This window comes from Staurois parvus, unplaced genomic scaffold (genome assembly GCF_062004578.1).
Source record: "Staurois parvus isolate SC_StPar_1 unplaced genomic scaffold, SC_StPar_1.0 ptg000354l, whole genome shotgun sequence".
Lineage (NCBI taxonomy): Eukaryota > Metazoa > Chordata > Amphibia > Anura > Ranidae > Staurois > Staurois parvus.
Genome location: NW_028318150.1, coordinates 6,884,768 through 7,028,946, shown reverse-complemented (window position 1 = coordinate 7,028,946; position 144,179 = coordinate 6,884,768). Strand labels below are relative to the sequence as shown.

The 144,179-nt window shown below is 41.8% G+C and overlaps 1 protein-coding gene and 1 long non-coding RNA gene across 7 annotated transcripts; one reads left to right on the top strand and one right to left on the bottom strand.

Moving 5' to 3' along the window:
* Positions 1-25,473: 25,473 nt before the first annotated feature.
* Positions 25,474-79,976, bottom strand: PJA2 (praja ring finger ubiquitin ligase 2). 4 transcript variants are annotated; one of them, XM_089684747.1, is made up of 9 exons: positions 79,825-79,976; positions 64,369-64,569; positions 57,260-58,292; positions 51,003-51,179; positions 44,946-45,131; positions 33,502-33,613; positions 32,249-32,363; positions 30,668-30,789; positions 25,474-26,177 (listed from the first exon to the last, which is right to left on the bottom strand). In XM_089684747.1, the coding sequence occupies exons 2-9, from the start codon at positions 64,565-64,567 to the stop codon at positions 26,055-26,057; spliced, it is 2,067 nt and encodes a 688-aa protein (XP_089540873.1). In that variant the 5' UTR covers positions 64,568-64,569; positions 79,825-79,976; the 3' UTR covers positions 25,474-26,054. The 4 variants fall into 4 exon arrangements, with proteins under 4 accessions (XP_089540873.1, XP_089540875.1, XP_089540874.1 ...); XM_089684749.1 differs by having other exon boundaries at positions 64,414-64,569; XM_089684748.1 differs by having other exon boundaries at positions 79,808-79,903.
* Positions 79,702-141,724, top strand: LOC149456623 (uncharacterized). 3 transcript variants are annotated; one of them, XR_016313848.1, is made up of 5 exons: positions 79,702-79,970; positions 125,824-126,053; positions 136,871-136,955; positions 140,626-140,715; positions 141,487-141,724. It is a non-coding gene; the product is annotated as an uncharacterized LOC149456623 (long non-coding RNA). The 3 variants fall into 3 exon arrangements; XR_016313847.1 differs by lacking the exon at positions 136,871-136,955; XR_016313849.1 differs by lacking the exons at positions 136,871-136,955; positions 140,626-140,715.
* Positions 141,725-144,179: the final 2,455 nt, after the last annotated feature.

The window sequence follows — 144,179 nt, the reverse complement described above, 5'->3', positions numbered from 1 at the left end:
CTCCTTCCCCTCTTGCTCTCTTCCTCTTTTTTCACAGCTGTATCCTCTCTCCTCAAACTCTGTTTCCTTAACCTCTCTTCTCCACCCCACAATCTGCATATATCATCCTCTCTTCTGTCCTCTCCACTTCTTATTACTGCACTTATCTTGTCCTAATTCTAATCCTAATAAAACCCCCAGGATGCTGAGACATGTCAGTTCATATAAACCACACTCTCATATTACCTCCTTCACCCTTCTGCTTCTCCTAACCTCTGGAGAAATATCCCCAAACCCTGGGCCTGCTTTATTTAACTGTACCCAACGCACCTATCACCATCACCCTCTGGCAGCAGCCACAATCTGCACAATTTTGTAACCTTTCCTCTTCTTCCCAAAACCAGCCTCCCCTTCTCCTGTGCCTTTTTGGAATGCCCGCTCTATCTGCAACTAACATACCTCTCTTCATGACCTCTGTCACTAACTCCTTTAATCTACTTCATGAATCTTCCACTGCTTCTCCTGCTTCTCTCTCCCATTGTGCCTTCTCTGGACTCACTCCCCCAGACCCAGTGGACACAAGGGAGGTGGAGTGGGAATCCTCCTATTTCCACACAGTACCTTTTGGGTTCTTCACTCTCCTCCCTCCCTGTCCCTCTCATAATTTGGAGCTCACTGTATGCATCTATTTTCTCCAATTTCTTTAGGAATTACTGTGATCTACTGGCCCCCTGGACTTGCATCAACTTTTCTTAATGACTTCTCTGCCTGGCTACCCAACTTTCTCTCTACTGAAATTCCCACAATCATTCTCTGTGACTTTTTTTTTACAGATAAGATTTATTGCAATGCTACACATGTGCAATGTTACACATGTAGAACATAAAAATTCTCGGTGACTTTAACATCCCTGTTAAAACTAACACTCTTGCTACTTCTAAACTTCTTAGTCTAACCTCCTAATTTGACCTGAAGCAATGGATAAAGGCTTTTACCCACTCTGATGACAACACCCTTGACCTTATATTCTCCTATCTATGCAATGTCTCCAACAATTATTTTCCTCTCTCTGATCACCACCTTATTAGTTTCACTCACTCCCTCTCTTCCACCTCCTCTCACTCCAACCGCCTAACAATTATCGGTAGAAACCTTCGCCACTTCATCCCTAATTTTCTCTATTCTGCTACTGACCACCTCTATGACAAAATCTCACCCCTGTCTTGCCCCAATTCTGTCTACAATAAATCCCTGTCCTCCACCCTTGATGAGCTTGCACCCTCACTATACACAAAATTAGCGTCTAACCCCTAAAACCCTGGCAAACAGATGACACCAGAAGTCTCAAAACATAGCAGCACATTTGAGAATCTGTGGCGTAAGACTATCTCACAATGATTTCAACCAATATAAATATGCCCTCCAAAAATACAATTCTTGCCTTCAAACTGTAAAGCAGATCTATTTTATCACTCTCATTAACACCTTCTCATCCAGTCCCCATCAACTCTTCTCTACCTTTCACGCTCTACTTCGTCCTCCACTGCCTCCACCCACTAACTCACTCACTGCCCAGGAGATTGCCAATCACTTCAGAAATCGGATCGATACAATTTGTGATGAAATCTCCAATCTACATATAGTCCACATGTACACTCAACACTTCCCTTATTCAACCATACTACTATAGACGAGGTAGCTAAACTTTTTTCTAATGCCCACCTAACAACCTACCCCCTGGACCCTATTCCCTCTCAAATATTGCAGTCACTCTCTGGCACTATCCTGCACTTTCTAACTCACATCTTAAATTTCTCGCTCTCTTCTGGCATCTTTCCCAAAACTCTAAAATATGCACTAGTCACCCTCATAAAAAAGCCTTCTTTGAACCTTGAATCTTGACAACCTATGCACCATCTCCTTGCTTCCCTTTTCCTCCAAATTCCTGGAGTGCCTGGTCTACAACCGACTGAGTGACCACCTCATTAAAGGATAAGTTCACCTCTTGCACAAAAATAATAAATGCATATTTTTTTTCCAGGTAGAAAAAAGGTGAACTTATCCTTTACGAATAACCTTCTTGATCCCCTTCAGTCTGGATTTTGCCCTCAACACTTCACAGAAACTGCTCTCCTAAAACTCACTAACAATTTACTAACACCTAAAACCAGTGAACACTATTCTGTACTCCTACTTCTGGACCTTTTGGCTGCCTTTGATATGGCTGACCACCCCCTCCTCCTCAAAAAACTTTACTCCTTTGGTCTCTGTGACTGTGCCTTCCTTGGTTCTCAGCCTACCTGTCCCACCACAGTGTCACTTACAATTTTACTTTCTCTTCTTTTCTCCATCGGAGTCCCCCAAAGTTCTGTTTTTGGACCACTCCTATTCTCTATCTTCCTCCCTGGGTCAGCTGATAGCCTTCTATGGCTTTCAATATCATTTCTACATGGACAACACCCAAATTTATCTTTCCACATTTCAGCTCACAACATTACTAATTTACTAACTGACATATCAGTCTGGATGTCACAGCACTTCCTCAAACTCAATGTGTCCAAAACCAAGCTTATAATATTTCCTCCCCCACGTTACTCTTCCACTGACTTCTCTGTCAAGTTTCATGATTCAACTATTAACCCATCCTCACATGCTAGGGTGCTAGGTGTAATCCTGTCCAGTTCCTGTCTCCCAGTTCTTCTCCTGCATTGGCAACCTTTCATATGGTCTTCTAATGGAGACTATAAATAGCCACTTCAAAACAACTTGCACAGGCATGGTCCATTGTGGTCGCCATCAAGAAACCCACCTTGTGAAATGCCACAATAGACAGGCAAAGAGGCTAAATGTCACAGTTCATGGCCTTCAGAAATGACCTGTGCTGGTGCCAGCAACTTTTCTTGCAGAATCTCTGCAGAAACTGCACTGTTTTTAATCTGCTTTGCACCTCTCTGGGAAACTATTTCAAGGGGATATTTGGAAAAAAATATAGAAAATTAAAAAAATAATACAGCATATACAATTGCTACACAAGCCATGTTGTAATTTAATGTTATTAAAATGTCCTTTCTTTTTCAACCTGCAGCCGCTGTAATTTTCTATAAAATTAATGCAATATGGCGATCTGGAGGTGTTCCGCACACCAATATCCCCAAAAATGTAAATTCCTGCATGTGCAATTGGCTCGCTGATCAAGTCTGATCATTGGGGGAGAGCAGGCTGGGTTCCCAGCGCAGCTAGAGAACTGACCACTGTGTGCTTTCATGCCTAGTGTGGTCAGTTTTTAATAGGAAAGCAGAGGGACTGGCAGGAACACAGGGATTTCACATAAAGCAAGCAATACAAAGATAACAGGATACTTTTTCATACAAGTACACGGTACAGCAGGCTCATATCAGGAATATGAAAATGTTGGGTTTACATATTCTTTAATGGCTCAAAAAGCATCGGCAGCTTGCAAATGGCTAAACTTGGTAATGTCTTCCCAAACCTATCAATTTTGAGTACACTTTAAAAAGTAATTTTGCAAAGTATCTCATGTTCTGTCAGTTTATGACAACTTTTTATACGTATATGTGAAAGTTAAAAAAAGGTTTTATAGCACAAGGCAAAATGTTTTGATTATAGCACTCCTTTAACAGTATGAAAGTAAATGAATAAAACCTTTTTATGTGCTAAACAAATTCTTAGGAAATATATTTTATTTTCCATTATTCACTCTAGTAACTCAGAAGGGTAGAAGCTCCTTTCAGCCCCCATGTGCTCATTGCAGCTTGTAAATCTCATTTTCTGTAGATGTAAATTACAGTTAGCTGGATTTCCTTCCTATATCCTTTTTTATGAAAGTCTTAAATGAATGCTATGGCTAATATTATTGCATTTTGTAATTTCATGTTCCTTAAAGTAGATTAAGCTCAGGGTATTGTAAATGAAATAACAGTCTTTTTTAAATCTTTCTGTTATAATGGATATTGTGGATCTTATGAAAACACAGGTACCTATGAAATTGTTAGCTTGAAACAGATGCCAAGTCTGATTAATAACCACAAGGAGCATATGATTGCTTAGCGTCTGTGAAATGGGAAACCCGCTGAGTAGAAAAAAATGACAATACATGGAGTATTTTGTCTTGTAAATTGGTTAACAGCATTCTAGGGTGACCAGCTAATCTGAAAGATGACCTTTACAAAAACAGAGATAAGTTTTATTGAGCAGAGGTAAAATCTCACCATTCATCACTACAATCCAAACGTAAAATGCATTAGTGTATTGCTTCTTGAAGCTTAATAGGACTTGGAATGTAATTAAATTTCAGAAAATTAAATAGATATATTAAACACGTCTGCCAATCATACATTGTCTGAAGATTAACATCTTTTAGTACAATTTCTGAAGTGTGAAAGTACGCAAACAGATTGGAAATTTATTTTTAATTTGTTCTAGGAGTAAGCGCTGTTGTAGCAGTGGGAAAGTTACCAAATGCATGGTGTACTACATTTCAGAGCTAAAAAGAGAACAAAATATACATTAAAATAACTTTATGTTTTTTCAAAACCTTCAAGACTAAGTTTACCTTTTCCAGAAATTAGCCTACAGTGCTTTGTAAAAGTATTTATACTTGGCCATACTTCCCTCCAGTATTGCAACAAGCCAGGATGTGGGAGTCACTAAATGTACGTTTTTCAGCCAGGCATCTAACGGTACACAAATAGTCTACAGGTAAGAAAAGTTAACTAATGATCATTGTATAAAGTTGTACAGTTTTCATTTATCGACTGGAGCCCCACTGACTGCATACAGTGCCTTAAAAAAGTATTCATACCCCTTGAAACTTTCCATATTTTGTCATATTACAACCAAAAAAAGTAAATATATTTTATTGGGACTTTATGTGATAGACCAACACAAAGTGGCACATAATTGTGAAGTAGAAGGAAAATTATAAATGTTTTTCAAACTTTTTTACAAATAAATATCTGAAAAGTGTGGCGGTCATTTGTATTCAGCCCTCTTTACTCTGATACCCTCTAACTAAAATCTAGTGGAACCAATTGCCTTCAGAAGTCACCAAATTAGTTAATAGAGTCCACCTGTGTGTAATTTAATCTCAGCATAAATACAGCTGTTCTGTAAAAACCTCAGAGGTTTGTTAGAGAACATTAGAGAACAAACAGCATCATGAAGGCCAAAGAACATACCAGAAAGGTCAGGAATAAAATTGTGGAGAAGTTTAAAGCAGGGTTAGGTTATAAAGAAATATCCCAAGCTTATAACATCTCACAGAGCACTGTTCAATCCATCATCCGAAAATGGAAAGAGTATGGCACAACTGCAAACCTACCAAGACATGGCCATCCACCTGGAAGAAGGTGCTCTGGTCAGATGAGACCAAAATTGAACTTTTTAGCCTACAATTAAAACGCCATGTCTGGCAGAAAACTAACATTGCACATCAGGGGACAGGGAAGCTGGTCAGAGTTGATGGGAAGATGGATGGAGCCAAATATGGGGCAATCTTAGAAGAAAACCTGTTAGAGTCTGCAAAAGACTTGACTGGGGTGGAGGTTCACCTTCCAGCAGGACAACGACCCTAAACATACAGCCAGAGTTACAATGGAATGGTTTAGAACAAAGCATATTAATTTGTTAGAATGGCCCAGTCAAAGTCCAGACCTGCAGTAAATCCAATTGAGAATCTTTGGCAAGACTTGAAAATTGCTGTTCACAGATGCCCTCCATCCAATCTGACAGAGCTTGAGCTATTTTGCAAAGAAGAATGGGAAAAATTTCGTTCTCTAGATGTGCAAACCTGGTAGAGACATCCCCAAAAAGACGTGCAGCTGTAATTGCAGCGAAAGGTGGTTCTACAAAGTATTGAATCAGGAGGGCTGAATACAAATGCACGCCACACTTTTCAGATATTTATTTGTATATCATTTTGAAAACCATTTATCATTTTCCTTCCACTTCACAATTATGTGCCATTTTGTGTTGGTCTGTCACATAAAATCCCAATAAAATATATTTACGTTTTTGGTTGTAACATGACAAAATGTGGAACATTTCAAGGTGTATGAAAACTTTTTAAAGGAACTGTATGCAGTCAGTGGGGCCCAATAGATAATTTAAAACTGCAGCTTTGTAAAATGCTCATTAGCTAAATTTTCTTACATGTAGACCAGGGGTGTCAAACTGGTGGCCCTCCAGTTGTTGAAAAACTACAAGTCCCATCATGCCTCTGCCTTTGGGAGTCATGCTTGTAACTGTCAATCTTGCAATGCCTCATGGGACTTGTAGTTTGGAAACAGCTGGAGGGCCTCCAGTGTGACACCCGACTATTTGTGTACCCTTAGAAGCCTGGCTGAAAAACTCACATTTGGTGACCCCCCACATCCTGGCTTGTTGCTCACTCCTGCAATACTGGAGGGAAGGCATCCAACAGTTTTCATGTCTTATTAACACAGTAGGATGTAGGGGTTACCAATGGGAGTTTTTCAGCCAAGCTTCCTGGGGGACTGAAATGGCCTACAGTTATGACAATAAATTGAATGTACATTTTACAAAGCACTGCACTTTTGATTACCATTTTTTTTATTTGGCATCACAAATTTAGTGTTGGCAGCTTTTGTTTTTCACCTGAGCGCAGTGATTTTTCTTTTTTGAACATTTAACAAAATAGCACAATTTTTTTAATACATTGACCACATAGGCTATTCTGGAAAAGGTGAACTTATACTTTAAAGCCCAACTCCAGAAAACTTGATAATTATTTCTTGCAGTGGGGTTGCACCTGTACTGCAAGAGTTAACAGCTCAATTAGGGTAGAGCAAAAGGTTCCCCAACACGTTGGAGGTTGACTGTCTCTCGGTGTCATATCCAATGCAGAGCTAATGTCATCAAGACCCTGCATAGGTTCTGATGACAATAGGACCTTAGACCACTGCAGCATGGGGGGAAAGACACTGCATGAGTGGTATAGTAGCATGGGAGAGCAGAGGATTGTGTAAGCAAATCTACTTTTCTATGCCCCCTAGACCTAACTAGGAAAGTAACCCTTACAGTGCAGGTGCAGTCCCACAACAAGAAATCATTTTTTCCTGGGTGGAGCTTTAAAGAGGTTTTGCTCTCCAGTGTAGTGAAAACATTTGCACATCCATTCTAATTGTCAGCTGTTTGAACAGAGCCACTAAGCTGCCGTGAGGTTGCTCCCTACCACTGCTCCAATTTTTCCATTGAAAGGAATGCAGCCCTGTGTTTTAATCTTAAAATCCCAAATGAAAACAAGGACAATGGAAGATTTAGTCCTGTCATCACAAGATAAACATGATTTGTACTCTGGGACTTGATACTACTGGAAAAAAGTGCTTCTCTCAGATGAAAGTAAAGCCCTTTTGACGGATTCAGGCTGAGCTTCTCTTCTCTATATCCTTAGGTCTTGAGGGAGTTTTTCTGCTCTCCATTCTTTATATTTATATATTGAATTGTTTTTCTTTTATCACCAAGTTCTTATTCATCTACAATCTCCTCTTTCATCTTCTCACTTTTCTCCTTTTTTTCAGGTTTCTACATTTTATTTCTTCCTAAACTCTTACTGGAAAAACCTTTGTTATTTTTATACCGAGGAAATGGCGTTGCTACCTGATTGTCTCCTGCTGGAGGTCCCACTGTAGTTCTGGAACTAATTAGAATCCATAAACTGACAGGTTCTCAGTGAGGTTCTTTTATGGTTTAATTATATACCATTCTGATACCTGGAGCTGTAGACATTTTTTTGCTCTTGTTGACTCGTTATCTACAGTGGTTATAGAAAAGAATCACTCCCCTTTAAAATAATCACATTTTGTTGCTTTGCAGCCTGAAAAGAAAACTGACAAATTTTTTATTTTATCCGGCTGTATTTAGTGCAATGCCCTCCAAGTGAAAGATATAACGACATGTCAGAAAAAAAAAAATTCCAAAACAGAATCACTGAGTTGGAAAAATGATCACCCCTCTCTTAAAAATGACTTGTAAACTCAAATCAGATATTAATCACCTTCTCAATGGCACACAAAGCCATTTGACTTTCAATTGTGATCAGCTGTGGTCATTTTGATTAGCTCAGCATGAAAAGAACTTTCCTGGAGCACTTCAGTCCCTGATAGTACAACTGAAGCAAACAATCAACTATGGATGGCAAGGCACTGTTAAAGATCTCTGGGATATAGTGGTGGACAGGCACAAGTCAGGAGAGGGATATGAAAAAATTCAAAGGCTTTATCAATGCCTAAAAGAACAGTGAAGTCTATTATTAAGAAGTTGAAGGTATTCTGTACAACACTGACCCGCCCTGGATCAGGACATTACTCCAAACTGGATAAAAGAGCCAGGAAGAAACTGGACAGAGAGGCTACCAAGAGGACTACAGCAACTCTGAAGCAGTTGCAGAAATTTATGACAAAGAGTGGTCATTGTGTGCATGTGACAACAATATCACAAATTGTCTACAATTGTAGCTTGTATGGGAGGATGGGCAAGAAAAAAAGCTGCTCCTCAAGGAAGGTCACATGCAGTCATGACTGTGCTTTGCCAAAATGCAGCTTAAAGATTCTAAGGCCACATAGAAAAAAGTGTTATGGTCAAATGAGACTAAAATTTAATTATTTGGCCTCAACACTAAACTATATGTCTGGTGGAAATCCAATACAGCTCACCATCCAAATAACACCGTTCCTACAGTAAAAATGGAGGTGGTAATATCCTGTTATGGGGGTGTTTCTCTGCAGCAGGGACTGGAGCACTAGTCAGAATAGAAAGAAAAATGCATACAAATTCTTGAGGAAAATATGCTGCCCTCTGCCAGAAAGTTGTCAATGGGAAGAAAGTTTACCCTCGAACATAAAAATGACCCAAAGCACACAGCAAAAATGACCACTCAGTGGTTGAAGGAGAAAAAGGTGAATGTCCTTGCATGGCCTAGTCAGAGCCCAGACCTAAACCCCAGTGAAAATCTGTGGAATGTCTTGAAGTCTGCAAACCACAAATGGTCACTATCAAATGTAACTGAACTTGAGCAGTTTTGCAAAGAAGAGTGGGAAAATATTGTAAACTCTTGATGTGGAAAGTTAGTAGAGACATATCCCAGCAGACTAAAGGCTGTAATTACAACAAAAGGTGGTTCAACAAAATACTGACACAAGAAATAATCCTTTTTTCCAACTCTGTGATTCTGTTTTTGAATTTTAAATTTTTTTTTCCTGACATGTTGGCGTTATATCTTTCACTTGGATGTAATATGCTGTAAATACAGCTGGGTAAAACAAAATCTGTGTGTCTTCATTTCAGGCTGCAAAGCAACAAAATGTGATTATTTTAAAAGAGGGCGATTCTTTTTTATACCCACTGTAGGCTACTCATATTGCTTAAGCATGGTGCACTAGGGAATTTTTTTTCGTCCACCCCAGCAGGCTGAACGAATAAAAAAAACAAAACAAAATAAAAAACTGAGGAGCTATCTGTACTATGTGATGTTAGTACAGCGATCTCCCTGCTGAGCTATTGTGTTCTGACGGGGGACTGGCCCCCACCAGACCACACTGGTCAGTGCTCACATGCCGTTTGGCTACTGTTTCTCCAGAATACCCGTGTGGAGAAGCTGCTGTACACACGGCTGTTTTCCAGCATGGCTTCTGTCGGACAGGCTGCTGTACACACAGGCCGAATGTTTCTGTTGAACCAGTTGATATTCAGCCTGTGTGTACCAGGCTTTGCGATGTGACTTCCTTCTGTCAACACTATGATCTTCATACTGTTTATGACCATCTGCATACTTGGAATAAAGAATTTACAAAAAAAACCCTGAACATTTGGTTTAAACAGCTAAATACAGTACATTCCAGGTACAAAGTCTTACAATTTGTTTCCTTGAGAAAGCCTGGTCTGAGAAGAAAAGCCTGTGGTCTGCTTACTGAAAAGGACTATTGTTCTCTGGGTGAAAGCAATGGTCTCCCTGAGGAGGCCTGAGCTTTATAATCAGTATGAAGCATGTGCGTTGCAGATTACAGAGCTATAGGTCTGATTTAGCAGGAGAGAATGTTGGCCCTCTACAGAGAGACCACTGCTTACACACACACACACAGAGCAAAAGTTTAAACCCTAGTAATCAGTACAGAGGGTAGAGGCATGAGACATCCCAGTTGATGATTTCTGCTTCAATGTCAGCTAAATTTGAACATTTGACTGTAGTACCAAATTATAAAAGTACTGGCAGTACCAAATATAAAATATTCATATTCAGCACTTCCTATTTAACCAATTAAAAATGGAAAATATATTTCTAAGTTCTGTTAGGTTCTGAAAATATTAAACACATACCAAGCCTTAGAATTTAACTTTTCTTTACCTTACAACAAATCAAAGGAGTTTCCATTCTTTGGTAGTTCAGTACAGTTTACTCTGAGCCAGATCACCTTTGTGAAAAAATCTCTATCCAGAAAACACTGAATAGAGTCAAATGTATATTTCTTTAATTGGGGAAAAGGCCATTTTATGCACACAGTCTCCAATAAAGTGCTTACATCCACACAAGGGATTATTGCTCTAGGGGGACAATTTAACTTTGTGATGAATCTTCGTCAAAAAGAAGAATCTTCATCATAAAGAAAAAGGTTTAAAAGTAGAATTCTGATTCCTGGAACACTGTGGCACTATCTAAAAGACTACATTCTCTCTCAGTGAACAAGCAGGTAAGAAAGTTTAATGCAGAAGAAATTTAGCTGTAAATTTCTTGCTAGTACCATAACCTACTACTAAAGAACTTCCCAAAATAAATTTTCCTGCTCCCGACAATCACAGCGATACCACATATGTGGTTGTTAACTGCTGTTTGTACCCAAAGTAGGCCCAGAAACAATAGCGTGCATTTTGCATTTTTTTATCCTACCTAAAACACACTGGGGTTGATTTACTAAATCTGACGCAGCTCTGCATAGAAATCAATCAGCTTCCATTTTTTTTTTTAAGTTAGCAGATTGACTACCATGCACATTATACACCTGTGACAATAGAGGTGATTTCATGCTTATTGTAAAAAGAAAAAAAAAAAGTTTTAGATAAAATACATAATAAAAAAGATGTTTAAAGAGCCTCGTACCCCCGTGGTCATGAGCAAATGCCAACGCATACAACGCATGTCCCACAAGCATATGTTAATGGTGATCTCACCACACATGTATCACACATTGCTGCAAACGTCAGAGCAAAAGCAATAATTCTAGTACCAAACCTTTTGTGTAACTGTAAACTGGTAACCTGAAAAGGCTTTGAAAGCACCGCCTCTGGATATTTTTAGGTACTGTAGTTTGTTGTTCCAATTTTAAAGCCTGACATGTTAGGTATCTATTTACTAGGCATAACATAATCTTTTATATTTTACAAAAAAAATTGGAAATTATATTGTGTTCCTATGAACTAAAAATAATTCAATACATTTTTATTCCTAAAAATTAGCATTTTAACCACTTGCCTTCAGGGCACATTTACCACTTCCTGCCCAGGCCAATTTTCAGCTTTCAGCGCTGTTGCACTTTAAATGACAATTGTGTGGTTGTGCAACACTGTACTCAATTAAATTTTTAGCATTTTTTCACACAAATAGAGATTTTGGTGGTATTTAATCACCACTGGGGTTTTTATTTTTTGCTAAACAAATGAAAAAAAGACCAAAAATGTAAAAAAGAAAATTTTTCTTAGTTTCTATTATAAAATTTTGCAAACAGGTAATTTTTCTCCTTCACTGATGTGCACTAATAGGCAGCATTGAAGAGCACTGATAGGTGGCACTGACTGGCAGCACAGATGGGCACAGACTGTCAATGATAGGCAGCACTGATAGGCAACGTTGGGGTTGTACTGATTATCAGTGCAGATGTATACCTTTCACACTTGATGGTTATTGGCAGTACTTTCCTCACAGCCGCTGTGATAGGCCCGTTACAGTGACATGTAATCAGCTGTGTCTGAGTGACACAGTAATCACAGTGAGCGCCAGATGCATGCCAAAGCGGGCGCACAGTTCTTGGAGAAAGTCATATGATGCCCTCCCAGAACTGGATGACTGCACTGTAGCCATCATTTGGCTATAGTGCGGTCAAAAAGTGGTTAAAAATGGCTGTACAAAGATCATCCAACATGAAAAATTGCAAGAACTATTTTATTCTCCAGGGTCTGTGATTTCACTATATATATATATATATATATATATATAAATATAATGTTTGGGGATACTAATTTTCTAGCAAAAGAAATGCAGATTTTTTTCTTTACATGTACTGTATGTGAGAAGTGTAAGAATTGGCCTGGGGGTAAATTGGTTAAAGACTAAAAGACTATAATATCAAAGTGCAGTGCTAATAAAAATGTGTGTTATAATCAATGATGACCAGTGTGATGGTAAAAGAGAAAGGAAACATCATAAAAAGAAATAGAGAATAGTGAATACTCCAATGAAGAAAAAAAAATGGATGGTATAACAAATGAAAATATATAAGTCCTCTACGTATCATAATAGTCCCAAAAATAGTGATGTGATCAAATCAACAAAACGCCTACACTGCACTTCCACCATAATGCACTCACCAGAAGTAAGTAGCAAGCAAGCCCAGAGCAGAATGACACTAGGGTGTTCCTGCTTGTTCCTCCTGCTGGTGACCTGGTTGAAGGTGGGATTTCTCCAGAAGCCAGTGATACACCAAACAACCAAAAGTAGAGTAGCCAAGTCTCCATCTCCAGCCCACAGTGAACCAAAGAAAGGGATTCCTCCTAGAGGTCGAGCTCATAGACCGAGACCGGAGACAGTATCATATAGTGTAGTATGTTTTATTAAAAAGATAGCAACCACGTGGAGCATAAAATCATCAATGGATAAAAAGCACTTACAAAGATGCTGCACAGAGAAGGTTTTTTACCTTCATGCATAGAATGTCCATCCTTGGCGAGGAGCTGCCGATCTGCTTATGTGGTTCTTCAGTCTTCACGGTCCATTCCCCTCTCATTCTGCATATCCATTGGATGGACCTATTGACCGCTGTATCCTGAATACACTGGATTTTGCCCGGAATCCTGTCCTCCATCCATTCACCCTGTGGACTGGTTTTTATTTCTTCCTTTTTATTCTTGTTTTAATTTCATATTTCACTCATTTTCCATCTGTGCGAGCACTGAAGGGTTGCTCATAGTTACTGATGATCATCCTATATGCTTACATAATATGTAAATTGTCTGTGCTATATAAATACCTATAAAAAAACATGATTTTTTTTGGCCTTACGCTAGGAGCACTACAGTATGTACACAAGCACAATATTACATTTTGGTCTGCTCGGGAGTAATACTATAAGGTCCAACCATCCTGAAAAAAAGAAAAATGATGCTCAGTCACATTTTAATTGCATAAAACTGTGCCGAGTATGTTCACTGTTAAGCCAGCGTATAAATGTCTGAGTGCTTGAAACATCAGGCTTTAATTATAACTTTTCAGAAGTATGTATTGCTTTTACAATGCACTTTTCATATCTCATCAACAAGATTCCATACAGACTAGTATGTATTCAAAATGATTCACAGTGCATCTGGAAGAAATAAGCAGGAATATGTTACAGAAGCAGATGAACCACTATATTATTCTCTGCTTCACAACTCTGATATATAGTTTGTTATTGTGAGCTTTAAATGTGCTACTTCAAAAACTGGGCTTTATAGTTAGGCTTTCTATTGAACAGGCATGCTAATTATTACAGCAATAAAGGACATCTGATTATAAAAGTTTGGTCTTGTGAACGTGTTTCCTCTCAAAAAGATCTTTGTTAAGAGTTCAGATGTTCATTTTCAAGGAGAAAGGCATATAATGAATATTTCTGCTATATAGCATTGTAAATCCAAATGTGTGCTATCATAATAATTCACGTAATTAATATCTGGAAATAAAGCACAGCTAAATGCAACAGAGCGAGCTGTAAAGTTGCAGAAACTATACAGACACCAAAACAATCTGTAGTGCAGTCCACATTTCAGTTTTATTAAACATATTTTGGTTTTATTTGCAAATGGCATAAAGTTGAGGGATGTTAAAAAGTTTAGGCTATCCTACAATAGCTTATTTACATTTAGGCAATGCTTAAAGTAGAACTGCTTTGATAATAAGCACCACAAACCAAAAGTGCTATTTAATTAATTGTTAATATTCAAAGCAAACTCAACCATCTATCCATGCCTCCATGCTTTATTTTGCTTAAAAATCATTTAGAAAAACACCCCCTAGAATTTCTGGTAGTGGCCATCTTGAATAAGGGAAAATTATTCATGTAATGTTTACTTCCTGGAATCCATCTGCCCTTAGCTCAGGCATTGGCTGAGAACCCTCCCTCCCCTCCTGAAGACTGCTGGGATGTATGACATAATTTGCTTAGGCAGGAAACCAGGATATAACTGAGAAAAAAAAAAGTTTAACCGCTTCCCATCCTCCCTATAGCAGAAATACTGGCACAGGACAGCACGGGCGCACAAAATCACGTATGTATACGTGATTTTGCATTTCCGGGTAGAGGGGCGCACGTGAGCCGTGCTCGTGCCCTACCCACGCCGCTGGGTCCCGCCCGGTAATTACTCACCAGCGCCTGGTGACTTCTGAAGATCTCTGATGGGGAGGAGGACTGTTTTGTTTACTAACAGTTCTCCTCCCTGTCAGCTCGGGCACACTGCTCTGGATGGCTGTTATACAGTGACGCACACTGACTCCGCCCCCAGTAAAACACTCCCTGCACACAGTTAACCCTTTGATTGCCCCTCGCGGTAACCGCTTTCTGCCCAGTGCCATAAGTACAGTGTCAGTGCTTTTTTTTTTTTTAGCACTGATTACTGTATTGGTGTCACTGGGGATGTCAGTGACACCAAGTCGGTTCCCCTAGTGTCAGAATGCCCGCCACAGTCCCACTATAAGTCGCTGATCACCGCCATTACTAGTAAAAGAATTTAAAAAATCCCACTTTATATACCGCCATTTGTAAAAGCTATAACTTTCACGTAAACCAATTTATACATATTGGGATTTTTTTTTAGCAAAGACATGTAGCAGAATACATTTTGGTGTAAATTTATGATGAAATGTGATTTTTAAAATGTTTTTACTGGACATGTTTGTTTAATAGCAAAAAGTCAGAAATATAGTTTTTTTTTCTCAAAATTGTTGTTTTTTTTTTTTTTTTTTAATAGGGCAAAAAATAAAAACCACACAGGCGATCAAATACCACCAAAGAAGAGCTCAATTCATGGGGAAAAAAAAGGATGTAAATTTAATTTGGGTGTAGCTTTGCATGACTGCGCAATTGTCCGTTAAAGTAATGCAGCGCAGTAATGCTAAAAATGGCCTGATCAGGAGGGGGGTAAATTCTCAGGAGGGAAAGTGGTTAAAACAAGTAAATATGTTATACTTTTCTACCTACACTGCTCAAAAAAATTAAAGGAACACTTTGAAAACACATCAGATTGATCTCAATGGGAAAAATATGCTGGATATCTACTGATATGGACTGCGTAATGTGTTAGGAATGTAAGGATGCTCCATCGTTTGTTGGAAATTAACATTATCAACCGATAGAGGACTGAATTCAAAGACACCCTGAAAATCAAAGTAAAAAAATGATGCAGCAGGCTAGTCCATTTTGCTGAAATTTCATTGCAGCATCTCAAAATGGTACTCAGTAGTTTGTATGGCCCCCACGTGCTTGTATGTATGCCTGACAACGTCAGGACATGCTCCTAATGAGACGATGGATGGTGTCCTGGGGTATTTCCTCCCAAATCTGGACCAGGGCATCATTGAGCTCCTGGACAGTCTGAGGTACAACCTGGCGGTGTTGGATGGACCGAAACATGATATTCCAGAGGTGTTTTATTAGATTTAGGTCAGGCGAGAGTGGGGGTCATTCAATGGTATCAATTCCTTCATCCTCGAGGAACTGCCTGCATACTCTCGTCACATGAGGCTGGGCATTGTCGTGCACCTGGAGGAACCCAGGATCCACTACACCAGCATAGGGACTGACAATGGCAGTCAGAGTGCCATTGTCTAGCCTGTAGAGGTCTGTGCGTCCCTATACAAACACTTTAAAGCTGACCATACATTATACAATTTTCTTGAGATTTTTGGTTTAGATTTACCAAAAACCATATAATATGAGGGCAAACTTAAAAACACTTTCAATTGTATCCAATTAGGCAGGCTCTTGCACTACATAGTTGAAGGTAAATCTAAAGGAAATTGGGCAGAAATTGGGCCAGAAAATTGTATAGTGTATGGCCAGCCTTAGTAATCAGCCTTCATTCTGAAAATAAAGATAAATGTATTGATCCTCCATATCTTCCAGAAGGAGAAATATCCCCCTACCATTCCCATCACTGAAAAGCTAAGCCTGATTGTCTGTTGCATGCCTGAAAAAAAGCTAGAATTAGAGAAAAAAAAGCAGTGTCAATTTAGGACAGTGCGCCAATAATAACCCAAGTGCTAATGACGGTTTGCAGCTGGTAGTGATGGGCCAAACACCCCCTGTTCGGTTCACGGTCGAACATTTGAACTTACAGAATGTTTGATCGCAAACTTCGAACATGAACAATTTACTGAGCGGTATCTTATGGCATCTGAGTATGAGGTAAGATACAGCTCAGTTACGAAAATACCACGAGTTATATTAAGTCATGCGGTATTTTAGTAGTGAAACATTCATTAATGTTTCAGCTGTTAGTGTTGTTCCCCGCTAACAGCTGAATGTAAAAAGAATTGTCAGCATTGCCAGACAAAAACTTTTACAAAACGGCGTGGGGTCTGTCACGGATCCACGATCGCCGCCACCAACATGCGACAATCGCACGACCGCGACTAACAGTAATACGTCACGCCCACGGCGTCAGACCCCAGACCTTCTCACCAAACTCGTGACAGAAGGACCGGCCGATCTAAAACCGCGGTGTGACGCGCGTAACAAGGCCCCACCCAGCTGCACCCTGCACAGCGATTGTCCAGCTAATGGGCTACAATCGGTGCCTGCAGCCTGAATGTGCTTGTTACTGGGTCAGGTTAATTACACCACTAACCCTTCACATTGCCACCACCATCTTGAAATGTACAGAGAAGACGGACTCTGTCAGAAATACACTATGATTGAAAAGTCACCTGTCCAAGATGGTCAATTGGGCAGGGAGTAAACAAACACAGTAGCGTCTCTTCAAAAGGCAGGAATTCGTGAATTGCCAGTAAGCGCTTAGAAACAGTTTGACTCTTTTAGTAATAAATCTTTCTTTCTGAAAGTGTTAAACAGGTGCAATAAAATATTTACAAAGATGTCACAAAAAAAAAAAAAAAAAAATTATATATATATATATATATATATATATATATATATGTATATAAAGACACAGCAAAGAGATAATTAGGAAGAAGATTACAGGGTTACTTGCCCATATGCCTGGGTTTGCAGATCCAAGTTGCAAAGGGTCTCCCCAGGTGGTAGATTGATGTTCCGCTGGGAGATCTGTGTGTCACTCTAACTCACTTGTCTCTTCTTAAAAGTCCCTCTCAAAGGGGGGGGCTCTGACTACACATTTTGGGAGTGGTCAGTGGGAAACTCTGAATTAAACTACAGCTTCATAATCCATGACATGAAACATACGGTTGACCTGAGGAATATTCAACTCTCTTTTAAGTCCGGGAGAGAAGCTATCTTATCTTGATTACGATGGGGGAGAAGTTGCATGTTCCAGCAGACTGCCTGATACCTGGCTGATCCACCCCATCTGTCAGGAGATAACGTTTCCCTCTCAGGACTGGAGGGGGTAGGGAATGAGGGCTGAGAAATAGAAAATATCTTGAATAAAGAGAAAAAAGGGTTGAAGGTGAACTCCGCTCCAACTGATGAGCTAGTTTGCTACAGGGTCGCCCCTCCCATCCATACCAAGCCCCCCGGGTCTGGTATGGATTTTTAGGGGAACCCCCACGCCAAAATTTTTAAAAAAATGGGATGGGGGTCCCCCGCAAAATCCATACCAGATCCTTATCAGAGCATGTAGCCTGGCAGGTCAGGAAAAAGGGGATGAATGAGCGCCCCCCCACCCCCAAAAGCACCTTCTCCCCACAAGAGCCTCTTCCCCACAACACTGGGCTGTGGTTGTGGGGGGTCTGTGGGTGTGGTGCTTATCTGAATCTGAAAGCCCCCTTTAACAAGGATGCCCCCAGATACTGACCCCCCTTATGTGAAGGAGTATGGGGTACATGGTACCGTTACCCCATTCACAAAAAAAGTGTAGTGTAACAAAAAACAGGAGATAGTCTTTGACAAGTCCTTTATTAAAAATAAAAGGAATGTCCCCGAAGTAGATTCAATGTCAAATCTCGATGCCCACCACCGCTTACCTGAAGAGAAAAAAAAAAAACAAAAAAACCAGCAAAGCTGGCTCCCATCGTCTGGGAGCTGTGCCGCAATGACGGTTCTTATATATGGTTATGATGTCACAAGGGGGTGGGGGTTCACCCCACCCCCTTGTGATGTCATCCTGTGCTGTGATTGGCTAAAACATTGCACCTGAACTGTGGACAGGTGAATTGCTTTCACTAATCACAATGCACGGTCAGGAAACAGTGCATTATTGGGTGCGGCAGGCGTACATTCCATAAAACAGGAAATTTGTCTCCAAGAGGAGGTAGCATCCATCACCTAAGACAGTATTACCAAAGTGCGTGGGGTTATATGGGGACTCTAAAGGGATGGCCAAAGCAAAGCTTTTGCCAGTATCCAGTCATCTAAAAAGGTAGAAAATATGGTCTATGAAACTATTTTTTCGTCCTGTATAAAAAAAAGATGTACAGCAGTACAAGATGTGTGCTTGTTCAAGTAAACTTGAAAAAGGGAAAAGTGTATCTATGGTCAAAATTAAAAATCATACTATATAATCATTTCCACATTGAAGTCAATTAAACTACAGTGGGGGAATTTATTATTTGATCTCCTGCAGATTTTGTAAGTTTGCCTACTTAAAAAGAAAAGGGTCTATAATGTTTTATCATATACAAATGTTATAATTTTAGTTGCAGTTCAGTGAGTAAAATAAGTATTCGATACCCAAGCAAAACAGGGCTTGGTACTTGGTGAAGAAACCCTTGTTGGCAAGCACAGAGGTAAGACGTTTCTTGTAGTTGGTTACCAGGTTTTCACACATCTCAGGAAGGATTTTGGTCCACTCTTCTTTACAGACCTTCTCTAAAAATGTAAGGTTTTTTGACTGTTGCTTGGCAACTCGAAGTTTCAGCTCCCTCCATAAATGTTCTATAGGATTAAGGTCTGAAGACTGGCTATGCCACTCCATGACCTTAATGTGCTTCTTGAGCCACGCCTTTGTTGACTTGGCGGTAGTTTTTGGGTCATCGTCATGCTGGAAGACCCATTTCAAGTGTTCTGGCTGAGGGAAGAAGGTTCTCATCCAATATTTTACAATACATGGCTCCATCCACTGGCCCCTCAATGTGGCAAAGTCGGCCTTGTATCTTTACCAGAGAAACAGCCCCAAACCATGTTTACACCTCCATGCTTGACTAAAGGGATGGTGTTATTAGGGTCATAATCAGCTCAATTTTGGTCTCATCTGACCACAGCACTTTCTCCCAATCTTTGTCCGAATCATTTAGATGTTCACTTGGCAAACTTTAGACGGGCCTGTACATGTGTCTTCTTGAGGGGGACCTTGCAGGTACTGCAGGATTTCAATCCACGGCGGCAAATTGTGCTACCAATGCTTTGTTTGAGGACTGTGTTCCCAACTGCCTTGAGATCATTCAAAAGCTCCTCCTGTGTAGTTCTGGGCTGATCCCTCACTTTTCTCATGATCATCCTTACCCCATAAGGCGAAATCTTGTATGGAGCTCCAGACTGACTGCGATTGATGGTTATTTTGTATAATGGTGAGGTTTGAATGGAAGAAAGATTCTGTGGACAGGTGTCTTTTATACACATAAGGAGTTAAATGTTAAGAGAACCTTCTTAAACTGACAGGACTAATCTGTGTACTACACGAGCATATAGCCAAGCCTGTGGGAACCAGAATTGTTGGTTGGTAGGGGATCAAATACTTATTTTATTCATTGAACTGCAACTCAATTTATAATATTTGTATCATGTGGGGTTTTTTTCTGGATTTTTGGTTGATATTCTGTCTCTATCATTTGAAAATACACCTATGATAAAAATTATAGACATTTTCTTTCTTTGTAAGTGGACAAACTTACAAAATCTGCAGGGGATCAAATAATTATTTCCCCACTGTATTTATAACCTATTAATCTGAACAATCCTGACATTTGTAAAATTTACTTTTTTTGTCCTGTGAATATGTGCTGCGGTTACACTTTCACAGAGCCTTCTGAACTACAGATTTGCTAAGAGGAGTTTCAGGAGGTGGGGTCAGTGCAGGAAACATACCATATCACGGTTTGTAAGGCTTACAGTGGATATAAAAAGTCTACACACCCCTGTTAAAATGTCAGGTTTCTGTAATGTAAAAAAAATTAGACAAAGGTAAATCATTTCAGAACTCTTTCCACCTTTAATATGTGACCTATAAACTGTACAACTCAATTAAAGAACAAACTGAAATCTTTTATGGGGGGAGTGGTGAGTAAACAAACTAAAATAATGCGGTTGCATAAGTGTGCACACCCTCTTATAACTGGGGATGTACAGTAGCTGTGTTCAGAATTAAGCAATCACATTCAAAATCATGTTAAATAGGAATCAATACACACCTGCCATCATTTAAAGAGCCTCTGATTAACCCCAAATAAAGTTCAGCTGTTCTAGTGGATCTTTCCTGACATTTTCTTAGTTGCATCCTACAGCAAAAGCCATGGTCCACAGAGAGCTTCCAAAGCATCAGAGGGATCTCATTGTTAAAAGGCATCAGTCAGGAGAAGGGTACAAAAGAATTTCCAAGGCATTAGTTATTACCATGGAACACAGTGAAGACAGTCATCAAGTGGAGAAAATATGGCACAACAGTAACATTAGCAAGAACTGGACGTCCCTCCAAAATTGATTAAAAGACGAGAAAAAAAAAAAATGGTCTGGGAGGGTGGCAAGAGACCCACAGAAAAATTATAGAAGCTGCAGGAATATCTGGCAGGTACTGGCTGTGTGGTACATGTGACAACAATCTCCTGTATTCTTCATATGTCTGGGCTATGGGGTAGAGTGGCAAGACGGAAGCCTTTTTTTACGGAGAAAAACCTCCAAGCCCGGATAAATTTTTCAAAAACACATCTGAAGTCTCCCAAAAGCATGTGGGAAAATGTGTTATAGTCTGATTTTTGGCCATGATTTCAAAAGATATGCTTGGTGCAAATACAACACTGCACATCACCAAAAGAACACCATACCCACAGTGAAGCATGGTGGTGGCAGCATCATGCTTTGGGACTGTTTTTCTTCAGCTGGAATTGTGGCCTTAGTTAAGGTAGAGGGAATTATGAACAGTTCCAAATACCAGTCAATATTGGCACAAAACCTTCAGGCTTCTACTAGAAAGCTGAACATGAACAACTTAATCTTTCAGCACGACAATGACCCAAAGCATACATCCAAATCAACAAAGGAATGGCTTCAGCAGAAGAATAAAGTATTGGAATGGCTCAGCCAGAGCCCAGACCTGAATCCGATCAAAAATCTGTGGGGTGATTTGAAGAGGGCTGTGCACAGATGCCGTTGCAATCTGACAGATTTGGAATGTTTCTGCAAGGAAGAGTGGGTAAATATTGCCAAGTCAAGATGTGACATTCTGATAGACTCATACTCAAAAAGACTGAGTGCTGTATAAAAATCAAAAAGTGCCTCAACAAAAGTATTAGTTTAAGGGTGTGCACACTTATGCAACCATATTATTTTAGTTTATTTTTACTTCCCTCCACCTTAAACATTTCAGTTTGTTGCTCAACAGAGTTGTACAGTTTATAGGCTACATTAAAAAGGTGGAAAAAGTTCTGAAATTATTTATCCATCTAATTTTTTTTACATCACAGAAACCTGACATTTTAACCACCTCCTGTCCGGCCGTTGTATATAAACGACCGGATAGTGGCAGTGCAGGGGCGGGTGGCAGTTTATAAACAGCCTCCCCGCCCCCTGCTTGTGTGCGCTCCCTAGGAGCATGAAGCGCCGCAATCCGGTGCCCGCTGTGTCCTCCAGACACAGTGGAACACAGATTGTCGTACGAGACCTCTGTGTGAGGTCCCGATCATGTGATCACTGATTGGCCAATCAGTGATCACATGCAGATTAGTAAGCAAAATGTCACTTCTGACATCATTGCTTACGTGTGAAATCTGTGAATGATCACAGAGGTCACATGGTACAAGGCTATTCACAACAGCCTTGTACCATGTGACAAGCTGTGACCAATCACAGCTCACACAGTATTTCTCAATGGCTGCAAGAATGCAGCCAGAGAGAAGAAATGATTGCTTTTACAGCCTTTATGGGTGTAAAAGCAATCCGTGTTAAAAAAAAAAAAAAATCAAATAAATATATCTTTATCACCCCCCACAAGTAGTACAGTGTCACCATGCTAGGGTGACTATGTAAAAAAAACAAAACAAAAAAAAACCCCCAAATATAAAAAAATAAAAAAAAAGTAAAAATGTTTAAAAATTATAATTTTTGGTTATAAACTAATTTGTTTTTTTTACTAAAAAGATAACCGAACACATTTTGGCTAAGATTTATGATGAAATATTTGCAAAATTTTATAAGAAACACTTTTCAACATTTTTGGACTTTCATTTATATAGCAAAGCTTTATTGGTCTCAAAAAAATGCTAAAAAATTCAGTGTTGCATGACCGCGCATTTGTCATTCAAAGTGTGATAGCGCTGAAAGCTGAAAATTGGCCTGGACAGGAAGGGGGTAAAAGTGTACGGACTTGAAGTGGTTAACAGGGGTGTGTAGACTTTTTATAGACACTGGTTTACTTTTAAATTCTAAAAACTACATACAAAGGAATGAGTAGAGAAGAGGCTGTAAAGCATATAGGGAATCAAGGAAGTTGTTGAATGGGTAACGGGCACTATCACAACATTTTTCCAACTAAGCTTACAGTCATGGTCAAAAATATTGACACCCTTGAATTTCTGACAGATAATGCACCACTTTGCCTAAACATTTGTAATTGCAACCATTTTCTGGGCATTCTCATGTTAATGTATTTTGTGTGTATTGGTATGACACAAACAAGTAGAGAAACAAAAAGCCAAATCGACACATTCCACGCAAAAAAAAAAAAAATGGATTCAACAAAATTATTGGCACCTTCTCAAAACTGTAAGAAATAAGTGCATTTCATGTTTGTGATGCTCCTATATTTGTAATTAAAGTCACCTGTATCAATTAACAGGTGCTGACAATATAGAAAGCAGCCCAGCAACCAGTTAAAATTGTGAAAAATGTACTCAACCTTTTTGTTGTGTGTCTGTGTGTCACATGGAGCATGCAGAAGAGAAAAAGAGCAGCAACAATTTTCTGAGGATTTGAAAACAAAAATTGCGGAAAAAGCATGGACAATCTCAAGGTTACAAATCCATCTCCAGAGATCTTAATGTTCCTGTGTCCACTGTGTGCAACATTGTCAAGAAGTTTAAAGCCCATGTCACTGTAGCTAATCTCCCTGGACGTGAACGAAAGAGAAAAATTGATCGATTGAAATGAAGGATTGATCGAATAGTGGACAAAAAAGCTCAATCAACTTCCAATTTCAAGCTGACCTTCAGGCACAGGGTACAATTGTGTGAGCTTGCAGTATATGTCGTCATCTGTATGAAAAGGGACGCTATGCTAGGAGACCAAGGACTCCATTGCTGACACAAACATAAAAACGCCAGTTTGGAGTCTGCTAAAACTTACCTGAGGAAGCCAAAATCCTTTTGGGAGAATGTGCTGTGGACAGACGAAACAAAATTGCAGCTTTTTGGTAAACCCCAACATTCTCCTGCTTTTAGAAAAAGCAATAAGGCCTTTAAAAGAAAAAGAGTACAGTCCCTACAGTCAAATATAATGGAGGTTCACTGATGTTTTAGGGTTGCTTTGCAAGTAGGGCCCCCCCCCCCCCCCATCAGAGGCCATGGGTCTTACAGCAGGACAAAAAGCACATGTCAAAAAGCACCCAGAAATGGTTTCAGACCAAGTGCTGGAGAGCAGGAAATACTTTATTTACTGTGTTTTTCTGCCTCCTTGTATTGTCCTTTGTAAGTTCCCAAACCTCTTTTCCTGATCACTTTCATTTGTTTGGAATGGAGTAGTACACAATAGTTGTAGTCATGTACACTGCTCTATACACACTAAAAATTCTATATTCCACAGTCATTAGTCCATATCGTAGCTACTCTTTAACAGAAAATCAGATCACAGCAGCAAAAAAAAAAAAAAAGAAAATTGGAGGAGGCTGAGAACAACCAAATATACTTTTGAGTTAAGAATAAAAAAAAAAAAAAAAAAAAAAAAAAAAGATTCTGTTCAAGTATGTAAACGATTAGAGGCCAGGGTTTGGCATCACTTTAAGCAGTAAGGCCAAAAGTTTTAAAAATTTACTTTTTAAACTTAATCTTGAAAAATTGCAGAGCACCTCTCCTAGAGTCTCATTGCTAAATATTTGAAGTGTGTCATTTGTGGCACTGTGGTTTCTGACTACTAGGAGACTGAGTGAGTCTTTGATTGATTAAGATTGTACTGGAGGACCTAAAATAAAAATGATATTCTTGCTTCTATCAAATAAAAAAAAAAAAAAAAAAATTATATATATATATATTTTTTTTGGCATATTGTTAACAGTGTCCCTGATCACTGGCACATCAGCTATATGACTGTACTGCATTGGTGACAGTATGTAAAAAGAATAAAATTGTGCAAAAATTAAACACAATTTTTGGAAGAAAGCATTTCCAAAATTTAATAGAAATGAAGGAAAAACGTGTGTTTTTTTTTAAATTAAAAATTGTTTTTTTTTGTTTATTTAGCAAAAATAAAAAATACAGTAGAGATTAAACACGTTTGTGAAATATTTAAGTAAAGAAAATGATAAAAATTTCATATGGGTTCAGTGCTGCATGACCGCTCAATTGTCATTTAAAGTGTGACAGGACTGAAAGCTTGGGCAGGAAGGAGGTAAAAGTGGCCTGTATTGAAGCGGGTAAATACTCCTTGCAATAGTAACCTAGAAATAAATACCATTCAAAAGGCATAAGTTGAACAAAATAACATTTTACACAGGCCGATACTCTTTAATGCAAGGTATTTTGTCAACCTTTGTAATCTCCTCCAGTCATTATGCACTGCTTCATAGTATCTGGTCAATTATTCTGTGTCTAATTGTGGTATTAGGCACACATTCTGAAAGTCCCCCATCCCCTCCTAAAAAATGAAATACACGTTTCAGTAATGTTTCAATTATGCACTTTATTTTTAGTGGAATAAACTATTGTTTTAGTTAAAGAACATCTTCACATTTGATGCAAACATGAAAGATCAGTTACAAAAGTCTGTGGCACAGCAGCAACCGTTTCACCATTAGAGGGCACGAGCACAAATTGCTTTGCAAGATGTCTCTGGCCCAATGTGAAAGAAAGTAAACAACTCAAAAATAAAACAAAAACAAGATTTTGCAGCTTCTGTAAAGCTCTTAACTGCATTGCAGTTGAGAAAGATAAAACAAAAACAAAAACAAAACAAAACAAAAATGCTGTGCCACAAAAACAGGCAAGCTGAACACAAGTTAGAGCACATTGCATGACAATATCTTTTGTTGCAATTTTTTCAGGTACTATTAAGCATCAGTTTAAAATACTCAACTAATGCCATAAACTAAACATAGCTTATAAATAGTCTAGTCTCTTATAAACTAATACAGATCAGACTTTTTTTTTTTTTTTATTACTGTGTGCAGATGTATGGATACACTTTTGTTTTCTTAGATATAGGTTACAAGGAAAACAAGCAACTGGAATTGTCATTGAAATTTTATCTAGTCCCTGCTGCATTGTGAATTGATGGAGGGCTGTCATGGTCAGACAGGAAGGAAGTGGCTGCAGTTTCAGGAAGAACAGATGTGAGGACATGACGGCACACAGGACATGTTCCAGACTGGAAAGAAGAGAAATAAAATTTCAGGATAAGGAACAATTTTTGTTTATGCATGATTTTATTATTTAAAAAAGCAAGTAAAAGTCAAAGTATGCTGTATTAAAAAGGCCATGTTCAGCTTTCTTAAAAAAATAAAATATATATATATATATATATATATATAATTAAATATATAAATAATAAATATATATATTTTTTTTTTACTAAATGCACATATTTTTCCCGGAAAAATATTGCAGGTCAATACAGGCTATTGCAGACACTTGGTTTGATTTATTAAAAGCCAACACTGAAATCTCTGCAAGTGCAGATACACTCATTTTCCCAGCTTAGGGAATGTAGTGAAGCTTAACCAAGCTAAGGAATACCTAATTGCTTGGCTCGGCTCCTCCCCATTTGAGGAAACACCTCCACCTACAATAAAAGAGCTCCACTCCCCTCTGACCTCAGTTCTCCAAGCATCCTCTGGTCACCTGGGGAGACACAATGCGAGACAACATAATCATAATAAGCCATCTTCACATAACCAATATCAACAGTGGGTGGGAAACCGGTGCTGGCCTGAAAGACTCCTGGAAAAGACGTTACCGTAAGTGTAACTTGATTTTTCCCCTACCGTCTTTCAGGCCAGCACTCTGAGAGGATAAGCGAGTACTCACCCCTCGGGCGGGCTAACTGCTTGCAAGACCTTACGACCAAAGTCCTGCTCCTGCACCGAGACCAGGTCCAGTCTGTAATGCTTGGCAAATGTGTCATAGCTGGACCATGTTGCCGCTCTGCAAATCTGCCCTGGGGAAACCCCTGCTAGCTCTGCCTGGGTAGCCGCCACCGCTCGGGTGGAATGTGCCTCGATACCCTCCGGGACCTCTAGGCCCTCCGCCTGATATGCTCCTGCAATCGCCAGCCGCAGTCAGCTGGCCAGCGTCCTTCTAGACGCCTTCTTGCCTCTTCTAGCCCCCTTAAAAAAAAAAACAAAAAGGGATTCGGTGCTTCTGAACTCCCTAGATTTCTCAAGATACTGGAGAACGCACCTTCTTACATCCAAACAATGATACCTCTCCTGATCTACCCCCACCGGGTCAGGAAAAAACGAGGGAAGGACAATGTCCTGTTCCCTCTGGAAACTCCGAGCTACCTTCGGAATGAAGGACGGGTCCGGTCTGAAAACGATTCTGTCCGAAAAAATACGGAGATAAGGTGTTCTGATCGAGAGAGCCTCCATCTCGCACACCCTCCTTGCCGTGGTAATCGCCACCAGAAAAGCCGTTTTAATGGTGAGCTCACTTATCGGGCAGGACTCCAGGGGCTCGAACGGAGCCCTAGTCATCCCCCCGAGCACCTTGGCCAAATCCCACACCGGAAACGGTCTGGACCTCGGAGGCCTCTGCCTCACCAGAGCTTTGAAAAACCTACTCACCAACGCCTCCCTGGCCAGGGGCGTCTCTAGGAACACACGGAGGGCCGAGACCTGGCCCTTGAGCGAAGCTGACAGACAATCCCTTGTCCGCTCCCGCCTGCAGGAATTCCAACACGGAAACCAAACTATGGGTTGCCACTGCCGTCCGGTCACACCAGGCTGTAAAGCAACCCCAGACCCTACCATAAATGGCCTGGGTCTCCTCCTTCCTACTGGCCAGTAATGTCGCCACTACCTTAGGCGAGAACCCCTTCTCTAAGAGGAGCTGCTGCTCAGAAACCAGGCCGTTAACCGTAATCTTCCCACGCTGGGGCAAAGAACCGGCCCCTGTGTTAACAAATCCTCTCTTGGTGGCAGCTCCCAGGGTGGACGAGAGGCCAAACTTTTTAGGGTCGCAAACTACGCCCGCCGCGGCCAGAAGGGAGCTATCAGGATTAACGAGGTCCCCTCTGTCCTGAATTTCCTCAGGAAGGGCATCTCCGCTTGGGCTCTTGGTGCCTAAGTTTAGCTCGGGCCTTGCCCTGAAAGACACAAAAGAAAGGGGGGAGGAGGGAAGCCTAATCAGTCCAACACTAAACACCCCCCCCCCCCCCGCTCCATCCTGGCAGAGCAAAAAAGGGGCCTGCAAATCCGCAGACCCCTTGCCCCACCTTCCCACTGCTAGGGGCCAACAGGTAGGGGAGGCCTCCACTGAGGCACCTTACCTGTGACTGGCTGGTGCTGGCATCTCCTGGTCCCGGTGCATCCGACATCCCGTACCGGAGGGTGGTCGCCTGGCGCTGGTCTGTCCCCCAGACCGCTGTGCACCGCACCGCCTTTTTAAATTTCGCGCCGCCGTGGTGTGAGGGCTGTGACCGGAAGCGGAAGTCGCAGCCCTGGGCGAAGCCCCGCCCCTTCCGCCGGAAACCGTCGTCGTCCGGCCCGGCAAACTCCTCAGACCGCCAGCATGGGAAGGAGCGGAACTCCCCCCGATCCTCCCCAGATCTCACCACGGCCACCCCGACGCCCCCCCTCGTCGGAGAGGGTCGGGGGGCAAAGAGCAGGCAAGTGCTTTGTCCCTTCCCCCGGGATGCACTCTCACTGCCCGCAGCCTGCCCAGGGAGGATATGCAGCCGGACACTCCGGCCTTCACTCCCGGCTGCGCCGGGCCTCTCAGCCGGCTATCCAGCCCTCGGCTCCCCTATCGTCTGCCCTGCCCCTCCTCGTGTCTCCCCACCGGAGGAAACACCTGAACTGAGGTCAGAGGGGAGTGGAGCTTTTTTATTGTAGGTGGAGGTGTTTCCTCAGATGGGGAGGAGCCGAGGTCTCTCAGAGTGCTGGCCTGAAAGACGGTAGGGGAAAAAATTCCTTGTATATAATTGGATGATGGAAATCAGTAGAAATTCACCACATTCATTAAGCTCTGGGAAAATTAGGGCAACCACACTAACAAAGAGCACAGTCTATTTGCCTTTATTAAACAAACCCCACTGCCTCCAGTTTTCTTGCTTGTACAGGTTTATGGTTTGCAAGTTGCAGCAAGCATCAAGGAACTATGAGGGTGCTCATCAGTGCCCGTGCAGTCAATTGAGAACTGGTAGCCATCTGCTGTAGATTCCTGTGAATGAATGATGCAGGTAGGCTGAGCCCCACACAGCGGTGCCGATTTTGAAATCTGACAGCGGTGGCGAGGAAGAACTGCGCACCTACTATCATAAGGAAAGGGGGTTCGGAGGAGAGGGGGGGTTCTGACTGAACATGTTACACCCCAAATAAGGATGTAATACATAACATGTTTAAAAGGTGAACCTATCCGTAAAAAGGTTAATTTTTTTTCCCCCCCATCAGTGCCACAATGCAGACTCCTGACTTGGATGTGGCTCCAGTATGGATACAAAAGCCATTCCAGGACAAGTTTCAATAAATTAAAAACAAAAAACAAAACAAAACAAAAAGCTGCATGACATTGATATTTTTGTGGCTAAACACACACGTAAGTTTTTTTTATAATTTGAATGCTCTTTAGGAAGCTCTGCTCTGCTTTTTGCTGCATGCAGTATGAATAAGCATATACCTACATTTTTAAGCTGCAAACTGGAAATGGAAGATTAGACATAAACCTGGATTATCTTGATTCGCAAATATCAAAAGGTGAATTTATAAAAAGGTCACATATTTTATTTTAAGTGAAGGAATACAGTAAGAAGAGGTAAGTCATCTTGACCTGACCTCATGCTTAAAGTACGTCTGTCAAAAAGAAAAAAAAAAAAAAAAAAAAAATAGTACGCCTCTAACTTTGGCCTCTCTTGAAAACGCTAGTTGCTTACCAACCATGCTGATGTGCGATTTGAGTGACAGACCTAGGAAAAAGATCTGGCATGCCAACACTTTTCTGACACTTGTGTGCTATATGCATATTGCAGGTATGTGACTCAAAGTATAAAAACCAGAGACAGCCAGGCAATTAAGTAATTTAGTGACAAGGCCAGAAATTGCAGCCTAAACACAAGATCTCTCATTCTTTCACTCTACACAAGCTGAACTAAATGGTGTCATCTACTCGGCTGTGCAAATCTAAGGACCTGAAGTATAGAAATACAACTCCTTCAGCAGTTACAAGGCAAGTGACATCTCCTTTATATGTATTTCTGTATATTTAACTGGTTGCCTGGAGTTCAGCTTTAAAATAAAAGGATACATAAAAAAATATTTACAAAATATAGGTATTGTATTTTTTACATATTCTAGAGCATGTATATTGGTAATGAATTAGTGGACTACTTTAATTAGTTGACTACATTGGTGTGTACTGCAGAATGAGACTGCAAGGCAGGGTCTGTTAGGCTGGTTTTTAGTGAATAGCAGCCAGTCTGGCAAAGACCACACTCTTCAGTCTTTCCAGCATCCACTTCTTCAAAAGAACTCACATTCCCTGGAGCTTTTGATTATAATATGTAAAGTCACACAGGGCATGAACCATGCAAACAGTTTTGGGCAGCAAGCTGTAGGACTGCTTTTGTGCACACATGGACATAAAATGTTTAAGGATATGACACAGGAGTTGTAATACCATACTCAAATGAAAGACACTTACTTTTTGTAACCAAAGTGTAACACAAGGCTTATGGAAGATGTGGTGGCAAGGAAGCTCTGTTAATATTTCATCTTTAATATACTCACTACAGCATATGGCACAGCATTGCTCTTGGCCTACAACTAAAGCAAACGAAAAAGTTAGGGCACGGCACATCCACGACAGGACTATAAAACATCCAGCTCTCTTCTAAACAGAGTGGAAGCATTTGGTAGTGTACAGAAGTATCTTGGAATAATGGATCTAACAAAAGTGCAGCACAGGCAGGAGATTTCTAGGAAGATCAACAGGTATTTTCTTTTGTACTTATCAAACAAATACAAAATACTATCAATTATAAATTTAACAGCCCAAAAGGGAGCAAATAAAAAACATTATGAGGGTTACATTTTAACAATATATTGTGGGGGGCACATTAGGTAGACCACCTTTATTTAAAACAACAGCATGTACAGTTGCTTGAGTGTTGATAGAAACCAACCCTATTGCTACTGGTGTCTAAGAATTCAGCTACATAGAGGTCATCCGGCCTACATGGCCTGCCTAACCCAAAAGGAACAATTTTAACCAGTTGCCCGCCGCCCTATAGCAGGAATACTGCTACAAGGCTGCAAAACACACACACAATTTGCATTTCCGGTTAGGAGGCGCGAGCCACCCTACATGTGCCCCCATGGCGGCTACGGATGTCAATCACAGGGTCCCACCCGCAGATTCTCTGCTGGCAGCTGGCGATTGCTGAGCAACACTGACAGGCGAGAGACCCATGTGTAAACAGAGGTCTCTCTTCTGCCAGCAGTAACATGCTGCTGTGTATTTCTCTGCAGCATGTTACACACAGCAGCATGTGTCTCAAGTAAAAACACACACAGCACACAGTTAACCCTTTGATCACCTCATATATTAACCCCTTCCTGCCCAATGTCAGTGCTTTTTATTAGCACTGATCACTGTATTAGTGTCACTGGGCATGTCAGTGGCAGTTAGTCAGTTCCGCCCAGTATCAGAATACCCACCGCAGTTCCACTATAAGTCGCTGATATTGCTAGTATAAATACCAGTGTGTGTGTGTGTGTGTGTGTGTGTGTGTGTGTGTGTGTGTGTATATATATACATATACATACACACACACACACACACTAAATATACATACAAAGCAATTTGTAGACGCTATAACTTTCACATAAAAGCAATTAATTTACATATATTTGCTAAAAAAAAAAATAAAAAAATACAAAGACATGAAGCAGAATACATTTTGGCCTAAATGTATAAAGAGTTAAAGAATCAGATTTATTTTTTTTCTGGATATATCAAAAAGTAAAAAATATTTTTTCACATTTGTAATTTTTTTTTGTTTATAGCGCAAAAATAAAAAAAATGCACAGGTGATCAAAATACCACCAAAAAAAAAAAATCTCCATTTGTGGGAAAAAAGGACATAAATGTCATTTGGTTGCAGCATTGCATGACCACGCAATTGTCAGTTAATGCAACGCAGTGCCGTACTGCAAAAAATGGCCTGATCAGGAAGGGGGGATAAATCCTCTGAAGGGCAAGTGGTTAAATACAATAGCTTACTTATATGGTCATCTGTAAGAATGATCTGAGGAAGACAGTCGATGCTTTCTTTGGTAGCTGGAGGGTGAGCCTGTTCCACATCTACAGCCAATGATTCCAAATGAGCCAAAGCAGTCTGTTTAAAAAGCAAAAAAAAGATTCACAAAGCAATTAAAACAATTACCACTTGATAAAGTCAATAAGTATCACTTTCTACATCCAGTGCATGGAATGAAAAGGTCCCTGATTAACCCCTTGCCGCTGACCTACACATACTGTATATATGGCGTCATTGAAGTGGGTCGCACATATGCGTATGTGTGATTGTGCTGGGATCAAATGTAAATAAAACAAAAAAAAAAAAAAAAAACTCCCCCCCCCCAAAAAAAACCGATTTAGGTTTGTATCAGGGTTACAGTTGGGGTCAATGTCAAGGTCACTGATCAGTCAGTGTATTTTAGGTAGGATTAAAAAAAAAAAAAAAAAAAAAAAAAATTTTTTTTTTTTTAAATTAGTATCAGTATCTGTGTTTTAAATCGGATAAAAAAAAAGCAAAATGCACAACATTGTTTCTGGGTCCTAGTATGGGTTCAAATACCACACACATGGTATCACTGCAATTGTCAGGAGCAAGTTAATTTATATTGGGTTGTTCTTTAGTGGTAGGTTATGGTAATAAGAAATATAAAACAGTGTTAAAAAGTGAATGGTACTATCTTGAGCCAGTGGGCTGCCAGCAAAATAGAATTGCAGGTGTGACAAGGGTCTTAAATCACACACACACACACACACACGGGACAGCAAAGACCAGGTCAACACACAAAGACAAGAGGGTCCACCATCCCCACACACAGGTAACAGATACACATTCACCTCCCTGAACAGCCATGCCCGGACCTGCGCACTGCACCACCTACCTGTAAGGCACAAGCCCACCATGTGCACCTCATTTGCAGACCCCACACTCTTCAAGCCCCCCATGATGTTGTACCCTTACCTTAGACAGTGACCCATAGACAGGGCACTCACTGGCCTGCTGACAGCACACTGCAGCTTCTTATGTGGTACACATAATCCAGCCTGAAAAACCCTCGCTAATACTCTTTTTGCATTCCTCTTGTATTATATTAATATATAGAGCCCATGCTACTGAACTATTTATATAAAATTATCAGAACCATGTCAGGATATCTATGCATATCTCAAATCAATTTGTAATGAACGGACCACAAAAAGGAAAAAAAAAAAAAAACCCACACAAAAAAAGCACCTACCTCCATTGCCTGTGCAAGACGCTCTTCAAGAGCCATATATGTAAGAAGGTGAGGATCCATGAACGACATAGCTTGTGCTACACCAATACCTTCGCCAAAGTCATCTAGCAATCTATTTGATCAAAAAAAAAAAAAAAAAAAGGGTCAACAAGATGTGCTGGAGAGGTTGCAAATGAAAAATTGTACAGGCTTGTGAGATTCGATCATGAGTTCTAGACGTTCCATGGAGAATCTCCCTGTGGGATGTTTCATTGACCTTAATTCTCTAGTGTGAACTCTGAAAGCAAGACTTTTCTTCCCTGGAACTAAAGTCTTTGATTGAGATGGGTCACGGACAACAGCCAGGTATTCCAGGTGAAAAGAAAGCTGGAAAGCAGATTTTTGATGATTAATTACCAAACCAAAAGCCTGGAGCATCTGAATTGTCTTGTGGATGTTTGCAGATAGCTGGAAGGGAGATGATACCTTCAGGAGAAGGTCATCCAGAGAACTTGTGACTTGGATACCTTAAAAAGGTATTGTAATCCCTTACATATACCCAGTGAAGTGACTGGCCACAGGTGATACACAAAGATTAAACAAATCCTCCTGCATACAGTAGGTTGTACCTGTTTATCTGCAGTCTTCTCTACAGCCATTCAAAGTGCTGAATTTATAAAGCTTGTCTGAGAGTTTAGAAATAAAAGGGGGCAGGAAGCTGAAACTACACTCTGCAGAGCTCATTGAGGAGAGCTCCGAAAGCTAATTAGAGGGAAGGGACACACTGCCCTCCACATAGCTCAGGAACAGAGCTGAGGATGTCAATCTACTGGAGGCCCCTCCCCTGTCACCACTTTTCTCTTGGTGTCATGAAAACAGAGGAACAAAAAAGCAGGGGAGCGAAGCAGCAGAAAGAAAATGACACTTAGTGCTCTGGACTGAGACAGGTTCCGACCACTTTTAATTCTTTTTCCACTGGACAGAATGGGCAATCTATGATGATTGGATCACTCCAGAAAATATTTTCACGTCTCCAAAAATCTTTAAAAAAAAAAAAAAAAAAAGAAGGAGTCTCTATTAATGCAATAAATATGGTTGCATTAAAACAGACGCCTTTGGACAGCAGCACTGTCAGTCTTCAAGAAGGGGGAGAGTTGCATACACTAGGATATTTAAGTACACTAACAAATTGAGGCCAAACTCCAGCTAACACTTTTATAGGCAGTTACAACAGTTGATAATTGTATGCACCCTTCAGTGTTAAATGGTTTCTCTCAACCCTCTAACTGCTATATCTGCAGGACTGTTAGTTTTGTTGAACAACTAACAGACTTACTAGCAGGATCGCTTGGTGAAAAAATAAATGCCTAAAAAAAAGAAAAAACAAAAACCAAAAAACAAAAAACAAAAAAAAAAAAAAAAATCTAACAAATGGTAAACCCAAAAGCAAATATTTTATTATAATCCAGCTAACTACAGTTTTAAAATTGTGTCCTGCTCTGATGCAAGGTAACCCTTGTCTCTGAGGTTCAGTGTTACGCGGGTCTTTGGCAAAGTGAATATCTGACTGACTTTTGTGGCTCCCTTTTGCTTGGTTTCCACCATAGCTACAAATTAGGTAATTCCGCTGAGGGACACTCATGGAGTAGGGTGCAGAAGGAGTACGCAGCAACTCGTGTTTAGACCATCCCAAGAGGGCTGGAGGAAGTGCCTGAATATATCGCATAAGGGCCACAAGGGCCTCTTCCCCACAACCCTGGGCTGTGGGGGTCTGCTTGCAGTGGGGCTTATCAGAATCTGGATTCCCCCTTTAAAAAGGGACCCCCCACAGATTGGGTAGTCATTTACAAATGACTTTAAAAAAGTCCCCCAAAGTAGATCCAACGTCAGTCCCAAACGCCAGCCGCTGACCTAAGAAAAAAAAAAAAGAAGGAGAGAAAGAAAGTGGTCCACACCCGATGCTGGCTCCTGTACTCTGACAGCTCCACCGCTAAATAAACTAAGGGGCGAGGCCACCCCGTATATTGGTGGTGGTGGGGGGGGGGGGGGGGCTTGCTCGTCTGCCCCTTTCCTGGCCTACCAGGCTGCATGCTTGGATAAGAGTCTAGTATGGATCCTCCATGCTATTTTCTTTTTACATTTTGGCATGAGGTTCCCCATAAAATCCATACCAGACTCGCTTAAGGGCAGCGTTTGCTTGCATGGCTGTTCCAGACAGACACCAAATTCAGGTACTTGCCAAGAAAAAAAAAAATCATGATGTATTAATGATTACAAGATTACAGAGCTGCATTAACATAGGTTTTATATCTGCCTGGAGGTCAGCTTTAAAAAACTTATTTTTATGAAGAGACTGAAGATAATACCAACCAATTCATTCGAGTTCGAAGTCCAATGGTTTTGGCCATACTATTTTCAGTCCCCTCTGAAAAAAACAATATTAGCTATACCTCAAATTGTGCATGTTTGTTAAAACTTCTAGACTGTTATGATAAATATTTTTGTAAACAGAAGTAACAACCTAACCTATCAGAGATACTACTCTGGGTGAACACGTCAGTATGGCATGTTCTTTGGACACACAACAAACAAGCATTGTAATTTTTCACAATTTGACAAAACAGTCATAACATCTGCAAGTCTTACAGATACACATAGCATGCATGTCGTAAACAGGAACAATCCTGCCGAGACTGAAAAGGAAGACCTCCTAAAAACAGTAAACAGTATTTTTCTTACTAGATTGGTAGCTGACAACAACAAGATAGTTTGCTGAATTACAACATATTAAGCAGGCTGTGCAATTGATCTAATCTAAACACTGGATCAGCACTTAAATCCCAAAAGTATAACTTGAGGCATTGCTGTTGTGTGGAGGAGTCCACTGCATAGGCAACGATACATTTATCGATTAGGTTTTCCTTGATTTAGGAGAATGGAAAACAAAAAGAGAATTTAGCCATGTGGATGAATGTAAAAATTAAAAGATATAGGCTGACGATTAACAGAAGCCTCTTGATTTTAAAGTGACTGTAAACCCTCAACTTGCAAAACAACCCATTCCATTTAAAAGAGAACACACACACACACACACTTTTTTTATCACATACCCACTGTTCTCAGCAGCACAAGAGCTAGGGGAGGAGGAGAAGCAGCAGCATACTGATCTTCCCAGTAAAAAGCAATACAGTGAATAGGATAGTATTTCATACAAGTACATGGCACAGCAGGTACATATCAGAAATATGAAAGGTTGGGTTTACATACTCTTTAACCCACATCTGGACACACTTCTGCTGACAGAGGAATAGGGCATAGGCTGACAGCTTAGATACCACTATTATTATACAATATTTATATAGAGCCAACAGTTTGCGCAGAGCTTTACAACTTGAGGGCAGACAGAACAGTTACAATATAATTCAATACAGGAGGAATCATTAGCTCATTAGAGCTTACAATCTAAAAAAGGGGAGAGTCAAGCGATACAAAAAAAAGGTAAAAAAAACTGGAGGATGAGCCGATGGAGAAGATACAGTTAGGTGTATATCACACACACACGCACAATTTTAGTTTTTTTCAGATATTTACCAAAGCAAAGTCAAGCTGTAGTTATATAATGGATATGAGCTGAAAGGGTTTAGGAATTATAGCTCTTAAGAGTAGCCATCCCCAAGGGATCAAAAGTAATTGGCCAATTGAATTAAAAGCTGTTTCATGGCCAGGTGTAGGCTACTCCTTCGTTATGTCTTCATCAATTAAGCAGGTAAAAGGTCTGGAGTGGATTTTAAGCATGGTATTTTCATTTGGAATCTACTGCTGTGAACCTACATCATGCGTTCATATGATCTGTCCATGCAAGTGAAACAGGCCATTGTAAGGCTTCAAAAATGAAACAAACCCATCAGAGAGATATCAGCAACATTAGGAGTGGCCAAATTAACATTTTGGTACATTCTGAGGAAAGAAGAATGCACTGGTGAGCACAGCAATATAAAAAGGTATGGACGCCCATGGAAAACAACAGTGATGATCGCAGAATCCGCTCTATGGTAAAGAAAAACTCATTCACAACATCCAGACAAGTGAAGGACACTATCCAGGAGGTGGGTGTATCATTGTCAGTCTACAAACAAGAGAAGACTTCACGAGAGCAAATACAGAGGGTTTACCACAAGGTGCAAACCATTCAAAAGCCTGAAAAATAAAAATTCAGATTAGACTTCGCTTTTCTAGAACTGGTCCGGCTTTTTTAGGCATTCTTTGGATGCATGAAACTAAAATTAATCCGTATCAGAATAACAGGAAGAAAAAAAAAAAAAAAAAAAGTGTGGCGAAGGCTTGGAAAAGCTCATGATCCAAAGCACACAACGTCATCTGTAAAACATGGTGGAGACAGTGTGATGGCATAGGCATGCTTGGCTTCAAGTGGCACTGGGTCATTGGTGTGTATTGATGATGTGACAGAAGACAGAAGCACCCGGATGAATTCTGCAGTGTTTAGAAATATACTGTCAGCCCAGATTCAGCCAAATGCAGCAAAGTTGATTGGATGGCACTTCATAGTGGACAATGATCCAAAACACACTGAAAAAGCAACCCAGGAGCTTTTGAAGGAAAAGAAGTGGAATATTCTGCAATGGCCGAGTCAATCACCTGATCTCAACCCAACTGATCATACATTTCACTTGCTGAAGGCAAAACTAATAAAAAAGGTAGAAAGACCCACAAAGAACTGAAGACAGCTGCAGGCCTGGCAAAGCATCAGAAAGGAGGAAACCCTGTCTTTTAGTAATGTCCATGGGTTCCAGACTTCCGGCAGTCATTGTCAGTAAAGGATTCTCAACAAAATATTAAATATAATCATAAATAAAAAATATCTGTAGACTGGAGATTTCTTCATGATTTGTATCTCATTTCTGAAGTGATTGGCAATCTCCTGGGCAGTGAGTGAGTTAGTGGGTGGAGGCAATGGAGGATGAAGTAGAGCGTTAAAAGGTAGAGAAGGGTTGATGGGGACTGGATGAGATGGTGTTAATGAGAGTGATAAAATAGTTCTGCTTGGCAGTGTGAAGGCAAGAATTGTAGTTTTGGAGGGGACATTTAGAGTGGTTGAACTCATTGTGAGGCTTCGTTTTACACCACAGACGCTCGAGAGAGCAGCTATATTTTTTGAGACTTCTGGTGTCATCTGTCTGCTGGAGTTGTGGGGGGGGGGGGGGGGGGGGTCCGGATTTTGTGGGTAGGGAGCTCGTCCAGGGATCTGTTGTAGACAGAAGTGGCTAGATTGGGGCAGGGGTGAGATTTTGTCAGAGGTGGTCAGTAACAGAATATAGAAGAGGTGGTTTCTACCGGTAATTGTTAGGCGGTTGAAGGGAGAGGAGGTGAAAGAAAGGGAGAGTGTGAAACTAATAAGGTGGTGATCAGAGAGGTTGCACGGAATGCATAGATAGAACACAAGGTCAAAGGTGTTGCCATCGGCGTGAGTAGAAGGCTGTATCCATTTCTTCAGGTCAAATGAGGGAGGTTAGACTAAGAAGATTAGAAGTAGCAGAAGTGTTAGCATTAAACAGGGACGTTGAAGTCGCCGAGAATGACTGTCAGAATTTCAGAAGACAGTAAGCAAGGTAGCAGGCAGAGAAGTCATCAAGGAAAGTTGATATTGGTCCAGGTGGCCGGTAGATCACAGCAATTCTTAAAGAAATTGGTGAAAATGAGGAGAGGGACAGAGAGGGGGGACAGTGAAGAACCTGAAAAGGTGCTGTGTGGGGATAGGAGGATTCCCACTTCACCTCCCTTGTGTCCACTGGGTCTGAGGCAGCGAGTCCACAGAAGGCCACGATGCAGGAGAAGCAGTGTCGAATTCATGAAGCCAGGTTTCGGTGACAGTAAGTAGATTAAAGGAGTTAGTGACAAACAGGTCATGAACAGAGGTGGGTTTGTTGCAGACAGACCGAGCATTCCAGATTGCACAGGAGAAGGGGAGGCTGGTTTTGGGAAGAAGAGGAAAGGAAACCAATTTGTGTGGATTGCAGCACCTGTCAAAGGGTGCAGGGCGATGGGTGCATTATGTACAGTTAAATAAAGGAGACCCAGGGTTTGGGGATCTATCTCCAGAGGTTAGGAGAACCAAAAGGGTGAGGGAGGTAATATAAGTGAGATTTTTATGAGGGGACATGTCTCAGCATCCTGGGGGTTTTGTATTAACTATTTTTATTGATTTTCCACATATATACATACATACATGTACACATACATATACAAAAGAACACGTTGAAAAGGAACAAAATAGAAAGAAGGAGCACATAGATGGTAAAATCTGCAAGGTTACAAACATAATAACATCACGCTACAGTGGGGAGGCCATCAGAACAGCACAGTTGGAAAAAGGTGGGAAGGGGAGAAATTATCCCATGGGTGCCACACTGCCTCGAACACAGCAGTCGAGCTGGAATGTATAGCAGTCAGGTATTTCATCTGTAATCAGCAATAATTTTAAACTAAGTTGATATTGAAGGAGGTATAGCGGATAACCAACACATAGGAATGCTTCTTCTGGCCGCAGTCAAACTATGTGTGGAGAGTTTCCTGGACACTTTGGGAAGACCTGGGAATGGCAAGCTCAATAAAAACTATAGGGGCTCAAAGGGGAGAAAGGTATGTAATAACAATTATAAAAAAGACAAAACCTCTTCCCAAAAAGGGACAATGGATCCACAAGTCCAAAAAATGTGGAAGAGGGAGCCAAAAGTCTCCCACAATGCCAGCAGGCAGAAGAAGCATTGGGGTTAAAAGTATGAATAACCTCAGGGGTTTTGTACCACAACATCAGAATTCTGTATGGATTTTCTTTATAAACCACGCAGACAGAAGATTTAGATGCATTTTCCCAAATTTTCTTCCACTGGGTTAGATCGATGTCACATTGCAAATACTGGGACCACTTGCGCATGTAATGGTGAGAGTTGTTAGAGAGGGGGGTAGCGTCCATTAAGAGTTTGTACGTATTGGAAATTATACTCCTTTGATGTGGGCCCTGTATACATAGACGCTCAAAGGGAGAGGGTTTCCCAAGAGTCAAAGTGAGGGACATGGTGGAGAAAAAAATGGCGTAGCTGAAGGAATATATAAAAATAATGGGAGGGCAGATCTTTTTTCTGGAGGTATGAGAATGGTTGCAACTTCCGAGTAACAGGGTGTACTAGGTGACGCAATTGGAAGAGCCTGGCCTTGACCCAAGGGAGCATCCTGGACACGGCCAAACTATCTGGAAGATTGGGGTTAAAGAGGATATTAGTCAGTGGAGAGCAGTCTGAGGTCAGTGCAAACCTGGTCCTACATTTCCGCCAAATACTCATGGAAAATTGTATGGAGCCAAGGAAGAGACGACGGAAAGGGGCAAGGTCCACCGCCAAGGAGAGAGCAAGGATGAGTCGGAGTCAATTGTAAGGACTCTCTCAGTCCACAGATTGGGAGGAAACTGGTTGGACCATGATGGAATGAAACGGAGATGAGTAGCATAATAGTAGGTCACGATATCCGGTGCCCCTAGGCCTCCTCTAGAGCGCAGAGACAGTAGCACACTGCGTGCAATTCTATGTCGCTTATTATGCCAGATGAAGTGTAGAAGGAATTTCTGGAGGGAATGTAGTTTGGACATGGGAACAGTAACGGGTAGAGTCGCAAATAAATATAAAAGTTTGGGTAGTACAGTCATCTTTATGACGTTGATACGTACCAAGAATGATAAGGGTAGGGTATCCCAAAACTTTAAGGAACGGGAAATAGCTATAAATAGTGGGGGGAAATTGGCATCATAAATAGAAGTGTAGGAAGAGATAAGATTAGTACCCAAATATTTTAAAGAATGGGTGCACCATCGATATGGAAAAGAGTCTTGGAGGGATGAGAGGACAACTGGTGGTATGTGGAGTGGGAGCGCTTCAGTCTTGGATGCGTTAACCTTGTAACCTGAAAGAGTCCCGAATTGTCGTAAAAGTTTATGTAATGCTGGGAGGGAGATTTGGGGGTTCGAGAGAGTAAGGAGAACATCATCCGTAAATAGGGATAGTTGTATTCACGGCCATGAGACATTACCCCTTTTATGTCAGGATGGGCCCAGATTGCAATAGCCAATGATTCCAAACAGATGATAAACAATAGGGGAGGGAGTGGGCATCCCTGCCGCGTGCCATCCGACATCTGGAAAGGAGATGAAAGAAAGGAGGCTAGTCTGACCTGTGAGGAAGGGTGAGAGTAAAGAGCTTTTAAAGCGGCCACGGAAGCCAAACTTCTCCAAGACCATAAACATATAAGGCCAGCTGAGGTGGTCAAAAGCTTTTTGGGCATCTAAGCTCAATAAAATAGTGGGGATGGAGGACCGGTTAACCAAGGCAACCAGATTAATAGATCTTCTGGTATTATCCGCTGCATGTCTGGCAGGAACAAAGCCAACCTGGTCTCTGTGTATGAGCTTGGAGATGAGCCTAAATAACCGATTGGCGAGGATCTTAGTAAAAATCTTGTAATCAGAGTTCAATAGAGCAATAGGACGGTACTTATCTAAGATGGAATGGTCCTTGTCAGGTTTGGGAATCACAGAGATATATGCATGGGAAAAGTCAGCTTGGGGAACAATACCTCTGAAAAAATCGTGATAAAGAGAAAGAAGATGGGGAGCAAGGATACCAATGAAGGTCTTGTAATAGGAGTAGGGAACTCCGTCTGGTCCCGGGGCTTTGCGTGAGGGGAGATGTTTGACTGTATCAAATAGTTCTTCAGATGTAATGTCAGCGTTGAAGGCCACAATGTCAGAAGACGATAGCTTTGGTAATAGTAGGGATTGAAAAACCCATCAAAAGAGGTTTCTGTAAGAGGAGGGTGGAGATCTGAGGTCAAACAGTTGTAAAGGGACTCATAATATGAGCCAAAAAGGGAGACCATCACATGAGGATCGTAAGTAGGGCTCCCATTCGGCTGGCCAAGATGGTCCAGCAATGTAGAAGGGGACTGTGCTTTAAGTCTATTGACAAGCATACAGTGGGGTTTGTTAGAGAATTCGTAAAATTTCTGCCTGACCCAGAGGAGAGATTTTGTGGACTTACAAGCATCAAGGGTTTTGATTTGGTCAAGTAGGAAGGTCACTTTATACAGCCTAGAAATAGACTGCTTTGCAAGAAGTCTACATTCAGCTAGGGTTAACTGGCGAACTAGGGTAATCCTGGCATGCTCTGAGGATTTCTTCAGGTGAGAACCCATGGAGATACAAAGGCCTCGAAATACCGCCTTGTGGGCTTCCCATACGGTCGAGGTAGATGGTACAGAGCATACATTGTGTTGAAAGTACATATCAAGTCCCTGTGAGAGTTCAGCACGGAGATGTTCCGTGGTTAAAAAGGACTCATTGAGATGCCAATGGCCTGATTTTAGCATAACATTGGGGAATAACAGATTTAAGGTCAGGGAGGCGTGGTCAGACCATGTAATAGGGTTGATGTCAGAGGAAACTAGGAGCGGAAGAAGAGGAGCTGAAATGAAGAAATGATCTAAGCGGGTGTAGCAGCGGTGAGGTGTGGAGTAGAAGGTGAACTGTTTGTGGGTAGGATGTCGAATCCGCCAGGCATCAAAGAGACGATGCTCCCTGATCAATTTAAGAAAGGATTTTGAGGCGGAGCATTGCCGCTTCGAAGGAGTGGACTTGAAGGGGACCTTCCTATCCTTGTGAGGTGAAAGGGTTAAATTAAAGTCACCCCCTATAATCATGTGTGGGGTGGAAAAGGAGCCCAATTTGGCGAGAGTTTGTGTAAGGAATTGTAATGGACCTGAATTCAGGGCATAGAGATTCAGCAAAATAAGGGGAGTGTCACCAAGCATACATTCTAGGAGAATGAAGCGACCATGATGATCGATCTTGGAGGAGACGACCCAAAGGGAGCAATGTGTCCAGATCAGTATTGCCACTCGAGCCTTACCAGATGGGTCAAAGGCCGAATAGGACTGAGAAAAAAAAACCTTGAGGCAAAATGAAAGGAGCTTGCTGACATAAAATGAGTCTCCTGGACAAAAATATCTGCTCCTGAGGATCGGAATTCCTTCAAAGCCATCCACCACTTCTGAACAGAGTTAAGGCCTTTGACATTATATGACAGAAGTCGTAAAGCCATCACAAAAGGACAATGAGTATGGCACATGTACCAGCAGAAAAGATAAATGAGATACCATCGATGAGACAAAACAGAGAACTAATAATAGACAAACCAAAAACATTGCAATAAAGAACATAGATATCCGTAAGGATATGGACTTGGGAGAAACATCAAAACCCAAGTTGTCCACACAATTTTCAGGACATGTTTAAATAGCAAAACGGCAATTTTGAGATAAAAAAAAAAAAAAAAAAAAAAACTATATTTTTGACTGTCTTTTTACAGAGAAAAACAAAAAAAAAACAAAAAACCGCACAGGCGATCAAATACCATGGAAAGAAAGCTCAATTCGGGGGGGGGGGGGGGGGGGAAGGACGTAAATTTTATTTGGGTGCAGCGTTGCCTGATCGCGCAATTGTCAGTTAGAGTAACGCAGTACCGTAACACAAAAAAAAAAAAAAATGGCCTTGTCAGAGAGGGGGGTAAATCCTCAGGAGGGCAAGTAGTTAATATCAGGCACACAGCTATCACAACACACACACACACACAAACAAACTGCAAGAGGACGAAGAGAGCAGGATTGTAAAGATTAAGATCAGCCCATAATCTAGGTAACAGGCTGTGATCCATACTGCTACATGCTTTTGGATATGCAATACTTATACCAAGTGTACATAATTTCTCTAAGGGTATGGTATGAAGTCAGTACACTATATGGTTACACTTATAACTAGCTTATAATATATGGAAGTGATGATGCATACAGTAGTATGGACATTCTTTTGAACACATATTGTCTGACTTACACACACAAAATAGCAACTCCTTATTCACAAATTCTATGCAACATTATATATGATCAGAAGTTGCTCAAGATACATGGACACTTTGAATTTTGATCTAGCGCAAAAAAAAAAAAAAATTAAATAAAAAGTATGGCATATACTGAGAAATTTGTCAGCACTTATTGTTGACTGAAGATACCTTTTTACAGATTTACAGTTTTCAGAGATTACACTTCAATTTATACTTTGTATGGCCTGAAAAAGCATCTTAGTTGTGAGAGCAGCAGCAGGACAACAGCTGAGGAACTGAAGTATTTATGTCCTTATATTTTACAGAGCACATGTAGTAACTGTAGGGGTGCTCAACAAAGTATGTCACAGCTAATTAGGTATGCCTATAGATACACTAAGCTTCTAGTGTCCGCAATATATAATTTATACACCAGTCTGATATAAAACTACAAAAAGGTTAGGTTAGACAGCCACCCAGAAGCTTATAATTAACGTAATCAGAAGGGAAATAGTAAAGCTATACCTCCATTCAACTTCTAAGTCTTCGCTCATACTTGAATCGTCTTCTAAATTATTATTGCCATCTAAAATAAAAAATCCTGGTGGTAAATAATGGTTTCCAGCTTCATTTTCTTCATCTGTGCTGCTCTCTATGTCCTCATGATACTGTAACCAAGGAATTTCACCATCTTCTAAAGAGGTTTGTTCCCTATAGCAGGAAATAAAAAAATGTATTGTGAATTGAAACATTGGTGTTACTGGATGTAGTCGCATGAGACTAAAGTATTTGTGAAATCAAAATAAATAGACCTCTGCAATATATAGACAGACACCCCAGTCTTAAACTGGCCATACACGTATAGGATTTCCGGTCGGGAATTTTCGTTTAACTTTGCTTTGACCCCACTAACGATTAGAAAATCAATTTTTTATGACCGTGAAAATTTGAAGGGGGAAGAAAGAAATCGATCAAACAAATTTTCAACCAGTGTATGTGGTTATCGTTCAGAAATTACATTAGCTTTAAAGTCAAATGTTAAAAGCAAAAAAGACAATTTTCGAACAACATCTGTCCATTCGTCGAATGTTCAAAGAATTTTTGTACGACTTTTCTTACGAATATTCTCATCTGAAAATCTACACGTGTATGGCCAGCTTTAGGCCTCATTCACACTTACAATTAAGGCAGTCAACAAATTCCTGCAGTTGGAATCACAGATGCCTGCAAACAGCTGCAACTGGGAAACCTGTACAAAGCAATGAAGGGCAGACAGCACATCTAGCGGTTGCCCGAGGTTAGGAACTGATCGGTCCCAAATTGATCTGTGTCCAGGGCCAATCATCTGTCCTTAACAGTAGGCGACAGCCAATGTGCAGATACAGGTGAGCAACTGCAGCTCCTGTCAGCCTATTATTGCTTTGTAAAGGCTTCCCAACCTAAACGGTTTGCAACCACCTGCGAATCCAGAGGCAGGAATCTTTTTATTGAAAAAAAGTACTAGAAGTATGTATTGTAATAGACCAGTAATCTCCAAACTGTGGCCCCTGTGCTTGCTTTTACCTGACCCTTGGGGCATTATTCCACCAACTGACACCAAGGATAGGGCACCATTCCCCTACTGACACCATCAATGGGACACTATTCTTCCTACTGATAAACAATGATGCACTATTCCTCCCTATTACAAATCAATGATGAGGCATTGGTGCCAGGACATTTTCTACTCCCACTGGCCATAGTGTGGCCCTCCAAAAGCCTGAAGGACAGTAAACTGGCCTTTTGCTTAGAACGTTTTGAGACTCATGTAATAGAACATAACATATTAAAAGAGAAGTGCAGGGTTTAAAAAAAAATAACAAACATACATGTTCACCTAGGTAAATGGAGCATTGGTCTGATGCTGCATTTGTCGCCCACCTCCAAGTCGGGATCACTCCAGAGTGTGGACCGACTGAGTGACATCAGCAGACTTGTCCACTGACGTCTGAATATAGGTCACAGAAGTACAGACCTAAGTGCACTCCAGTGATTTAAAGGAGAAGTAGGGCTAAAAGAGCTTTGGGCCCTACTTCTCCTTTATAGTATTTGTAATTGTTTTGTATAGGAATAAGAATTTAATGTCTTTTTAAAACAGGAAAAATTGTATAGAATTGTATACTTTTCATATCTACAGCAACACTACTTTTTCAATGTAGGAAAAAAAGTGCTTATATTAGTTGTTACTTTTTTGTCTTTGAAATGCGTATAAAAAAAAAAAAATTATAATTTTTGCAAAATATATCTGGACTAAAGCCTTCTTTGCCCAATTTATGTATTGCTTTAACTTAAAGAGGAACTGCACTGCATCTGAGCACCACAAATCAAAAACCGCTAATTCATTTTTAATATTCAAAGCAAAAAATGCCCTTATCCATCCATGTCTCCATGCTTTATTTTGCTGAGAAATCACTTTGAAAAAAACCCTCCCCCCTAGCATTTCTGGCCAAGGCCATCTTGAGTAAAGGCAGAGGATTCATGTAGCATTTACTTCCTGGAATCCATCTGCCCTTAGCTCAGCTATGCAGGCAGGAGAGGGTGCTTAGCTTAGAAAAACCCATCTTGCCCTCCTGGGTTGCATGATATCATTTGCCCAGGCATGGAAACCAGAAAGTAGCTTAAAAAATTTAAAAAAAGGAAAAAAAAAACAATTTAAAACAAGTAAATATGATATACCTTTCTATCAATTTACTAATGCTAGCAGCATAAGGATTAAAAATAGTCAATGTTGACTGAGAGAATGAAGTTCCACTTTAAATGTAATGACAAAGTTATTAAAGCCTGTAGCAGAAAAGTAGAAATTGCTTTGGTCCAAAACTGAAATGGTTAAATGTTAAAGTAGTTGTAAAGGCTCAAGGTTTTTTTTTCTTTAATCTTAATGCATTATCTACAGTAAAAAGGTAAAAAAAACCTACTAGCAGCACCCCCTGCAGCCCCCTAAATACTTACCTAAGCCCCATCTCGATCCAGTGATATGCAGTCTCCCTCTACTCTTTGGCTGAGACACAGCAGCGGGCTCCCACTGCTGTCAATCACAGTCAGTGAGGAGGGATCAGGGGGAGGGATCAAGCCACGGGAGCAGGGGGAGGGATCAAACCAGGCTCTGTGTGTCTTATAGACACACACAGCCAGTTCAAGAACAAGCACGCAGGAGTGCCCCCAGAGTAAGCGGCTTGATATGGTGGGCACTCGGCAAGAGGCAGGGGACATAAGCGCCGGCGGGGGACCTAGGAAAAGGAGGATCTGGGCTGGTCTGTGCAAAACCATTACACAGAGATGGCAAGTATGACATGTTTATTATTTAAACAAACAGAAAAATAGATTATACTTTACAAATAACTTTTAGATTTAATTTATTACATTTGATGGTAACCAAATAAAATCTGTAACAAAACGTTTATACATATTTCAAGATTATTCCTTATATTGTTTACTGGATTGATTTGTGAATATTGACACGATCTGGATATTTGAAAGAGCTTTCTTTTATCTACACAGACTTGTACCACCCTCTTTGCTGATTCGAACTGTGTGTGTGTACAAAAGCATTCATGCAGAACATTTGTCAGAGCTACAAACAAAAGGATTATGAAGGGAATGCAGACTCTCAAAGCATATTTGCTGTTTTTTTTGGGCAATTTGAATAAAAACAAAAAAAAACAAAAAACACTGTTCAATGTTATCAAGCCCAACTCCTTTTAGAGCTCTCTTTAAACCTATGCATTGCCCAGTGGTACACTTGCAAACTCCTCTTTTTAAGTATGCGATGTATACTAGCACATTATGCCTTTACCTTGCAGGTGGAAAGCTTTTTTTTTTTTTAAGTTTACTACTGCTTTAAACTAATTTGTGGGGCAGAGTGATGGAGCAATGAACCACATGTATACTACTATTCTTGGGGAAATACCTGACTGCCGCCTTTAAAAAAAAAAAAAAAAAATTAAGAGATTTTGAAAAATCGGCCATGCTGGAAAATCCTGGGACGATTTGTTAGATCGGCCGATTTTCGCGGTAATTTATGGTCAAATCGGCTGTTCTTCTGGCCGATTTGACAATAAATTGACTAAGAAAAAGTAGTAATAGAAGAAATAGATTTTGCAGGAGAAGAAGAAATAGAATATCAAGACGAAGAACAGAAGAAAAGAGGAGAAGATGAAATAGATTTTGCAGAAGAAGATTTTGCAGAAGACGGAGACGAAAAAAAGTTACAACATTGTATCTATTTGTATGTATTTTGGATACAGATGTTTCTATTCAAGTACAAATAGATACAAATGTTTCTCTTCTTCTTCTGCATAATCTATTTCTTCTGTCAAAAATAATAGCGGGTCTCTATGCAGGGACACTGCTATTATATTAATTGACGGCCGTAGACGGGACTAAAACCCGCCGACTTTTTTTTTTTTTTTTTAATTAGTGGCAACGTCGGCCGTCTGAACGACCGATTTACTATTTAAAAAAAAAAAAAAAAAAAAAAAACGCCCGATTTTCCCCACGTCTATGGCCTGCATTAGTTCTGAAAGAGCTTTGCTGATTGCAGTTTGGAGACACTGCAGTGCAGAATCACATCAATGTAATAACAGCACATCTACTACAGGAACATTCTGGAATAAAACCACCTCTCAAAAGATTTACTCATTCAAAAACAAATATATTTTTCAATATTGCCACTAAGCAAATCAGTCAAACTCACCTAGATAATAGTCAAGTTATTAACTTTTTCTTTGCAACAATAATAAAAAGGCAAAACATAATCAGTCATGTTGTTCATTACAGGAAATTTTTCAATGCACCTTAGCAAAATAAAAAGCATATTTTCAAATGCTTCCCTCTTTTACATTCAAAGTGATTTTAATACATTATATTTCATTTTCCCCTAATTTGGAATTTAAATGTTTTAGTTGGGGGGGGTCATTGTGTTAAACAACAACTTCTAACCTGCTAGATAAACACAGAAATGCATGAGGTTACGTGTATGCTGTCACTGCATACAATGAATAATCTGACCATTTCAAAAGAATTCAGCAACTGCACCTCTCACCTCTTTTGAAAAATCCCCTGAAGGCCACTGTACAATTCAGGCACCTCCGTGAACTATTGAGTACCCAAATAATATGAAGTATGTAGGAAGAATGGAAACAAGTAACTTGTAGAAAGCTAGTTTTTGCATACAACATGTGTCCTAGGTATGGAAAACATGGGTGTGCTGGAGCTCAATTTATCAATTAATACAATCTGCAGATCTTTATAAGTCCGAATGTCTGGAAAAGGGGGAGAAAAAAACAAACACAAAAAAACACCACAACAGTCCAATTCTTACAAGCCAGATATATGCTAGCAAAATATGTCTACTCTCACCCCCAACAAAGCATAAATAAATAGATATAATATCCTTCCATTGTTTCCATTTTTGAGATTCATTCTTTTTTATAACAATGGGACCATTATAAAACAGATTTGCTGATTCCAGGCCTGGACAAATCTCACCCAGCCAGCTTAAAAACCTAGGAGCCAGCACTACATAGCCTACATATGACTATATACGTAGCTGAAAGATAGCTAGTTAAGCAACAGTTAAATTAAAAACATATGTTCTGTTAATTTGTAACATACTTTAGCAATTAATTTACTGTGATTGTAAACCCTCATTCTGTAAAAACAACCTATTCAATATAAATGAAAGCCAAAACATGTATATGTATATGTATATATATATATATATATATATATATATATATATATATATATATATATAATAAATTACCAGTGTCAGGACAAGTCTGATCATTGGAGAGCAGACCGAGTTCTGGCACAGCTAGAGAACTGACCTTGCTGTGCTCTCATGCCTAGAGTAGTCAGTTTTTAACAGGAAAGCAGAGGGACCAACAGGAACACCAGTTATTTTATACAAAACCTCAAATAAACATCTGCTTAATTTGCACAGAATGAATGTGAAAGTAGTTTCACCAGATTATCAGCATTGCAAAACGTTTTATAAACAAACCTTATTTTGTTGTGTGCCCACCATTTCTTTAGGCATAATGCACAATTCGAATATATATAACATAAAAAAAAAGGAAAAATGAGCAGGCATACCAAGGAATTTAACTGCCACAATCATCCTCACCCCCATAAATGTTTGCTTGCCAAAGCCCTGACAGAATTCTTGGCATTCCCAGGCATGGGAAAGTGGTTGACTCTCCAGTCTGCTTTGAAAATTCAACATCCAGGCCTGAACCGTGCAAGCTCCAAGCCAGTGTATTGTTGAATTTTTTGGGTATTCCAGTGGAAGAACAGGGCAGAAAAATTAAAGAAAATGAAGTAAAAAGTGTCATGTCATATCTGTAAACAACAAACCCTCTTTGTATGTCCAGAGTGGGCAAAGAACCAGTTGACAACCGCAAAAAAAACAAAAAAACAAACAACACACACGGCTAATAAAAGCCACAACTAAAAATATTGGGAAATTATGACTAGACTATTACAAATACATATTTGCATACGTAGCAGTAAAAACTAAAAAGCAAAACAAAAAGCACTTACTCAACCTGGAAGCAAAAGTCAGAATTCTCCTCTTCCAAGCTGCTGCTATTACTCTGTACATCATGCTCTTCTTTTCCAGGCAAAGTCTCCCAGCTTTCATCACTAGAAGAATGATCTTTATCACCAGAGAAATAGGAGGGTAAACAGGTAGACCATTCTCCATCACTGCATTCAGAGCTGAAAAAGGCATTAATAAAAATGTAAATGTCAAAATTAATACTGCTTTACAGTGTTACTAAACCCACGACAGACGCACACGGACAAAATCAGCCTGTATATGCAGTAAAGCATGCTTGTTATACTCACTGTGGAACCTAAGGGGTTAATCTTATTGACCCCACATCTCTCCATAAAGAGGATCTGTCATTGCTTATTTCTTATATATTGCTTATAAAAAAAAAAAAAAAAAAGTTTAAAGCGCCCCCCTCCCCCACTCATGCTTAGTGGTGAACGCATACAAAGGCCACGCCCATATGTAAGCTGTGTTCAAACCACACGAGGTATCGCCATGAACGTCAGAGAAAGAGCAATGATTGTAGCACTAGACCTCCTCTGTAACTTTACACTGGTAACCTGTAGAAATTTTTAAAGCGTCAGCTGTGGAGATTTTAAGTACCGTAGCTTGGCGACATTCCACATGCGTGCGCAATTCTAAATCAGAACATGTTGGGCATCCATTTACCTCGGTGTAACATTTTTTTTTTTTTTTTGACGTCACAGAGCAGGTCAATGCTCTGCAGGGATCCTGACAATGTCAGGATCTGCCAAGATGCCTGACCAGCAGCTAGCTCAGCTTCTCAGTGCGACACAGAGCCTGAGCCAGCTGCTTTCACTCCCTCTATAGCTTGGTGATCCAATGAGCGGTGAGCGGTGACTGACAGTAAACGCTCCTTGCTCGGAAAACTGCGATCAGCGGTGTTCAATTGCACAGTTCTCAGTGTAGAGCTGGGGAACAGATGCAGCATTGGATTGATGCTGCATTCACATACAGTAGGGGATTGTGTGTTTATTTTGTTGAAATCCAGCATTATCTTTTAACTAGTTTAGGACACTGGACATTGCTACATATGCCCAAAAAAGAGACAAAAAACAAATAAGAGAAATTCAAGCTTTTGTTGGTGTGAAAAATATAAAATTATTACATATACACATACAGTTAAGTCCATATATATTTGGACACAGGCACAATTTTAGTTTTTTCAGGTATTTACCAAAACATATTCAAGCTATAGTTCTATAATGGATATGGGCTGAAAGTGCACACTCTCAGGTTTAATTTCAGGTATGCTTTTGAAAGAAAAAAAGTGGAATATTCTGCAACGGCCGAGTCAATCACCTGATCTCAACCCAATTGAGCATTCATTCCACTTGCTGAAGGCAAAACTAAGGACAGAAAGACCCTCAAACAAAGAACTGAAGACAGCTGTAGTCAGAGCCTGGCAAAAGCATCAGAAAGGCAGAAACCCAGTCTTTGGTAATGTCTGTGGGTTCCAGACTTCACGCAGTCATTGCCAGTAAAGGATTCTCAACAAAAAATTAAAAATGAACATTTTATTTATGATTATATTCAATTGTCCAATTTGGACACAGGCAAAATAATGTCAGTGAGTCACTAGAGGCTGATCTGCTGACAGCGCCCCCCCCCCCCCCCCAATTTTGAATAGAGTAAAGAAGGGTTAGAATATTTTTTGCCATCTGTGTCCCATTGGGAGATTTACCTTCACTTTATGTCCCAAAGCCAAAACAGGAAGCATCAGATAATCCCCGCAAATTAAGGCAATTCCTTGGGGACCACCAAGTTGCCAGAACTAGTGTCCCGATTGGAACACTTCACCTCTATTACTTTTGTGGGGACAACACAAAATTTGGAGTTCTCTTTACTTTCACTTTGGATGCTAATGATAAAAACAGGACAAAGAGAGAGGGTGGATCTCCGTAACAGGATCACAGACTTCAGTAGAAACCTAATAGGTGTTCTAAACCATCTCTACTCTAAAAGGCAAAACTTTTGTTTTTTGACAAAGATGAATTTCAGGAATTCAGCTCATTTTTAAAAAAAGTGAAGGCATACCATGAGGTAAGTCCAAGATACATCATGGACTTCGCTCTTATTTACAACTGCAAGGCTTCTACAACTCCCAGAAGACAGCTAATCGCTGTAATCCTGGGGGCCCAACAGTACAGTTGCTGCTGCTAAGGGGGGGGAGGTTAAACAGTGTGATAGCTGTGAGCCTAAAATATTCTGATATTTGCTTGTACACGTAAATGTGGTCCAGTACAACCAAGTTTTGCAACCTGGTTCCTCCCTGTGGTGCACAGTTGCCATAAGTTCTTCCATCAGCTTAAGTTTGTTGGTGAACCATGTCCTAATGTGAGGGGATCTGGTTGCTTCCAAAATAGTAGAATTGGCAGCATTAAGCAGATATAACAATAGGGAGTGCTTGTAGTACTTCAATGACCTTGGGGTTGTGACAGAAATTGTATTCCAATATCTGAATGTTGGTAAATTTAAAAATCCAATATTTAACCCGGGACCAGAAGTCTTTGAGGTCTTTACAGGACTAGAAGACGTGGCATATGGAGCCTGTCTTCCTCTGGCATCTCTAGCATAATGGGGAGCTGTGGGAACAGTTTATGTAGGGTTTTGGGGACCCTGTACCATCTAGTTAAATTTTTGTAGCCTGTCTCTTGGATCTTTAAGAAGAAGTCTTAAAGGTAATTTGTATGATCTGGTCTCTTTGCCGTTCTGTGAGGTTAGGAGCTAGGGCATGTTCCATCTTGCAAGATACTTTGGGGGAATGGGTAAGACAAAATGCAGATGGCGTGGGGGTGGGGAGGGAAGATACTTTCCACCATTCGTGGGTTAAAAAGTGGCGAAGTTAAAAGCCATTTCTTTAATTTGACCAACGGCTTTATTTTCGATGACGGAGATGGTAGATCTTGAATTTGCACATTGATGTGTGTGTGGCATTCTGTGTGGGTTGGACTCTGCTCGCCTCCAGCGCCATGTGTGGGGTCTGGCGGAAAGGAGGAGGGGTGGACCACACTACGCACGGATTGGTTGGTGTCAAGGGAGAGGGGAGCCTTTCTGCACGGCAACGGTGAGTCTGCTGGGGGAGGGGGGCGGAGGGTGTCGGTGGGGAGAAGAGTAACTTTGGCTCTGCTGTGGGTAAGCTGCATGTCTGGGGCTTCGGACAATGGGAGTTGCTCGCGCCTGGTGCTGGCAGTGAGTGGGCTGGTGGAAGGCCAGGTGCCAGGACGTGATTTCTGGTTGCCATAGCGACCTGGGATTTGTCAAGCCCTGCCCCCCTGTATATTCTGGTTCTCTCCTCCTCTATAAACACTGGATCTGGTTCCTCTCTCTCTACACACACACACACACACACGTCCTCCCGCCTCTATATATGCCCTGGGTTTGATCCTCCCCCCTGTATACAAGCCAGGTCTAGTTCCCCCCGTGTGTGTATATACACACACACACACACACACACACACACACACACACACACACACACACACACACACGTCCTCCCGCCTCTATATATGCCCTGGGTTTGATCCTCCCCCCTGTATACAAGCCAGGTCTAGTTCCCCCCGTGTGTGTATATATGTATATATATATATATACACACACACACACACACACACACACACACACAACCCGGGCAGCTCCATCCTCCACCAGAACACCTCCACTGCATCAAGCTCCTGTAGGGAGTACGGGCAATCCACCCGCTCCATCAGGTGGAGGTCACACGGGGCAGCACACAGGCCGCTGGGTCCCCACCACCCGCTCCATCAGGTGGAGGTCACATGGGGCTGGATTGTATGGACTGGTGCATGTGGTGGTGGGCAGCCTCTGCAGCAGACCCTGCAAGTTGGGGGCGCTAAATGTGGAAAATATGTTCCTTGCTACAGAACATTTTACCATCAACTTGTTATGGTTAAAGTTTAGCTTTAATTTTATTTTTTTTTTTTTATTTGCAGTAGAGGAGTACAGTTATACTTGCTTTCGAATGCCCCCCCCCCCCCCCTCCCTGTTACCAATGCATTCAACTTCACACAGTTGCTTGTCAGAATAATTTCCACTGGGCTTGTGTAATGTACTCTACAAATCGCTTTTCAAGTCTGTGGAAACTTTGTATCAAGTGAAATACAATTAATCCATAGGTTTTAATTAAGATTGCAGCATACATACATGGGTTAAATGGGGAAGTTTCTGCCAAGCAGCTGTGTGGCAACGAGGAGGTCGCATAACGGAGATTTTGCTGGACTGGGAACAGGCAAGTATAAGAATAGGGAAGCTGGGGGGGGGGGGGGGGGGCTTTAAAAAATGAATAACTGCACTGCAATAAAAAGTGCAGATAGACGTTGTACTAAAATGGTAAAAAACTGCTATTGGTGCTCAGCATCAAACCAAACAAAAACAAAAAAAAAAAAACACCACACACCCTCCCACAGCTGCACTCACAAAACACCACAATAATAATGTTGAACCAAGATGAAGGTGGTGGTGGTGGTGGTGAACTTCCTTCAGGAGCTAGGTTTATTGATTTTTAAATTGGTATTTTTTGTGTCACTTTGGAATAGTGGTGTACCAATGAATTTTCATTTTTTTTTCGATTGGATTTGGTTTTATGATGTTGCACCACACCTCAGATTTATTTTTTATAACATTATAAGCCTTAGTTACATGTATCCCAATACAAAGGCACATTTAGTTTAGTAACACTGCATTTGTATTCCAGATATACTTTGTGTTTTATACTATCTCTGTCGAACAAAAAATGTTACACTGCCCAAAATGCTGGCATAGTTAAAAGGGAAGGTGCTGGATGCTGTGGAACAATTTACAGTCCATACACATAACAGGAAAGTGTTCAAACTTCCAGGTTGGGACCTAGCTAGGACCATGTGAGGGGTAAAAGGTGGTCTGATGAGCCACATGCTACCCAAAGCCCAAAAGCTGTACAGCCTTGGAGTAGATCAATTTGATGCCAACACTTGGTTTTACTTTTTTTTGAGAGAATACAGCAGCAAGGGAGCAGAGGCAGGGTAAATATAGGAAACTGTGGAGGCAGGTAATTTAGAGAAGCCACAGCTTTTAATGGGCAAAACACAGGTGCACTTTAACCCTTTCGCTACCAGGCCCTGCACTCCACATTTAAAAATCAGGTGGCCAGACCACTTTTGAAAACTTTTAAAAAAAAATTTTCACTTACAGATTTCAGAGTTTGTTAAAGACACCCAAAACCATACATTTTCAGAAAGCATAGGACCAGTAGAATTTAAGTTGCTACTGATTTTTTAGCCCTTGTGATAATCAAAACAATACATTTGATAAACATACACTAAAATCATTATTAGTGGACACAAACACAGCAAAAAAAAAAAAAATACACAATTATTGTATAAATCCCTACTAAATATAAAATTGTATTGAGTTAAAAAATATTTTTAAAATCTTAAAATTGCACTTTTGCGAAGTGCTGAAAATCAAAGATACTCAAAACTGTAAATAAGCAATTTATTTTAAAACTATGGATGTATAATTTTTCATTTACAGCTGATTTTGTAAAAGACCCCCTTAAACCATACATTTTCTAAAAGCACATGATCCGTAGTTAAAAAAAAAAAAAAAAAAAAAAAAAAAATTGCTGCTGATGTTTTAGACCCCACAATTTTTATGCAAATGTTTTATCAAATCACCATTTTCAGTAAAAGTACACTAAAATAATTTTACACTAAATTCACTAAACTTTACTACTATGTTAGCAATCAATGAACATAGGTGTGATCAGTATCAGTTGCTCACTGTGTTCATTCAAGAAGGGGTTGGTAAACATATCATATTTACCAGCCCCCTGCTCTCAGTCCTGATACCGACCTCCCACCCCAGCAGTAGCTGCAGCATTGCTGCGAGGATAAGGGGGGGGGGGTGCATTTCATGTTGGAGAACCATGGGGGGGGGGGGGGGGGAGGGGGGGGGAATATATTTGGCGCATTATATGTTCTCTGAGGCTCCCCTGATGTAGCTGAAGCCAGCAGGAGGGGAAGCAGCACCACAGGATGGGTGAGGGTGGTGCCATGACCTTAAAACGAAAAAAAAAAAAGAGGAATGCCACGTCAGTACAGCGTACTGACCTGGCCAGCTAGAAGCAAGAATGTCATCTATTTCTCAATTTAAAAAAACAAAACAAAAAAAAAAACAAAAAAACAAAAAAAACACACACACAACCAACCACACGGCATCCTACCTGTCTTCTTCTTTTGCCGAGTCCATCATCTTCAAGCCATAGACTTCAAAATCATCCCAAAAGGTGTCATCCACTAATGGCTTACTGTCTATTGGAGTTCTTGTATCCTTGTTAGCTCCCTTTATTTTCTTTTGTGCTCCCTCAACACATACTGAGCCAGGTTCCTTTGCAGTGTTGACATTTTCAGCTTTGCTAGATTTTTGTACATTGGCATGCGGTTCCCGCTTTTCTCTTCTAGAGCTTTTGGCTTCTTTTCCATATTCATCAGTTTTCAATGGGTCCTTTCCGGAAACTGTGGGACATGTTTTTCTAATTTTAGGTCGGACAACTGGTTCATTTGTTGGGTCAGTTTTAGCACCTCCTGCATTGTTTTCGTTACTAATTCCTAGGCTATATTTTCCCATTAAGTCAGTTTTACTTTTGTTTTGCTGGGATTCATAAAGTTCTACACTTCGAACACCCATAGCTTCATCCTCTGATACAGAGCTAGCAGATAAACTCCATGGTGCTGAGTATAGGTCTAGGGTTGAATGATTGGATAATGAGGCAACACTCCCCTGAGATAAGCTGTCCTGTGCACAAGTGCGATTTATGGTGGATAACTCTGAAAGCATTTCATTGGCAGAATCCTTTTGGAGTTCACATATCGTATTGCTGATTAGATGTGGATTTCCACCTTCCTCAGTTTTTAAAGAAACATCTTCATAAAGACTAACATTTTCTTCTCCATCACTGCTGTCTGGCTCAAAAGAGTCAATAGTAACAAAACAGACACCATTTTGATGAGGGTGGTGTAGGTGCTCCACTGGAGCATGCAAGAACGTTTTAGAGCTTTCCTTGCAGTCACTGTTATTTAATTTCTGACAGCCCTTAGCATGTTCTAACATTGAAAAGGGGGGCAAAGCATGCTCCTCAGAGTCAGTAAATGGAGTCAAACCATCATTAGTATTGAGTGTTTTGCTCCCTTCTTGCAAATCAGTGGACAAAGCGCTACTCATGCTGGAAAGTGATGAATCATGGCTTTCACTGGAAGCTAAACAATAAAAAAAAAATAAATTATAAATATTTATACATTTAACTGGGAAAATCTGCTCAACACAGTGAAAAGCAATAATGTTATAAATAGGAATACAAGAAATGTAAATATGATCTGCTTTGTTTGGCATGTTTAGATGTAGGACTAAAGTTGAAGCAAATCTTGCACCAATAATGCAAGGTCTGCTAACTAACTTTGTTCCCAATCAGAATTCCTTCCACTCCCATGCCAAAACATTACAAAAACTCTATTATATATAAATACCTACATACATACATATACACACACACACACACACACACACACACACACACACACACACATATATACACACACACGCACACAAAAAAAACAAAAAAACAAAACAAAAAAAAAAAAAAAACACATCACCCCCCCCCCCCCCCAAAAGGATCACTTTGAAAACACATCAGATCTTAATGGGGAGCAATATCATGCTCAATATCAATACAGATATGGACTGGGTAAAGTGTTAAGAATGTAAGGATGCCCCATCATTTGATGGAAATAAAAAATTATCAACCTACAGAGGACTATGTTCAAAGGCACCCCGAAAAACAAAGTGAAAAAATGATGCAGCAGGCTAGTCCATTTTGCTGAAATTTCATTGCAGCAACTCAGAATGGTATGCAGTAGTTTGGATGGCCCCACGTGCTTGTATGCATGCCTGACAATGTCGGGACATGCTCCTAATGAGACAACGGATGGTGTCTTGGGGTATTTCCTCCCAGATCTGGACCAGGACATCACGGAGCTCCTGGACAGTCTGAGGTGCAACCTGGCCGCTTCAGATGGACTGAAACATGATATTCCAGAGGTGTTCTATTGGATTTAGATCAGGAAAGTGTGGGGGCCAGTCAATGGCATAAATTCCTTCATCCTCCAGGAACTGACTGCATACTCTCGCCACGAGGCCGGACATTGTCATGTACCAGGAGGAACCCGGGATCCACTGCACCATTGTAGGGTCCGACAATGGGTCAAAGGATTTCATCCCGATATCCAATGGCGGTCAGGCTGCCATTGTCTAGCCTGTAGAGGTCTGTGTGTCCCTCCATGGATATGCCTCCCCAGACAATCACTGACCCACCCCCAAAACAGTCATGCTGAACGATGTTACAGATAACATAACGTCTTCCAGACCCTTTCACATCTGTCACGTGCTCAGATTGAATCTGCTCTCATCTGTGAAAAGCACAGGGCGCCAGTGGCGGACCTGCCAATTCTGGTGTTCAATGGCAAATGCCAATTGAGCGCCATGGTACCAGGCAGTAAGCAAAGGTCCACTAGAGGAAGTCGGGCCCTCAGGCCACCCTCATGAAGTCTGTTTCTGATTGTTTGGTCACAGACATTCACACCAGTGGCCTGCTGGAGGTCATTTTGTAGGGCTCTGGCAGTGCTCATTCTGCTCCTCCTTGCACAAAGTAGAAAATACTGGTCCTGCTGATGGATTAAAGACCTTCTACAGCCCTGTCCAACTCTCCTAGAGTAATGGCCTGTCTCCTGAAAATTGCCTGTGCAATCTCTATACAGTCCAGGTATCACCTCATGCTACCAGGTAGGACACTGACCCTAGCCAAATGCAAAACTAGTGAAAAACAGTCGGAAAAGATGAGTAGGGGAAAAAAAAAAAAAATGTCAGTGGCCTCTACTTATAAAACCATTCCTGTTTTGGGGGTCGTCTCATTGTTGCCCATATAGTGCACCTGTTAATTTAACACCAAAAGTAACTGACACCGATTAACAACCCCCCCTGCTACTTAACTGGCCAGATCAATATTCCAGGAGTATAATTGACGATGATATACTCCGATTAAATAGTTCCTTTAATTATTTTGAGCTGTGTATTTTCCTTGCATGTGATTGGGTATTCTTTGCAAAGAAAATCTTTACCTCATTTACTAAAGCTCTGGAGCAAATGCTCCTGCACAGTGCAACTGCACAGTCTATTCGCCTTTAGTAAATTAACCCCAACGTCTTCTGTGAATAGACAGTGGAGGGGAGGGGCAGGGCAGGCAGAGTTGATGGTGTGTGAGAAAGCAGCATTGCTCCTGTTAAAGTGCCGGGAGTATAGGAACAGCTGTACTCCTGGTGCTCGGTAAAACTGACAGTTGTAAAGAAAAGATATGTCCACAAGGTGAACCTTGTTAAACTTAGCCACTTTCTGACTTTCTATGTGTAGAGGTCCTGTAGTTCAGCTTTAAATCGAGCTGATGCCCACACCTTTAGTTCCGCCCCTGCTATCTAGTAGATGGAGGTGTAAGGGAGGCCCAGCTTGACTTTTCTCACATTTAGAATCAACAGAACGGTATACACAGGTTTTGGGAGACTCCAGTTTTTTTTGTTTAGTATAGGTACACCAAAAAGGCCCTTTTACAAATGATGTGCACATATTAACACACCGGAAAGCTTGCGGTCTTACGAGCTGCCACATGTTGTGATACCTGTACCCTGTACAGGCAGTTAATGAGCACAAAAATACCAAACTCTTTTCCCCTCAACACACAGCAACGTGTGGTTCCAAACGTATTGGGTGTTAAATGGTTCAAGAGATTTGTTTACTGCCTAAATGATTGGAAGCCCATTAAAATGAATGGTAGCACCCCAAAAAAAACATGATCATATGTGACCAACTTGCTTAAACATGCATTACAATCTGCATGCATAGTTCTGAAGCTGGCCTAAGTGTTTCACCTTTAGACACGAGAGTTTATATTCAAAATAAACCAACAACAATCAACTGTATAACTGCATGAAGTTGCTGAAAAGTGAAATGTGATTGATGCTCACCGTTTCCCTCTTCATGTTACTCTAGTTGTTGTGGTGCTACAAGTCATGTGAGGCACTGCAGGTCTCCAGCAGTCACAGGCATGACCGCCACAAGCAGGAGCATTATGGGATCTGTTTCACCACACCTGGAATGTCAAGGTTGCTCTTCCCTAACCTGGGTTTTCTAGGAAATTTAAGCTAATGAACAAACAAAATGGGTTAAAAAAGACCTCCTTTTGAGAATACAGATTGCCTTCGATATTTTGAGCTACTGACTGAAAACAGGCATGGAACAAAACAGGCAGATTGAAGTCATCTACAAATAGGCATGCTTAGTTTTGGGTCACTAAACTACTGAAGCCACTGAATTAGCAGGACTCCCAGGGAATCTACAATTCTGAGAAGAGTTTTAGCACTGGCAGACTCCACATTTGCTCAGCATGTGTGTCATTTAAAGCTCAACTTGAAGCAAAACTTTGTTTTGTTTATGAGAGAGAGGGAAATGGTTAGAGTCTCTGTCAACTCTTTAGAGCCATCAGGGTCCCTACTGGGGTGATTTCTCCTTACTTCTACTCAAGATAGGAAGTAATATAAAAATCGCTTCAATCACACATCAACAAAAAGTCAAAACACATTTTAGGCAGTAAGGAAGTGCTAAAACGTCTGACAAAAGGACCTTCCTAACCCAAGGACAACCGCATTTCATGTATGGAAAATGAAGAGACTCTCCCCAATAAAGTCAAAGACAGATATAACTGAACCTGGCAATTGATCTCTTACCCATGCAATAGAAGAAAAAAAAAATTTTTTTTTTTGATAGACAAGCACACATACACGTTTGGAGTCAGAGTTAATGTTCACACTTAAAAGATATCAGGGACAGGTGACTTGTCAACCAAAACAACAAATCATGATAATGCAGTCTGCCTGATAACGGGTAATGAACACTGAAAGACAGTCTAAACCTAGTACACAGGAACAGAAAATCTTACGGAAAATACCACTTTCGAAGAGATCGTACGATAATCGTTCGTACATATCTTTCATCTGAAATTTGAAGGGACAAGCAGGAAAATGTTTCTCGTATGACACCAGATAGTACGATTTTCATTTAAATCATACAAAAATACAAAACAAATACATTACATCACTTCTGAATTTTCTGTTGTGCAAGAGTTTTCGAAACGTTGGCAACCTCTTCACTATCGATACGAGACTAGCATGCAAAAACACAGAAAAAACAAAACAAAACAAAACACCACACACATGGACGATCATTCGCCCAACATTCTCAGTGTGTGCTCATTGGGGCGTTAGGCTGCCTAAGCTACTAGACTTAATTTATTAAAATTTGGTAAAAAAAAAAAAAAAAAAAAAAAAAAAAAAAAGGGAAGGGAAGAATTATTTTACAATAAAAATATTTTTTTCATTTTAAACCGCATACAAAACATGAATTCGATTAATGCTTATAAGCTTTCTCCCTGAAGAGCACTAACACAGTTTGCTTGATCTCGACGAGCAGGAAGGTGGCATGGTATTGAAGACTACTGTGAAGATTTCAAACCAGCCATAACTTGTTCTCTACAAGTGTGTTTCTACTCATGGGTTTATGAGGTACTTCTGCTTGTTTAAAGTACAATTCATCATACCTTCTTCACTGTTTACAGCCCATGGAGGCCCTTGCTCTACTGAAAATCATCATAACTGCTATGATTTATTACTTAAAATGGTAAAACAAAGTAAATATTTTACTTTAAACTAACATTTTTTACACACGAGTATACTGCTAATAATGCACAAATGTCAAGAACAAAAATTGCATGAACTGATACTTTGTAAACTGATACTTTGTATTAATAAATATGTATTACTTATCTTTTGCAGGGGGCTTTTTTTTTTTTTTTTTTTTTTTTATCTAGAAAAACACTGAAACTAAAACTGGACACAGATGGATCAAATCTTGGCTGGTTTAACAGCATCCAGCCAAAATTTGATCCTTACCTGGACAGACTGATTGTACCCAAGTCGATCCACCCAGACTCCCTGCTGGCAGAACACAGTACCGCAGAACACAACGTATGGCCTGCATAAGCCACAATGGCTTCCTATAGTTGAATATAAAGAACAACAAACACACCACTTCCCATTGTCCCCCTACCAACTCAAAAAACACACAACTAAATTAGTACTGCACCAAAATTAGCAAGTACTAAAATCTGGTGATTGGTTCCTATGCACAGCTGCAACAAATTCTGTGTACACAAGTTTTTGTATATCTTCCCCAATGCATTTAGGCATTTCTTGTTTGTTATTTAATTCTACACTTGTTGCGCTTATTTCTAGCCATTATATTGATCTCCAGAGCTTCCCCCATCCTCTGGAACTACCTCAATTTATCAGACTATCGCCTACTCTGCTCCCTTTTAGGAGAGCCCTGAAAACCTCTCTCTTCAGGGAAGCCTATCCTGCCCTCAGATAATAATGGAATCTTCTACTCCTCCTACCAGTCCATCCCCCTTAGTTACTACCCTTTGTACCACTAGCCCCTCCCTCTTAGATTGTAAGCTCCAAGGAGCAGGGCCCTCCTATCCCTCTTGTATTGAACTGTATTGTTGCTGTATTGTCTCCCGTTATATTGTAAAACACTGAGCAAACTGTTGGCGCTATATAAATCCTGTATAATAATAAATAATCTATAAAGTCTTCCTAATTTTTATTTTTTTAAGGCCTACAATGATATTTCCCCATCCTTAAGTAAAAAATGCTTTCAAAAAGGAGTCAAGTGACACCTAAAATACAACTTTTTATCTTTTGACATATGAAGACCTAAGAAATTATGTTGTAGGACATTAACATGTAAATTTATGCTCAATTTCACTAGACTTCATACCTGAACAATAAGCCCAGTAAAAACGTTTAGAAAATATTTTTTTCCACTTTTAACAAGGGAAGTCTTCTACCATGAAAATAATGTTTAGCAGCTTGGGCTCTCCTTTCTGACCCACTGCCTTTGAAAACAACAGAGAATGAACTCCTCTGACCCCATTCATACAGTCACTTGGTTCTCGGGGTAACAGATGTACCGCAAGCCCTCTAGCCCCCTTAAAGGAGCCGACAAGGACACACTCACTGTACACCTTTCCATTACTTCCAAGTAGAGGTACTTTTTCCCATATTGTATTGAAAATGGAAAATATTTTTAAAATTGGCAAATGCAGCAGTTTCTGTTCCCATGTTCACAGTTGCAATAAATATGCTACATTCATAAGAATGACATATCACACACTTAAATTGGTTTCCTTCTGCACACTGCCCAATTCCAGGCCTTCACCTTCCCTCTTCTGCCGAGCTGAAGATCTGTTAGGACTCTCTAGAGAGGGTCGGAAACTAATATATGCGTGTCTTCTTCCATATCTCCGTCCTGTGAGAGTCTGATATCCCCCAGAAGGTTTAGGCCAGGCAGTCTTACCAGCTTCCTGACCCATTCCTGCAATAAAACAACCGCAATAAATAAATAGCAATTCCAAACAAATAAAAGCAAGAAGTAATTCAGCTAGCTAAAAATGATATCCAGTAAAACAGCAGATGTGTTATAGTCCTCATTCATTCAATTTACCATAATCCAAGCTCAGTGCAAACTCACACAGAATAAGCACCCCGCTCCATAGAACTTCCTGGGGCCTGTGCTGCATACCTTACTTTTTTCCTCTACTTCCTGCATCACCAAGTACATTTAAAGTGCTACTGAACCCACAACAGTAAAATCAGTCTGTATATGCAGTCAATTGTGCTTGTGATACTCACTGTGGAACCTAAGGGGTTAATCCTCCACATCGTGTAAAATAGCCATTTCATCCTGTCTGTCTGATCCTCCCCATATACTGTCCCCCATCCATCTGCTGATAGTACAGAGCTCCAGGAGTCACTCTGCACATGCTCATTTAGTGTGTATTGCTAGAGTTTTTTTCCCCTTTGGGAGGGTGCATGTGATCAGCAAAGAACCGATCAGCACTGTCCAGACAGAGGGTCCGGGGTTATGCAGCCTCATAGGACAGAGCAGAATGAAAACCCCCCTCCTACAAGCTCTAACTAGTGCTCAGCGTGACACTGATAGTCACAAGAAGCTATGTACTGCTGATAAGAAAAGGTATTTAGCAGTTTATATTTACTAAAATAATTGCATTTCTATGTTGTGTACTGTGGGAGACAAGATATAGTGAATGCAGTGTCATGGGTTTAGTAACACTAAATTTTCCAGGCAGGTGTGAATCCAAGCAATACAATGTAGTACTTCTTAGTTTCTTTTATATACAGTATCAGGATAGGAGCAGAGTTGATTTCTTAAAGTAGATCTAAAGCCAAATCATTTTTTAAAATTTAGATAAAATAGGGAATGGTAAAATCTACCGTCACAAACAAGTTACATTGTAAATAAGTGATTAATAAAATAAATATGCAAATGAACGATATATCCCAAAGTGACATATAATTAAAAGTCCAAATAATTTATGTTTTCCTGTGAAAAGTGTCCATCAACTTCAATCCATTGTGAGAAGTATATTGACCACCAATGTAACCAGCCTCTTACCGAATCCCTAGACCCCAAATTATATATTTGGCATGACACTGCATACATCCTGCTGGTGTAATTGGATGTTGATGAAATATTCCAATGCCACCACAGTTTATCCTTTATCTTGCCACCAAGAGCACTCACCAATTAAGCTTTTGCCTTGTGAAGATGTCAGCCTAAGAATTCAGTCTTCCCTACACCTTGGGCTCTGTTAGCTTGTTTTCCTAAATGGTCATATGCTAAGCTTTAGGTGCTTTTATGTATCAAAACTTCAGTTCTGGGTATTTCAGTACACCTTATTTTCACTGTGCAGCAACGTTCTTCCCATGCACGGGTGGGGGGGGGGGGGGGGGAAATGTCTAGCTCAACTCCTTAATGATAACACAAGTGTCCCACCAGTTCTGGGGTCTGTTAGCCACACACTTCCCAATCTATACATTGTATATAAATCACATTTATCCGAGTATTTATTTTATTAGTTACTCAATTTACAGCGCAACTTGTTTGTGACAGTATAATTTAAACATATGGTGGATGTTTTTTGAGTGCACTAAGCACAGTGAAAATTAACCATTCAGAAAAAACCAAAACAAAAAAAACCAAAAACTTATCAATAAAAACTGGCAAGATTCCCCATCACTTTACAGAGGGAATTTCTTCATATAGTACCCTTCCTAAAGAGCTGTCAATAGAACAAAAGTCTCAGTTGAAAGTATTGTCCTTTATTCCTGTTCTGGGGATAGCTCAAAATGTTGGATTTCCTCCTTACTTTCAGTCTTAGTGACTGATGTCACCAAAATAAATTGAGAGATTACTTCGAAGGTGGATGCACGCTGTGATAAAAACCTGACTGGTACAAAAATACAAAAAAAAGCTATGGCTTTGACTTTAAGTACAACAATATCTGGATCAATACAACTATGTAGGCTATGTTCTCTGTATTCAGGTCAAGGTTTAGTTTTCAATTTTGACTGAAATGTACTTCCAACAAGTGCAAACTGTATACAAGTCGTCACAGGAACAAGTGTCTTCATAAGAGGGTTTTCATTATCCTTTTGCTCTGGCGACAACTCGAAAGGTTTCGATTTCTACTTTAGTTCTTGGTGACCATGTAAACGATATACTGTGTTGGGAGGGGGAATGAAAAATCCCAAGTTTAGCTCAAAATAAAAACATAACTTACGGTTAGTACTATATGTCGCTTGCGTTGATGCTTAGCCTTTCAATAGAAATCTTCCTCCTCTGATGCCCCCACCCCACCAAGGCAAACTTGTGGTGCGGCGGGGTTAACATAGCCAAGAGGCAATGAGGCACGCTCATCAAGAGAACTTGACTATGCCCATCCTTTCCTGCCAGATCCACCATTCACTACAGCTTCTATGAAGGACAGGATCTCTGAATGGAGGGGGTAGCGCCATCAATCATCTGTCTGTCCCCCATTCAGAGGTCCAGTGTCATTCATAGAAACTATACTACAGCTCTTGCTGCGAGTCCCTGACAGGCCCTTAGCTGTATTAACACCTGCCGCACTGGAATATGATGGTGGCAGGGACAGAGGAAGATTTATACTGAAATGCAGAAGAGTCAACACAAGGGACACATCATACTAACTGCAAGTTATGTCCCCTGTGCTGATTTGTTGTGTTTATTTTCAGCTAAACTTGGGCTTCAATACGAACACAAAAATGTTCAGTTCGCAAAATGTTGCCAATCACACCCTGAACTGTGTATTGTGAGACTTTACACCACTGAAGACACAATTCCTGAGAAATAATAAAGGTTCATTAAAGTGTGTGCATAGACAACATTTTGTGTCCCATTTGGGGGGGGTATTTTCCCTAATTTACCAAAATTATTTTCGCTGGTTGAATGAAAAAAAAATGCATCGATTCCCCCATCAACATATTCAATGTAGATGGGGGAATTCATTCAGGAGCTACAGAATTATATTCTGACAGCAGGGAGAGTTCACAGCCATCACAATAAAATTATCAGTGTTGCAGGCTACTGATCGGGCAAAAACAAAAACAAAAAAAAAAAAAACCCAACAGGCTGATTGTACAGACATTGATTTGGAGATGGACTCCTATACAACCAGCCTGCTCGTAAATGGCTCAAAATTCACCCAGTCCCTGCTGAACTAACTGAATTTTGATCCATATATGGCTGGATTAAAGTGGATGTAAAGCCAGGTTTCATGCATGAAGGTAAACATTCATCTGAGTGCATCCCGATCTAGTGATGTGCATGAGAGCCGGGGCTCTCCTGGGTCTCTCTCTTCTCATTGACTCACACAGAAGAGGGAGTTGATTCCTGCTCCTGTCAATCACAGCTAGTAAGCCAATGAGGAGAGAACAGGGTGGGGCCGAGCCATACTGTGGGAATGGACAATGCCCATTCACAGAAGTGCGGCTTAGGAGCAAGCCTGCTTGAGTGACCCCAACGCCAGGACCACCAGCAGGGGACCCAAAAAGAAGAGAATCGGGGCTGCTCTGTGCAAAACCACTGCACAGAGCAGCTAAATAGAACATGCTTGTTTAAAAAAAAAAAAATTTAACCTTTAGAATCACTTCAAAGTCAAATAGACACCGTGAAGATAATTCTTCCTGAGGTTCTGATCTGCCTGAAAGCCATCAAAGCTCCCAAAAAAGGAACAGAAACAGTTACATAGAAGATATCGTAACCTTTCTGCACTATTCAAAATTTAAAAAAAAAAATCTGGTTAGAGCTTGGGTTTAAATTAAAGTGGACCTACAACTGACTTTGGTATAATTGTACCTTTTGGAGCTTAAAAAAAAAAAAAAAAAAAAACAAAACACCACACCACACACCATAAGAGGCTCCCATTTAAGTACCTCCTTACTGGATTATTGGGAGTCCCTTGGTGCCAATGGTTACTTATTTAAGAGGTTCCACAGGTCCCATGCCATAGGTACTAAGTGACATTGATGCTAGAACTATGCAGGTATCATTTGGCAGTAGAGCAATCCACTTCTCACTAACCATTAGTACCCACTAGGGTACCATGCTTGAGAACCGCTGCTCTACTCCATCACTGAAGAGGAAAGGTCAAATACCAACCTAGAGTAAAAATGGTTCTGTGAGCCATAGAAACCAATTTTATCCTTAACCTTCCTGGCGGTAATCCCGAGTGTGGCTCGGGGTTAATTTTCATTAAAAAAAGTAGTAACCCCGAGATTTGAAAAAGTAAACACATGACATACACACAATACATTGTAATCTGTTAGGACTACATTACTGTATCAAACCATTTCATCTCAGTTTTGTCCCGATTGCTTTGTCCTGTGCCCTGCCTGCACTTTTACTGTTCTGTCTGCCTGGAAACTTGAGAACATCCATGGCATCCAAAAACCATCCCTTTAGGTCAAAAGCGGTTTTAGACCAGCTAGAAAACAGCAATAGTGAATTAGAATCACTTGCAGAATCGAGCGATAGTGATTCGTAGGGAAATTCTTCATCAGACATTGAAAGTGATGACAGCAACGATTCTGTGACTGAGCTCAGTGATGTGCTAACTTGGTGCGCCATTTCAAATTTCAGTATTTTTGGTTTGATTATATTATTGAATTAAATTAGAATTATAATTTATGATTTCATGTTTCTAACTTTATCATACCTGGGATGTTTACTAGACTCGTTTGGACAGATTTAAGTGAGTTATTCCTAAGAATTACAGGCCTACAATATCAAACAAAATTTCCATGCAAAACAATGTACCACTTTGACATTCAAAAAAAAAAAATGACATAATTAGACCGCCAGGGAGGTTAAACACTGAACTTGGCTACTAGAGGCTATAGATCGATTACATTTTGTATTTGTTTTCATAATGCAGCTCCACAGTATTTTAGAACTTTAGAAGATATAAACGGAGGTGAGAAGCACAAACATTTAAACATTATAAATGTACAGTCAGGTCCATAAATATTGGGACAGCGACACAATTCTATTATTTTTGGCTCTATACACAACCACAATGGATTTGAAATGAAACGAACAAGATGTGCTTTAACTGCATACTGTCAGCTTTAATTTGAGGGTATTTACAGCCAAATCAGGTGAGCGGTGTAGGAATTACAACAGTTTGCATATGTGCCTCCCACTTGTTAAGGGACCAAAAGTAATGGGACAATTGGCTTCTCAGCTGTTCCATGGCCAGGTGTGTGTTATTCCCTAATTATCCCAATTACAATGAGCAGATAAAAGGTCCAGAGTTCATTTCAAGGGTGCTATTTGCATTTGGAATCTGTTGCTGTCAACTCTCAAGATGAGATCCAAAGAGCTGTCACTATCAGTGAAGCAAGCCATCATTAGGAACATTCTTAAAAAAAAAAAAAAAGGAATGCACCGGTGGGCTCAGCAACACCAAAAGACCCGGAAGACCATGGAAAACAACTGTGGTGGATGACCGAAGATTTCTTTCCCTGGTGAAGAACACCCTTCACAACAGTTGGTATTTCACAACAGTATTTGTTAATGGCTGCAAGAATGCCAGAGAAAAGGAGAAATGATTGCTTTTACAGACTTTATGGGTGTAAAAGCAATCAGTGTAAAAAAAAAAAAACAAGAAAAAAAAAAAAACAAGAAAAAAAAAAAACAAGAAAAAAAAAAAACATCTTTATCACCCGCCACAAGTAGTACAGTGTCACAGTATGTTTGTTTTTTTTTTTAAATATAAAAAAATAAAAATGTAAACAAAAAAAATGTTTTAAATTACAATTTTTGGTTTTAAACTATTTGGGTTTTTTTTTTACTAAAAAGATAGCTGAATACATTTTGGCCAAGATATATGAAAAAGATTTGCTAAATTTTTGGACTTTCATTTATATAGCAAAAAAATAAAAATCCCAGTGGTGAATAAATACCACCAAAATAAAGTTTTATCTGCATCAAAAAAAAAAAAAAAAAAAAAAAAGCTAAAAAAATTCAAATGGGTACAGTGTTAACAACGCAGTTGTCATTCAAAGTGTGATAGTACTGAAAGCTGAAAATTGGCCTGGAAAGGAAGGGGGTGAAAGTGTCTGGACTGTGGTTAAAGATAACAAACATGTCAGACCCCTATTCTCTGGCTCACTGGTTCCGACTGAAATCCCGCTGCTGTCTCAGCCAATGAGGAGGGAGAGTCCCCATAGAGCCAAGGGTCTCCTGCACATTGCTGGATTGCAATAGGGCTCAGGTAAGTATTGGGGGCGGGGGCATGTTGGAAGTACACACAGAAGGTTTTTTTATACATGTATAAAAAAGGTAAACAAAAAGTAAAACAAGAAGTGAGAGGAAATCCCTGCAAATTAAGGGAATTCCTTGGGGACCCCCAGGACACCAGAACTAGTGTCCCAATTAGAAGATTTACCCTCCATTACTTTTCAGGGGACAACCCAAAATTTGGGAGTTTTGTTTACTTTCATTTTCAATGCTAATGGTAAATAAGACATATAGAGAGGGTGAATCTCCCTAAAGGGGGCACAGACTGCAATAAAAACCAGACATGAGTTATAATCCATCTCCACTCTATCCAAAACTAAATAAAAAAAAGTTTTGCCTTTAGTTAGGCTCCATGCACACGGGGCGTTTTGAGAACGATGGTAACGTTAGCTGTGTAAAGTCACGTTAAAGTGTGTTTTTCAGCTTTTTTTAGCTTTTAGCTGCATTTTTCCGCATTTGCGGGTTTTACTGCGCTTTTCAGCATTAGAGTGTTTTTTACAGATAAAACAGCCAAATAGGAGAACATGCTGGGGAGTTTACTGGCTGTAGGTTAAAAAAAAAAAAAAAAAAAAAAAAAAGCCAAAAACAGCAGCTGTAAAAACATCCAGTGTGCATGAGGATTTATAGTTTAACGCAGTCTGTGAACCATTTACCATTAAAGTCCAGGCAAACCACGTAATAGACAACTGAAAACCACATGTGTACCACTTTACAGACTGCAAAACTTCTTAAAGTTGAAGTTCACCTGTGGAACATGGTCCACCTGTTTTTAGTGTGGGATATGTAACATGTTCCCATAGCCACAGCAGGGCCTGCCGCTCCCCCTCCCGACATATAGTACGGGGGAAGCGTCTCCCAGTAATGTCAGATTTGAAAACAACACAGCCATGTGGGGGCTCTGCCCACACAGCTGTGTCACTCACTCATTCACAGTTTTCGGTGAATGAGTGCCTACAAGTCCCGACAGCCTTAGCGCCTGTGGGCTTGTAGATTTCGATGAACGGCATTGAAGCTACCGGTTAGAATATCTGCTTGACTGTACATCCCGTACGGCAAGCAGATATTCTGACGAGTCTGCAGACCTGTACGGCATCAGCAATCTACTGATCGCTGGTGCAATGCTTTCCAGGCTCCTTTGGACAAAAAAAATAAATGCACGTTTTTTTACCTGCAAAAAAAATAAAAAAAATTAGCATTTATTATTTTTGTCCAAAAGATAAACTTATCCTTTAACATCCAGTCAGCGTCTGACAGAACAGTGATACCCCACTTAGGCTACGTTCACACTAGTCTTGTTAGTAAGCAGCAGACAGGTGTTTGGGAAACGGTAAAAACGCTTCCCAAACGCCTGGGAAAATTCTGCACACTGCAGCACATGGTGCTGTTCAAACGGGAGCGTTAGCGTCGCGGCAAAACAGACGCCTCTGGTCAAGTCAGGAGTTGAAGCCTACTATTCAAGTCTATGGTGCCGCTCCGCAAACTCCCGGCCGGCATTTGCGGTGCGGTTGCGGGGCATTTGCAGAGTGTTAACACCATTCAAACTTCATTATAGGCGTTTGTGGGGTGTTTTTAATGCCTGGCAAACGCCTAGCAATCGCTGCTAAACCGCGCAACGGTATAGGGGCTTTTGGCAAGAGTTGGAAAAACAGTCAAGTGTGAACAAGCCCTAACAGTGTCCAAAGGAACCCAAAAACCTATTACCAATTCAAGTTTAATATTTAGTATCATGCTGGCTGTTATTCTGATCCATCAGCTTTATTAATTTCTAAGTCTCGGACATGGGAAATGAAAATATAAAAATAAAAGTCAGCCACAGGCATTTATCTGCATGCTTGTTTTGGGCCAGTGACTCAAACTACTGAACCAAACAATTCAGCATGAAAGCCAGGCAACTATCAGTTTCTGAGGGCATCTACCACAAAACAACCAAAGACCAAGTCTGTCCAGAAAACTCTAAAAGCAGCATTTCAGACAGATTCCTCAAACTCATGTTGAGCCAATATTGTATCCATCCATTGAGCACTGAGAAAACAGCCATCTCGGTAAAACAATAGTTTGGTTGCATTTGATGCAAAATTACTTTTTTTCTTGCACAAAATATAAGAGGAACACCTCTTCCTGGAATAATATGGAGGCATACTCAAAAGGGAAGAAAAGCACAACGTAGACATTCAGAATTAACTTGCCATGACTAAACATCTGCAAATTCAGGCTGCCAAGTTGCTATAGATTACCAACTTGAAGTTTAAACCACACAAAGTTTTAAAGTAACTAAAATGAGCAGAGATTCTTCCCTATACCACATGATATACTCCATGCAGAAACTGCCAATACTGACCATTATTTATGGAGATCGGATGAATCGACCTACACAAAGTTTAGATCTCCCCATGCAGGAATTTGTTACATGTGAAAGTGATGACGTTGTATATCTCATCAAGTGTGTGTGGATATGATTACTTGGGAAAGACATCAAGATGTGTACAGATAGGACTAAATGAACACATAGCTTTCTTCCTTACCCAGCTGCAACACACCTTTTCATGTGGCACGTTAACACAATGCATGTTTTGTGCATTAGCAGTGTCATTCATTTTGTATACCTAAACACACGCACGTTACAGCACACGGTAATGCACTAATGTGTATTGTGCTGAAAATAAATGTTGCATGTCTATTCTTGCACATTGGCAGCCCATTGATAATCAATAAGCTGTCCCAATGCAACGCACATAAACGGTTGCTCAGCGTGGACATTAATGATAAGATGGATGGTTCTAGAACTATTGCATAAAACGAAGAAGTGAATACCGCTACTTTGTTGCTTAGGGGCATTAAGAGCTTATTAGGTACACACAAACCTGTTGGGCCAAATAAGGAATTTTCCTTTATTTTAATTTTTTAAAATCTGAGCATTTACAATTACTTTAAAGGTTATACTTGCCTGCTTTGTGCAGTGGTTTTGCATAGAGCAGCCCCGATCCTCCTCCCCTCTGCTGAGGGCCCCTACAGCAAGACACTATGGGGGCACTTGTGTATGCTCACTCCTGAGCCCAGCTCTGTATGTCCATTAACACACAGAGCACAGCTCAGCCCCGTCCTCACTAGCTGTGATTGACAGCAACAGGAGCCAGTGGCTCCAACTGCTATCTCTGAGCCAAAGAGGTGCACATTGCTGGATAGAGATCGGGCTCAGGTAAGTATGGGGGGGTAACCTCACTGCAGAGAATGCATTAAGTTGTTAAAAGAAATTGCCTTTAGAAGCACCTTAAAGATAAATCGTGATGTTGCCATATAGTATACGATAGAATAAGGGTCTGAGGGACACACGCACGCAAAAAAAAAACAGCGATCAACCCCTAGGGGGTCAGGTTATCGACATCCTGTGCTCACAGGAAATGTAGTGCTGCTGGATCATCGCACTCTGTAGGGTTAGAGCCAGAGATAGAATAACTACTTAAATGGAAGTTTGTTTTTTTTTAACTTTAAGAAATGCTGGGTAATAGTTTTAAAAAGAAAAATGCAAAGCTGAAATTGCACTTTAGGCACCTGCCGACGGGTTAAAGTGGTTCTAAAGTATCAAGGTTTTTTTACCTTCAAGCAGTCTATGCATAAAGGTAAAAAAAACTCTGTGTGTAGCAGCCCCCCCCAACTCTTACCGGAGCCCCCTCTTGATCCAGTGAGAGCCTCGGTTCTTCGAGGATTAACTCCTGATTGGGTGAGGGCAGCAGTGGGAGCCATTAGCTTGTACTGCTGTCAATCATCCAGTGAGCCAAACAGGAGAGGGGGTGGGGCCAAGCTGCAGTTGTGTGTGAAAGGACATGTAGAACAGCCGCTCGGCAGCATGCCTGCTCGGGTGCCCCTATAGCAACAGGAGGGAGGGGCCATGAGCGCCAGCAAGGGACCTGAGAAGAGGAGGACCTGGGCTGTTCTGTGCTAAATCAGTGCACAGAACAGGTAAAGTATAACAGGTTTGTTATTTTTAAGGGAAAAAAAAAAAAAAAGAAAAAAAAGAAGACTGTAGTATCATGTTAACTTTCCCTAAAACATTGTGCACTTTGTTCATTTGTGATGAAGTAAATAGGATAGTCTCCAAACAAGTGTGGTGTACTCTGCGAGGCACAGTGATAGATGTCCATGTGTACAACTGCAAGAACTGTAAGGAGAGAGCCTGAAATGCAGGTTTCCTGCACTGCGTTCTGGTGTGAACTGGTCCTGAAGAAAGGAACATGAAAACAGCAGCCTGCAGGACATGAAATAAAGGGGTCAGTTCACTAATGAATGATTATTAATATTATACAGTATTTATAAAGCGCCAACAGTTCGCTCAGAGCTGTACATTACAATGGGAGACAATACATGAGACAGTACAATAATAATATAATGCGATACATGAGGGGTTCGAGGGCCCTGCTCCTTGGAGCTTTCATTCTAAGAAAGAGGAGATAGTGGTACAGGAGAAAAAGCTGTGGGGGATGGAGTGGTAGGAGGAGTGGAGGAGATCGGCAATTAGCAGGGGGTGGGGTAGGCTTCCCTGAAGAGGTGGGTTTTCAGGGTGCGCCTAAATCAGTGGAGAGTAGGCGATAGTCTGATGGATTGCGGTAGGGAGTTCCAGAGGATGGGTGATGCCCTGGGAGAAGTCCTGGAGGCGGGCATGGGAGGAGGAGACCAGGGAACTAGAGAGAAGGAGGTCTTGTGAGGAGCGGAGAGTGCGTTTTGGGTGGTATTTGGATATTAGGTCGGTGATGTAGTTTAGGGCAGAGTTATGGACAGCTTTTTATGTCAGTGTTAGCATTTTAAATTTGATCTGTTGGGCAATCAGAAGCCAGTGGAGGGATTGGCAGAGGGGGGTGGCGAAAACGGAGCGGTTGGTAAGGTGGATGAGTCTGGCTGCCGTATTTAGGATCGACTGAAGTGGGGATAGCCTGTGGTGAGGCAGGCCAGTGAGGAGGGAGTTGCAGTAATCGAGTCGTGATATGATGAGGGAGTGGATGAGCCGTTTAGTGGTTTCTGGGGTTAGGAATGGGCATATTTTGGCGATGTTGCGGAGGTGGAGTCTGCATGAGTTTGTTAGCGATTGGACTTGGGGTTGGAAGGATAGATTGGAGTCCAGAATTACACCAAGTACTCTGGCTTGCAGGGTGGGCCTGATGGTGGCATTGTTGGACGTGATGGAAAAGTCAGTGGGGGGGGGGGGGGGGGGGTGCGCGGGCTGGGGGAAAAACTAGGAGCTCGGTTTTGGAGAGGTTCAGTTTAAGGAAGTGGAGCGACATCCAATCTGATAGGTCGTTCAGTAGGCTTGTGATTCAGGCGGAGACTGAGGGGGTGAGGTGAGGGGGTCGAGAGATAGATTTGTGTGTCGTCTGCATAGATTGTGGTAGTTGAAGCCGTGAGAGTGTATCAGTTGGCCAAGGGACGAGTTGTAGATGGAGAAAAGAAGGGGCCAGAGGACAGAGCCTTGAGGGACCCCAACAGAGAAGGGGAGTGAGGGGGAGGTGGTAGCGTTATAGGTAACGCTGAAGGAGCGTTGTGATAGGTAGGACGAGAGCCAGAAGAGAGCGGAGTCTCTGAGGCCAAGGCAGTGTAGTTTTTTTGAGGAGGAGGGGGTGGTCGACTGTGTCAAAGGCAGCGGAGAGGTCGAGGAGTAGGAGCACTGAATAGTGGCCATTAGCTTTGGCGGTTAGCAGGTCGTTTGTAGAGTTTGAGTAAGGCAGTTTTGGTGGAGTGTAGGGGACGGAAGCCGGACTGTAGGGGGTCAAGGAGGTTGTTGTCGTTGAGATGGGAGCTTAGGCGATTGCAGGCTAAGCGCTCAAGGAGTTTGGATGTGAATGGCAGCAGGGAGATGGGTCTAAGGTTGTTTTTCTGGAAATATTTCATGCAATTAGCTTCAATTTATTAAGCAAAGTATCAATTTTGTGCAAAATACCGTAAATTCTGTAAATATGGGAACCAAAAACTGTATAAAAAAAAAAACACACCACACACACACTATTCGGCCTCATGCACACAAGGTGTCTTTTCAGCCACTTCTAGGGGAGTCAGGTGTTTTTTTCTACAGCTTCCAAAAGCTCTTACATGTTATCCTATGTGCCCATGCACACAGACTTTTAGAAGCTTTTAGTATCCGAGGCTTCTAGGAGCTGTAAAAAAAAAACAAAAAAAAAAACCCACTGCCAGTGCGTCCAGGAGCAGCAGCGTTTTGGCACAAAAAGCACGTTTAGTGCTTGAGCATTAATTAATTTCAATGGCCAGAAATAATTATTATTATGGCCATTGAAATGAATTAATACCCAATCGATTGATGCCTATCAACGCGCCTAAACGCTTGTATAAGGGTTAGACACTTTTACAAGTATCAGGCATTTTTTTTTCTGCCAAAACGCTGCTTGCAAGAGAATCAGCGGTTTTAAAACATCCCGTGTGTATGATTCATTTCATGGTATAGGCAGTTGATTTTTCAGGAGTGTACAAGGGGAACGCTGCACTGCCCAGTAAGTTAAAAAAAAACACAATGTATCTGTGTGGAAATATTGTACTTTTAGCTCAGAAATGTAAATAATTTGTATCATTGCACTAGAGGGAGATGGTTCTGTAAATGAAGACAAACTAGAATGTTTTCATAGTTTCCCAGTATTTGTGTTATTTCATGAACAATCATCTGGTGCAGTGAAAAAAAAACAAAACAAAAAACAAACACCACACAACAACTGCGATACAGCAACATAAAAAAATAACACTGAGGCCTCATGCACGCTGGACATTTTTACAACTGCTCCTAGGGGCGTCTGGTGTTTTTTTTTCTGCCTCATACTCCCCTGCATATTATCCTATGCAGGGGCGGACTGACCATTTGGAAACTCGGGCACTGCCCGAGGGCCCGGGGTCAGTAGGGGGCCCCATGAGATGCCCCTGGTACCTTTTTCATAGGCTTTTTTGAGTTTGAGCAAGGACACAGGGGCCCCATGATCCCCTATTGCCCGGGGGGGGGGGCCCCATGAGATGCCCCGGTACCTTTTTCATAAGCTTTTTTGAGTTTGGGCAAGGACACAGGGGTCCCATGATCCCCTATTGCCCAGGGGACCCATGAGTTGTCAGTCAGCCCCTGATCCCATGTCTCCATTCAGACAGACTTAGCAGCAGAAGAGTTGAGGCAGGGAAAAAAAAACCCTCTGCCAGTGCGTCCAGGAACAGCAGCATTTGGGCCGAAAAAACTCTGGACGCTCGTGAACTCACTTAAACACGTTTAGTACTTGAGCGTTCATTTCAATCGAAAGAAGAAATTATTAATTTTGACCAATGAAATGAACACCCAAGCGCTCGCTTGACACCTGTAAAACACATCTAGATGCTTGTAAAAGGGTTAGACACTTCTACAAGCGTCAGGCGTTTTTTTCGGAAAAAACACTGCTGGCTTCTAGGAGCAAATATAAAAAAAAAAAAAAAAAAAAAAAAAGGAAAAAGAAAATTCTGTGTAAATACCATACAACATAAATATTAAACTAGTTAAACAAGGTAGGTTCTTTAGTGAACTACTTTTGAGATAATTACTGCAGGAGGCAAAAATTCACACTGTATTTGACTCTACACGTCATTACAAGTAACTAAAGTGCTTGGTAAATAAATAATGGGACTAAACTTCAACTTTATTGCCCTATCACATGAGCAACCCTCTGAAAAACAAATTCATGGTGGATCATTATTCCTTTGTTCTATTTGGAGATCTCTTCTTTCCTTAATAAAAGTCTCAATGTGTAAATCATCCATACACTTTGGTATATAGACATCAGATACCACTTATCATGAACTTGGTAGGACTAGGTATCAAAAGCGGTCAACTGAGCTACTGATAGCAACTACCAAAATGTAGCGATTATTGCAGTTTTAATGATTTTGTAAATCTTATAGAACCGTGGCAGGAATGAGGGTAAGATCATAAGGGGAGCCTAAGAACAAAGGTTGGCCACACTGTCAAAGGTGTAGCAGAATTAAAATCCTTTATTGGAATCTTCACAATCTAATAAGATCATAACAGCTCCAAGATTGGACAGAGAAACAGTAAACGTGTTTCAAGATCAGAAGGGGATAGGGGGAAATCCCTGGAGAGTGGCTATGTGTACAGAGGGAAGTACAGATTATAGGAACCCTACCAACCAATGTTCAGAGATTTTGGAGAGACCCAACACCTGGGGGGATCTATCCATGGATGGCAGAACTTTGTATATTTGGGTGTTCTCACATGGTTGCCTCTATTTTCTCATGAACGGCAGGTTACGTTTCAAAGGGCATGACAGCATCCAAGCATTGAGACACATAAATGCAAACCAAGCGGCTGGCTTGCCATTACTGAGAAGTCCCATCAACATCAATGGGTGAGTTTGATAGGCGGTGCCATCTGTCACACTTTGCTGCGACTGTGAAGCAATGCATCGTGATTGCATGTGTACTATACTGTTCAGCTGCATGATTAGCATTCAAGCAGGTGGCTGAGGGCAGTAAAAACACAGATCAAGCACCTGTTTTTACTCTTCCTTTGTCACCTGTGTACAATGGCCAAGGTGACACATAATACAGACTGATTGCATCTAGTACAGCTTCACTAAGGCCATGCTCACAGGACGCAGCACTAGCAGGACACCCCCTGTCTCATTAGCACCCCCACAGTATGATGACTAGGAGAGCAGCCTGAGCATGGCCTCCCTGACACTGATCTGCTGGCAGATGACACAGCTCTTCAGTCCTCCAGTTGCGGCATGCATGGCCCTCTGCCTACTTGTTTATGTTGTGTCAGCAGAGTGATGCTGCCCCTGGAGCCCCTCCCCCTCTTCCCGCAGGCCTCAGCAGGGCCCCACACCCGTCCCCGTCCACACACACTCAGCGAAGCCGCCAGCCAGCTTCCCCCTCCCCTGTGCTGTCCTGTCCGGCCTCCTACCCTCAGCTATCCTGTACCTGCCGCTCGGTATTCCGCTATAGACCGGAGCCTCCAGCACCTCCGAGTCCAGCAGCTCCGTCACTTGCGCTGCACGTCACCGAACAGCCTGCGTCATCCCCCGCCACCAATCAACTCACCGAGCATGTCCGGAAATAGCCAATAGGTGAGTGGCAGGAGGCGGGGGGCGGGCCCGTGTGCAGGTGAGGATTGGATACGGGCCAATGGGAGGCGCTGACCTGTGTGCTGGTGTCAGGTGCCGGTCACCTGCTCGTCTCCAGGCAAACATAGAAGTTGCCCTGGTGGTTGTAGTCGGGCACATTGATACATGCAGCGAGGGGTTACTGCGACTATTCCACAGGCAGGAAACGTCTACTTCCCTTGGCGCTGATAGGCTAGCACTGCCCGACAAGAAAGGCGTTCCACGAATGAGCGTTGTGTTGTATTAAAGTGCTTCTACACTCAAAAGGGGTGAGGTAATACACCTTCCAATACCTGCCACTCCCCCAAATACAACCCCAATTCGAACAAAATCTACGGAAACCCTTAATGCGATGTTCTGCAAATCTCAGAAACCCACACTGTATTCACGTTAGGAACTAGTAAACATATCAAATGGTTCAAATGGGTGTAAAGGCTCAGGGGTGTTTATAGAATGCATGAAGGTAACAAACCTTGGTGCAGTCCCCTCCCCCCCCAATACTCACCTAAGCCCCCTTCCAGCCAGCGATGTGCACTGGAGTCGCGCCTATCCCAGGACTTCCTCTTCTCATTGGCTGAGACAGCAGTGGGAGCCATTGGCTCCAGATGCTGTCAATCACAGCCAGGGAGCCAATGAGAAGAGAAGGGGCAAGGCCAAGCCACGGCTTTGTATGTGAATGGACACAAGGAGCAGCGGCTGGGGAGTGTGCATGCGTGGGTACCCCCATAGTACGCGCCTTGCTGTGGGGGTCCCCAAGCAGGAGGGAGGGGGACAGGAGCACAGGCAGGGGACCCGAGAAGAGGAGGACCCGAGCTGCTCTGTGCAAAGCCACTGCACACAGCAGGTAAGTATAGAGATGTTTGTATTTTTTTTTTAATGTAAACCTTTAGAATCACTTTAAAGTGTTACTAAACCCACAACAGTAAAATCAGTCTGTATTTGCAGTAAAACATGCTTGTTATACTCATTGTGGAACCTAAGGGGTTAATCCTCTGCATTGTGTAAAAAGGATGTTTGATCCTGACTTCTCTGATCCTCCTCTTTTTCTACTGTCACCAATCCATCTGCTGATATTACAGAGCTCTGGAGTCACTCTGCACATGTTCAGTTTAGTGTGTATTGTTGGAGAAGCTTTTTTGTTTGGAAGGGTACATGTGATCAGCAAAGGACCAATCAACACTGTCCAGACTAAGGGTCAGGGGTTATGCAGCCTCATAGGTCAGTTAGAGCAGAATCAAAAAAATTAACCAGTGCTCAGCTGGACACTGATAGAAGTCACAATACTGCTCTAACTGCTGATGAGAAAAGGTATTTAGCAGTTTATATTTACTAAAATAATTGCATTTGCATGTTGTGTGTACTGTGGGAGACCAGATGTACTGGATGCAGGGTCCTGGGTTTAGTAACACTTTAACCACTTCCCTACCGGGCACTTATACCCCCAAGGCCAATTTTCAGCTTTCAGCTCTGTCGCATTTTGAATGACAATTGCGCGGTCATGCAACACTGTACCCATATGACATTGTTATCTATTAACACAAATAGAGCTTTCTTTTGGTGGTATTTAATCGCTGCTGAGTGTTTTATGTTTTGTGCTATAAACAAAAAAAGAGCAAAAAATTTAAAAAAAAAAGTTTTTCTTTGTATCTATTAAAACATTTTGCAAACAGGTAATTTTTCTCCTTCAATGATGTGCGTTGATGAGGCTGCACTGATAGGGAGCACTGATGGGCACTGATAGGCAGCACTGGTGAGCACTGCTAGGCAACACTGATGGGCACAGATAGGCAGCACTGATGGACACTAATGAGATGGCATGGATAGGAAGCACTGATGGGCACTGATATGAAGCACTGATGAGCTGGCACTGATGATGCTGCACTGATAGGCGGCACTGATGAGCTGGCACTGATAGGTGGCACTGGGGGCACGCAGGGGGGCATGTCCTGAAATGTTGTCCATGGACGTCGTCCCAGGATTACACAACCACGCTGTAGCCGTCCTTTGGCAAGGTTGGGAACCGGTTAAAATGAGAAATGTACCATTTTAAAGCAGTAGTAAACTTGAAGAAAAAAAATGCAGGCCCCCAGGTGGTTTCAGCCATAATGTGCATACATTGCATACTAGCATATTATGAAATACTTACCTTAAAATGTAGCCCTTCAGTGGTGTGGTGTCACCGCTGACAGGGCTTCCATCCTTCACCTGGTTCTCCGTCTGAGTTCATGACCTCCAGACATTTGAATGGCCAAGCCCAGATGGCATCACTGTCACACATGCGCACTGGAGTTACAGCCACAGCACAGCACCCGGAATTGATGGCATACTCAGTGAATATCTCCTAAACACCCTGCAAGTGGGCTGCCCAGCCCACATGGAGGTGGGCACATGTTCCCTATACATGCCCTTATCCCTTAAAGTGGAACTTTGCCCATAGAAACTTGATAAAAAATAATGTTCTTTAGCAAGGAACATACATTCCACGTTATTATTATTATGCCACCAAAATTAGTGTTTGCTGTCAATTGCCCCCAGCATTGCTCCTGTTTCTTCTTGCTGAAGGCTGCCATTTTGCTGAAGCCCAGAGGCTCTGAACAGCAGTAATTCAAAAAGCGGAAATAAACCCATTGATTTAACAGTTTCAAAAAACAGTTACATTCCTGGAATGCCGGATGCCAACTGTCACATTTGCTTGTGTCCTCCACCAAACTATCTAACCATCAATTGGTTGGTGTCATAACTGATCACATGTGCAGCACCATGGCAGTTACAGATTAACTGCCTCCTGCCTGCTATATAAGGTAATGATGGGCGCAAGGCAGTTCTCTCCCTCCGGTAGGACGTCATATGACGTCCTCCTACTCTAACCGGGCATGCGCGGCTCTGGGAGTGCGCAGCACGGTGATCGGTGGTGCACTGTGTCCCTTGGACACAGCAGATCACTGATCGATGGAAAGAGCCGAAGATGTTGGCTCAGTCATGTGATCAGCTGTGTTCAATCACAGCTGATCGCATGTAAATAGTGAAATGCCAGTTATCGGCATTTCTCTCCTCACGAGCTGTCACGCTGACAGCTCGAAAGGAGAGGAGAGCCGGTATCCGGCATTCCTCGGAGGGGACATGTACACTGATCATCAGGACACTGATGATCAGTGTGGCCCCAGAAGTGCCAGCTGTCAGTGCCCATCAATGCCAGCTGTCAGTGCCCATCAATGCTACCTGCCAGTGCCCATTAGTGCCACATCAATACCACATATCAGTGCCTACCAGTGCACACCTATGCCACATATCAGTGCCCATCTGAGCTGCCTTTCAGTGTCACCTATCAGTGCCAGTCAGTGCCACCTATCAATGCCAGTCAGTGCTGCCAATCAGTGCCACCTATCAGTGCTAGTCAGTAAATGAAGTAATGAGATCCTCTTTCATAAGCAATGTATTCAGTGCTCAAAAACACCCCATCAAAATGCACACTCACCATGTGCTAGTAATTAACCAGCATGTCAGTATATATCCAGCATTCACCAAACAGACTTCAAAGGACGATCCTCATGTGTTGGTAATTACTCAGCATACTACTATGTATCCAGCATATCACCAAACAAACTCCAGAGAAGATCCTCTCATATCCAGATTAGCACATGTGGGTAAAGAAAAAACTCGCCATAGTGCAGTATCATCAAACAAATTTATTGCCAAACAAACCCCCCTTAAAATCACACTCACAATAAGCAAATAAAAACAAGGCGTTTTGTTATATCAGAGCTCCAGTCTCTGCATCCTGTGTCTCACCAGCCAGCCCGCATTCAAGATGGTAATAGCGCGATCACGTGATCCGGACACGTGCATCAGCATGAGTAGTGATGTCACAGGAAGGCCACATCTGACGCGTTTCGTCCAATGACTTCTTCTGAGGGATTCCCTCACGGAAGAAGTGATTGGGAATAAATTCATTAAAAAAGGTTACTCAAGACAGGAAATAGCAAAAAGAATAACTGAAGTTGGTAAGATGGAGAGGAAGTCATTAGTATTAGATAAGAAGAATAATGATGAATTTGATAGTCAGATGGCCGTAGTTTTGGATTTTAATGTCCACTATAAGAAAGTCGAAAAAATATTTATTAAACATTGGCCAATCTTGAAATCAGATCCTGTGTTGAATTCAGTGTTAGGTGACTATCCAAGGTTTGTGTATAGAAAAGCACCATCGTTATGGATGAAGTTGGTAAAGAATGTGCTTGATCCACCTAATACGAAGAAAAAAATTACGTTTCTTGACCAAACAGGTTTTTTCCCATGCAAGCAGTGTTACGCATGTAGAGACTAAAGGGAAAAATGTTAAACGTAAAACATTTAAATGCAATTATGATGGTACTGAGTTCAAAATTAGAGATTTTATCTTGTGTCGTACAGAAGGGGTTGTTTATTGTTTGGAATGCGATTGTGGTTTCCAATACATAGGAAGGACTAAAAGACCTCTTTGGAAACGTATAAGGGAACACGTTCAAAATATAATAAAAGGATTCCCGAAACATAGTGTTTCCAAACATTTCTTAAAAAAGCATAATAAAGACTTCCTAGGTTTGAAATTCTGGGGCATCCAAAAATATACTAACCATTGGAGAGGAAGTAGCAGGATTAAATCTCTGAGTCAGGCAGAATCCAGATGGATTTATATCATGCATACTGTCAAGGTCCTACCTTTTCCCAGAGGTTATGTTACTCCATGTGCTGGCATTCATCTTGGATTTCTGCTGAGCATGGTGGGAATCCTATATGCCTTCAGGTCTCTGAGGTCCATCCCCCAGAGGGGTGTGGCTGATGACATATAAGCCTGTGGTCCGCACATGCTCTTTGCACTTGTGTCTTGTGTCGCTATTACTCTGTTCTGACTCTCGTGACTCTCCTGGAATCTGACTCGGCTTGTGACTCGACTATTCTTTGTGTTCTCCTTTGATCTGACCCTCTGTTGCTGAACCCAGCTCGTGACCTGTGATTCTCGTCTGCTGTCCTGTACCGTTTTGTCCCGTTGTTGTCGACCCGGCCTGCCTGACTACTCTATTGTCTTTTCCACCAGCTACACGCCATTGGCGGCGGCCATACCCGCAAATGAGGTGTCTTGGGGGCCGCGACCTGGTTCCTGGCTGCGTCAAGTCCATCCCCACCATCAGGGGCCCTGGTGAAGGGCAGCCTGGGACTTAGACTCTGCGCCCTGAGGGACTTCAGTCTGTGGGTGGTGGTTGTCATCAGCCAGTGCGTTACATTGTTTAGGCCTGCCTGTCCGTTCCTCAGCTCCTGTCCTGACATTACACAAGTGCCATGAACCCTGACGGTGCAGGCACGCCTTCGCTCCCAACGCTAGTCGCCAGACTCGATCAACAGGATCACCTGTTGGATCAGTTCGCTCAGGCGTTGCAAACTCTGCTTGCACGCACTGCACACCTTGCTCCTGGTGCTATTAGGCCGGTAGTCACTCCGGTGGTCTCTCACGCTGCTTCTCCGCTTGTTGCGTCCACCACCTCGGCTGCTGCATCGGCGGCGCCCAGAGGTATGACTGGTTCTGCCCCTCTTCCACAGCGCTTTGGGGGTGAGCCGAGTCAGTGTCGTGGGTTCCTCAACCAGATGGGTATTTATTTTGAACTAATACCCCATGCCTTTCCGTCTGAGAGGTCAAAGGTGGGGTTCCTAATTTCACTACTCTCAGACAAGGCCTTGGCCTGGGCAAATCCCTTATGGGAGAGGAACGACCCGGTGATTCAAGATTTTTCCGGTTTTGTCGATGCCTTCCGCAGGGTATTCAACGTTCCGGCTCGTTCTGCCTCGGCTGCCAAGCTGCTCATGACCATGCATCAGGGTTCACGGACCGTGGCCGAGTACGCCATAGAGTTTCGTACCCTGGCGGCAGAGGTGGGTTGGAACAATGAGGCTCTGGTGGCTGCGTTTTCCCATGGTTTTTCTGACTCAATGAAGGACGAGATTGCAGCTAAGGAACTGCCTGTGGAGTTGGAGGAGCTCATCTCTTTCCTGATCTTGATTGACACCAGGCTCAGGGAGAGGCCTTCACTCAAGGAACGCCTGCGGAGGCCTTCCAATCGACTGGCACCTGCGTTTTCTGTCCCACCCGTTCCTCCCTCTCCTCCCACGCCTCCTGGGGATAGCTTGTCTGGTGGGGAGCCCATGCAGCTGGGGTTTGCTCGCCTTTCTGAGGAAGAGCGGACCGCTCGGCGTCGGGAGGGTCGCTGCCTGTACTGTGGCCTCGGTGGGCACTTTCGGCAGTCTTGTCCAGTCCGTCCGAGAAACGCTCGCACCTGAGATCATGTCGGGGACAGATCTTGGGTGGAGTTTCCTCGCCCCCGGCGTTCCGCAAGGATAGGCCACTGATCACCGTTGTCCTTTCTTGGACGGAGGGCTCGGTGACGGCCCAGGCGTTGGTAGATTCTGGGGCCGGTGGGTTGTTCTTGGACAGCTCGTTTGCTGCACAGCACTCCATTCCCCTGCAGGCTCGTGCTACCCCATTGGTTCTCGAAGCAATAGATGGCAGGCCCCTGCAACCGCCGCAGGTTACCCACGAGACTCTGCCGATAGAGGTAGCCATTGGGGCTGTTCACAGGGAGTTGGCCTGTTTTCAGGTGATTTCTTCCCTACACTATTCGGTGGTTTTGGGGTATCCCTGGCTCCAGAGGCACAATCCAACCTTCAATTGGCAAACAGCCGACATTCTTTCATGGTCTCCACAGTGTGGGGCCGGGTGCATCCGTGGGCCAGTTAAGGTATTGTGTGCCTCCTCGGACTCTGCGTTGCCCACCGACTATGAGGAGTACCTGGACGTGTTTGATAAGGTACGCGCTGGTGCCTTACCGCCGCATCGTCCTTACGACTGCGCCATATCCTTGCAACCCGGTGCCACTCCTCCGCATGGCAGGGTGTACCCTCTCTCGGTTGCGGAGAATAAGGCCATGGAGGAGTACGTTGTGGATGCGCTTTCCCGGGGGCACATTCGTAAGTCTACTTCTCCAGCAGGAGCAGTTTTTGAGGCCTTGCATCGATTATAGGGGTCTCAATCGGATTACCATTAAAAATGCATACCCAATTCCTTTGATTTCTGAGTTGTTCGACCGCCTTAAGGGAGCAACAGTCTTTACCAAACTCGACCTTAGGGCGGCGTACAACCTCATACGGATCAGACAGGGGGATGAGTGGAAGACCCTTTTAACACCAGAACTGGGCACTATGAATACCTGGTGATGCCCTTCGGGTTATGTAACGCGCCCGCGGTTTTTCAGGAATTCATAAACGATGTCCTTCGTGATTTGTTGCAGCAGTGCGTGGTGGTTTACCTGGATGACATCTTGGTTTACTCTACCTCCATGGAGTCCCATATCCAGGATGTCAAGCGGGTGCTGCAACGATTACGTGAGAACTAACTCTTTTGTAAACTCGAGAAGTGCGAGTTCCATCGATCCCAAGTTGCCTTTTTGGGCTACATAATTTCCGTGGAGGGATTCTCCATGGACCCTCAGAAGGTTGCGGCGGTTCTGCAGTGGCTTCGTCGCAATGGTCTTCGGCCCATTCAGCGCTTTCTGGGTTTTGCCAACTACTATCGGAAGTTCATCAGGAACTTCTCCACATTGGCAAAGCCTCTCTCTGACCTAACCAAGAAGGGGAGTAACCCTCACGAATGGCCATCCGAGGCCATCGTAGCTTTCGAGGCTCTGAAATCCGCCTTTGCTTCGGCTCCGATTCTTTCTCATCCTAATCCTGGGTTTCCCTTCGTCCTCGAGGTTGATGCTTCCGAGACGGGAGTAGGGGCTCTCCTGTCTCAGCGTCGGTCGCCCGATGGACCCCTACTTCCCTGCGGGTTCTACTCCAGGAAGCTTTCTTCTGCAGAGTGCAACTACCAGATTGGAGATAGGGAATTGTTGGTCATCATTCTGGCTCTCAAGGAATGGAGGCACCTGCTCGAGGGTTCCGCGGTTCCGGTCCTCATTCTTACCGATCACAAGAACCTGACTTATCTTTCGAGGGCCAAGAGATTGACACCCCACCAGGCCAGATGGGCTTTGTTCTTGTCACGCTTCAACTATGTGGTTTCATATTTGCCTGGTTCCAAGAATGTCAGGGCTGATGCGTTATCACGGCAATACTCTGAGTTGTCCAGGGAGGACTCTGAGCCAATCTCAGTTATACCTCCAGATCAGATCCTGGCTGCCATTCGCACCAGTTTGACCTCTCCTCTTGGGGAGCAGATTTTGGCGGCTCAAACTGACGCTCCTCCCGGGAGGCCGGAGGGTAGATGTTTCGTACCCGAGGGATTGCGCACCCGCCTGCTGCGTACCTACCATAACGCCAAAACTGCCGGGCATCCGGGGAAGAACCAGCTGTGCTGGGTCATCTCTCGCTTATTCTGGTGGCCAACCCTCCGTGCCGACATTGCCTCTTATGTAGCGGCATGTTCGATCTGTGCCCAGAATAAGTCTCCACAGCATCTCCCTTTGGGTCTTCTGCAACCCATTCCCAATGGGGAGCGTCCTTGGTCACACCTAGGTATGGACTTTATTGTAGACCTCCCGGTGTCTCGGGGTCATACGGTCATCCTCATGGTCGTCGATCGGTTTTCCAACATGTGCCATTTCATTCCACTCAGGAAATTACCAACACCGCAAGAACTGGCCACGGCCTTTTCCAGGGAGATTTTTCACCTGCATGGGTTGCCTAAGGTGATTGTCTCGGACCGCGGGAGTCAGTTCGTGTCCAGATTCTGGCGCGCCTTCTGCTCTCAGTTGGGTATTAGTCTCTCCTTTTCTTCAGCCTACCACCCGCAGTCCAATGGGGCTGCGGAGCGTTCCAATCAGGCCTTAGAGCAATTCCTTCGGTGTTATATCTCGGACCATCAGGACGATTGGGCCGATCTCCTGCCTTGGGCACAGTTTGCCAGGAACTCGGCGGTCAACTCCTCCTCCGGGATGTCTCTCTTCATGGCCAACTATGGGTTCCAACCCGCGGTATTACCTGAGAGGTTCTCACCACAGGACATTCCGGCTGTGGAGAACCATCTTGCTGCCCTGCGTTCTTCATGGGGGCAGATCCAGAGGGCCTTGAGGGACTCAGCTCAGCGCCAGAAGTTCCAGGCTGATCGCAGACGGTTGCCCGCTCCTTCATACCAGGTCGGTGATCGGGTGTGGTTGTCTACTCGCAACTCCAATCTTCAGGTGCCCACACCCAAACTAGCTCCCCGTTTTGTCGGTCCTTTTCGCATTCTCCGCAAGGTGAATCCGGTGGCCTATGCCCTTGCCCTTCCGCCTGGGATGCGGATCTCCAATATCTTTCATGTATCCCTGTTGAAACCTCTGATCTGCAATCGCTTCACTACCTCTCTGCCTCGGCCCCGTCCCATCCGGGTTGACGGTCATGAGGAGTATGAGGTGAGCCGGATCCTGGACTCTCGATTGGTGCGCGGTCGATTACAGTTCCTGGTTCATTGGCGCGGTTATGGTCCCGAGGAGCGTTCCTGGGTTCCTTCCGCGGATGTCCATGCTCCTGCCCTCATCCGCGCTTTTCATACCCGCTTTCCTCAGAAACCTTTTGTTGAGCCGCGGAGGGGGAGGGGCCCTTGAGGAGGAGGTACTGTCAAGGTCCTACCTTTTCCCAGAGGTTATTTTACTCCATGTGCTGGCATCCATCTTGGATTTCTGCTGAGCATGGTGGGAATCCTTTATGCCTTCAGGTCTCTGAGGTCCATCCCCCAGAGGGGTGTGGCTGATGCCATATAAGCCTGTGGTCCGCACATGCTCTTTGCACTTGTGTCTTGTGTCTTTGTGTTGCTATTACTCTGTTCTGACTCTCGTGACTCTCCTGGAATCTGACTCGGCTTGTGACTCGACTATTCTTTGTGTTCTCCTTTGATCTGACCCTCTGTTGCTGAACCCGGCTCGTGACCTGTGATTCTCGTCTGCTGTCCTGTACCGTTTTGTCCCATTGTTGTCGACCCGGCCTGCCTGACTACTCTATTGTCTTTTCCACCAGCTACACGCCATTGGCGGCGGCCATTACCGCAACTGAGGTGTCTTGGGGGCCGCGACCTGGTTCCTGGCTGCGTCAAGTCCATCCCCACCATCAGGGGCCCTGGTGAAGGGCAGCCTGGGACTTAGACTCCGCGCCCTGAGGGACTTCGGTCTGTGGGTGGTGGTTGTCGTCAGCCAGTGCGTTACATTGTTTAGGCCTGCCTGTCCGTTCCTCAGCTCCTGCCCTGACACATACCCAGGCACCTTATGGACTCAATGTGGAGTTCGATTTGAACTGTTTTATCAGTGACTTTTAATGGTGGGATAGCGTTATGTGGGGGCCCTCTGGTTATACATACATTTGTAAATTTAGTATTTTAACTTTAAATTTTATTTATTTTTAATTTTTAGAGGATGGTAATATTTATATTTTTATATATATGGTATGTCTATTATTGTGAACCCAAGCCATGAGTGTATTTGCATGGCGTATAATGATAATGTTTTTTTTTTTGTTTTGTTTTCTTTATTTGAATATTAATTTATTAATTTAATTTTGATTTTATATTCTCTTTGGGTTATTTTCACCTAGCCTGGAGGCTTAATAAATAGAGTGGTTGCTTTAGAATAAAGTAGAGCTTAAAATATAATTAAATTAAGTTTTTGGCCTTTATCTAATTTAAGTTTTGGGTTTTTATATGATCATCCTCTGGGGAAATGCACAGTGCATGCATTTGCATAAATGGTGGCACTAGTGCAATATGTAGATTGAAGAGTAGCAAATATGCATTTATGTTCATATAATATATTTTTTATTTATTTTTTAATTCCTCAGGTCCATTTAATATTTAATTATTTATCTATATATTTCCTCTAGTTGTTTTTTATCTAGTATGGTGATTTTAATAAATAAAGTGATTCTTATACAGATCACAGGATTTTAATGAATCAATAATAAAAAAAACTGTTTTTTTCTATATAGAGTACGATGTTTGTGGTATAATATAAAATATAAATAAATTAAGTTTTATTGTTCAGTTCAGTTTTTGCACTCCATATAGTTATACTTTGGTAAGTTGGACACTGTATGTAAGTTTATAGCAGTGCCAACAATCGAGGTATATACCAGGGAGATGCATAGTATAATGTTCCCGCAGCTTAAAAGATTGGTGAGTGTGGTGGACTCCGGGAAAATGGCCGCCGGGAGCCCGCCCTCTTACTAAGGATGATGATTAGGCTGGATCCTATATAAAGGGATTCTGATCACCGGTGGGCGTTAACCCTGATGAAGTCACGACGCACGTGATTGTAATTAAGTTTTCTGTTATTTTAATTTTTTTCTAGCGATGTACCTGTAAAGTCCAACAAATTTTTGTGGGGATGCTTTCCCACATTTTTTCGTGTTTGTTTATGACTGGATGAGACACGGTAGAGGACTTGGTTTTCAGTATATCAGTATTCATTTTCTGTTGGTGAGAAGCTGTGTTCCAGACTTGTTGGACAACAGTTGGAGGATCTCCCCATCACTGCTTATCTTTGTGTCCTTGACACAAAGATGGACACTGCATCCTGATAATTTTTTGGGGCCAGTGCAACTGAATTTTGCTACGACATCCATCTTGAGGTATCTCTGTTATTAACTACCCGTGTATAGGTGCACTGTTGGGCCCTTTTTTGATAATACCTGTTTGTACATTGAATGTATGTAGTATTATTAATTTATTTTTATATAAAGCCTTTATTATTTGTATGCTGGTGGTGTATTTATATACTTACAGTTAATGCTATATGTGAATTGCAGTAGTTCCTCTGCTCCCAATTACTTTGATTAGATTGCTTTTCAATTTCCCAGGAAGAGAATCCCCTGTGTTCACAGAAGCCCTGTCCTGAGTTTATTATCAAACCCTCTCTTCCACTTAGCGAAGGTTCTGGTTCCCTTTTTTATCTACATGTTTAGTGCAATAAAGCACTACATGTATTTTCTGGAATTTCAGAATTTGTGTAAATGCTTGATATATTTCTATAATGATTGAATTATTTAATTTTATGCAATGCTATGAAATATGTTATACCTAGTGTAACTCCAGTCAAAAGCTAAAATCTACTCCCACCCCATTCTAAACCTACTCTATCTACCCTGTGAAAGGAAAGAAGTCTATACTTATCTATTCTAAAGTCACTCCAGTTCGATCACATGATCAGGTCCCAGCGACGGCTTCAGTATAGAGGAAAGACAGCCAAAAAAGGATGCCCCATAGTAAGCCTATGGGTGAAGGCATCACCCAGGCTCTGCAGCCATTGTTGCTGCTCTCTCCTCTACACTGAAGCCGCCCCTGGAGAAATCATGTGACCAGAACGGCTTTAGAATAGATGGTATGCTCATCTTTCCTTTTACAGGGTAGATGGAATAGGGTTAGAATGGGGACAGGAGTAGATTTAAGCTTAATTAGGTTTTGACTGGAATTGCTCTTTAGGTTCCTTACAGTTTTTTTCAAGGAAGCAAGTGTAGCACCCTCCTAGATAGTTAATTTCATGCTGGCTCTCTGTGTTCAGTGGAACTGTATTTTCGTTTGCTAGGTAAATTTAGCTCGTATTACTGTAACCAGTGTGGGTGTAATTGTTGTGTTAGATACATTTAGTTGTGCTCACTGTTATCAGTGTAACTGCATGCCATTATTTAGGTTGACTCAGTGTTTCAGCTGCTGCTGGTTTGCCTGCTTCTTCTGCTTTCCAGAGAGCGGCAGAATTCTCTGGAACATAGGTGTGGAGCAAAGCAAATAGCAGTAAGAATATTTATGCAGTCCTGGTCAATCCCAGGGAGGGTGACCCTGAAGGCTGCTGGGAATCTGTAGAAATACCCAGGAACACAAAGCTTCTGTGTCTATGCCTGCAGAGGGGAAGTCCAGCCCGGAGGGCTTGCTTCCCCCCAGGCAGCACTGCCATGTGTTTGCTACCGTATTTTTCGCTCCATAAGACGCACCTGACCATAAGACGCACCTAGGTTTTAGAGGCAGAAAACAGGAAAAAAAAAATTCTGAACTAATGGACTGCAGACACAGTACAGGAGATGACCAGAGACTGCGGACAGCACAGGGATGACCAGAGACTGCGGACAGCACAGGGATGACCAGAGACTGCGGACAGCACAGGGATGACCAAGACTGCGGACAGCACAGGGATGACCAGAGACTGCGGACAGCACAGGGATGACCAGAGACTGCGGACAGTAAAAATGACTGCTGACCTTTGGGAAGGTGGGGAGCGGGTACCTGAATTTGACAGGTACCCGCTCTTACTTCCGCAGAGTTTTTGTTTGATCTTACCTGTTCCTTGATCCTGCCGCGCACTGTCTTCCCGGCTTCTGTAATGGCGCTCGGCATGACAGCCGGGTACCCAGTGCGCATGAGCGAGAAGCACTTGCGCTTTGTGATTGGTCCGGCGGCTTCTGGGATCTGTCATGTGTCCCAGGTACCGCCTTACCATTCACAAAAAGCACCGCTTCTTGTGCATGCGCACTTGGCACCCGGCTGTCATGCCCAGTGCCCACACTACAGAAGCCGGAAGACAGCGCGCCGCTGGATAGAGGAACAGGTAAGATCAAAGAACAAAGAAGTAAGAGTCGGTACCTGTCAAATTCAGGTACCCGCTCCCCACCTCCCCAAAGGTCAGCAGTCATCTCCATAGGGTCCCGCTGCAGAGCTGAGCGGCCGGCCCGGTATTCTGACATGGCCACGGTGGAAATACCGGACTGGCCACTCCATATTCGCTCCATAAGACGCATTGACATTTTCCCCCCTTTTTTGGGGGGAAAAAAGTGCATCTTATGGAGCGAAAAATACGGTATTCATGAGGTGAGTGGGCCTGAGGGCCTGGATGCTGAAACTACAAAAAGCTGACTGACGGCCTATCTATTGAAGATGTAGTCTTCGATCACAGGAGAGGCTTTGCATGGATGTTGGAAGGAGGCAACCAACTTTCCCTGGACATTTGTGAGTACAAACTGCTGTGAGAGCTCTTAGAGACTTTGGGTTACTGCCACCCCTCCTGTGCTAGAGAGTCAGCTGTGTGTATTTGACCAAAGATGACATCAGCTGATCTCCTGAGCTTAGTCTATCTAGTTCTTTGTGAAGGGACTCTGCTCTTGTTGCTCTAAAGAAGTCTGCGTTTAACTGCTTTTACTACAAATTCAAGTCCACAGTTTGCTATTGCAAGGGCTTTTGCTTCAGATTTTCAGAAATGAGTTTACTGTCTTCAACCTGTGCATCATTTACTTTTTGCATTATCCCACTCAATTCCCTCAACCCTGTCCCAGTTGCTCAAAAAAAAGAAAAACCAGCAAAAAGAACAGCCTAGACTTGTTACTGAGCCAAAGAGCGATGGTTGTGTGCCTGGCTGCGCGGCAATTATAGGAGAAAGACCTAAGGACCTACAAAAATTGCTAGCTCCTATGGGGGTACTGCTACACAAGCATTTACACAGATAAAGTGTGCAAATTATGAACACACAAACTCCTGTATGCTGTCAATGGGTGAGTCCTCGCTTGCTTGCCACTGTTCAGCTAAATACATACAGACTAGCCTTAATTGCCTGTCAGGTGGGATAATACAGTTTTCTACTCCTTTCTTTTTTTGTCTGTAGAGCTCATGACATGCATTCCACTTCTTTTCACTTTCTTTTTTTCCCTGTGGCCTCACTTTTCTCTTGCTGCTTTGTACGTTTGTTTTTTCATTTTTATGCTCTCAGTAGCCTTGGGCATGTGTATTGATTAGACTTTCAGATACTTTTATTGTATGGAAATCCATTGTAGTGGTCCTATGTTGTATGTGCTTTATCCATCTTCTAATTGAATATTTTTCCATTACACACATTGTTCATGTTCACTTTCCAGTTAGTACTTCCTTTTCTTTTGAACCAAATTATATTTTTTTGATTTTGTCAGACTGCATGTCATTTTAGAATTCATGCTGTGTTCTCTCTTGGTGCTTGTCTATGGTTTTTAACAGATAGATATAGATAAGCATTTTGCTATAAGCACCTTTCAGTATACTATTGTGTGTGCACATATTCTTTATATATTCATCTTTGACCTGTGGTAGATATTAATGCCAATTAAATAATTATCAGATCAAATTCCTGACTGACACTTATTTTGCAGCAGTGTAGCAATATGTTATATGCTGTGTATGGCCTCTAGGGGTCTCACTACTTAGATACTGGTACAACTGTGTTATTGCCTCTCTTTGGTTGTAGTTCTAATGCAGACACATGTATAATGGCAGCTATGAGCGCCTAATAAAATGTCTCCTACTAACTACAGTGTGTGAGCATCTGAGCAGGATCGACAAACAGAACATGGTGGCAGCTGGGCACTGGACCTCTGAATAGCAAGTCTTCTGTCTACAAATACAGATTGTGTGACACTAGAACTGTACAGAGAGTCAGCAACTGTAAGTACAGATTCCCTATCAGACTGCACTATGGAGAGTGGCCTGAAACCCCCTCAGAGACTGGATGTCACTTCTTCCAATCTCTCACAGACATGGAGACACTGGAAGGAAGAGTTTACTCTGTATGTGGACCTGACAGTGGCACCCAGAGATGAGCAGAGGGAAGTAAAGCTGTTTTATTACTTGATTGGGGAAAAAGGCAGAGAACTAGCCGAGACCCTGCTCACAGACAGCATGGCACTGACAGACATACTGCAAGCATTTGATAAGCACTGTGACCCCAAAAAGAATGAGACAGTGGAGAGATACAAGTTCTTCTCAAGGAATCAGGAGATTGGGGACAGTGTGGACAGATATGTGACAGAGCTGAGGAGACTGGCTGCAACCTGTGGATTTGGGGACATCAGGGACTCCCTTATCCGAGACAGGATAGTGTGTGGCATCAGAGACTCTCACCTCAGAGAAAGATTACTGAGGGAGGAAGAGCTGGCTTTGGAGAAATGTATACAAATCTGCAGGGCTGCTGAGCTGACTAAAGACAGGCTGAAGATGATGGAGGGCACCAGTGATGCCTCAGTACATGCAGTATCTGTGAAAGGCAGAGCAAGGTCCACGCTCCCTGTGAGCTCAGTCCAGTGTAAATATTGTGGCAAAAGACTCATGCAAAAGGCAAAACAGGCAGGTACAGAGATATACCTGTCTATACTGGACCACAGAAACACACCCACACAAGGCCTAGACACCAGTCTAGCACAGCGGCTTATGAGTAGACGTACAAGGACTCTCTTACCAACTGCAGGTCAACTACTAAAGCCAAAGCTTGTGGGCAATGTTAAAGCCAAACTAGTGAAGAATCAACATAGGCAAGCTTTCTATTATAATAAATCTGCAAAAGATCTGCCTGTTCTCCAGAGCAATGAAAATGTACGGATTCAGCCAATAGGCAAATATGACAAACACTGGAAAAAAGCAAAGGTTGTACAGAAATTGGGACCACGGTCCTATGAAATTATAACAGAGGAAGGAAGAAGATGGAGGAGAAATTGGAGACATCTGAGAAAAACACAAGAAGGAGATGATACAGGGCCCTGGGAACAGTATATGGACACTGAAAGCGATGAGACTATGAATACCAGCAACAAAGAAACAGGGACGGCTGAGGAGCATAGGGAGGTCTCTAGGTAGAGAGAGACAGTCCCAGAAAATAGACTGCCAGAATCAGAAGAACACCAAGATTTCTGTGAAGAAACCTCATATGTTACGCGAGCTGGCAGAACAATCAGAAAGCCGGCTCACCTCAAGGATTATATTTAACTTATAGCTATGTTCTACTTCACCATTTTGTGTTTGTTATATTTCATTGTTCTTTTATTTAAAAGAGAAAGGATGTAGCAATATGTTATATGCTGTGTATGGCCTCTAGGGGTCTCACTACTTAGATACTGGTACAACTGTGTTATTGCCTCTCTTTGGTTGTAGTTCTAATGCAGACACATGTATAATGGCAGCTATGAGCGCCTAATAAAATGTCTCCTACTAACTACAGTGTGTGAGCATCTGCAGGATCGACTAACAGAACAAGCAGTTTTGTCCAGAGATGCAATGTGAATAGTGAAGACTCTTGATAGAACTGTATTCTATGTGCTGATGGCCAGCTTAACTGTAAGTACAAGTGTGAAGCATTTAGGTCATAGAGGTTGGGAGTACTACATGAGGTGATGTGTCAATTCTAACAGTTGTCAGAGCCAAGTATTCTGATCTGTGTGAGTCAAATGTTGGGTCTGTAAATTGAGTAACATCAAGATTAAAACACAGAAGTTAGATGCATTGGATCTATTGCCCCACCATGGTGAAAATTCTCACCTTAAAGTGGAATTCCAGCTTAAACTGGGTTGATATGTGATCCCCTTTGTCAGCCAATGGCTGCTGCAAGGGAGAGGAAGGCAAGCTTGACAATGACTGGTAAAACCTAGATTAGTGATATCACCCATAGGCTCCTATGGCTCATCTGTTGTTGGTGCTCCCTCCTCTCCCCTGCAGCTGTTGCTGGCTGACGCAGGGGAGCCTTATCACATGACTGGTCCAGATTGGGCTGTAAATAGGTAAGTATGTACATCTTTTTTACACAGGTTTGTCAACATAGGTGTTAGGAGAGGGGAGGGAGCATTTTTAAGGCTATCTTATAAGCCGTAATTTCCCCTTCTGCTGATTTTTATATTTGGTTAAGTACCTTGAAGTTTAAATTCCTGCAGTGACAGATGAGCAATATGAACTGAATTATCTTCTTTTACTAAAATACACCCAGAGTCTCTTGGACGCTTGGAGAATCCAAGCACAGTTTTGGTTCTATAAAAGGTGTTATAAAAATGAACATCCTTTCCTGTTTTTTGTACCTTTTTTCAGACCTTGCCCATCAAAGAACCCTGACTCTACGTTTACTCCCTGCAGTCAGCATTATTACAATATATTTGACCCCTCTAGCCTGCACACATAACGACATAATAGCCTAGTGAACTGAAAATCTGAAGGAGGTGTTGGTTTTCCTTACATAGTGCACCACTAAAAGGCAGTAATTCTCAGTCAAATAACTGACTGTTTTTCACAGGTCCAACATCAACAAGGGGGCCCTGATAGAACAAAGAATAACTGACATCCCGTTATCTCTTTTCCTTGGATAGTACCCGAAGCAAGTGGAGTAAAATGGTGGTTAAAGGCAAATTTTTCATCTGTAAGCCCAGTTATTACACTGCTCATTCTGCCTGTAGCAATACAAGGAGCAAGAGCACTGAAACATCAAATTTATTAACCTTGGGAAAATCGGAATAATTTTCTATTCAAGAGTGCTTGAAAATAATCAATATTGTGACTTCATTAGGCAATTATGCTACTATACTCAGATGACATACAATTACACTAGCAAATAAGAAGTTAGATAAATATGTTGGGAAAGTTTTGTATGTAGATTATTCATGCATTTAAATCTGTGCAGGACTTGCTGTATGATACATCATATTGTAAGTGCTTCCAAGCTGACTGACTTTTAGGTTCTGAGCGTCTTAGTACAAAGTGCCAATGTGTGATAGTGCCAATATACTGTAAGGTAAGAAGACATCAAGCTTTGCTAAAGTTTGCCTACACTTGCACTGTGATTAGAATGCCTTTATCTGGTGAGGAAAGGTTGGTCAGGGTGACATCCTTCAAGCCAGTGTGTTGTTTAAGATACTTTACTAGTTTTCTAGTAGGATGAGGGTAGTTCACTAGCCATATATGCTGTGGATACTAGAATCAAGGGTAGAGCTTTTACAGCACACAGCCACTCGCTTTCTTTTTTAAGGGCTGTTTTAGCCCACTTTTATTTAAAGGAAAGTTCCATAAATCCAAACATAAATGATTTTTTTCACATGAGTTTTCAGCATTTCACTCTTCCAAATACCGACTTTTAGCCTTATGGCTTATACATACAATCCTGCTCTGGCCTTCCACTTCAGGCTCCCGTCTGTATCCTGCAGACTCTTTTCTGAATAGCTGTTTTGCACACAGCTAGCAGCCCCTTGACTCCTGGGCAATGACCTCCTGTCTACTGGGGTGGAGCCCAGAACCATGGTTAGGCCTCTACAAAAAGGCCTGCACACACCTATATAATCAGTGTGCTGGATGTTCACAAAACATGGACCCAGGATTGGAGATTTCATCCCTCCCAAATCACTTCGAAATCTCCAGGCCCCAGGTCCCAAAACTGGCTTTACGAACCAACGAGGAAACTGAAAAACCTGTATAGTTGAGAATCCTGGGTTATAGCCTTGATTTAGACTGTGGCAGGATACCACACTGCCACCACAATACATATGTTGTAGTATAGTGGGAAGGGGTCACGGGTTGGATAGTTTCCACCAGCCATTGTGACCACTGCTGTAACAAATGACTGCTGGTGAAGCCCGAGTATACTACACTTTCTGTTAGTGAAATAAAGCCACAAATCTGTGTTGGATGCCTGCTGGCTAAAGATTGATCACCTCTAGATACCTCACGAGAGTACCTAGATGAACAGATATGCGATGAAAGATACTTAGGGAAAGGATATGGAAATTTATATAATTCTTGCATTTATTTGTTGTCTGTCTTGTGTTTCATACTAAGAGCTGCAGGCAGTAGGCTGCCTGTGGTTGAGACTTTGCTTATTGTCTCTGAACAAGGAGTAATATTTTTCTTGTTGTAGGACTTGAGTGTTAGGAGTGTAAGCAGTAGGGGTAAGGGAGTGAGCAACTACGTGGCAATATCCATAAAAATTGGACCTTGGAAGAAGGAGTAATATTCTTAAGCTATTATAGCCACTGTCACCTGCGTAGAGAGTGAGATACGTGTAGTCCCTATATCAGGTAAGGTTAAGAAGACTACATATATGCTTCTTTGGGGAGACTCCTTTTATCCAGCCAGTCCAAATTTAAATGAAGAATGTTCTTTCTGTAGTCTGTAGTTTTTGTCTACTGTCTACTGTGTAGGGACCTGCACACCAACCTCAGGGTTTAGTTTGTGAAAAACCCAGGACAATTCCTTATGATGCAATGAGGAACAGAACTCATGGGAGTGGTGATGGGACCAATGCCCAAAAAAGATAGCAAGCAGGGAAAGATGTCTGGTCCCTAAGGCAGCATATTAGCTTTGCTCATTGAAGAAACTGTGATCCATTACACTGCAGAAAGGCTTAGGAAGAGGTGTTTGAAATGAAAACTGAAGACTAAGGTAATTGATGCACAATATATTATTTAAATTTCTTTTTTTTTCTGAAGTTGGACTTTAACTAAGTGGCAGATATGTGCTATGTTATGTCTGCAAGACTATTATGTCCCCAATACTCTTTCGCCCCCTAATAAGTAAATTGCATAACCTTATATCTACCTGGAAATATCCTTAAACTGTAATTAAGTTCACTGCACATTAGAGGGGGGTCATTAGATGCTAATGCATTGCAATGGCAGATGAAGCAGCCAAACAAGCCTCATATATGGTAACACCATTACCTTTTCAGATGATTCTCACTTAGCAGGATGATGAGAAACTTCTAATGAAAGTCTTGCATATGCAGAGGGGATAAATAAAAACCTATTTAAAATAGTCAAAAATTCACATCCAGACCTACTAGAAAAGTTGTTATGCCACACATCCCAAACCCACAAGGACTATTTCGACATTTACAAGCAGATTTTATTGACCTAATTAGTAGAATGCAACAATAAAGATGCTGTATATCCAGGTGCTTGTTTGTTCTTTTTCAAGGTGGGTGGAGTTTGAAGTTGTTGTTTTTTTTTTTTAAACCGTTTAAGTTTATTTGCATGAAAAACTTAATATAACAGGTGAGTACAATAGGAAAATTATGGTCTCAGTGCAAAACAAACAAGTTTCAATATTGAAATTACAGTATCAGATTAAGCAGATAAAGACTCATAAGCATCAACATAAAATTTATAACTAGAAATGGTAAAATGTATAACATTTGAGATAAGAATAAAGAAAAAAACAGATCTACAGAGCTAGTTCCATGTTATTCAACCTTTAAAGTTGTCTACATTTTCAGAAGTAACCACTTTATCATATCATAAACAGTGTGTTTGAGAGTTGATTAAACATTCATCAATGATTTATATGTGGCTGAAAAAGTAAAAGTGTACCAGTTGGACCAAGTATTGTGATATTTAGTAACCTTGTCGTCTGCCATATTAGTCTTTTCCAATTCCTGGATAGTATCAACTTCTCATATCCAGTCTTGAACTGATGGGACCTGTGAGGATTTCCAGTATCTGGGAATTAGTATCTCAGCTCCATTTAAGAGGTGTCTTAGTAGGGTGTGTTTGTATTGTCTGATCGTATATGTAGAGATGTGTAGTAAGCAGCACTCAGGGGTCAATTTCATGTTTGTATTTGTGATGTTATATATTAAATCACAGACTTGATTCTAAAAATTTGAATCTGTGGACATTGTCACCATATGTGAAGCATTGCGCCTCTGGCTGACCCACATCTCCAGCATATATCCTTTGTTTGAGGGAACCACCTCTTCAGTAAAGCAGATTATTATACAGGATTTATATAGCACAAACAGTTTGCACAGCTTCTCACAAATTAAAGGGAAACAGTAAGGCAGTACATATATGCATAATTTTTGATCCAATTCCCCCATCCACACATTCAATGTGGATGGGTGAATCCTCCACTGTGCCAGTGTGTTCTGATGGCAAGGAGCCTTTCCTACCTTTAGAATATAATGAACAGTGCTGCCAGCTATAGCAGGTGGCACTGGTCAGTTGGGAAAAACCAGACAGGCTGGTTGTACAGATGTCAATCAGTAGATCGACTTCTGTACAACCAGGATGCCCATACATGGATCGAAATTCAGCAGGGATTGGGCAAATTTTGATCCATGTATGGCCAGCTTAAAAATTCAATACAAATCAAGAATGCAGAGAGAGAACTTGTAATTCAAAAGGGAGCGACAAGTGATACAAAAGGTAATAGCTGTGAGGGGATGAGAGAAAGAAAAGTTCAGTTTTTAGGTAGAGACAGGATAGGCTTTCAAGGAGAGATGAATTTTCAAGGATAGTCTGAAGGTCGACCGAGAAGGAGATAGCTGGACAAATTGCAGTAGAGAGTTCTGGAGGATGGAAGAGGCTCTGGAGAAGTCCTGGAGCATGGAAGGAGGTGATGAGGCAGCTAGAGAGCAAGAGGTCTTGAAAGAAGTGAAGAAGATGGTGTGGTTAATATTTTGAATTGAAGACGCATAATAAAGTAGCTAAATGTTTACTGAGTGAAGGCTTCCCCGTCTAATGGATTAATAGAGATTATCATAAAAACCAATTATATGTTCGTGCATGAAGATCAGAACAGTCTGCAGACCTGTGCATGGGGCCTCGCGCTCACACATTGCGTTTGAATTAGTATGCTTGTTGGGATGGACTTTGGTGCCCAGAAGCCTATTTAAAGCACTGCAAGGCTCTGGCTTGTTATCTGACTCCGCATCCTGCTTATCATTTTGTCTCTGTCTACTGACCCCGGCTTGGCTTCTGTTTATGCTCTTCATTTCCTAAATCTGCATCTCCACTGCCTGATTGTTTCCGACTTCTGCTCTCAATTCTGCATCCACTAGTCCTCTGATGACAACCAGTACAGGTTCCTGCTCTCCAGCTCCTGCCTCGCTGCATGATCTAGTTCCACTGCTGGTCAGGACATACCACAGGCACCCGTGCCACTCTGTGTCCTGCCATACCCTGTCATCAACCTTAGGGGGGGGGGAAATAGGACAGGAGGGGTATGGGAAAGCCCTCAGATCACATCAGACTCTACCAGGTACAATACAGAGGTGATGAATTGAGTTTTAAAGTAGTTGTAAACCTCCAACATGAACAACTCATATTCCACTGAAGTGTGTACTTGCCTCATTCCAATGGACTGTGTGTCAATTCCCTCTGCTTTTTAGTTCCTCTGCAAGAATCACTGCTGAAAAGGTTTTTCCGACTCCAAGAGATGGGGGAGATGGTGAAGGGGGCCTCCAGCACACAGTCTGTGATTGACAGACTCAGCTGTTAACTGTGTATCCATGTGTGCTGTGTGAAGGGGGTGTGTCCCTCCCCTCCACTTAGTTCTCAGGTTACACTGAGCTCTCCTTTCTGAGCTGTTCAGTGTGTGACATAAGATCCCTGCCCCCTGCCTCTAGAAGCTCAGACAAGATGTGTAAGTTCTGGAATTTGAACTTATGTAGAAAAGAGATGGGGCAGATAAACAGGTGCAACATTTGTAAGAGGATTCATTTAATCTCTGTGTATCACTTCACTAGGAATGTGTAAGAGTTTACAGCATTTTAAATAACAAACTGGTTAAGTTATGCCCCACCAGAAACAAGAATTGAGAATACTGCCCCTGAGGAATTCGAGGGGTAGGAACCACAATTTAACCTCTTATGAAACTGCTGGGAGGACTATGGGAACTCAACAGATGTTCACAGTAAAAAATGAATGGGAATGAAAGGGTTTGGAGTTCATTTTGACAGTATATTTATGTGAACTATCTAGAGTTGTGAAGTTTTCTTTAACAGGTCACAGAAACAATTCAAGTGACAGACCTGGAATGAGTTAAAGATCTGTTCCCTGGAGAGAAATTGTGTACCAGCAAGGATTTTTCTGATGTGTCAAAGGCTGATCCAAAGATATACTGTATATTTTTTCTTTTAGGAATAGAAGTGATGATCTCTATGGGAATGTTAATCTGGACCAATATCAACTTACATCAAGTCATTAACTGAACAAATAATAATAATAATAATAATAATAATAATAATAACTGTATTAACCACAAGGCATAAAATAAGTCTAATTCACTAACAATCTTACAAGAAATAAGTATTATAATTCTTTTACTGATAACATGTGGTATAGACACAAGACAGATGTTGTCAATTTATTTAGTAATGAATCATGCTATGTATGTACTCTTATTCCTCATGTCACAGGCACAGAGCCATTGATGCGTACTAGTGACATCGAAAGCAATGATGCATACTGTATTATGCATTATGTGAGATTAAAGGGGAGGTCCAACATTATCAGCAGAGAAAACAGGACACATAATTCCAAGAATTCAATTAGATTTGATCTGATAATGAGGAGAATGTAAATTATATAATCCAAGGAGTGATCCGATGTGTTAAGAGAGGCCTATGATGTTGGTTTGTGGATTAGTTCCACGGGAGGGAAGCTGGGAACAGCTTAAATATGGATTGTCATGTGTTGGTCAGTTATGGGATAATGGTACAGATTGGAAAACTGAAAGTGATTTGGAATAAATATGTTCTATAACTTGGATGGGGAAGGAAAGACATTATAAAGATGGAATACAACTAGGATCAAATTGTGAATGTTCTATAATATTGGAGAAATGTTTTCAGGAAGTACTTCTGTGTTCATGGATATTTATGGGATGTGTGGTAAATTGGTCTATCCCAACCTCCCTTGACACTGGGCGGTGTACAATTTACCCACCCCTTGCTGATCATCAGTAAGAGTGACTGGGTTCCATGTAAAAAAAAGTTAAAAAGAAGCAAGTGCTTTGTTGCTTTGGATGTTTCTGATTAATTCAGACTCAAATGCAGATGCCTTCTGTGCAACTGGTTAACCCACAGTATACAAGCTGCAGCTAACTCAAAGTGCGTACAGAATAATGGGTATGAATGTTTAAATGTTATCAATATTGCAAATGCAACTTTCACTGTCATCTAGGATTAAATTCAAGTCTCAGGCTCACAGCATTACAGAACAGGTATTCTTTGGATATGGCGATACCCACAAAAGGAGGGGTGTGGGCTTTGTGTAGCGCTACCCTCATAGGAGCCGCAGGTAGTATTGGGTCCTCTGCTCGTTCCCTGGCCCTAGGCAGAACCTCACTCCTGCTGACACCACCAAAATTCTTTGGCTGGGGCCTCCCAGCAGTCACACAAGAAAGGCACACGTGGACTGGTGAAGTAAACCAGTAAAGTATTGGCAAAACTAGATTGGTAGGGCCATACAGCAGTTTAACGTTGGCATGCAAAACACTGAGGTGTTGCTTAAGAATTGAAGTAATTAGGGGAGTTCATTTTAACATCAGTGGGAAAGTACCATAAAGAAGGTCTAACTGAATACATTCATCAGAGAGACATATAAGATGGGGATAGTCTGAAGGGATCCTTTCCGCTCATTATGATTTTCCAGCATCTTTCCTGTGCTTGAGAGTTATGGTGGATACACATCTCCAGGCTATTACTTTCATGCGTTTCTGACTCTTATTAGCCTAAGGGTCCATATGTTCTGGTAAGAGTCCTACCAGTACTTTGCGGGTTGTGGCAATTCGTTGATTTGAAGACATGCGGTGTTTTATTACACATTAACAGAATATTGGGACTTTTTTCTACTGTTTTTTTCAGTTGGGACTTGATTATATATTGATGTTTTTTCACACAACTTTCATTATTTATGTACTTATTTGTTAATAATGATGGTGTAGCACGGCAATTTATTTATGTTTATCTGTACACAATTGATCTGATTGTTTTGCCAGCAGCATTTTTTTCATTTTATTTTTCACTTTTTGCACAACTTGTTTGCCATTTTCTTGTCATAAAGAAGGGTTAGGCTTAGTCAGTAGGGATGCCCCTTTAAGATGGCTAAGCAAAGGTAAATTCTGTGGAAGCAAGGAATAGGAAAAAAGATCCACATGACCCCCATTGCGCTAAAATCTTCCTCTTTATTGAAACGACCACAAAAAATTTCATCAAAACTACAATAGGTTGAAAAAAGCCTTAGACATAACCGATAATGTAGCCTTTTTTCAACCTATTGTATTTTTTATGTAATTTTTTGTGGTCGTTTCAATAAAGAGGAAGATTTTACCACAGTGGCGGTCATGCGGATCTTTTTTTCTATTCGTGTCTCACAGTACAGCAGCTGTGGATCGTGCACCTGCTCAGTCGCTGAGATGGACTCCTAATTGGGTTATAGCAACTTTTTGTTTTTTTGTGGAAGCAAGGAGTATGCAATGCCAGAAAAGGGTAATACAGTTCAGCAGTCTGGATTCTGTGGCTTTAATGTAGAAGGTGGCAGCTTACAGTACTAGGTGGCAGTGATATATTTAACTCTTGTTAGGGACAGTGTCAGTAGACCATAGCCTGGGTAGGCCTGTGAGGTAAACAAGAACTAACCATAATATATAGCAATGGAGTGTAGGTTGGCGACGCTCTCACCCAATCCATTTGCAGAAGTCTGTGAAGAATGAGAGACATTGTGCAGGGGGCGGCCCTCTTAAATGGCAATGCATCAGCAGCAGTCAGGGTTCATGCACTCCACTCAGTGGCTCTGGGTGCTGAAAATTTCCCAGAGCGGTCCCCTTGGCTCAGTGCTTGGCACAGCAGTGTGCTCCTTGGCTGACCAGCAGCTCTGTTAAATGAAGCTTAAACTGGCCCAGTAAATATAACAAGGCTCACAACAGTCGCTCACACTCCATCCAGTTGGCATGTCTCTCCCCAACTGCCTGGCTCCTTTCCAGGATTTTTCTTTTATGTTGTCCCTCCCCCTGACTGCGGTTTGTGGGCCTTATAGTTGGAATTCAGCTTTACTGTACAGAAAGTCCTTCCTCCAGGCTACATTTCCCAGAATGCTCTGAGTGCTTGTGTTAGGGCTATGGCGAGGCAAATTGTTGATTGCTGCCATCTTGTGGGAAAATGAAGTTCTGGATCTCCTGTAACAATGCCCAGTATTATATTTGGTTAGAGACTTTTGTTTTGCTTTTATTCCAACCAATGTTTATGAGCACAATGGAACTCTGATTTCAGCTCGGAACATCTCCATGCCCAAAAGAAACAGATGGTTGATGAAGGAAGTATAACTGAAGATTGGTTTTCAGGTTGGTCACTAGGAATGCAAGTCTGTTTGTTATCCTTATATTTTATTATTGTTATCCTTATAATTTATTATTGCATTTTTGCCCCTCTGTTTTGGAATTTTTCTTGTGTCTTTGTGCAAGAGACTGGTAATAACTAGAGATGAGCGAATTATTCAAAAATTCGATTCGGCTGATTCGCCGAATTTGAGGAAGAAATTCGATTCGATGCGAATTAATTCGCTACGAATTTAACTTATTAAAAGGGTTTCTAGGCTTCAGAGAGCCTTTAAATTAGTGCAGAACACTGTACCTTTAATTTAAATGCCCTTGGAGATGAGGAAGGAGAAGGATGAGAAGAAGGAGAAGGAGAAGGATGAGAAGAAGGAGAAGGAGAAGGATGAGAAGAAGGAGAAGGAGAAGGATGAGAAGAAGGAGAAGGAGAAGGATGAGAAGAAGGAGAAGGATGAGAAGAAGGAGAAGGATGAGAAGATGCAGAAGGAGAAGGATGAGAAGAAGGAGAAGGATGAGAAGAAGGAGAAGGAGAAGGATGAGAAGAAGGAGAAGGAGAAGGATGAGAAGAAGGAGAAGGATGAGAAGAAGGAGAAGGATGAGAAGAAGGAGAAGGATGAGAAGAAGAAGGATGAGAAGAAGGAGAAGGATGAGAAGAAGGAGAAGGATGAGAAGAAGGATGAGAAGAAGGAGAAGGATGAGAAGAAGGATGAGAAGAAGGAGAAGGATGAGAAGAAGGAGAAGGAGAAGGATGAGAAGAAGGAGAAGGATGAGAAGATGGAGAAGGATGAGAAGAAGGAGAAGGAGAAGGATGAGAAGAAGGAGAAGGAGAAGGATGAGAAGAAGGAGAAGGAGAAGGATGAGAAGAAGGAGAAGGATGTGAAGAAGGAGAAGGATGAGATGAAGGAGAAGGAGAAGGATGAGAAGAAGGAGAAGGAAACAAATAGATACAATGTTTCAACCGCTGTATGGAGGGAATGTCACAGAACTGTCAGAAATAGGCTATTTCTGACAGTTCTGTGACATTCCCTCCATACAGCGGTTGAAACATTGTATCTATTTGTTTCCATTTATGGACACAAATAGATACAATGTTTCAACCGCTGTATGGAGGGAATGTCACAGAACTGTCAGAAATAGGCTATTTCTGACAGTTCTGTGACATTCCCTCCATACAGCGGTTTCAACCGCTGTATGGAGTGAATGTCACAGAACTGTCAGAAATAGGCTATTTCTGACAGTTCTGTGACATTCCCTCCATACAGCGGTTTCAACCGCTGTATGGAGTGAATGTCACAGAACTGTCAGAAATAGCGGATGAAGAAGAAGAAGAAGTAGGATGAAAATAAGAAGAATTCCAAGCCGGCAAAAAGTGTATCTGCAGAGCTCCTCTAAGTGTATCTGCAGAATAGAGGAGCTCTGCAGATACACTTTTTGCCGGCTTGGAATTCTTCTTATTTTCATCCTACTTCTTCTTCTTCTTCTTCTTCTTCATCCTCAGAAGAAGAAGAAGAGGATGAAGAGGAAGAAGAAGAAGTAGGATGAAAATAAGAAGAATTCCAAGCCGGCAAAAAGTGTATCTGCAGAGCTCCTCTATTCTGCAGATACACTTAGAGGAGCTCTGCAGATACACTTTTTGCCGGCTTGGAATTCTTCTTATTTTCATCCTACTTCTTCTTCTTCTTCTTCTTCATCCTCATCCTCAGAAGAAGAAGAAGAGGATGAGGATGAAGAGGAAGGAGAAGAAGAAGTAGGATGAAAATAAGAAGAATTCCAAGCCGGCAAAAAGTGTATCTGCAGAGCTCCTCTAAGTGTATCTGCAGAATAGAGGAGCTCTGCAGATACACTTTTTGCCGGCTTGGAATTCTTCTTATTTTCATCCTACTTCTTCTTCATCCTCAGAAGAAGAAGAAGAGGATGAGGATGAAGAGGAAGAAGAAGAAGTAGGATGAAAATAAGAAGAATTCCAAGCCGGCAAAAAGTGTATCTGCAGAGGTCCTCTATTCTGCAGATACACTTAGAGGAGCTCTGCAGATACACTTTTTGCCGGCTTGGAATTCTTCTTATTTTCATCCTACTTCTTCTTCTTCTTCATCCTCATCCTCAGAAGAAGAAGAAGAGGATGAGGATGAAGAGGAAGAAGAAGAAGAAGTAGGATGAAAATAAGAAGAATTCCAAGCCGGCAAAAAGTGTATCTGCAGAGCTCCTCTAAGTGTATCTGCAGAATAGAGGAGCTCTGCAGATACACTTTTTGCCGGCTTGGAATTCTTCTTATTTTCATCCTACTTCTTCTTCTTCTTCTTCTTCATCCTCAGAAGAAGAAGAAGAGGATGAGGATGAAGAGGAAGAAGAAGAAGTAGGATGAAAATAAGAAGAATTCCAAGCCGGCAAAAAGTGTATCTGCAGAGGTCCTCTATTCTGCAGATACACTTAGAGGAGCTCTGCAGATACACTTTTTGCCGGCTTGGAATTCTTCTTATTTTCATCCTACTTCTTCTTCTTCTTCTTCTTCATCCTCATCCTCAGAAGAAGAAGAAGAGGATGAGGATGAAGAGGAAGAAGAAGAAGAAGTAGGATGAAAATAAGAAGAATTCCAAGCCGGCAAAAAGTGTATCTGCAGAGCTCCTCTATTCTGCAGATACACTTAGAGGAGCTCTGCAGATACACTTTTTGCCGGCTTGGAATTCTTCTTATTTTCATCCTACTTCTTCTTCTTCTTCATCCTCATCCTCAGAAGAAGAAGAAGAGGATGAGGATGAAGAGGAAGAAGAAGAAGAAGTAGGATGAAAATAAGAACAATTCCAAGCCGGCAAAAAGTGTATCTGCAGAGCTCCTCTATTCTGCAGATACACTTAGAGGAGCTCTGCAGATACACTTTTTGCCGGCTTGGAATTCTTCTTATTTTCATCCTACTTCTTCTTCTTCTTCATCCTCATCCCCATCCTCTTCTTCTTCTTCTGAGGATGAGGATGAAGAAGAAGAAGTAGGATGAAAATAAGAATAATTCCAAACCGGCAAAAAGTGTATCTGCAGAGTTCCTCTATTTCTGACAGTTCTCTGACTTTCACATTTACAGCGGTTGAAACATTGTATCTGTTTCCGAATAAAAACATCTGTATCCTAAATGGAAACAAATAGATACAATGTTTCAACCGCTGTACATGTGAAGGAACTGTCAGAGAACTGTCAGAAATAGCGGAGCTCTCTGCAGGGACACTTTTGCCGGCTGATCGGGAAAAATCCGATTCGCGCACCCAAAGTAGGCTAATATTCGGATTCGACGCGAATCGAATTTTTCCTGAAATTCGAATCGAATTCCACTTCGCCTGGTTCGATTCGCTCATCTCTAGTAATAACTATACACATGTCCACTTCTAGGTTACAAAAGAATATGGAATCTACAGAAGTTTTACAGCTGTACAATGATACGGAACCATTGTTCAAAATGTGAAACTAAAATACCAATTGTCACGTACCTGGTAGGAGACTGAATTGACGAGGTTGGCCTCTCTTGTATCCCTATCTCAGGCCCCACTGAAGATGGAACATATGGTGCTGATGGACAGGAGGAACAGGTGTTGATGGCAGAACTTGCAGTAGGAGATGCAAGCTTGAGAAGTCAGGCAGGACATCAGGCCAGGAGCAGATGTGAAGCATGCTGGACAATCAAAAGCTAAAGGGGTACTCTGCATGTACTGTAGGTTCTGGAAGCATGTCTTGTTGAAGCTCTCAGCAAACTTTAGGCAGGAACACACTGTGATGACTGGAGCGGTTATGAAGGACAGCCGAAGCAGACATTCAGAAGTAGTATGAAACCAAGTCGGAAGCAGAAGCGAGGTCACAGCAGTAGCCAAGGTCAGTAGCAAGTGGGCAATGAGGTACAAAAGCATAGTGGGAAGTGTGGTCAGGAACGAAGCCGGGGTCTTGAACAGATGAGTAGAGGTACAGGCAGAATCCAGGATCAGGTCAGTAACAAGCTAGGTCATCAATCGGATACAGGCTACACTCAGGACACGGAAAACTGAAGACCAGTCAGCACTAACAGTGAGCAAAAGCATCCTTTATATAGCAGGTCTGGCACCAGAAACGCTTGTGCACATTCTTGAGTGCATGCGTTTGCCTATGCTCATTTCTATTAGCGATGCGCCTATGCTCATTTCTATGAGTGACACTGGAATTCCCTTATACCAATGTTTGAGTGTGTTTTGAGCCAATTAATGTATAGTGGAGAGACTGGAACTATGATTTGGGGTGAAGGGGGAAATTAGTTACAGAGACATATAGACCAGTAAAGTCACATATATAAACCAGTAAAGCCACATGCCTGTCAAGGAATAGGGAAGTCCAAGGAGGATGTACATTACTGATGTGTATAGTTATTGCCATGGGCAGTTTAAGGTGGGGTCCAGTAAGGTTACTATAATTTCTGATGAACATGTACAGTATCTCAGCAGCTGGCAAAACTGCAAAGGGCATTGTGACCAAATATTGTCCCATATAAGAGGAAGACATTTTGTATCTCATAAATAGCTGGTGGTGGTGGGGTCAACAGTTCAGAACACCCACAAGAATTGAATTGACAAGCACGGGGTCTACTCCATGAGTGTTAGAGTGGAAAAGAGAGCCATGGTCTGCGTGGGATTGTACTGCTGTTACGGGAAATAGCCATGGGGCATGCACATGTGCATGATTCACCTCCTGCAGCCAAATAGGAAGAACTGAGTAATTACTCAGGCAATTTAGTAAGGAAAGAGAAGACAGTTTGTCCCATTGCCCACTGGCCTCGGTTTGGGTTGCTGTGGTAATAGTTACATATTTACTGATGTGGTTATTATGTTTAATACTGCATGAAAATAATTATATATGGCAATAATATTTTGTATTGCTTTTAATGACTGCATTTTCTACATAGGGTAGACTATTCCTCTTAGCTTTACTAATATTAACTGTGATGCTTGTAAGCAAGAGGGTATAGTAACACTAATGTGCAAAGCAAATGGAAAAACTGTTCCTGAGTCACTGGTTTCATTACCAGATGTAATATTTATGCAAATGAAGACACATAATCCTGATTATTCCTAGTGTTTGTGCATTAACATATGCTTTTCAGAATTCATAATGCTGACTTTGTATTTGAGTAAACCTGTTATAAACAATATAATATCGCCCTGATTCCTAGGTCTTTTAAAATATAAACCACAGGCTTTTGTTTTAATATTATTAATTAATAATGGATCTGTGCTAGGAAGTACTGTAAGTGAAAAGAGCCCAAGATACTACAACCGTTTTTAAGCAAAGTATTGACTATGTAATCAATAATATTAAAGCCTAACATATTATATCATTTAAATAAAAGGTAGAAAAATAACAAGAATAAACCACCTAACAGAAACACGCATGGCCGTAATCAGTAAAAAGTCCTAATTCTTAAGAGCTAATTTTTAAGTGCAGTCACCATAACATCCAATCAGAATCTTTTACTTGTTTGACTTCAGTAAAGTGCATTCTAATGGGTTGTGCACTTAAGAATTAAGAACTTTGATTGAAAAAGGGCAAAAGTCTCTTTTTCTATAATAGATATTAGATCATTTAAATTGCAGAGTTTAAGTAGAGAATTTCACCTCATGTCTGCATATACTTGAATTTAATTTAGTATGTAGAGTTGTTGTCTAGCTGTAATTTTTCCTCATCCATTAAAGCTGAACACCAGTGAAAATTCAAAGTTATCCTTGCAGTGGGGCTCCTTCTGGACTGCAAGGGCTATATGCTTATTTTTGCCTTGTGTAACAATAAACAGCAGTTTTACTTACTAACAGGTCCACCTTTACTAAAAAAACTGCCTGTGCAGGTAAGGGACGCCTGCAGATAAAAACAAACTGTACAGCTTTGACTAAAGTTAGATAATGCCCTGGCTATAGGTGTAGACCATCTATGTAGGTGTAGACATCATCACATCCTACCTTGTTGCTAAGACACTCCCAGCTGTTACAGCTGACCTCCAGCATCAGAAGAGTGAGCTCTCAAAGCTTTGCACATCCATGGTTTACTATCTTCCCTGTTGCTGCATTGCTGAGCTCAGAGCTAATGTAACGGGAGAGCACATGTAAAGGAGTTTGAATCAGAGAAAGAGCTTGCTCCTGCGATAGTGAATAGTGTGAGCAGTAACATCTGGGAACGTCTTAGCAATGTCTTAGCAGGACAAGGAGATGTCATCTCTGGGTGTCAGGCTCCGCCCAATGGGATCTCTAGTGGTCCACAGCACGGGGTTTCCCAGGACGCGGAGTCTAAGTCCCAGTCTGCCTTTTCACCAGAGCCCCTGATGGTGGGGATGGACTTGGTGCAAGACTGGAACCAGGTCGTGCCCCTGGGCACCCCCGGTGGTGGTAGAGGGGTCCCGTTGAGGGTGTGTGCCCGGGATGAGCCTGCTGTGAAGGGGATGACAGGTCCCGATCCAAGCGGGATGGATAGATGACTGCTAGGAGTGAGCGAGGTCAGACTAGCCGGGTCGGTAACAGTGGGGACAGGTGCGGTACCAAGCAGCAGGCAAAGAGTAGTCAGGTCACACACCGGGTTCAGTAACAGAGGGTCCAGAATAACAGTAACAACAGGCAGAAGAATGGTCAGGGACGAGCCGGGGTCAGAGCAGGAGAGGGTCAGCATAAATCAGAACAGGCAGAGTTTGGCAACAAGGAAACGTACTTACAGGAACAGGAACAAGACCTTGCGGCAACTTGGAGATGCACAGGGCAGGTTTAAATAGAGCGCCCTGTTCTCCCATTGATGCGGCCGCGATCGCTAGTGCGCATGCGTGGCCGCCGCCGCGATCGCCGAGGACTCTGTGCTCGCCGGCTCGGACGGATCGGCAATCTGCGCATGCGCGCACCGCCGAGCGCCCAGGATCCCTGACACTGGGAGTTTTTTGGTCTGGCATCGGGAGGTACATAAATGGCCTATACCTATAGCCAGGACATTGTCTGACTTTAGCCAGAACTGCACAGTTTGTTTTAATCTGCAGGCGCCCTTTACCTGCATAGATATTTGGAAAAAGTGAACAAACACTTTAACCCTTGCTTCTCCGGCAGCTGGAGTTCTCCTTTTCTCTCTGATGCTCTGGGATGTGAGTAGACTAGGCCCGGACTGGCCATAGGGCATACCGGGCATTTGCCTGGTGGGCTGGGGCCGCCTTGATAGGAGGGGTGGCTGGGCGGCACATGGAGGCCCCACGATCCATCTATTTCTCTAATGCCGCTGCTAAAATACTCGCTTCCTCCTGCAGGCATTCAGCGGCGGCATTAGAGAAATAGATGGATTGACCCCCCCATGTGCCACCCAGGTGGCCCTGGCCATGGTGCAGAGGGCCTGTGCGGACTCCTCTATCTATGCGACCATGGAACGCTTAGGGAGCAACAGGCTGCTTCTGGTTTCTCAATGGGGAGCAGCGCAGCTTATGTGTCTGACATGTAACCTCCTGTGGCTGGCAGACCCGATGGTGTCTCTCCCAGCTTGGCAGCTTCTCCACTGGCTGACTTAGGTGGTGAGCGGGGCAGGGGTGTGGCCATCTTCACTCACCTGCACGGGTGGCTGCTCTTGCTGCAAATGGTCTTGAACAGGGAGGAGGAGCAAAGATGTAGACTCGGGAGTCTTCACCTTCATCCATATGGTGAGTGACTCCTGGAGCTAACCCTTCCCTCTGCAATGCATCAGCTTCCTACTGTGCTTAGTACACTTCATGATGTTTACTGCTCCCCTCCCTGTAAACTGCTTACTACTCCCCTTTCCCACTGTATACTACCCCCCCCCAAACTTCTCCCCTTTCTCACTGTATACTACCCCCCCAAACTGCTTACTGCTCCCCTTCCACACTGTATACTGCCCCCCCAACTGCTCACTGCTCTCCTTCTCCACTGTATACTGCCCTCCCAAACTGCTCACTGTTCCCCTTCCCCACTGTGTACTGCCCTCCCCAAACTGCTCACTGCTCCCCTTCCCCATTGTATACTGCCCTCCCTAAACTGCTCACTGCTTCCCTTCCCCATTGTATACTGCCCCTCCCAAACTGCTCATTTCTCCCCTTCCCCACTGTGTACTGCCCTCCCCAAACTGCTCACTGCTCCCCTTCCCCATTGTATACTGCCCCTCCCAAACTGCTCACTGCTCCCCTTCCCCACTGTATACTACCCCCAAAACTGCTCCCCTTCCTCTTGTAAACCTCCCTCCCAACTGCTCACTGCTCCCCTTCCCCACTGTATACTGCCCCCCCAACTGCTCGCTGCTCCCCTTCCCCACTGAATACTGCCCCCCCAAACTGCTCACTGCTCCCCTTCCCCGCTGTTTACTGCCCTCCCCAAACTGCTCACTGCTCCCCTTCCCCACTGCATGCTACCCCCCCCCCCCAAACTGCTCACTGCTCCTCTTCCCCATTGCATACTGCTTCCCCCAGTATACTGCTCATTCCCCCCTCCACTGTATACTGCCTCCCCCCATACTGCTCATTTTCCCCCCTCTACTGTATACTGCCTCCCCCCAAACTGTTCACTGCTCCACTTCCCCACTGCATACTGCTTCCCCAGTATACTGCTCATTCCCCCCTCAACTGTATACTGCCCACTGCCCCCCCCTTCTATACTGCTCACTGGTGCCCCCCGTATACTGCTCCGTGCCCACTGTATACTGCTCCCCCCATATTGCTCCCACCGTATACTGCTCCATCCTCACGGTCTACTGCTCCCCTCGTATACTGCTCACTGCTCCCTCCTCCTCGTATACTGCTCACTGCTCCCCCCGTATACTGCCTACTGCTCCCCTTTCCCGTATACTGCTTCCCTCCGTATACTGCTCATTTCTCTCTCCCCACTGTATACTGCTCATTCCCCCCTCCACTGTATACTGCCTACTGCCTCCCTGTATACTGCTCACTGCTCTGTCCCCACTGTATACTACTCACTGCTCCGTCCCCCTTGCATACTGCTCACTGCTCCATCCCCCTCATATACTGCTCACTGCCCCCTTCCACTGTATACTGCCCACTGCCCCCCTCCTATACTTCTCACTGCTCCCCCATATACTGCTCACTGCTCCCCCTATATACTGCTCACTGCTCCAGTCCCACTGTATACTGCTCCCTCCCCCTCGTATACTGCTCACTGCTCCCCATATACTGTCCACTGCTGCCCTTCTTCATTTACTGCTTCCCCCCCAGTATACTGCTCACTGTTCCCTCCCCACTGTATACTGCTCCCCCCGTATACTGTTCACTGCTCCCCCCCATATACTGCTCACTTCTTTCTCCCCACTGCCCCATCATATACTGCTCAGTGCCCCCCTCCCCACTGTATACTGTCCACTGCTCCCCATCCCCATATACTGCTCCCCCTCATACTGTATGCTGCTCTCTGATCCCCCCATTGCATAATGCTTCACTGGTGGAGCTTCAGGGGGCCCAGTGCCATGGGGGTGCTACAGAAATCCCAAAAATATTGCTAGCACCCGTTGGCAGAGCTACTGGGACCCAAAGGTCACACTTGAGACGGGGCCCCAGCATTCCCCCACTGTGGGGGGTCTCCGCTGCAGGACCTTAATGAAGGGCCCCACAATGGGAGTAAGGGTCCCAGGATCAGTGGGAAGGACCCTGGAGGGAAGGGCCCTTGGACCAATGGTTAGGAGAGACCTTCATGGTTTTTTGCACCAGGGTCCTCAAGGTTCTAGTTATGCCTCTGCTCCTATCCATCCTCTTTCTGCTGCCCCTGGGCCCCTGTCCTCTCTCCTGGTCCCCCCTTCCCTTGCAGCACTGCCAGGTTCCTCTCTCCTCTCTTCCACCAGCTTCTGCGGGGGATGTGGACTGCTCAGTCTAAAATGCCAGAGCCTATGTTTTGTCCCAGTCCGGGCCTGGAGTAGGCCCTTGGTGTACATGTGAGATGGGGAAACAGCTCTCATTGTTTGAACACTGATTGTGTGGAAGTAAATTAATGTTTTGACTGACATTCTGCGGTTTAGCCACAAGATGTCACTGTTTTTCTAACACAGCCTCAGACTGCATAGATATTTGTATATTAATGAAGAGGTGGAGTTTTCACACAGAGTTGGAGTGAACAGGAAGAGGGGACTGCAGCCATGTTTTGAACGATGCTGAATGAAGGGGCCGTGTAAGCTGAGAATCCGATGACATCCAGGTGTGGGAGCTTTGCTCGGTAACCAGAGCTGAAGCTAAGTGAAGCTGATCGTGTCCAAGACCCTGATCCTGTTCAGAGAAAGGAAGATTGCTGTCAGTAATGCTGATGACAGCAGAGGAACAACGCAGCATACACTGCAATATCGCAAGCTTGTTGGAGAGACATTTGTTCTGTTCAGAGCCACCAGCGGATGAAAAGCAGACCCGGGTCGGTAAGATCGTGCACGCACCTCATTTCAGTGTTGGCACCTAGAGACTGAGACCAGGCCTATAGTTAGTTAGTTAGGGTCTCTGTTTGTGTCAGGCCACAAGTGTTGTTATTGATTATTGGAAGGACTCCACAACTTAAAGTGACCTTTCACATTGGAGAGCTGATAAAATCCTACAAACTCAAGCCAGACTGGCGTTTTGCTCAGAAGGAATACTCAGGCACGTGCTACAGGACCAGTTATGGGAGGGGGAATACTGTAGATTTGTGTAAGATTGTAAGCTGTTGTGCTGCACCGCAGGCTAGCCCATACCATACACCCATACACTGATTCCTGCTCTTTTAGGGTAATAACGGGTAAGGTGTGGCAGCTTCGTTATGCCCGCCAGTAGGTAAATTACTACACTTTCTACCTTCATCCATCAGGAGGCGCCGTGCTGTGCAGCATAAGGGTCTCAGATTTTGGGCTGGGTGTCTGTAAATTTATTGTATGTTTCCAGCATTTGTGGTTGTGTTTATTTGCCACATCTAAGTAAAATTCTGTTGTGGCAAAAGCTGGTGTTGGGGTTGCTTTCCTCGTTCGTGACTTCACTGTATCCTGGGGAGCCCACCCCGGTACATGGCTTACATACACACTTACAATGCAGGTCTGCTGGTCTTGCATTGTATGTGATGATGTCAGAGAGCTTGTGACAGAGCAATGAAGACAAGTGCCTTTTACAATCCCCTGTGGAGCAGATCTCAAGCAGGAGAGGAAGAAGCAGCAGGAGTAGCCAGTTGGCTATGCTGCAGTGCTCATGAACAAATAAAGAACATAGTAGGAGGAGAGGGCAGAATGACAAAACTTTTACTCATCAGTCTGCTGCTTCTCTTGTCAATGTCTTAAGTTGGGGGTGGGAAACAGGACTATATCAGGGACTTAATGTAACTGTGAAGGAGAATTACAGCCAAAGCTCTTTTGGCCATACTTCTCCTGTGGGTCACAGGAGTGCACTTAATTTTGCCCTCCTGTGACCCAGATTCATTTGACAGTGGGTTTAGCACATCACAGAGCCAGTCCAGACTCTGCAGGGATCCCGACAATAATGTCAGGATCCACCCAGATGTCAGACAAGCAGCTGGCTCATCTTCTCAGTGTACCACTGAGAGCTTGTGCCAGCAGCTTTTACCCCCTTCATAGCCTGGAGCTTCAGTGAGTGCAGAGAGTGCTCAAAACAGACCTTTGGTCACTCAGTTCTCTGTGTCATTGGACACGGCTGATCACGTGGTAAAATGCCGCTGTGATTGGCCTTTTACCACATCACGTGATCAGCTGTGTCCACAGGACACATCGATCACTGAGATCGCCGGGTGCGCACCCCCGGGGGCGTGCGGGAGGGCGCAATCTGGGAGGACATCATATGACACCCTCCCAGAACTGGCCAGCCGCAGTGAAGTCGTCATTCGGCTCTCTGCGGTCGGCAAGTGGTTAAAGCCTAAGTTTACTTAAATAAATAAACAGATAAAAATCAGCACAAGGAATATTACTTAACTTATATGTGATGTGTCCCTTGTGCTGCTGTGTTCTAGTTTAGATACAATCTTCCTCCACCAATTGCTAAAACTCTGTATTTTATAAACAAATGATTGCTATTTTTTTACAGAATACTGCTTTCATCTTTTTCATCTCATCTTTGGCATCTCATTGCTGTTGATTATCTCCAATCTTTCCACTTATTGTCTTCATGCCCTCCAATGTTGGCTGTACATCATTACTCTGGGACAGCCTCCTGAGAGTGTCAGTGGTTCATCAGGTATTAGTTTATCGAAAGCTGCAGATGTAAGAATATTGCAAACAGCTTTTGAACGTTTATTTTTAAAGCTTTTTGGAGATGTACCTGTCAGTTTTTATTGCTGTCTGCGCCCCCATTAAGGAGATTCACCCTCTCTATTTGTCCTGTTTACCATTGTCATTGAATGTAAATGTAAAAGAAAATCCAAAATTTTAGGTTGTCCCCAGGAAAGTTATAGAGGGGAAATCTTCCAATGGGGACACTAGTTCTGGTGGTCTGGGGGGCCCCAAGGAATTCCCTTAATTTGCAGGGATTTCCTCTCACTTCCTGTCTGGCTATGGAATGTGAAACAGATGACAGGGGTTATAACCCTCCTTTGCTCTATCCAAAATAAAAAAAAGTTTTGCCTACAGTTCTACTTTCAGAGTATCATAAAAGCCATTGGGGTTGATATACTAAAATTGGAGAGGGCAAAATTTGGAGCAGCTCTGCATGGTAGCCAATCAGCTACTAACTTGTTCAATTAAGCTCTGACAAAAAAACCCTGAAGCTGATTGGTTTCTATGCAAAGCTGCAACAGATTTTGCACTCCCCAGTTTTAATAAATCAACCCCATTGACTCATAATGAAAAGATCAGATTAATCAATGTTCTTCTTCTCCGTGTTTGATCTTTCACAAGTTAGAAATGTAGAAAAAGTACACCATCACCCAGTTTCACCTGTATTGTGTAAAATGAACACACCTGGAAAAACTGCAGTGTGAGATAAATTATAAATTATATTGATGCACTGTCAGAAATCCAGTGTCCTTGTTCGTTTCTGTTTATTAAACTGAAATGTTTAAACATCTTATCAATCTACCCTATCTTCTGTGAACTACAAAGCAACACTCCTTTATTAGGTAATAAAGATGAGGAGAGGGGGTGGTGTTTGTTGTCCAAGTCAGGAGTGAAAAGCATCTGTATACATGTTGTATTTAGCTGTTTTCAGCTTTTCATCTGACTTTATAAGCTTTAGAACTCTGCTTGTATTTTTAAATATTTTAAAGTGATAATTTAATGGTATCACTTTGACAAAACTATTTTCCCTCCTCACCTGTCGCTTAGTAAATGGCTTGAAGCTGTGCTGATCTAATCACAAGCATCTATTAATTGCTAGCATAATTCTTAATTTTTTTAAATTTTTTTTGGACATATTTGAGTAGTCTTTAGCTTCACATCATTCACTAAGCTAAGTGAAAATTTGTTTTGCAAGTGAACATACTCTACTTTTTTAGTAAACAAAAATTACATTACGTGATACCTTTTGTGTCCTGACTTTTTTCCTTTTCCTCTATCCCTTTTTTTGGAAATAAAAACAGTTTAAATATTTACATGTCAAATTCCCTAAAGACAAATATACTATAGCTAATGTATATAGAGTGTTTTGGGAAGAGGGAGGTGTTCTCAATATAATTTTTTAGTGTAGGTGTTTTCCTTTTTTTTATTTTTAGCAGCTTTGTGTGCTGAAATATCTGTGTATTCATATATCAATATTAGGGATGAGTGAACCTGGCCAAAATGTTTTCGTCTGTTTACCAAGATGGGAAAAATAACAGTTCCAAGTGAATTATGCTGCAATTTTATTAACAACTGTAAGCTAGACTGCAAAATGTAATGTTTGTTCATATTCTTATAAGAACTGTTTATTTTGACCAATTAGTATTTAATTATTGTAAGTGACCAAATCAAATGATAAAATACTCCCGAGTCTGACTTTCAGTTGGGTAGTAAAGCTGAGTAATAATCAAATTTTCTTGATCTAATCAATTATATTGTGAATTTTTGCAGGCCTATAGTTGATATGTGAAACACATGAGTTGTTAAATACTTATTTCTGTTTAGAGTAATGTGATTATCTGTTGGTACAGCATTTATTTTGTTAAAGAATATGTAAACTCAACATTTCATTTTCATGATATGTGCCTGCTGTACCATGTTTGCATGAAAATGTATCCTGTTCTCTTTATATTGCTCCCTTTGTTTGAAATCCATGGTGTTTCTGTCAGTCCCTCTGCTTTCTCAATAAAAACTGAGCACACTAGGCATTAGAGCACAGTGTGATCAGTGTTTTGGCTGTGCTGAGAACTCAGCCTTTCTCTCCTCCAATGATCAGACGTCCGCTGAAACGCTCCCCTTGCACAGCCATTCACTGGGAAGATCAGTGTGCTGCTTTTTCTTCTCCACCAGCTCTCTAAGCTCCTTGTTCAGCTGAAAACAAAGGGTATGTGATCACTTATAAAATAAAGCATGCTGCTGATCATTCAGGAAATAAGACCGCACAAGACTCTCTTAAGACAGGAAGTAGACTGCTTTCTTTTAACACAAACACAAGATATATACACAGGGTGGGGAAATACAACCAGGAACAGGAAACACATCAGCAGGCCCTCCCATCAGGGGGAAGGGCTGCAGGAAACACCTCCCCCCACCAAACCAAGACACAGAACAATGGGATGCAGCACATGGCAGTGAACAATGAACAACCTCCACACCAATACACAAACATTGCATCCCATAATAGTTTGCTAGAACAATGGGATGCAGCTGCATGGCAGAGAACAATGAACAATGGAACAACCACTTGGCAGTGAACAATGGACAATCCCCCACCCCACCTATACATGCCTACACCATATCGGGACAGATCACCCTGTACCCCTAACAGGCACAGGGTGGGTTACGCATAAGAGGAACATGAGGAGCTGATACAGGGGTCCCCCACCCCCAAAAGTCACCCCCGGCACACGGGCCTCTTCAGTGCTCTTACCAACTCTGCTTTGGGTAGGTGGAAACTACTACAGCTCTCTTATTTTCTAAGATCCCTCTCAGACCATACAAGCTTCCATAGACATCTTACCCGATTTGAAGACCTCTGCATTGGTGAAGGACCCATTTGTAGGTGTCTTTCTTCTTATAATACCTTGCTTGACTCTACTTCCCAGCAGCACCCCCCGTATTTACAAAAATGGGAGAGAGACCTGAACACAACACTCTCTGTTGACCAAAAGCACCGTATACCCACAAATCTTCTTCTTTATGTAGCAAATATCAAAAGACCCCAAATAAAATTCTAACGCAATGGTATCGAACCCCCTCCATGTTGGCTTCATTGAATCCTCACTAAAGCCCACTATTGTATGCTGGGGATGCAGTACACAAGTCGGCATGATACTCCACATTTTCTGGGACTGCCCTAATATCAATCCTTTTTGTCTTGCAAATAGTGCACAAACTTTCTCTCTTTGACAACCCCACCTCAGCGCTTCTTAATTTGACTCCAATGTCTAATAAGAGATAAAGCAAGCTACTATTGAAGCATTTATTGAATGTGGAAACAACAGAACACTCCTACCATGCCCCAATGATTTGCCAGAGTGAACAATATCAAACATACCACTTGTACTTCTGATTAGCTTCCTCTCCTCATTGTGGAAACAGCTTTTCTGCACGATTGCCCATGCTGCTGTCCTCCCTCTAACCTCCCCCCCCCTTTTCTTTTTTTCATTTTGTTTCCTTTCCCTGTCTAGACCTCTTAGGGTGCCACCTTTTCCATCCAAAAATGTTAAAAATGCTGTTGGTTTGCGTTTGCTACCCGATTGGATGCACTGTTCAATTATATTGTATTGCACATGGTACATGCACATTTGCTACTCTCTATGTCTTCTTTCTCCTCAGCTCATCTCATTGAGCTACCAATCTATTTGTTTCATTGTGTACCTTTTTAAGGCTCTATGTGCTTACCATACATTCTGCTAGTAGTTCTGCTTTCTGTGTGAGCCTGCTATGTAATACTGTACCACCTATTGTGTGCTGGTTATGGGAAGGTCATTGTTTTAAGTCCCCCTTCCAAAGGTCTGTCTGTACCCGGTATGTATGTAAGTCATGTTTTTGTATTTTGATGCATTCCACTAAATAAGGAATTTTAAAAAAGGGGAAGGAGGGGGGAAAGGGTATTTATAACATTTTTCATATAAATACACAAATAATTTGCCTTTCATTTCTATTTTAAACTGAATAGGTTGTTTTACAAGGTGAAAGTTCACATATACTTTAAAGGATAAGTTCACCTTTGGAACATGTTACATGTTCCTCCCATTGTTAGGGTGCAACATGTAACATGTTCCAATAGCCACAGCCGCAGGCGCGCCCGCCGAAACATATAGTACAGGGAGAGTTTTCCCGTTCCCCCGTACTATCTGTCAGATTTGAAAACAGCGCGACCTCGCGGGGCTCCACCCACACGGCCGCATCACTCATTCACAGTGTTCTGTGAATGAGTGCCTACAACTCCCGACAGCCTTAACGGCTGTGGGCTTGTAGTTTTCAGTGAACTACCATGGAGTTGAGGCATGCCTTGGTAGTTCATTGAATCTTCCTGTCAGTATATCTGCTTGCTCAGACATCCCATACTGCAAGCAGATATTCTGACAGGTCTGCAGGAGACCTACATGCCATCAGTGATCTACTAATCACTGGTGCGAAGCTTTACAGGCTCCTTTGGACAAAAATAATAATTGCACATTGTTTTACCTTTAAAAAATGTGCATTTATTATTTTTTTGTCCAAAAGGTGAACTTCTCCTTTAACCTGAATAAAATGGCATGTTACCAAGGATGCATGGGGTTATGGGCTTTAAGGAGAGGGCTTAAGACATCCTAAATTTGCAGATCAACAGAAATATATTTACTATTTTATTAGAAGACAGCCATTTGATAAAAAAAAAAAGTCCCTTAAAGCGGAGTTCCACTCATCCTGTCAAAAAATAAAAGTCAGCATCTACAAAAACTGTAGCTGTTGACTTTTAAAAAACAGCCACTTACCTGTCCGTGGTGTGTCCCCCGCAGCCCGTTTCACCTGCTGTCCTGGATTGCTGGAGGCTGGCATCTTCAGTATAGGCACACGGCTGTGACTGCTTGCGGCTTCACAGCCGGGTACCCATTGCGCATGCGTGAGTAGCGCTGCACTTCATGAATGGTCCTGTAGTCTTCTGGGACCTGTCACGTGTCCCAGAAGACTACGCCTAGGCGGTCTGCCCGCAATTGGGAGGCGGTACCTGTCAAACTCGGGCACCCGCCCCCCCCGCCCCCCAAAGGTGCCAATCCTTAATGGGGAGCGGGAGAGCAGTCCTTAAAGCATAACTTCCCCTTTTAGGTGAAGCTCCACTTTAAGTTATGAAATACAGTTTGTAGCTAAGGAAATTATAATTTGAGCTAATTATGGCTCAAATGTATAAATGTAATAAAATAATTTTAATTTTTTTACGGTGAATTATATTTTTTTATGAATACATTATAATCACAATAAATGCACAATAGTTTATAGGCTTTGTTTTAATGTTTTAAACACAATTTTCTTTATATGCTGAAATATTATTTTAGTATTCTTGGCATCTATAAACAGTATTGTTTTATTAGATTGTAAGCTCCCTGGAGCATGGTCTTCCTAACCCTCTTCTTTTGAATTTGTATTGTTGCTGTATTGTCTCCCGTTATACTGTAAAGGACTGTGCAAATTGTCAGCTCTTATATAAATCCTGTATAATAATAATATACAACTAGCTTTACAATAGGACAACATCATAAATGGGAATGTCTGAAACACTTTAAATCAGTAAGAGCAATCCATCTCATTGTGTAATATTGGTACACAAAGCTTTAGAATGAAGTGGACCCCCTATAGACAGCATATAACAGCTTTCACATACTCTATACACTTATCGTCTATAAGTTCTTAGAAGTAGGAATAAAATTGCTTTCGCTTTCCGGTTCTTTGTGTACATCTAACACTTTTGGGATTAAGAAGACACAGCTGGATCAGAACAAGTCTGTTCAATAAACTCTTCATTCTAGCCAGAATATACTATATCACAGAAATTGTGTTTACGCTTTAAGTATTATTACCAAAATACACAAAAAGTCATGTTTCCTTTATCTAGCGCAATGCCTTATTCCTGGAAGCATTATCACAGGTTTTCCTAAGAAATCAAAGAATAGATGCAGTGTTGGAGCTCTAGAAATGCTACAATGAATTCATGTGAATGTGTCGTAAAACACTGCTCACGTTGTGCTTGTGACTTTATTAGAAATTGATATTGCTCTTGAAGCTTGGCCAACATCTGGATGTTGTAGTCCATATGTATGAAGCTATGTAATACCGTAGCATGAGGTCCAACACTGAAATAGATCTGGCAGTCTGTTCTCATTTGTTCATTTTCTTCCAATTTGTAAGTCCAGAATTATTTAAGATTAATAATAATCCATCTTGTCATTGCGGAGCACCCAGCTGTTAGCACATTATGCACGTTGGCACCAATCCTTGAATTTCACCATTTTCTCATTTCACGGCTGCAAAAGATTTATTCAGTCATGTTGTGCAGAAAATATATATCCATGTTTGGTTGAAATCATCTTCAATTATACTTAGAAGTAAAAGAAACACAATTTGACAGTAAGATTAGAAAGTAGCATAAAATGAAAACTAGTGCAAATCCTAAAGACTATAGAGTGTTACAGGTATATTCTATAAAGTTAAAAGGATTATGTTTGTTTAATGAGAATTAAAAATGTTTTTAATCAGTGATTGTAATGTTCTTGTTTCACCAAGCATGATTTGTTTATCGAATATCTTTCAAGTTTGCACCAATAATTGAAAGCTGAACTTCACTCTCTCAATTAACATGGCTGTCTTTAATCCTTATGCTGCTAGCATTTGCTATTAGACAGGAAGGTATATTATATTTACTTGTTTTAAACTTTTTTTTGTACATTTATTCAGATAGTTCCTGGTTTCTGGCCTTGGCAAATGATGTCATACATCCCAGGAATCTTTGGGAGAGGGGATTTCTCAGCTAAGCACGTGCTCCTGCCTGCATGGTTGAGCTAGGGGCAAATGGATTCCAGGAAGTAAATGCTACATGAGTACCTCTCCTTACTCAGGATGGCCATGACCAGAAATGCTAGGGGTGATTTCTCCATACAATAAACCATGGAGACATGGATGGATGGGTGAGTTTGCGTTGCATATTAAAAATTATTTTAATAGCATTTTTGGCTTGTGATGCTCAGATGCAGTGTATTCTACTTTATGCCCATATATAAAGCAACAAAACAGATGACAGTGTACACAAGTAGAAGTATTTAAATAATATCACCAGCACTAAGTGATACATTATTTATAACATGAGAGTGTGCAGCCAGAAAATGTACAATGTTTCAGGAATGAGAATTCCTTTTTCCATATTTTTCCATTTTTATTCATCCTCAATAAATGGTAAGAAAGGGACTCCAAGAGATCGGAAATTTTCTTGCATAAATAAATTATACTTTCAGAGATTTTGACTGCTCATAATCTTCTTTAAAGGTGAAGTTTTATTCTGTTTATATTTGTCTTCCCTGGTTCCTCCCTTCCTCTCTCAATATACTAATGACATTTTTAAATAAAATCTTTCTGTTTTATTGCAAACCTTTTTTTAAACCCAGTGCTGACAACGCTGGGTTTCTGTGCTTTTCTCTGCAATGTAGGCAGATCATGGCTGGTGTGATGCTGTATATAGCCTTCTGAAAACATCACAGCACCCTGCTTCAGTACTGTTGCCAGGAACTTGAGCCTAATGCAAGCAGTGGGCTGGCTATTGGTTATGCAAACATGCAAACAATTGGTAGATAGGTGTCAGTTTGGAGGAGTGGGCATTCCAAAGTAAGATGTATTTGCATGCAAGTCACCCTAGGTAACACTCCCATATCATGTCAAGTCTCCATGACTGAAAGCAGTATTAACCACCCTCCAGAGGATTTACCCCCCTTCGTGACCAGGCCATTTTTTTGTGATACGGCGCAGTGTTACTTTAACTGCCAATTGCGCGGTCGTACAACGCTGCACCCAAACGAAATGTATGTCCTTTTTTTCCCACAAATGAAGCTTTCTTTCAGTGGTATTTTATCACCTCTGCATTTTTTATTTTTTGCGCTATAAACAAAAAAAGACCAACAATTTTACCCCCCCCCCCCCGATATTTTAGAGTTTTTGCTATAAACCATATTGTTGTCTTTGCAAAAAAAAATCCCAATACGGGTAGATTAATTGGTTTATGTGAAAGTTATAACGTCTACAAATGGCAGTATATATACTGAAATTTTATATATATATATATATATATACTAGTAATGGCGGCGATCATCGACTAACTGCCACTGACATCCCCAGTGACACTAATACAGTGATCAGTGCTAATAAAAAGCACTGACACTGTACTAATGACACTGGGCAGGAAGGGGTTACCATCTGCGGCAATCATAGGGTTAACTGTGTGCTGTTTTACTATGTGTGCTGTGTGTGTTTTACTGTGTAAGCATGGTGCTTTGTATTACTTTGCTATGCAGAGCAATACAAAGCAGCATGCTGGTGCTGACAGGGGAGAGATCTGTATTGTTTACATATAGACCTCTCCTCTGTCAGTGTTCCTTGGCGATCGCTGGCGCCGGCAGAGATTACCCGGAAATACAAAATCATGTATATATACGTGATTTTGTGCAGCCCTGCCTCCCTGTAGCAGTAGTAATGCTATAGGGTGGTTGGGAAGCAGTTACAGTGGTTGTAAAGGGCAAATGTTTTTTACCTTCATGCAATCTACGCATGAAAGTGAAAAACCTTTAATGTGCAGCTCCCCCCACAGTACCAACCAGGGGTGGACTGACAACTCATGGGGCCCCTGGGCAATAGGGGATTATTGGGGCCCCTGTGTCCTCGCCCACACTCAAACCACACTCAAAAAAAGCCTATGAAATGTACCAGGGGCATCTCATGGGGCCCCTTACTGACCCCGGGTCCTCGGGCAGTGCCCGAGTTTCTGAATTGTCAGTCCGCCCCTGGTACCAACTAATACTTACCTGAACCTGATCCTCACCAAGTGCTGTGCAGGGGAGCCTCCACTCTCCTGGGTCTGTCTCTCCTCATTGGCAGAGATACAGCAGCAGCTCCCGCTGCTGTCATTCACAGCCAGTGAGGAGGGAGCAGGGTACGAGACTGAGCTACGCTATGTGTGTCTATGGCTCGGGAGCAAGCACACATGATTGCACTGGGGACACTTGGCAATGGGGAGGAGCCACAAGCGCCGATGGGAGACCGGAGAAAAGGAGGATCAGTGGTGCTCTGTGCAAAGCCATTGCATAAAACAGGTAAGTATGACATGTGTGTTACTTTAAAGAATAAAATTAATGTATAACTAAAGGCAAAACTTTTTTTTTGTTTTGGACAGAGTGTAGAGGGATTAGAACATTTGTTAGTTTTTATTGCTGTTTGTGCCCTCATTAAGGAGATTAATCCTCTCTATTTGTCCTGTTTAGCATTATTATTGAAAGTGAAAGTAAAATAAAAACTAAAATTTTGGGTTGTTATTCAAAGCGCAACAGCACTGAAAGATGAAAACTGGCCTGAGCAGGACGAGGGGAAAAGTGCTCAATAGACAAGTCATAATCAGTTATGGCAACAGTTTATTTCCTTTCAGTATAAAGGCTTTATATAAATGTAGCACCCTCCTAGTTCGCTATGGGGAGCTAGCTGATTATTTAATTAGGCTGAGAAGCAGCCTGGGCAATAGTCAGCTGACTCTATCTGGTGTGCTGCAGCTTCTAATGCACACTGTGAGAGGTTCAGATTGTGCACTGAAACCAGAGTAAGCAATTTTAGTACAGGAGAAGAGCCTGGGTAAGATTGGAAATCAGCTCTAAATTTTAAAATTCAAACAACACATGCAATTATAGGGGACATAATTATGAAATTGAAGTACATGGTTTGCATAGTATAAAGATTAAGATTAGATAGTATGAAGATTGGATAAAGAGTTAATTGTAAACCTAGCAGCTAAAGCAATAGTATTTCTTAGATTAGCTTCTTTATAGTAATCTGATAACTAAACTAGGCACAAGCAGCCATTCATTCCGCAACAGGAGTATTCATCTTCTGGAATGTGTCTATTAGTAGTATGAACTTTTTTTTTTACTACAGTATACATTTAAGATTTATGACATAAGCTCACAAGAGGTTGCAGAGAATAAAGGTTGTGATCAGTAATATTAGTCAGTAGTGTCAGATTAGTGTCTCTTCATTTAAAGTGGAACTAAACTCTCTCAATTAATATTAACTATTTTCAATCCTTTTGCCCCTTAGCATTAGTAAATAGATTGGAAGGTATATTATATTTTCTAGTTTTATACTTTTTTTTTTCATTTAAAAAAAATGTTTACATTTATTCAGTTGCTTTCTGGCCTACGCCAAAATGATGTCATACATCTCAGGAGTCGTCTTGGGTATTTTTCTTTCATCTGAAAGAGGGGAGGAGGAGTTTTCTCAGTTGAGCACACCCTCCTACCTGTATACCTGTGCTAAAGGAAGATGAATTCCAGGAAGTAAATGCTAAATTAATCATCTGCCCTTACTGAAGATGGTCGCAGCTAGAAATGCCAGGGGGTGTTTTTCAAAGTGATTTCTCAACAAAATAAAGCATAGAGACATGGATGGATGGGTGTGTTTGCTTTGAATATTACAAATGAATTAAATAGTGTGGTGCTAAGATAAGTTCCACTTTAAGTACTGTTCTGATAATGAATTGCTATTTTTGATACAACCCTTGTTGTAATGCATGCATGCTGTAATGAAAAAAGATTAGATCCCCCCACCAAATCCCAAAGACACTACACCCCATTAGTTCAATACAAATCATAATTGCCAAATAGTAGCTTTCTGAGGTGTCAGTGTATTCAATGCAAGGGGCCAACAAGGGGTAGTCATTCATCTAAAACAAAATATATTTTATTTATAATATTTATAATATTCATGAATAAATCCCATTATTAACCCTTTTGCCATTGGCCATAGGCATATATGTGGCTGCTCGTCGGGTGGGGGGGGCCTTAAAGCAACAACACTCCCAGCACAGTAGCTGGCGGGAATGGTCAGCTCCTGATGTATGCTTGCGATTGGGAGCTTTCTGATGATGGGACCGCTGTAACAGCCAATCACAGCGCTCACATGACCCAAATGCCTGCCTTCTCCTCCCGGCTTTTAGAACTCCTAAAAGGGCTGGGCGGTGGTCAGCGGGAAGGGGTTAAAAGGCTTTAAGAAGGCCTCAATCACACCATACGTGCAGAAAAACTGATGAAAAAAAAGCACAGATTTCACTTGCAGAGACACAAATTTACATCAGTTTTCATGCACGTTTCAGTGAGTTTTATATGCACTGCAGATTCCTGCACAGAGAAATTTCACAAGTGATATTAGTGTTATGGTGTGAACAGGGCACATAGAGAACAGTGTTTTTTTTGTGCCCTGGCAGAATCCATGCAGAAATACTCACCTCTTTGCGCATGGTGTAAAGGAGGCCTGAAGCAAAATATATAAAAAGAATAGTATTTTATGAATATTCCACTAAAAATGCCATTTAACATCCAGTTATTTGATGTTTAATATTGTAGTATACACATCAATGTGGGGATTTACTAAATCTGGCTCACTCAGAATCTGGTGCATGGTAGCCAATCAGCTTTTAACCTCAGCTTGTTCAATTAAGCTTTGGCAATAAAACCTGGAAGCTGACTGGTTTCTATGCATCTGATTTTGTACTTTCCAGCATTAATAAATAAACCCCCAAATGGCTATCTGTTGCAGAATATACCACAAGTTTTTTCAGATGGATGGTGGCTGTAACTGTAAATGTTTCTGAAAAATTGATTCAGTTTACATCAGTTAACTGCCACAGGGAGGCACAGATGCAAAATCACATACACTGTGTTCCAAATTATTATGCAAATGATATTTTCTCATTTACCTAAATAGTTGATGTAAATAACAGTCAGCATAATTCTCATGTTATCAACTATTAAGAGTACAATTCAAATTTTATTGAACAAACCTCCTAATGATAACAGGATTTTTGTTAAACATAAAAAACTTACAATGCACAATTCAAAACACTTTATAGGTTGTAAAGAACTGAAAATTGTCATTTGTTGTCTTTGCAGCATATTTACTGAAATCAAAAGCTATTTCAATCAAACTTTTAACAACATTTTAACTTTTTAAACATTTTAACAGGTCACGTTACATTGTAACATAGGACCCCTTATTTGATAGCATCTTCACAAGTCTTGCATCCATTGAACTTGTGAGTTTTTGGACAGTTTCTGCTTGAATTTGTTTGCAAGATGTCAGAATAGCCTCCCAGAGCTGCTGTTTGAATGTAAACTGCCTCCCACCCTCATAGATATTTTGCTTGAGGATGCTGCAAAGGTTCACAATAGGATTGAGTTCAGGGGAGGATGGAGGCCACACCATGACTTTCTCTCCTTTTATCCCCATAACAGCCATTGATGCAGAGGTATTCTTTGCAGCATGAAGATGATTTTATTACGGAAAGCATAGTTCTTCCTTCTGTACCAGGGAAGAAAGTGGTCAGTCATAAACTCCACATACTTTGCAGAGGTCATCTTTACACCTTCGGGGACCCTAAAGGGGCCGACCAGCTCTGTTCCCATGATTCCGGGCCAAAACATAACTCCACCACCGCCTTGCTGACGTCGCAGCCTTGTTGGAACAGGGTGGCCGTCCACCAACCATCCACTACTCTATCCATCTGGACCATCCAGGGTTGCACGGCACTCATCAGTGAACAGGACTGTTTGAAAATTAGTCTTCATGTATTTTTCTGCCCAATGCAGCCGTTTCTGCTTGTGAGCATTGGTTATTGGTGGCCGAATAGAAGGTTTATGCACAGTTGCAAGACTCTGGAGGACTCTACACCTTGATGCCCGTGGGACTCCAGAGGCACCAGCAGCTTCAAATATCTGTTTGCTGCTATGTAATGGTATTTTAGCAGCTGCTCTCTTGATCCGTTGCATGGATCTGGCAGAAATCTTCCTCAATGTGCCTTTATCTGCATGAACCCATCTGTGCTCTGAATCAGCCACAAATCTCTTAATAGTGCGATGATCACGCTTACGTTTTCGTGAAATATCTAATGTTTTCATACCTCGTCCAAGGCATTGAACTATTTCACTCTTTTCGGCAGCAGAGAGATCCTTTTTCTTCCCCATATTGCTTGAAAATGGTGCTCTGCTTAATAATTTGGAACACCCTCCTTTAGTAGTTTTTCCTTAAATTGGGCTCACCGGCCAATCTAATTATCACAGGTGTCCGAGATTGTTTTCAGTGATCAAAAGAGCCCTGAGACACAATGCCATCCATGAGTGAATGCCATCCACTGAAAAACAAAATATTTAATCTTTGTGACACTTAAATCGAATTTGCATAATAATTTGGAACGCGGTGTATATTTAACGTGAGTTTGCAGTTCTGGGTAGGGGACGCGCACGAGGTGCGAACACGCCCTACCTTCACCGCCATTCGCAGCCTCGGCTGTCAATCACTGGGTCCCAGCCACTGATTACTTGCCGGTGCCCATTGATTGCCGAGCGTCTCCGACAAGGGGGGGGGGAGAGAACTGTTTGTAAACAATACAGTTCTCTCCCCTGTCAGCTCCTGCATACTGCTTTGCATATGTAAACCAAAAGTACAAACGAAACCAGTGCTCAAATCTTCATGCAGACTAGGAGGAATATTGAATGTCAAGCATTGCGGTGCAGCCCTTCAAAGATCGGGAAACCTTGATACTGGTGAACAAAAGCAAGCAAGGGTGCACTCTCATCATGCTTTACCGTGGTACACCATGACTTTAATTAGAAAACATAAAGATGTATACTCACAAACCAAAGAGAATAAAAAGCTTATCTGCTCTGTTTTTATTCTTTGGTTTGTTAGTATACATCTTTGTTTTCTAATTAAATTTGTGGTGCACCACAGTAATGCACGATGAGAGTGCGCCCTTGTATGCTTTTGTTCACACTGCTTTGCATGACTGTACATAGCAGAGCCATACAAAGCAGTGTGCTTACAGTGAAGCACACACACAGCACACTATGTAAAACGGCAAACAACACACAAAGTTTTGATCACCGCACAGGTGATCAAATACCACCAAAATAAAGCTCTATTTCATTTGGGTGCAGCGTTGCATGACCGTGCAATTTTCAGTTAAAGTAACACAGCGCAGTATCGCAAAAAATGGGCTGGTCAGGAAGGGGGGTAAATACTCTGGAGGGCAAGTTAACATCCATCTTCCATTTAGTCCTGTTCCGTTTACATCAGTTTTTCATCTGCTTCCATTTTTTAAAAGGAACAAAAATGCATCCCTAAAAAAAAAATGGACCTAAATTGAAGTGGATGAAAAACTGATGTGAACAGAAAACCTCCGTTTACATCCATTTGCCCATAGAAAGGCATCACTGTCTGTTTTTCATCCATCAACAGATGGATGACAAACGGACAGATGGAACACTCGTGTGAAAAGGACCTTAATCTGGGAAATGCATTACAGTTCCAGCCACCATCCATCTGAAAAACTTGTGGTATATTCTGCCATAGATAGTCATTTGATGTATATACTTGATTATTAGACACAAAATAGCTGGATGGTAGATGGCATATTTTTGACAATATTCTTTTGTAAATTAAATATTGCAAATTTTTTATTATTTAGCTTTAATTAAAGCTTTTTAATAGATGTAATTACTATGTGAACATTAACCTCCCTGGCTTCATGATTATGTCAGTATTTCTGTGCCGAAGTGGTACATTGTTTTCAATGGAAATATGTTTTTTTTTATTGTAGGCCTGTAATTCGTAGGAATAACTCACTGAAATCTGTCCAAATAAGAGTTATTATTTAGCTTTAATTAAAGCTTTTTAATAGATGTAATTACTATGTGAACATTAACCTCCCTGGCTTCATGATTATGTCAGTATTTCTGTGCCGAAGTGGTACATTGTTTTCAATGGAAATATGTTTTTTTTTATTGTAGGCCTGTAATTCGTAGGAATAACTCACTGAAATCTGTCCAAATAAGAGTCTAGTAAACATCCCGGGTATGATAACTAGAGATGAGCGAATCAAACCAGGCGAACCGGAATTCGAGTTGAATTTCAGGAAATATTCGATTCGCGTCAAATCCGAAATTTTGCCTACTTCGGGTGCGCGAATCGAATATTTCCCGATCAGCCGGCAAAAGTGTCCCTGCAGTGAGCTCCGCTATTTCTGACAGTTCTCTGACAGAAGGAACACATGTTTAGCGGTTGAAACATTGTATCTATTAGTTTCCATTTAGGATACAGATGTTTCAACCGCTGTACATGTGAAGAAGCTGTCAGAGAACTGTCAGAAATAGAGGAACTCTGCACATACACTTTTTGCCGGCTTGGAATTATTCTTATTTTCATCCTACTTCTTCTTCTTCTTCATCCTCATCCTCATCCTCAGAAGAAGAGGATGAGGATGAAGAAGAAGAAGAAGAAGAAGAAGAAGAAGAAGTAGGATGAAAATAAGAATAATTCCAAGCCGGCAAAAAGTGTATGTGCAGAGTTCCTCTATTCTGCAGATACACTTAGAGGAGCTCTGCAGATACACTTAGAGGAGCTCTGCAGATACACTTTTTGCCGGCTTGGAATTAATCTTATTTTCATCCTACTTCTTCTTCTTCTTCTTCATCCTCATCCTCAGAAGAAGAAGAGGATGAGGATGAAGAAGAAGAAGAAGTAGGATGAAAATAAGAATAATTCCAAGCCGGCAAAAAGTGTATGTGCAGAGTTCCTCTATTCTGCAGATACACTTAGAGGAGCTCTGCAGATACACTTAGAGGAGCTCTGCACATACACTTTTTGCCGGCTTGGAATTAATCTTATTTTCATCCTACTTCTTCTTCTTCATCCTCATCCTCAGAAGAAGAAGAAGAGGATGAGGATGAAGAAGAAGAAGAAGTAGGATGAAAATAAGAATAATTCCAAGCCGGCAAAAAGTGTATGTGCAGAGTTCCTCTATTCTGCAGATACACTTAGAGGAGCTCTGCACATACACTTTTTGCCGGCTTGGAATTAATATTATTTTCATCCTACTTCTTCTTCTTCTTCATCCTCATCCTCAGAAGAAGAAGAAGAGGATGAGGATGAAGAAGAAGTAGGATGATAATAAGAATAATTCCAAGCCGGCAAAAAGTGTATGTGCAGAGCTCCTCTAAGTGTATCTGCAGAGCTCCTCTAAGTGTATCTGCAGAATAGAGGAACTCTGCACATACACTTTTTGCCGGAAACCACTGTATGGAGGGAATGTCCCAGAACTGTCAGAAATAGACTATTTCTGACAGTTCTGGGACATTCCCTCCATACAGCGGTTGAAACCGCTGTATGGAGTGAATGTCCCATAACTGTCAGAAATAGACTATTTCTGACAGTTCTGGGACATTCACTCCATACAGCGGTTTCAACCGCTGTATGGAGGAAATGTCATAGAACTGTCAGAAATAGACTATTTCTAACAGTTCTGGGACATTCCTTCCATACAGCGGTTGAAACATTGTATCTATTTGTTTCCATAAATGGATCCATTTATGGAAACAAATAGATACAATGTTTCAACCGCTGTATGGAGTGAGTGTCCCAGAACTGTTAGAAATAGTCTATTTCAGACAGTTCTATGACATTCCCTCCATACAGCGGTTGAAACCGCTGTATGGAGTGAATGTCCCAGAACTGTCAGAAATAGACTATTTATGACAGTTCTGGGACATTCACTCCATACAGCGGTTGAAACATTGTATCTATTTTTTTCCATAAATGACATTCTGCAAATACACTTAGAGGAGCGCTGCAGATACACTTTTTGCCAGCTTGGAATTAATCTTATTTTCATCCTACTTCTTCTTCTTCTTCTTCATCCTCATCCTCATAAGAAGAAGAAGAGGATGAGGATGAAGAAGAAGAAGAAGTAGGATGAAAATAAGAATAATTCCAAGCCGGCAAAAAGTGTATCTGCAGCGCTCCTCTAAGTGTATCTGCAGAATGTCATTTATGGAAAAAAATAGATACAATGTTTCAACCGCTGTATGGAGTGAATGTCCCATAACTGTCAGAAATAGACTATTTATGACAGTTCTGGGACATTCACTCCATACAGCGGTTGAAACCGCTGTATGGAGGGAATGTCATAGAACTGTCAGAAATAGACTATTTCTGACAGTTCTGGGACACTCACTCCATACAGCGGTTGAAACATTGTATCTATTTGTTTCCATTTGTTTTCATCTCCAAGGGCATTTAAATTAAAGGTACAGTGTTCTGCACTAATTTAAAGGCTCTCTGAAGCCTAGAAACCCTTTTAATAAGTTAACTTCGTATCGAATTAATTCGCATCGAATCGAATTTCATACTGGAATTCGCCGAATCAGCCGAATCGAATTTTTGAGAAATTCGCTCATCTCTAATGATAACATTTTAAACACAAAATCATAAATTATAATATAATAATAATACATTTAATTCAATAATGTAATCAAACCAAAAACATTGAAAGTTGAAATATAGCGCCAAGTTCGCACATCACTGAGCTCAGTTGCAAATTCATTTTCAGTGTCTGATGACGAATTTCCCCACTAATCGTTATCACTCAATTCTGCAAGTGGTTCTGATTTACTATTGCTGTTCTCTAGCTGATCTAAAACTGCTTTTGACCTAAAGGGACGCTTTTTGGACGCCATGGACGTTTCTCAGTTTCCAGGCAGAAAGAACAATCAAAATGCAGGCAGGGAACAGGACAAAGCACTAGGCACAAAATGTATGTGAAATGGTTTGATACAGTAATGTAATACTATCAGATTTTAGTGTATCGAGTAAATGTCAAATTTTTACATTTTTGAAATTCCCACCGGTTCCGCCCCCCCCGTAGGTCCCGACGTTTGCAGGGAACGGAACCCGGAAGACGGATGCCGGCATCGGCCGGGGACACTGCAGAGGGGACATCGCAGGACAAGGTAAGTGCTTGAGGGATCCCAGAGCAACGCTGCAGTGTAATCCCGAGTGTAGTTTGGGGTTACAGCTTTTGGTACTGAAAGTTAACCCCGAGCTACACTCGGGAATACCACCAGGGTGGTTAAGAATAAAAGATATATGGTTTTAGATACATAACTGGATATTGTATTGAATATAACACACTGAAATCTCAAAATCCCCTATTTGGCAACTATGTGTTCGGTATTGAGGAAGTTCAAAGCCATACTGTGCCAAAACCACTTAGTATGTAGTTTTAGTTAACGTCATCTGACGTGCTAATTGAGAATAACTACTACATTTACCAGTAGTTTGTATGAGAAGATGGAGATTGATATTAAGCTGGACATACATTATATAATTTTCTTTTTCAGTTTCCTTTAGATTTACCTTCAACTATGTAGTGCAAGGGCCTGCCTGATTGAATACAAATTAAAGGTCTAGGTCTGACCTCATATTATATGGTTTTGGTAAATCTAATGGAAAATTGTACAAGAAAATTGTATAATGTATGGCCAGCCTTACACAAAGCAGTAATTTAGTATCAGTTCAGTCCAATCAAAGAGCCCGATATGTACTGCTGACCCTTGATCACAGATCCATCAGTAGAGAGTAATAGGAATGGGGAGCAGTAGGTCCTTGGCAGCAATAAATTGTTAATTGTTGATAAAAGCAATAACCATTTGAAATGAGTAATTGTGTAAAGCCGAGTTACAGCTAGAGATGCCACACGGCCACTGGAACGATATCTGGGGAATATACCAATAATCTTTCCCTTTTGGGATAAAACATTACATTTAATTTTTACATTAGTATTAGCAGTTAATATGTGACATAATTCCCAATACACCTCAATTTACCCTACTCTCCATATATATAAATTGTAGAGATGGAATTTCAGTCATGAATTCTATACGTTTATGATACGGTAGCCAAGTTTATGTACTGATAACATGTTACTGACTTTTTCCCCTTAAACATAAAGCCTAGTTACAGCCATATCTTTTCTTATTTTTTAATCTTTGATATAGTGAGGAGGACGTAAACTTTCTGTTGGATATCTGTCCTTTACTCCCACTGGGAGAATGTTCCTCATTTCCTGCCCCTGTGACACCTCTACAAGTAGTGGGGGTACAGTTGTCACATAGACAGGTATGGACAGCAGTAAAGCAGTGTCTGAAGTTCTTACCTTCCTCTCTAAGGAGTCCACTTTCTATCCTGACTGCAAATGAGAGGATAACTCCTCAGTAGGAACTCAGACAGGAATAAAAAGCTTACCAGGGGCTTTAACCTTGTCCTCAAAGGGTGTCCAGTGGTGACAAAATAGTAAATGATTGGTTTTTGCTTTACAATTATGCACCCTAGTATACCAGTTTGTGACTAAACAAGCAAGTATAGGTGAAGAAGATTGCTGTAAGCAAAAAAACAGTTGGGGGAATTCAATAAAGATATAACAAACTTGTCTGGTGGTGATTTCCTTAAGAAATACCTGCACTAATTCCGGCAAGCATTTGTGACCAGCGTTAGTAACATTAAAGACACATGTGACAAATTCAGGTAGTTCTTACTACCACCACTTTAATAACCTGTAATGTGTGCACGGCGGAAATTTTTTGTTTAGTTTCAGATGCCTTTGTTAATTGAAGAATTTAGTTTCATCCTATTTGTTATGTTGAACAGATTCATTTTCGGAATTCGTTTTGCATCTTTGCATTCGTTTCGTATATTTGTTGGTCCGGATGAATTTGAAAACCATATCAAAACTATTCAGAAGGATTTGATATTTTTGAACACAGAATAAAGTTAACAACCATGACTCACCTGCTGTCAGTGTGATTTCCCACTGACAGCAGAATGTAAACAGGTTTGGTATGGATTCTAAGGAGAACCCCATGCCAAAATTAAAAAAAAAGACATGAAGTCCAGCAGGCTAGGAAAGGAAGGGGGGAGTGCCCTACCCCTCCTGAACATACCAGATAACATTCCCTCAAAATTGGGGGTGCTTTGGGGGATGGAGATGAGGACAAGGCCTCTTCCTCCCAACCCTCGCCTTTTTGTTTTGGGGGTGCAGGGGTAACTTATTGGAATCTGGAAGCCCCCTTTAACAAGGTAGCCCCCAGATCCCACCCCCCCCAAGTGAATGAGCATGGGGTACATACTACACCTACTCATTCACCGAAAAAAAGTCAAAAATAGATAAAAACACAAAAACAAGTCCGCCTATGTAAATCCAGCAGCAGTTACGATGAACGCCTACCCACACGGAAAAAAAAATCTATGCCCACTGAACACGACTGGTCCTGTCATGAGAGAGGGGGGATCTGGGGTCCCCTTTAAAGGGGGCTTTCAGATTCTGATAAGTCTCCCCCCACACCCCCATATCCACCTGGTAAGGGTTGTGAGGAAGAGGCCGCTGTCCTCATCAACATGGGGGCAAGGTGTTTTGGGAGGGAGTCCCCTGCCCCAAAGCACCCTCCCCAAGCTGAGGGCATGTGATCTGATATGGTTCCTCCTTTTCTGGCCTGTGTTCTGCTTGCTTTTGATAAGAGTCTGGTATGGATTTGGGGGGGGCTGACGACAATTTTTAAATAATTTTGATGTGGGGGTTCCCCTGAAATTCCATACCAGACCTGAGGGTCTGGTAATAGATTTTGGGGGGGCCCCACACCATTTTTTTTTAATAGTTGGCATGGGGTTCCCCTCAAAATATTGAAGGGCCGGGTATGGATTGGTGGGGCCCTCACACTGTTTTTTAACCGCTTCAATACAAGGAACTTTTACCCTCTTCCTGCTCAGGCCAATTTTCAGCTTGCAGCACTGTTGCACTTTTTTTTTTTTATTACATTTGTTTCTTTTTTTAGAATTTTTTTTCTAACACCCTGTGTTCAGAGTAATATAATCATTATCATAGTCATTGCAGTCATAATATTATCATAGTAACATTGTACTACTCTGAGGAAGTGATCAGCATTTTTTAACACATTATAATTGCTTATTAGTTCTTAACCTGCCTAGCGATATGATTATTTCCGATTTTTGGTGCTGAAAGCGGTACCATTATTTTGCATAGAAATATGTAGTTTTTTTATTGTAGGCTGTAATATTTAGGAATAACTCACTGAAATCTGTCCGAACAAGAGTCTATTAAACATCCCGGGTATGATAAAATTTGAAACACAAAATCATAAATTATAATTTAATAAATAATCATAAAAAATAATAATATAATAATAATACATTTAATTCAATAATATAATCAAACCAAAAACACTGAAATTTGAAATATAGCGCCAAGTTCGCACATAACTGAGCAAAGTCGCAAAATAGTTTTCAGTGTCTGATGACGAATTTCTCCACGAATCATTATCACTCAATTCTGCAAGTGGTTCTGATTTACTATCGCCGCTCTCTAGCTGATCTAAACCCGCTTTTGACCTAAAGGGACGCCATGGACTTTTCTAAGTTTCCAGGCAGAAAGAACAGTCAAAATGCAGACAGGGGACAGGACAGAGCACTAGGGACAAAATGTATGTGAAATGGTTTGAAACAGCAATGTTTTACTATGTAAAATTCGTTTTGAAAAAAATGACATTTTTTTAAAATTTTCAAATTTCCCACCGCCGCCGGCGGCGCCCGTATGTCCCGACGTCACAGGGACCAGAACACAGAAGCCCGATGCCAGCATCAGCCGGAGGAGATGGCCGGGGACGCTGCAGGGGACACATCACGGGAGCGAAGGACAAGGTAAGCTTTGCAGGGACTCCCTATGCAGCGTCGCATGGTAAGCCCGAGTGTAGCTTGGGGTTATCGCTTTTGGTACAGAAACTTTACCCCGAGCTACACTCGGGAACACCACCAGGGAGGTTAAAGGAAATTTCAAATCCTTTCAGGAAAGAAAAACTTTTGAACTAAGAATGATAATTCTATTTGACACAAGAGATAAGGGCCTTAATTTGGACATGGGATTCCTCACTCATTATCCAACATTTTTATGACTTCCTCTGTGAGTGTTGTTCTCCCCCCCCCCCCCAGTCTTTGCTTTTGCTTTGCTGTGTCTTATCTCTAGGCTAACCCTAGGCTTGTGTTTCTTTCTGGGTTTTTTTTCTCATCCCCCACATCTCTTCTAACATTCTGCTATAATGTTGCAATAGTACTGCTTGGACCTAGAAGAATGGGACATACCCTGAAAGCTTGTCCTCAAAATTGTATGTTAGTGCAAATAAAAAAAGTATCACATAAGTACTCAATTGTTTCTATTGCTATAAACAAGCATTTTATTGAATGAAATCATGGATACAATCAATGGATACAATATATAAACCGTATATTCATCGTGCACATGTGATGTGAATATATATAAAATCTAACACCTGAAAAAGTACACAATAAATCACTCACCTAAATAAATAAATGAGTATATAAAATGTGTAAGCATGCAGCTGCCCTAATAATGAATAATCCAATAATCACCTCATGAAACAATGACAATTACTTTTTTTTTTTCTTTTTATAAAGTCTGGTGACGAAACACGTGTCAGGGTCAAGCCACACGACTTATTCTGTAATGAGGCATCCACCTTACATCCCCCACTGGAAGTGACGTATTGCTCGTGAGCAGCAAGGAAGATCAAGTGAGACGCTCGCTCCATGTGATATACAAATACCCTTTATGGTTATTGTGGATATTTTGGCATGCTTTCATTTATTTTATGTGAGCGCAATACTTTATACCCAATAAATGGTTTTTAATGGATTCACGCTATGAGATTCCTTTCACATCTTTCCCTGATTATGGAGTGTAATAGTTTGGAGGATGTCCCACCATCATATCAGTCTCTAATTGATGAAGGGCTTGTTGATTGATGAACTGTACTACACTTACACTCACCACAAGTGCTATTGCCTATCAGGTTTGAATGGGCCACGATATCTGGTGCGTACCACTGAATTGGGGGAGGTTTTCCTCTGGAGCACGTGGTGATATTTGAGTGCATTTTATTCAACCAATTATTGTTATGTTGTTCACATGGTGATCTTGGATCAATAAGGGCTTTGTACTTCATTACAATTTTAATTTCTCAGTTGGTGGACTTATGTCAATTGATTTAAATATTTGTGTATATTTATTGAAGTGTTATATTTTGTCATATTTTCACTTTGTTATTGTGTTTTATAATTCTTTTTTTTTGCACTACTTTTATTTGTCATTGACTCAATGGATACAGTTGATGTCATTACGCAGATATGGCATTGTTAGGTGCAGCATGTGGGGAACTGTGAGACTAGTTCCATATCAGAACCGTCTACCTGGTAATTGACAACATAGGGAAGTGGACAGATTTGAAACTCACCATTGGACAGATTTGATTATGGATCCACCCCCTGCCATGTGCTGTAAATCAACAGCCAGGCATATCTGATGGTTAACTAGTCTCCCAGTTACTCTTCAGGCTCTCCCCATCCTTAGTACAATTCCTTGGCCATGAGCCTGTCAATGAGATGGGAGGGCAGAACACTATGGGTGCTGCACTCCAACTAAATTCTAAAGGGTGTTGTAGAGTATGCTTTTCCTCAGCTAATAATGTAAAATAAATTATAAATCTAGTGTGCACTATACAAAATGACCAACTCATACAATGAATCAGTGAAAATGCCATTCATGGGTTGACACCACATTTTACATTAATCTGATCCAGATCGGTTTATTAAGCAAATTGTATCCAATAGTCTGCTCCCCCCAAGCAGATGGCGCTCCCTTATGCTCCAATAGTGCAGGACTATGGACCCTAGATTAGTCTTGATTCTGTCAGAACCATAGATATCTGGAGCATGGGGTAGAAAATGCTGCAGGGACCAGTCTAGCAGTGCGGAAGAGTGAAGCATCAGTAAGTAAATCTATTTTTCTATGACCCCTAGAAATAGATTTCAAGTTTTCTGGAATTCGGCTTTAATTATACTACAACACCGAAAGAATGTTACTTCTGTTCGATAAGTGGAAAAACATAAAAACCCTTTTGATTCTTCATGAAATCCTGTTAGCTGATCTTGTCAACTTCCGTTACTTTCAGCATGTGCTTCACTCTTGTCAGCTACATTGATTCCAACTATCTCCAAAGACTAAAAGCCACTCTCCTCTATTTGATGGAGAAGAAATGAGAATGTTGTTGTAGTTCTATCCTAGGTTGATAACTTTGCTTCTGCATACTGTATATACAGTGCAGTGAATGAGAATAGGACTGGAAGTGTGTTACTAGTTGAATCACCAGGTGATACTATTAAAGAAAGAACTAATGCTGCTTCTTCTCCTCTGTTTTCACCTGGGGATCTGACCAGTAACACCTCCTGTGTTAGAGTGCCTCCACTCTGGATGAAGGAGCACCAGGGGCACAGCAAACAACAGCATTGTCAGTCTGGGAGGGGGGGAGTAATGTAAAACGTACTAGCAGATTTAGATGCACTAACAAATTGAAGCTAAATTTCAGCTCACACTTTATAATCAGTTTAAGCAATTTTTTTTCCTTTTAGGATAAGGGTTTTACATGAAAAATAAAAGCTGATCATTGTAAGCAGTGTCAGTGTTAATTGGTTTGTCTGATCCCTGTAAACTGATACATTTGGAAGAGAGGTTATTCTATTGAAAAACAACAGACCTAAAAATTGGATCACCAGATGAAAATAGAAGAAAGAAAGCCTAAAAAAGAAAAACAATGCAGCCATCACATCTAAGAATTGGTAAGCTGCAAAATAATAAATGTTACTGCTACTCCTGACTCTTGCCATTTGAGATGTCATTCTTAAAAGTTGTTACCTACAACATTTTAGATGACTCATGCATAAAGTAGATGAAAAAAGATGTAATTGCATCATTAACAGTATTCTGGATTACACAAATAAGCTACAAATTTTGTTAAACATGCTAATTGCTTTAATTGGTAATAAGGGAAAAATATTGAACATCATTTTAGAAACAAAATTGCAAATTACTGAGCAGAAGTTTACTAGAATTACATGTTTTCTGCAATAGTGTAATGATTACGGAACAGGAGCCCTAAACATGCAGCTTTAAGTGGTACAGGTTTAAACATGCAGCTGTAAGTGAGCACATACACATGAATATATGTAAACATTGGAAATATAAAATAAGCAATTAAATGGACAACCAAACTAAAATAAAAGTCAAAACAGCAAGCAGACAGAGAAGAAGCTAT

What these genes read in the sequence shown, in the direction of transcription:
- PJA2 (XM_089684747.1), bottom strand. Translation starts at nt 64,567, where the DNA reads ATGGGTCAGGAAGCTGGTAAGACTGCCTGGCCTAAACCTTCTGGGGGA. An exon ending in TCTTACAGATGACCATATAA is followed by an intron (nt 30,790 to 32,248) that starts GTAAGCTATTGT and finishes CGTTTGCTTTAG; the next exon opens with TTGTAGGCCAAGAGCAATGC. An exon ending in TTACACTTTGGTTACAAAAA is followed by an intron (nt 26,178 to 30,667) that starts GTAAGTGTCTTT and finishes TCTTCTTTCCAG; the next exon opens with TCTGGAACATGTCCTGTGTG.